Genomic DNA, 144179 nt, shown 5'->3' with positions numbered 1-144179 from the left:
TTTCCAGTGTCACCATTGTCACTGTCCATAAAGTTTTTGGGAAGTTGATCTTCTAATCAAATTTGCTTTACTATCGTTCCAAATCATTGCTGATTCAGCAGCACCAAGCAAATAGATATGATCATTAAGGTTCATGTCATAGTCTGTTTCATAGTAGTCCCAAAAGGACTCACTATGTGACTTAGAAAGTGATTGAACATCCAACTTTCTCAAGACTTTGACACCCAACTCTCCCGGCTTGTCAATATGTGACTTCATCTCTAAGATGTGATCACACCTAGACCTTGCTTGCCATTAGGGCTTGAGTGACCTTGAACTTGTGGGTTAGGGAGAATAATTGGAGGAGGTGGAGGAAGAGAAGTATGACTTCCATGAGCCAAACTTGGGAATTCATATTCATTAGGAAAGCTTGGTTTGGGAAGATCATTGTTGTCTAAACCAGACATCAACAATGGGAGAAATTCATGTAAAGTTGATTTAAGTCCTTAATATAACACCCAATATGATATATTAAGGCTAGGACCCAACAAACTATTTTATAACTTGGAAGAGGGATGCCATAATCCAAGCTATAAAATATTTGAAGGTAGGTGAATGACGATTCACCAATTTCCACCAAGATAAATGAAATGTATTATTTGGTTTTAATTGGTTTTGAAACTCCTAGATTCTTTTGAGATTCATTGAACTTTTCAATGGCATGTTTCAATCTCGAGTGTGCCCTTCAGGTTTTGTGACTGGGATACCGAGGATCACAAAACAAGGTGTGAAGTAACCATGCAAATATACTTGGTACCCTTAATATTTACCCCTCAATCGATGTGCCGGTTAACCACACACGCTCCAACGATACTATGATAAACATTAAGTTACCCTTTGCCTACCTTGTTAAGTCCAGGTTAGTGTGTCGGTTAACCACACACGCTCCACTAACAGCTTAAACAAAATGCAAAGTGTAATTTCATGGATTAGCACCTTATTCACATTTTCCTAAGTAACTAAGAATGGGAATTTATAAGTGTTTAGTTACTTAGTATTTATCATTATACTTATAATGAAGGGATAATTATAGTCCTTGTCCTACCTGTTCGGCTAACGACCCTCCACCAGTCAAGGAAGCGGTGGGTGAGAGTGGACACCCATTAAACTGCCATTTTATAGGCAGTAACCTTATACCCCCCTTATAGACCGGCTTCGTGAATGAGGCCTACTAATGGTAAGACGACTTGCTCTTATACATATAATATATTAAACTTTTAATATTATAATAGTATACGGGTGTATTTTAGACATTTAAAATACTTGGTGGTTTAATCTATTAATTAAACTAGACTTTTAATTTAATTAAACTCAAACCATATATTTATGGATTAATAATACTCTTTTAATTAAACGTTTTAATTAATTATTAATAAAGTCATAAGAGTTAATTTGAACTATTCAACAAAACATCATAATTGCAATTATTAAACTCAAAATTAAAACCATTTAATTAATTGTTTAAGTTATGAACCCAAGAGTTTTAGAATTCAATTCTTTTTTTTTTATCATAAAAAACTTTTTCCAAATTCCAAAACTTGAGGGCAAATTTTGTAACTCTTGAAAACTTTTGGATTCCATAACTTATGGAGTTAAATACTTGTTTTATGATGAAACTTTTCATGTTCCATAACTTAAGAACAAGTTATGAAATTCTTTAAAACATTAAGACCAAGTTTTGTAACTCCATAAAAAACTTTGAATCAATTTTTTTAAAAACCTTTTCATATCCATAACTTATGGAGGTTTCAAAAAACTCTTTAGATCAAACTTTTAAAACTAATAAAATAATCATATCATTTTATCTTTTACTAAATTTGACCTAATTCAACTCATATAGAAAATGATTCAAATTTTACAAATAATTAGTTTTTCACAAAAACAAGTAATTATCTTAAAATTTGACAAACGTCATGTTTTTTTTTCCTTTTTTTCCGACTTGAAAATAAAACATTTGCATCAATATAACAGAAAACAACCTGACTCTGATACCACTGTTGGGTTTTGAGCATTCTAACACTCCTATGGTGTACATGCAACCCTATAAACCTTGGATCTATGTTTTCTCTATTATACATGCAAATATTAACTATTCCAAGGTTTCATCCTAACTAGCATATTATGAAGCACCTATTCTACAAAGTTCTAGTTAGATGACATACCTTTTGATGTAGCTTGATGTCTTCAAGCTTTAAGAGCTTAGCCCCAATAGTGTGGAAGCCTCAAATGGAATCACAAATCACCAAAACACCTTGGAAGAACTTGAGAGAATATGTATGCACACTAAAATCGGCCCACTCTTATTTTCACACACTTGTGCCAATTTTGTAAGCCAAGGACCCCTTTATATATTATGGAGGATTAGGGTTACATCCATGTAAACCCTAATACCCATGACCTTTCATTTACATAGGATCCATGGGTTAAAAGCTCCATGGACCATCCATGAAAGCTTAGCCCAACCTAAATGAACTTGGCCCATTCCATATATATAAGAGTCCATATTTAATTAGTTCTTTTTGATCACTTAATTAATTCTAAATTAATTCTTGATCAATACTAATTAAATAATATGATTCCATATTAATATATTAGAACTTATAATATATTAATATAAATCATAAATATAATATTCTCAAAAGACTATCCATATAAATTGTGTCGGTGAAGTGCAACCCAAATGGACCATGCCGGGTCGGGTCAAGTACATACCAAATATAGTTATGGACTTAGACAATAATCCAACAGTTACTCATCTGAAATGGCGAGAAATATTATTTCCTTTCATGGTTTGTACAAACAAGGTTTTGCCTTTTCGTTTGATAATGAATGTGGTGGTATTAATGCTTTCTTTAATAATGTTCTTTATTTTAAGGCATTACCTTGTGATGGTGTATATGAAACTGTGTCGGTTGTAGATAACCTAGGAAATAATGTGTTGTGTATTGATTCTTCCACTAGCTTGGATAAAGCATCATTTTGGCATTGTCGTCTTGGACGTGTAAGCAAAAAACGCATAGGCCAACTCCAAAAGGATGGAGTCTTGGAGTCATTTGACCTAAAGTCGGATGATAGTCGTGAATATTGTTTGCTTGGGAAAATAACAAAGTCACCCTTCACTGGTACTTATGCTAGGGGTGAGGGTTTGGTGGATCTTGTATACACAGATGTGTGTGGACCCTTCAGAACTGCCACAAGGGATGCTAACCGCTTCTATGTGACTTTTACTGATGATTATAGTAGATATGGATATGTCTACTTAATCAAGCATAAGTCAGAAACCTTTGAAAAGTTCAAGGAGTTTAAACAGGAAGTGGAGAATCAGTTGGGCAGGAACATTAAGATGCTTCGATCCGATCGAGGTGGTGAGTATCTTAGTACAAAGTTCCTTGACTATCTTAAGGAATGTGGGATTGTCTCACAATTGACGCCTCCCAGGACACCACAGTTGAATGGTGTTGCTGAGAGGCGTAATCGGACCTTGTTGGACATGGTTCGTTCCATGACGAGTCGAGCTTCGCTACCAATCTCATTTTGGGGGTATGCCTTAGAGACTGCCACCCATATTCTTAATCTAGTCCCTACCAAAAAGGTTGCCAAAACACCTCACGAGATGTGGACTGGGAAAGTTCCCAATTTTGACCACATCAAGATTTGGGGTTGTGAGGCTTTCGTGAGGCGTGAGACTCACGACAAGCTCGAACCTCGAAGTGAGAGGTGTATTTTCATCGGCTACCCACAGAAATCCTTTGGTTACCTCTTCTATAGACCCAGTAATAATGTGGTCTTTGTGGCAAGGAGAGGTGTCTTTCGCGAGAGAGAGTTCATAAGCCAAGGAAACAGTGGGAGGCAAATTGACCTTGAAGAAATTCAAGAGCCAAATGGTGAAGGAACCTCAAACCCTAGCAATCAACCTGAGGAGGAAACTCCTGTTGATCCGACTGACGAGTCTGTACCTCTGAGGCGTTCCACGAGAGTTAGGAATGCACCTGAGCATTACTATGGTTTCCATATTACTGCGGAAGGTGATACACTTATCAGTGATAGAACACTGGTAAGTCTGGATGAACCTAATAGTGACACGGAAGCCATGGCAGGCCCTGAGGATGCTAAATGGAAAGAGGCTACGGACAGCGAGATACAGTCCATGTATGACAATTAAGTTTGGAACTTGGTTGACAATGTACCAAGTCGTAAGACAGTCGGGTGCAAATGGATCTTCAAGAAGAAGACCGACATGGATGGTAATGTACACACTTATAAGGAGCGACTGGTTGCAAAGGGCTTTTGTCAAACTCTGGGAGTTGATGATGATGGGACCTTTTCACCAGTAGCAAAGATCAAGTCTATTAGGGTTATGTTAGCCATTGCTGCATTTCATGATTATGAAATATGGCAAATGGATGTCAAAACCGCTTTCCTTAATGGAATGTTAGCTGAGGATGTTTACATGAGTCAGCCAGAGGGTTTTATCAGTACAAAGTACCCTAATAGAGTGTGTAAGCTTGAGAAATCCATCTATGGATTGAAACAAGCACCTCACAGATGGAATCTTTGTTTCGATGAGAAAGTCAAAGAGTTTGGCTTTTCGAGGAGCGAAGATGATTCCTGTGTATATGTCAATGCTAGTGGGAGTATAGTTAGCTTTTTGGTATTGTATGTGGCTGACATACTACTCATAGGAAATGACATCCCAACTCTGCAGGAAGTGAAGTCCTGGCTTGGGATGTGTTTCGCTATGAAGGACCTTGGTAAAGCTGCCTATATCCTAGGGATAAGGATTTCGAGAGATAATAGTAAGAGACTAATTGGACTTAGTCAGAGTACCTACTTGGATAAGGTGCTGAATAGGTTCAGCATGCAGAATTCCAAGAAAGAAGAGTTACCGATCCAGAGTAACGCCGGACTGAGTAAGACTCAGAGCCCGAGTACAGAGGCTGAGATAGCTGAGATGAGTCGAGTACCATATGCTTCCGATGTAGGCTCGATCATGTATGCTATGACTTGTACTCGTCCTGATGTGGCCTTTGCTTTGAGCATGGTCAGCATATATCAGGGGAACCCTGGCAAGGCTCACTGGACTGCGGTAAAGAACATTCTCAAGTACCTGCGGAGGACTAAGGACTGGGTCCTTACCCTCGGTGGGAGTGATGACTTGAGAGTAGTAGGGTATAGTGATGCTAGCTTTCAGACTGATAGGGATAATTTACGCTCTCAGTCAGGCTGGGTCTTTACTTTAAACGGAGGAGCAATTACTTGGAAACGTTCCAAGCATGGGACAGTGGCTGATTCAACTTGCGAATCAGAGTATATAGCAGCAAGCGAGGCAGCAGAGGAGGCTATATGGATGAAGAACTTCATTGGAGACCTTGGAGTAGTACCAGCTATAAAGGAGCCTATGGAGATTTTCCGTGAGAGTGAAAGTGCAGTTGCCTTAGCGAAGGAACCAAGGGATCATGGGAGATCCAAACACATCGACAGAAAATATCATTTCATTAGACATCGAATAGAAGAAGAACTCATCTTGGAAAAGAGGGTATCATCGGATGAGAACCCAGCAGATCCCCTCACGAAGGGACTGGGTAGGGTTAAGCATCTTCAGCATGCGAGGCGCATTGGGCTAAAGGATGATATTAGTTTTAGAAATTAGATAGCTTTTGAAATTTGTAAAGTGTAATTGACATTTGATGATAAATAAAAGTTGTTGTTTATTTATAAGTAAAGTGTTACTATCATATGTCAATCGTTTACTATTATTTCATTTTTGCATGTTTTGACTTCCAGAATAATTATGTTATGGTATATCATATTATTCAAATTCTCCACAATCGGTCATATGTTGGAAGTAGATATGAATCAAGACTGTCATGAAGCTGGCTTGTAGATGTCTAAAGTGTTGGACATAGCAAGGGTTGCTACAACATTCATGAGTGCTCATAAGTTCTGAGTATTTGATTCAACCCACGCTCACCTGTATCACTTCATGGAATTTATCTCGAGTGATCGTGAGATGGTAATATCATATAAGTTTTCAAACCTAGAGACATGAGTTGTTGACTACGATTTGGTTATACATTGATTGTATGAAAATGCATTGGTAACTCGATGTTATAAAACGTGCATTTGTGTATAATTCAACAAGTAGTAAAACAAGCATATGAGTTGAATTTTATCTGTTCCTTCTTGGATTAGAAGCGATATTTGGGCCCCTCGATGATTTTGTTGTGACCTATATGTCAAACAAATCGGAAATCGGGAAACAAACTACTGGACAATACGTACGACATTGTTCCATGTATTTGTCCGACTGATATCTAGAACAGAGGATTATATGATCACTTATCTTAAATGGCGTATCATCATCATCTCAGTTCCGTGAGACCTTGAAAGAGCTATGATTGTTGATCGGTTCCTGAAGTCATTCTTGCGGTTATAGTTATTAGACTTATCCAAGTGGGAGACTGTTGGATTAGGTGTCTAAGTTCATAACTATTTCTGGAATGTACTTGACCTGGTTGGCATGGTCCATTTGGGTTGCATGGCATTGCAACACTTGGATAGACTAAATGAGAGAAAGGACACTTAAGGTTTATTAATATATTATAAGTTCTAATATATTAATAATATTATTTAATTAGTATTGACCAAGAATTAATTTAGAATTAATTTGGTGATCAAAATGAGACTAACTAAATATATGGGGTTGATTGTGTAAATCATTCATTCTTTTATAGTGGGCTAATGATCCATGGTTTATTAAGTTGGGCTAAAACCCATAAGGTGCTCCATGGATAGTCCATGGAGGTTATAAACCCATGAATCATGGAATATGAAAAGCCATGCACATTAGGGTTTACATGGAGTAACCCTACATGTGGCACACTATATAAGAAGCTCCATGGCTAGCAAAATAGGGTACTAAGAAAGAACAAGAGGACTAGCCGATTTTGAGTGTGTGTGGACTTCTCTCAAAGTTATTCCAAGAGTTGTGGTGTTGTGTGAAACATTTGAGGCATCACACTTGAGGTGCTAGGCTCACAAGGTTCTCAAGGAATCCAAGCAACAACAAAGGTATGTTCTCCTACTAGCTTTATGTTTCAAAGTTCCCCATGCCATCTTAGTGTATTCTTATGACTAAGAAGAGGAATCTTGAATTGTTGAAATGATTAAATCAAGAAGATGAGTCATGCTTCATTCCAAAAACAATTCTTAGAGTCATACTCCAAGATTGTAACTTGAGTGACATATCTTAAAGGAAGGTTTCTTAACACTAGTCAAATGTAAGAGTAGAAGTATCCTACTCTTGTACATTTGCAATTGGTAAGTTGTGATGTTTTGGATAAAACAAAGACCAACTAAGACCAATTGTGTGAAGTGTTTGTCTTGATAAAGAATCCAAACTATCTCTTGAATATTTGGCAAGTGAGTCTTATGTGTCAAGAGGATAGTGGGAGTCTTAAAGATCCTGGAAGAATTTGAAGATCTAATCAAGAATTAAAACCTGAGGTTCTTCACTAGCACACGAATTGAGGTTTATAACCTATCGTGTTGACATATTCTGTGTCCATTCCAGTTAAAGTTGGCTTTGTATAGGAGTTCTGAAAGTTCTCAATTGGTTGCATAACAACTTGGAAGCAATGGCAGGCCCTGTATTGCCAGGTGGCAAGAAGTTAAGATTGCATAAGTTCAGTCCATATGAGTTTGGATTTGTCATTATCCTTGTCTTATGACTATGGTTTTTACGATTCACATGGATAAGAACACATACACCATAAAATCTAAGGGTCATAAGGTTTCTCTCCGATTCATGAAAATGATGGTGAGGAAACACTTCCACCAAGTAGATTTGAAGCAGATGGCAAAAGGTCTAAACAATTGAGATTATGATTACGACATCCCTTTTCATAGTTCTGAAATTGTTTAGACACACATGCATGCTATCTAAGGAAAGGTGTATGTTTTTGATAAAGTTTTATCAAAGCATCTCGTATTAGAAATCTGAACTTTGGTAAGAAAGTCAATAAAGTATTGATTTCTAGAAGTCCAGCTGATTTCTGAGTACATGTCAAAGCTATTGGGAGCATAAGTGTTATGCTAATAATCATCATGTTAGTGGGAGCATGATAATTATTGTTAGTGTTGCAAGTTAGCAATGTTAATTATAGAAAACAAAAGTTTCAATTCGTGAGGCTGCAGGGATTGAAAAAGTTGTTTTGCTATAATTAAGGGAGAGGATATACTTCATTTCAGTTCTAAAGGCTTAGATTGAGACCTTAATCATCCTTAGTCAAGAATATATATATATGAATTTCATGTTGGATTGGTTCAACTTAAGGAAATTCTATATATTGCGTTCTCAAAATTCGATTATGATTACGGCATCCCTCTTCATAGTCAAATTTTGAAAACATGGCAAATAAAAATATTGTAGCAAAAGACTGGTCTAGAATCATGTCTTTATGTGAGACATCATGAATCGTGTACCATTTGCTTTGGGTACAGGATCGATTGCATGTGCTATAATATTTGTCATTTCTAAATTTTTCCAAATGCCCAGAGGCATTAAGAAGGGAAAAGGTCTAAAATTGGATATGACTAAAATGATTAAGCAATTGTCGAGGACAATCTGAGGTTTACCAAAGATTGGTTGCTCAGGGACAGTTGGAAGTATAGTGCTAATTTTGGAAGGACCATATTGACATATTCTGAAAAGAGGCATCTCTTATTCAGAAGTGATAGTCAAAATGAGAATATGGAGTTGTCTCCATAGGTGGAAGTTATCTGTGTAAGATTAGAAAACTTAATGCAAGAAGCATGTCCAAAGCAATGTACTTTGAATATGAGACTTAGTTTCGATGGAGTTGATCTCCATTGGAATACCTTATAATGACTGTTGACAAGTCTTTGTGACTTTGTACATATTCATTACAGGAGGGTCAGTGCATATAAGTTTAAAATCTAAACAGATTTCGATAAATGATAGGAATTTGAAATTCTCACATTTTTCGATAAGGATTTGGGAGTGTGAAATTAGAATCATTGAAATTATGTTCAATTGTTTTATTTCACAAAGTAAGGATCATAGACAAACATAGAGTGCATACTTGGTGTATGGCAAAGCTATTGTTTAAGAAAAACATAGTGTACATGCTTGGAGCATGGGACAACTAGTGTTTTTAATTCAAGTATAAAGTTGATAAAACCGAAACAATGAATAATGAGTAATCAGTATGGTGATAAATAAAAGTGTTTATTTATATTCATAGGGTTTGATACCATATTTGATTCATTTATTCTTGTGTTTCACTTTGCATGTTTTGACTTCCAGAATAACTAAGTCGCTCTTCCTAAATGATTAAGTTGTTCAAACCATCCACAGTCGGTCGTATGTTGGAAGTAGATATGAATCAAGACTGTCATGGGTTGGTTTGTAGAGGTCCAAGTTGGTGGACAAAGTGGTGCTACAACACTCATGAGTGCTCATAAGTTCTGAGTATTGGATTCAACCCGCGCTCATTTGAATCACTTCATGGATTTTATCACGAGTGATCATGAGACGATAATATCTTATATTCTTCAAACCTAGAGATATGAGTTGTTACTATGAGTTGGTTATACATTGATTGCACGAAAACGCATTTGGTAACTCGATGTTATAAAACGTGCCTTTGTGTATGATTCAACAAGTAGTAGAACAAGCCATATGAGTCGAAGTTTATCCATTCCTTTTACCTTTGGGATAAAAGCGATATCTGTGGGCCCCTCGATGATTTAGCGATGACACATGTGAGTGCTTGGCCAAGCCAGGACTGATTTGATTTGTTCAATCAGTCAGTCATCATAAATCGAAAATCAGGAAACAACAAATGGACAGAGAGAATGATTTATAATCCATGTGTCAGTCCATATGATATCTACAATGGAGGAATATATGATCTCTTATCTAATGGACAAGTCATTGACAAGGTCAGAGTTCGACAGCGGCTTTAAGAGCTATGATTGCCAGTTAGGTTTTGAAGTCATACTCAATAATAGTTTTAGACTTATCCAAGTGGGAAACTGTTGGATTAATGTCTAAGTCCATAATTATATTTGGTATGTACTTGACCCGACCCGGCATGGTCCATTTGGGTTGCACTTCACCGGCACAATTTATATGGATAGTCTTTTGAGAATAGTATATTTATGATTTATATTAATATATTATAAGTTCTAATATATTAATATGGAATCATATTATTTAATTAGTATTGATCAAGAATTATTTTAGAATTAATTAAGTGATCAAAAAGAACTAATTAAATATGGACTCTTATATATATGGAATGGGCCAAGTTCATTTAGGTTGGGCTAAGCTTTCATGGATGGTCTATGGAGCTTTTAACCCATGGATCCTATGTAAATGAAAGGTCATGGGTATTAGGGTTTACATGGATGTAACCCTAATCCTCCATAATATATAAAGGGGTCCTTGGCTTACAAAATTGGCACAAGTGTATGAAAATAAGAGTGGGCCGATTTTAGTGTGCATACATATTCTCTCAAGTTCTTCCAAGGTGTTTTGGTGATTTGTGATTCCATTTGAGGCTTCCACACTATTGGGGCTAAGCTCTTAAAGCTTGAAGACATCAAGCTACATCAAAAGGTATGTCATCTAACTAGAACTTTGTAGTATAGGTGCTTCATAATATGCTAGTTAGGATGAAACCTTGGAATAGTTAATATTTGCATGTATAATAGAGAAAACATAGATCCAAGGTTTATAGGGTTGCATGTACACCATAGGAGTGTTAGAATGCTCAAAACCCAAGAAATACAAGAAGGACTTGTAGGTTTGAACCGCACCGGGAAGATCCGTATCATTTGGCCCTAATCACCGCACCTCACGATGAGTATTACGTTGGTGATCTTACGTACCCACCGCACCGGTAAATCCGTATCCTTTGGTGGTGTCCCCATATCCATGATTAGTTACATACAGTGCACATGTACGAATTAAAACAATAGTTATATAGCATGCTTTTATAATGAATTCAAATAATCACACACGAGCTAACTAGCAAACGTAAACATCAATACAACGGTGTGAGAGAACTCACCTTGAGTGAGTAGTAAGGATAGCTAACAATAAAATAATGATCCCAAGCTTGAGCAAACTTCAAAACCTCACCTAAGAAGGACTAAAGGTTAGAAAGGAGAAGTAATGAAGCTATGAGTTGAGAAAAGAGTAATCACAGCAAGGTCTCTAAAACAGACCTGCTGTTCAAAACGGATTTACTCCAAAATCTAAAACAGAAACATATCTTTAACTAAATTGTATAGGAAACTATGATTATTCAGAATTCCATAACTATAAACAAATCCTTCTAACTCCAAAGGATGAATTAAATATGAATTTTACAAAAAGGTGTATCACTGCTGTCTCCAACAGGACAGTCAAGTGATGTTGGCCACTTCTACCCAACTTGTGAGTAGAGTTCGTCCAAACCAAAATTCAGAGAAGTAAAGGACATATAAATGAAAGTCTTAGAGTTTTAATTGAATGAAAATCATTTCCCAAGCTCCGGATATAAAATTCACATTGTGGACAATCACAACACTAGTAAAAGTTGGTGACTGCCCACTGATCTGGAGTGTGGATCCATTCTAACCAATTTATAATTGGAAATAACACCACATATGCTCCAGATCTTAAATTCATAATATAAGGAACATATAGAAACTTGGAATCACTCTGGATCCTTTTCCAAGCCTTAGAAATGATGAAATCAAAATGACATATCAGAACAGACCCGGATCAGACCTAACAGCAAAGATGCCATTCTTGCCCATAGATAAATTCCTTATCAGTGAGGTTGTCCTCCGTAAGAAAGTTATCCAACTCAATTGGTGAACTTTGGGAACTGGTTTGGGGTCCGTTTGAGTTCTAGAGCTCAAGATATGATTTTTACAAAATGACTACAGATCTGATGATAAATAGAATTGTAGCCACCCGTGATTCCTTTTTGGCTTATCCATCCTTCTCCCTTTGAAACACATTTTAAGATGTGTTCATCATCCCAATTCAGTCCCCATGATCATGGTGATACTAAAAAGGGTTAGGGATCATTAGGATTTCATTTAGCCACAAGAATGTAATAATAATCAACATGAAAATAAACATAAAGCACATAAAATCACCATTCTCCCTTTTAGGGTTTCCATGATCTTTTGCAACTTGTAATCACCTAGATCCATCATCCACCATATATGGGGTGAAGATAGGATCTTGAGATGATGTATAACATACAATTATTTGCAAATAACAAAAGAGATACAAATCAAATAAGGAGTAGAAGTGAAGATGAAATCATAAAACTAGAACAAGGTTATGAATCAAGTTGTAAGAAATGATAAGGAGTTTCATACCAATACGAATCAAGGCTGGAAATGAACAAGAATTAAGCTCCAAACAACAGCACCTTGGCTGCTCTTGATCCCAAAGAGAGAGAGAAGGACGGCATGAGGGAGAGAGAGAGAGGGTAGGGTTTAGAGTGTTTTTCTTGTGTGTGTTCCAAATGACTCAATTAACACATTAAGTACTATTAACTAGATGGATTTTGCAAATTGGCCCATAGCTCATGGACTTCAATAAAAGGAGTTTACAAGATGATCAAAAGAGTCCAATAACATAAGAAAATCAGACCTTGGTTAAATAAATTAACCCAAGGTTACAAGAATAATTAAATTAAAATAACTAAACGTACCGAGAAAAACCAGGGCGTTACAACTCCTCCCCACTAAGAACGGACTTCGTCCTTGAAGTCAACGCCTAGAAACAGATCCGGATAATGAGCCCTCATCTCGCCTTCCGGTTCCCAAGTCCATTCCGAACCCTTCCTATTTTTCCACTGCACCTTAACCAGGTTTATAGTCTTGTTGCGGAGAGCTTTCATCTTTCGTTCTACAATAGCGATTGTTTTCTCAACATAATTGAGACGCTCGTCAATCTGTATGTCCTCCAGTGGTATCACAACAGTCTCATCAACAACGCATTTTCGTAACTGAGACACGTGAAACGTATTATGAATTAGACTAAGCTCGTCAGGCAGCTCTAAACGGTAATCCACCTTTCCAACACGTGCTATGACCTTGTAGGGTCCAATGAATCGGGGTCCGAGCTTTCCCCGCTTTCGAAATCGAATCACACCTTTCCAGGGGGAGACTTTGAGCAACACATAATCTCCCACCTGGAACTCAAGATCGGAGCATCTTTTGTCGGCATAACTTTTCTGACGACTCCTCGCTGTGACCAAATGATCCCGAATCACTTGGATTTTCTCCGTAGTGCGAAGCACGATATCGGTACTCCCAAGTACCCTCTGCCCAACCTCGCCCCAACAAACGGGCGTCCTGCACTTTCTCCTGTACAAGGCTTCATACAGAGGCATCTTAATGCTCGAGTGATAGCTGTTGTTATAATAAAACTCACCTAGATGTAGATGGTCATCCCAACTACCCCCAAAATCAATCGCACATGCCCTAAGCATGTCCTCCAATGTCTGAATCGTCCGCTCACTCTGCCCGTCTGTCTGTGGATGGAAGGATGTGCTAAAATGTAATCGTGTGCCCAACTCTTCTTGAAACTTCTCCCAGAACCGAGAAGTAAATCGGGTGTCCCGATCGGAGATGATAGAAACGGGCACCCCATGTAATGAGACAATCTCCCGAACAAAGATCTCGGCTAATTTCTCTGCCGATGGGCTCTCCTTTATAGCCAGAAAGTGAGCACTCTTAGTCAAACGATCAACAATCACCCATATCGTATCGGCTCCTCGGGCAGTTCTAGGAAGTTTTGTAATGAAGTCCATGGTTAGATGCTCCCATTTCCATTCAGAAATCTCCCATTGTTTAACCGCATCAACCTTGGCTTGATCGACCTTAATACCGTGTTTGTTTACCACATGCCCCAAGAACTGAACTTCTTCTAACCAAAATTCACATTTTGAGAATTTAGCATAAAGTCTTTCTCTTGCCAGAGTTTCCAGAATCTCCCGAAGGTGTTGCTCATGCTCCTCTTTGGTCTTAGAATAGACCAAGATGTCATCAATGAACACTATGACCGAACGGTCAAGCATCAGGCTATACACCCGATTCATGAGATCCATAAACGATGTGGGTGCATTGGTGAGCCCAAAAGGCATCACCACGAACTCAAAATGCCCATAACGAGTACGGAATGTTGTTTTGTCAATGTCTGCTTCACGAACCCGCATCTAATGGTAACCGGAACGTAAATCAATCTTGGAGAACCAAGACGCTCCCTGAAGCTGATCGAAAAGATCGTCAATACGTGGCAACGGGTACCTATTCTTTATCGTGTGCTTGTTTAGCTCCCTATAATCAATACACATTCGCTGGGATCCATCTTTCTTCTTCACAAAGAGAATAGGAGCATCCCATGGCGAGCAGCTTGGCCATATAAACCCTTTATCACTTAGTTCCTAAAGTTGATCTTGGAGCTCTTTCATCTCAGGTGGTGCCAAGCGGTAAGGAGATTTAGCTACCGGAGTCGCACCAGGCACCAAATCAATGTGAAACTCCACTTGCCGAATAGGTGGCAAACCAGGGAGTTCCTCCGGAAAGACGTCGCTGAAGTCGGAAACGATAGGAACATCGTCTAGTGCTATAGCAGAAGAGAAAGAAGCCATATCCAGGCGGGGAATGTCCCCCTGAATAATAAGTTCTCCACCTCTAGGGTTTTAAACACGAACTTGTTTCTTACGACAGTAGATTTCCGCATCAAACGCATCAAGCCAATCCATGCCTACAATAACGCATAGCTCTCGCGTCGCAATAAGGATAAGATCAATGGGGAATTCAACTCCAGAAAACTCGAGAGTGCAACCCCGATAAACATCGGTGACATAAATAGTGCGGTTGTCGGCAACTTTGACAACCATTGGGCGAGCCAATTTCCCGATACTACGCCCCAAACGATTAATAAACGTGCGAGATACAAAAGAATGGGTAGCACCGCTATCAAACATAACAACAGCGGGCTCGGAATCTAGCAAATAAGTGCCTGATTCACCACGTACAATCATGTAAGCAATTCTAACTACCATCTATTAAATAATGCAAGGGTGGAGAGAAAGGAAAAAGAAATTTACCTGCCATTGTCGCTGTAATCACCGGCTCCTCCACAGTCATCTGGTGAGCACGACCTCGTGTCGCCATAGTGGGTCACTTAGAGGACGATGCAATTGCGGGATTTGTACCCCCATCTCCTTTACCAGTCTTCAACTTCGGGCATTCGGGCTTCTTGTGTCCCGTCTCGTTGCAGTGATAGTAGACGAGAACTGCAGAAGTAATATGAGGTACTGCACTCGCAGGGGGAGCCCTACAATTCTTCCAATGATGCTCTGGCTTTTTGCAGTTGTAGCATATCAACGGATTTTTCTCGCCCTGACCTGAAGACGGCCTGTACTCATACCTTGACTTACTACCCTGCTTTTGCTTTTTCTGGGCATCTCCGGATGTCTTGGAAGAGGTGTCATTGGCCTTCCTCTTGGACTGGGTCTGCAACTCGATTTCCCTCCTCCTCGTTGCATCCATGATCGCGGATAAAATTGGGAACTCCTGCATGCTAACGAATTCCTGAATCTCGGTACGTAGGATGGTCGTGTACCGGCTGACCAACCAGGCCTCGTTCCCAGCAAATGAGGGGCAAAAAGATAGCATCTCCAAGAACTTGGCGTTCAGGTCGCTAACGGACTCGGTAGTCTGCTGTAAGGCCATCAACTCTTGCTGCATCCGCTGCTGCTCCACCTTAGGCACATATTGTGCCTCGAACCTCTCCACAAATTGGGCCCAATACATGGCCCTCACTTCTTCTTCGTTCAATAGAGCGGCGATGGTGTTCCACCATGTCTTTCCCTTTTTCCGCAGCTGATTCATGGCGATCACTACTTTGTACTGGTACGGATACCCAACAGTCATGGAGGCACCCTCAACATCTGACACCCAGTGCTTAGCAGCAACTGGGTCGGATTCACCGTTCCAAAGAGGAGGGTTACACTTGCTGAACTTCTCGAAGTAGTATGCCGAATCCCGAACAGGCGGAGCCGGTAACGCTCCACCGGGAATAGCCGCGAGGCGCTCATCCAGAAGAGCACCGACTTGGTTGATTATGTCATTGGTCACACCCGGAATTAGTTCTTTGAAAGCGTTATTGAATTCCTCAGCGACAATATCCCTAACTTGCTCCATTTGGAGTTGATTAAGTCGAGCAGGCGGAGCCATCTGTATCCGCAGAAGAAGGAAAATCTTAGAAACAATTCAGCCTAGATATTTCTAGGAAGACGAAACACTCAGCTTGCCGAAAATTTTTCAACCTTGCCCCGACCCGAAACCGGCACTGATGTTTCAAATAGTAGGGGCCCTTCTACTACCTTCCACACAAGTTCCAATTTCGCATTCGCGTCTAGTTTCAAAATTTCCAGTTCGCTCTAGCCGTTAATTTTTACAACTCTCTCACATGTTAACACTAACTAAGTGTGTAATCTAACATTTTAAGGCTAGTAGAATCCAATTCATAGTCAACAATTTAACATAAACATTTAACATAAGAAATAAGGCTTACTTGGCTGGCTGACTGGCACACCGCGACATCTTCCACTACTAGTCTTCAGAAGATTTGAAAAATCTTTTTAAAAAGAAAATAAACTCTTATAGAGCCTCAAATTTGAGTCTAGAACATCCACAAGAATGCCTAGTTCCCTCAAACTGTGGCTCTGATACCAACTTGTGACATCCAAATTTTTGCAAAAATTTTAAACTTTTAAAACCCATCTTAAATTGAATTAAAACAACTGAAATAGTCATAACATAATCCATCAAACTTAACAATCATATAAAATAAGTACGGAAGTAATAATAATAATAATGTCCCAACAAAAATAACTAGTAGCGGTGTCCCGGTGCTCCATGTCAAGCCTTAGCCTCTTTAACCTTAACACCTGAAAAGTTATAAGGGAAACCGTAAGCACAAAGCTTAGTGAATTCAAACACAGACATTGTACTAACATTCATATTTACTAACCCTAATCCATTTTCCAATTATAATTATATAATAAGGGCAAAGAACGAATCAATGCCTATAATACAAGAAGGACTTGTAGGTTTGAACCGCACCGGGAAGATCCCGTATCATTTGGCCCTAATCACCGCACCTCACGATGAGTATTACGTTGGTGATCTTACCTACCCACCGCACCGGTAAATCCGTATCCTTTGGTGGTGTCCCCATATCCATGATTAGTTACATACAGTGCACATGTACGAATTAAAACAATAGTTATATAGCATGCTTTTATAATGAATTCAAATAATCACACACGAGCTAACTAGCAAACACAAACATCAATACAACGGTGTGAGAGAACTCACCTTGAGTGAGTAGTAAGGATAGCTAACAATCAAATAATGCTACCAAGTTTGAGCAAACTTCAAAACCTCACCTAAGAAGGACTAAAGGTTAGAAAGGAGAAGTAATGAAGCTATGAGTTGAGAAAAGAGTAATCACAGCAAGGTCTCTAAAACAAACCTGCTGTTCAAAACGGATTTACTCCAAAAACTAAAACAGAAACATATCTTTAACTAAATTTTATAGGAAACTATGATTATTCAGAATTCCATAACTATAAAGAACTCCTTCTAACTCCAAAGGATGAATTAAATATGAATTTTACAAAAAAGTGTATCACTGCTGTCTCCAACAGGACAGTCAAGTGATGTTGGCCAATTCTACCCAACTTGTGAGTAGAGTTCGTCCAAACCAAAATTCAGAGAAGTAAAGGACATATAAATGAAAGTCTCAGAGTTTGAATTGAATGAAAATCATTTCCCAAGCTCCGGATATAAAATTCACATTGTGGACAATCACAGCACTAGTAAAAGTTGGTGACTGCCCACTGATCTGGAGTGTGGATCCATTCTAACCAACTTATAATTGGAAATAACACCCCATCTGCTCCAGATCTTAAATTCATAATATAAGGAACATATAGAAACTTGGAATCACTCTGGATCCTTTTCCAAGCCTTAGAAATGATGAAATCAAAATGACATATCAGAACAGACCCGGATCAGACCTAACAGCAAAGATGCCATTCTTGCCCATAGATAAATTCCTTATCAGTGAGGTTGTCCTCCTTAAGAAAGTTAACCAACTCAATTGGTGAACTTTGGGCACTGGTTTGGGGTCCGTTTGAGTTCTAGAGCTCAAGATATGATTTTTACAAAATGACTACAGATCTGATGATAAATAGAATTGTAGCCACCCGTGATTCCTTTTTGGCTTATCCGTCCTTCTCCCTTTGAAACACATTTTAAGATGTGTTCATCATCCCAATTCAGTCCCCATGATCATGGTGGTACTAAAAAGGGTTAGGGATCATTAGGATTTCATTTAGCCACAAGAATGTAATAATAATCAACATGAAAATAAACATAAAGCACATAAAATCACCATTCTCCCTTTTAGGGTTTCCATGATCTTTTGCAACTTGTAATCACCTAGATCCATCATCCACCATATATGGGGTGAAGATAGGATCTTGAGATTATGTATAACATACAATTCTTTGCAAATAACAAAAGAGATACAAATCAAATAAGAAGGAGTAGAAGTGAAGATGAAATCATAAAACTAGAACAAGGTTATGAATCAAGTTGTAAGAAATGATAAGGAGGTTCATACCAATACGAATCAAGGCTGGAAGTGAACAAGAATTAAGCTCCAAACAACAGCCCCTTGGCTGCTCTTGATCCCAAAGAGAGAGAGAGAAGGACGACATGAGGGAAAGAGAGAGAGGGTAGGGTTTAGAGTGTTTTTCTTGTGTGTGTTCCAAATGACTCAATTAACACATTAAGTACTATTAACTAGATGGATTTTGCAAATTGGCCCATAGCTCATGGACTTCAATAAAAGGAGTTTACAAGATGATCAAAAGAGTCCAATAACATAAGAAAATCAGACCTTGGTTAAATAAATTAACCCAAGGTTACAAGAATAATTAAATTAAAATAACTAAACGTACAGAGAAAAACCGGGGCGTTACATTTGAAGAATAAGTTATCGGGTAAATTAAACGAATAGTTAATCCACATATAGGATTTCTGATTTCGAGTCTAAAATTGGTGGATTGGTTAGTTGAATGTACGAATTAAACTATTAGTTGTAGGGTTATCCTTCAAATACACTTAAAACCTAGATGAAATCATATTCATATCGATTCAATGCAGAGTACATGTTAATCGAGGAAATATAAGGGGTCGAATGTGCAACAGCAATATAGAGTTGTTTTATCATTCGAAAAAAGAGGAAATATAATCTACTTAATCTGTCGAACTAGATTACTCACCCTCTCGGGAACCTGAGAGCTTAGCAACGAGGCAATAACTCCTGTTATCTTCTCTATCCAATCCATCTGATCAAGGGTGCTCTCTGCCTGCAAAGTATAATTTTTTGTGGGGGAAATAATCCTGAAGCAAAACCTGAGGTCGGATTGGTCATCATCAACCTTTATTGTTGAAGTCAAGAGGTTAACAGTGTGATGAGCAAAAAATTTCTCATCATGTACTCCGCCTCCACCATGGTGATGATGAGAAGAAAGCCAACGACTCAGCAGGCCATGACCGAGTTCAGAGCTATTCCTCTGACCAGAGATTTGACTGCCAGAGCCCTGTAGCCGAAAATAAAAATATAAATGTATAATAAGTGAAGTAAAGACTGAAGTAAAGTAAAGGAAGTTGAGTTACAGATGGTTTGCTGCTTTGCTTTCGGTAGTAGTAGAGCATTCCTCGGCTATCGAGAACAAAAAACCTTTGTTTCCAGTCGCCCCTGAGGTTTGAGGAGCGCTTGGAAAGATATCCTTGGCGAATGGTTTGAACCTTTCCCTTTGAAGCAGACTGCATGACCACCTCTATCATTTTATGGGAGCTGCATGACCGCCTCTATCATTTTGCAACTCAGATGTAGACTAAAGAAAATTATGAGATCTTGAATGTTTAAGGAGTGCCTCCGACTGATGTTAATACCCTTTCGGTTACTGGATACCAAAAAAACTGATGTAAGCTTGAATGAAAGTAGAATCGATGAGAATGTAGAGAGCCCAAATTAAAACCTTGTCCAGTAGAATCGATTTGAGAGTGAGACAGTGAGTGTTGGATTTATTGCTTCCCTTTCCTGGTTCGATTACCCTTTGGTTACCCTAGTCGATCAATTCAAGCTTTCACGAAAAACCCTAGGTCGAGACCGATAGAGACAAGAAGGATTGGGCGAAGGTAGGATTGGATCCGATTTCAAAGAGTAACAGTAGATTTCACTGAAAACCCTTTCCTGGTTCGCTTGACCTTTGGTTACCTCAGTCGATCAATTCAAGCTTTCAATAAAAACCCTAGGTAGCGACCGAGAGAGACAATAGGGAAAGGAAGGAGTGTCGATAATTAGGGCAAGAGGGAAGAAGTAGGAGGCAGTCAATGTCGGGAGGGGGAATGAAGGAGCGTCGATAATCAGGGCAAGAGGGAAAGGAGAAAAAGATGGCGGGGTGTTTAATTTTTTAGGATTTCATTATCCCCCCGGCTATTAAAGGATGGAACACGCGCTCCATTAAAATTTATAAAGCGACTTCATTAGACGACACACATTTTATTATAGGCGCCCTCCGTGTTTTTTTTTTGTTTAGACACTAATTTAAGGACACGCAATAATGCGTGGCCTAAATCCATAAATTTTTTGAAGAGACGACACTTTTTTAATGTCACTCTCTTTTGCATAACATAAATCAATGAGTGTCGTGGTTTGCGCGTCGTAAAAGGGTCTTTTTCTTGTAGTGGCAGAATCTTCATTGTTGTTGATGAATGTGTACAATAACGCCTTCACCTTCCCATGACGACCGATGATACCTGAAACAATAAACAACTGGGCAAGCAAAAAGCAGAGTGAGTTTCCCACCAAATACCCCATAAGATAAACATACAAGCATGCGTCGGGTCCACTTAACCATCGGGCTGGAATACCCAGGGTTATTTGGCCTACTGCCTCAACCTAACCGCTCCTCCCGAGCCTTTATGCCTTCGACTTACAGTCGGCTCCCACCGGGTATCTTGGCCTACATCACAAAGCAGGACCGCCTCAACCTACTACTACCATATGTCGACATATAAATAATCACGATCAAGTAGGCATATAATATAGGCAAACAACAATCATGCAACTCACTACCACCTACTAGTCCTCTCACAACACATAGTCCTGCTACCAGCTAACCTCCATGAAATACATAACCATAAGTACCCAAAAGTGAGATAGCCACACAAATAGATGATCCCACTCTAGAGCCACAATCAAACGAGGAACAAGCAAGAAAGCCGAGATCAAGAGTTCTCAGGCTATCCTACATGACTACATATAGTTCCCAGGGCACTCCATTAGATGATAACCAACAAGTATAGATAAACATACAGTTCTACATATCACTACCGCATGGCAACATCCAATATACCAGGATACCGATCTGACAAATCACTACAACATATCAACATCCTATATACCAGGATGCAGATCTAACAGTTCACTCCAACATAACAACATACTAAATAGAAACCATCCAGGGAATGCATAACCGTATATACTTAAAGGTGAGATAGGCACCTGGACAGGTGATCCTACTCTAGAACCACAACCAAATGAGGAACAAGTAAAAGATCCTAGACCAAGAGTCCTCAGTCTATCCTACATGACTATATACAGTCCCGAAGGCATCCCTATACTAATAGATAACCAAAACCAGTGAGCCAGAATTGATGCCTTCGAACCACGAGTACTGTGAGGCAAAACTCACCTGAAATGAAGAAACCCGAGAACACTGTGATACACTCCCTGCTACACTGCTTGTTTCCGTGGATCCACTAACCTCAGAACCAAATAAAATCTTAATCACCAATCAAAACCCTCAAGTTTGACCTAAAGTCAAACTTGGTCAAAAAGTGAACGGTCAACGGAGTCCACAAAAGTCAAAGTCCAAGGCTCGTTGAGTATGCCCTGCGTACTCAACTTACGCCCTGTGTACATGATATGGATTAGTACGCCAAACATACAAAAATTACACCCAATGTACTCGAGTTGGTTCCATCCTTTCCATTAAGCACTTAATCCCTTAAGAAATTTTCACCCAACTCAGATCTAGCCTCAAAACATTGTCTTAAGTCATAAAGTTTCCACCTTTATGACTTTCCATGGCTAGGGAAGGTCCAAAAGTTAAAACCCTAACTTATTAATCCATTAAGACATCACAATTCTTGCATGGAAGGGGTATAAGGAACAAGAACACATTTTTATGGTTCCTAATAGCTCCATAATGGATAAAGTTTCTAACTTTATCCATTAGAATGGTCCCAACAAACAAGATCTAGTCTTTAAGTCATAAAAGGGACCAAAAGTGCATCTTTTTCAACTTAATCCATTAAGTCCAAGTCTCCAACCTTCAGATTTGAATCAATATGATGCTTAGATGGATAAAGTTTCCAACTTTATCCATAACAAGGTCACAAACTTCCAAGATCTAAACTTTTTGCACTTAAAGTGACCAAAAGCTCATAACACCCAAAACTAGCTAGATCTAACAATTTCATCATCAAGATTCAAACCTTATACCTCTAGAAAAAAGATCAAGGTGAACAAGGTCTAGATCTACAAGCCCCAATGCAACCAACGCTTCTACAATGAGTTTCTTCTCCTCCAAGGTGCACCAAGAACACTCCAAAGCAATTAAAAACACCTTCTTTTTGCTCTCAAGGCTCAAAGTAGGGCTAGGGTTTCAAGAGAGGGTTCTAGTGTAGTGACTTAGGACCTTAGGAGGAATTATGAATTGACTAAGGATAGGTGTGGAAGGTAGTATGGGCCCGTACTACTGAAAGCACAGGATTCGTATGAGATTCAGATGGAATTTCGAGGCTTCTAAGTGACTAATAGGAGTAGGGCCTGGCGTACGGAGCTCTGTATTATGATGTCTGATCTTTTCTTGGTATATTTTAGTATGGCAGCTATTGGAGGTTCAGTATCAGGAACCGGAGCAGGTGGCCCGGATGGGCCAGGATTGACTGAGGACCGGGTCTGGGAGATCATTTGTGAGGAGGTTGTTTCTTTTGTCCGGGAGAAAATACCAGAGCTGGTTGGGCCTGTCAAGGCTGCTATGATGGAGTACTTCGATAACCGATATGCTACCCTTTCTGAGGTTGTTGTTTCTGCAGCTACCGCGGTTGTTGTTGCAGTTAGGGTTCGAGGAGAAAGAGCTTTCCAGTACCGGGACTTTGACGATACGAAGCCCCTGATGTTTATCGGAGTTCAGGACCCAATCATTGTCATGAGGTAGCTGTCAGATGTGGAGGGATATTTCTTTACCTACTCTTGCCCAACTGACCAGAAGGTCAAGTGCGACCTGAACCTTCTTCGTTCGGGAGTGACGGATTGGTGGAGGCTGGTTACTAGTTCATACATCCCAGAGCAGCGGGTTGCAGTATCATGGGAGAAGTTCTCTGGGATGTTCCGCTTGATATATATGTCCCATTGGTGGAGCGGGAGAGGCTGGCCCAAGAGTTTTTGGATCTGAGACATGGGTCTGAGTCGGTGATGGAGATCACCAAGAAGTTCACAGAGAGAGCTATGTTTTGCCCTGAGTTTTCTGCTTCTGAGCAAGCTCGGATGACCCGGTATTTAGGCATGCTCAATTCGGATATTCGACAGTTTGTGTCTACTCAGTGCTATGGTTCACTAGTGGAATTGCAGGAGGCCGCTAGGCGGTGGGAGATTGAGATGGAGCTTCAGATGAAGGTGAAAAGGAAGGCTCTGTTGCAGTCGCAGCCGGCGGCGAAGCAGTGCAGGCCCACCGACCAGAGTTCAGGATCGTTTGGAAGCAAGAACAGATCTCTTTTGGGTCACAGGTGTGGCGGGGAGGGCCATTTGGGTAGATATTACAGGCAGGGTGTGTGAGTTTTTTTTATTGTAGCGAGGAGGGCTAATTCAAAGCTAGTTGTCCTTTTCTTGCGTTCGGTAAGGTGTTGGATCCTACACCCTTAGCTTGGCAGCTGGCCGATGGTCATCATGGGACGGCCGGAGTACCAGGGACCAAGAGATGAGATTGGCAGTTTTTCTTTTTAGCATTTGGGGTAGTATTGGTATTCTTCTATAATTTTTGTTTATGTTTCAAAGTTTAGTTGTAATCTTGGATGATCAGTTAAAGGGAAGTATCTTAGTTGGTCTTGGCTAATTGAATTGCTTGTGTGAATGAGTTAAGTGTCTTTGTGATTAGATTGTGTGTGTATTGGGGTTTATGAATGTTGTGCAGATTCAGATTCTCCGTGTATTTGAATACCGGTGGTTGGGATCAAGTTGCAGGGTTCTAGCATATTTCAAGTGGGGGAGAGTGGGACCTAGCAGTAGGAAGACCTTGTGAAAAGGTTCGGTTCCCAGAAGATTCTCCGAGTTCAAGGCTCCCGTGCAGTTGTCGATTTTTTCGGTTTCGCATCAATATCATTGTCAGTTGTTGTAATTCCGGAAAATATTTGAGTTTAAAACAACTTCATGGTGGTTGATTGGCAGGCCGGAGATGACCAAGATTGATTATTTCTTCTGCCAGGTGTTCATGCGGGGTTGGTGCATGGTTGGAAGTCGGGAGACTCATGAACCAACTGATGTGGATAAAGTGAACGGTTAAGGGTCAATGGAGGTATCAATCCTGGAAAATTGGATTTTGAAGTCTAGATATGATGGGTTTCTAGCCTCGGGAAACATATTGATGGAAATTGACTCGGTGTTTGTGATTTCGAGAGTTCCCCACTCTGCGGTTCTCACTAGAAGTTCGATTCATTAATTAGGAAGTTGTGGAATATGATGGCATGATACGTAATTGTTTCAATGATTTTTTTGTTTGAGGCTCATATTAGGGAGCTACCTTGTTCTCGGATGAAGGGTTCGCCAACAGTGATTGGTCAGGAGTCCTGGTCCTCAGTGGCTATCGGGTGTTGTGTTCGGGAATTACATGAGTTGTCTCATAGCATGAAGTAGATGGCCAGGGAGCTCGTCGTTGTCAACGATTCTTTCTGTCTGGGATGCCAATGGATAGTTGAGGGAGCTTTATCTCGAATATTCGCTGCAGCAGACTTCGAGGACGAATTCTAAGTCAAGTGGGGGAGAATTGTAACATCCCGATGATGAGATACTTCTAATTTTAACCCTATAATTTATTTAAGTTGCATTTTGGTCCCTAAATTCAAGAAAGAGTGCAAAAAGGGCCCTAGTGGCATTTTCGTAAATCTAGCCTTGGGGGAGTAGGCCATGCATACGCTTGTATGCTGAGCGTACTAGGGTGCACCCTAGTACGTTGGGCATACATCACGTACGAGGGGCGTACTTGCCAGAGATGGAAACCCTAATCTTTTAGGGTGTAGCTCATATTTAAACCCCATTATAGCCTCTCTTTTTTCCCCTCACTTCATCAGACCCCATCCTATTCGAACATTTTGTAACCCTAATTCACTTTGTGAAGCCATTCCAAGCTTAAGAGAGAGTGTGTGTTTTGTGTCTTGAAGAAAAGGGAAGGAAGTAGAGCTCATCTAGGAGGAGTAAAGCACTTTGGATATGGGATTTCTACATTATTTGCAACCTTTTGAAGGTATAAAGCTTGCAATTTTACCCCTCCATCATATAGATCTATAAATGGATGTTTTAATGATGCTTTTTCATCCAAAAATGTTAGAACTTGAGCTTGGTATGCTCTTGACCCATTAAGCTGTCCTTTCAGACCTTAGGAGGGGTCTTAAGTCATAAAAATGGAGTCCCAATGGTTGGTTTTGTCCCATGCATGTTATGGAGAGTCTTAAGGCATTAAGATGTTGGGTTTTTATGGATTAAGCACTTATTGAGCATGCAAGGTCATAAAGTTGGAAACTTTATGACTCCTAATGACATTGTGACATTGGATCTGCAATTGGACATATTAAGTCGTTATATTAAGCACTTTGTGGGAAGAAAATGAAGTATGGAGTTACACCCCGTGTACCTGGGAGTACGCCCAGCGTACGCAGTCAACAACCTCGATATTGGTCAACGGAGGAGTACACCCCACGTACCTACATAGTACGCCCCGTGTACGCTCACTGCGTTGACCCGGTTTGTGTTGACTCAGTTGACTTATGGATTTTTGACCAATTTGACCTTGGACTTTGATTCTTGTTGACCCCGTTGACTTTTGACTAATTTTGACTTAGGTCAAACTTGAGGGTTTGCATTGGTGATTGAGATTTTATATGGTTTTGATGTTAGTGGACCCACAAGAGCGAGCAGTGTAGCAGGGATCGGATCATGATATTCTCAGGTTTCTTTATTTCAGGTGAGTCTCGCCTCATTGTACTATGGGTCGAAGGCACCAATGTCGGTCCACTAGTTTTCGGTTATCTGTTAGTAGAGGGATGCCATAGGGAATGTATATAGTCATGTAGGATAGACCGAGGACTTTTGATCTAGGCTCTCTTACCTGTTCCTTGTTTAGTTGTGGTTCTAGGGTAGGGTCATTTGTCCGGGTGGCTATCTCACCTCTGATTATATACGGTTAGACATTTCTTAGATTGTTGTTACTTAGTATGACATAGTGTTGTAGTGATCGGTTAGATTTGTAATCTGGTGTCAAGTACGTTGTTATGCTGTAGAGATCAGTTAGATCAATATTCTGGTATCGATTATGATGATAGGCTGTGGTGATCTGTTAGATCTGTATTCTGGTATTGAGTATGCTGATAGGCTGTGGTGATCTGTTAGATTTATATTATGGTATCGAGTATGCTGATAGGCTGTGGTGATTTGTTAGATCTGTGTTCTGGTATCGAGTATGCTGATAGGCTGTGGTGATTTGTTAGATCTGTATTTTGGTATCGAGTATGTCGTTATGATGTAGTGATCGGTTAGACCTGTATCCTGATATTGAGTATGTTGTTATGCAATAGTGATCTGATAGATCAGTATCCTGGTATGTAGGATGTTGCTATGCTATAGTGCACTGTTAGATTGGTATGTTATTTGTACTTGCTGGCTATCATCTGGTGGAGTGCCCTAGGGACTGTTTGTCGTTATGTAGGATAGCTTGAGAACTCTTGGTCTAGGCTCTCTTGCTTGTTCCTTGTTTGGTTGTGGCTCTAGAGTAGGATCATCTGTCCGGGTGACTATCTCACCTCTGGCTACTTATGGTTATGCATTTCATGGAGGTTAGCTGGTAGTGGGATTGTGTGTTGTGAAAGAACTAGTAGGCGGGAGTGAGCTATATGATTTCTGTTTGCATGTTTTATGTGTCTGTTTGATCCTTGTTTGTTTACATGTCGACATGTGGTGGTGGTGGGTTGAGGCGGTCCTGCTTTGTGCTATAGGCCAACATACCTTATGCGGGCCGGCTGGAAGCCGAAGACACGAAGGCTCGGGAGGAGCGGTTTGGGTTGAGGCGGTGGGATAACAAATCCTGGTATTTCGGTCTGGATAGACTGAAGGTCGAGGAGCGGCAGTTCTGTATGATTGTATGTTTATCGTATGGAGTATTTTGGGGGAAACTCACTAAGCTTATGATTACCCAGTTGTTTATGGTTTTAGGTATCATCGGTGATTGCGGGAAGGCGAAGGCGGGACTGTACACACTCATCAGCAACATTGAAGATTCCACGTTTTCTATGATACTCTGATTTTTAATAAATGTAATTTGGAATAAATGGTTTTCTTAAAGAATGGATTAATAAATTGGAAAGTTTTTACCTTAATAAAAATAAAAATTTTGGTTGTGAAAAATAGGACGTTACACCAACTGCTGATCAGACCCCCACTGAAAAGTAACATTCTTCTTTGTCAAACGGTTCAAAGGCACTGCAATCTTGGAGAAGTCTTGGATAAATCTCCAATAATATCCTGCATGACCTAAGAAGCTCCGAATCTCAGATAGAGTCCTCAGAACCTCCAATTGCATCACGACCTCGATCTTGGCCGAGTCAACCAATATACCCTTCTAGTAGACGATATGCCCTAAAAACTACACCTCACGCAACCAGAACTCACATTTGGAGAATTTAGCATACATCCTCTCCTTCCTCAGGGACTCCAATACCTCTCGCAATTGGACATTTGGGTTCAGATTGTTCTCATGATGTGAGACTTGGGGTCTCACGACGTGAGGGTTAAATGACCCCGTTTCTGGTTAGCTTCTTGGAGCTCACGACGTGGGAGGAAGCTTCTCACGACGTGAGGTTAGCTCCAATGACTTTTCATGTCTGAGTTGACTGAGTTGATTCGGGATGAGTTGGAATCGGACCGAGCGGGATCTCAACATGTGACCAAGGACTTGTGACGACGTGAGGATGGATAGTTGATATTTTGGGCTTTTGGTTGGGCCTTTATGAAATTGGGTATATATTAGGCCTTGGGTGTCTTTTATATTTGGGCCGGTTATTGTGCTTTTAGTGCCATTGAGTTTGGGCCTTGGTCTTTGGGTCAGTTGAGGGGAAGGGTAAAATAGTATTTTACCCTAGAAGTCGGGATTAGTGAATTAATTCTAGATTATGGTTATGACCTGATTATTGATCATCATTGTATTTGATTGGTTAGAGCGGGGATTCTCCGGTCCAGTAGCTCGAGCATCTGTTGGATTGTTAGCGGACTAAGGTGAATTTGCTCACTATACTGTAGGACATTAGGATTGTATGTGCTTGTAGCCTTTGTGACTCTTGTTGTATGTATGTATGCCTATATGCCTATTTGCTATATGTATGTGGGGTGAAATAGACCCGGTACGGCCTTGAGCTGACATGTGAGTTGAAATAGACTCGGGGGTGAAATAGACCCGGGGGTGAAATTGACCCGACATAGCCTTGAGCTGGCAGATATGTATGGTATGCAGTATTTTGGGGAAACTCACTAAGCTTCATGCTTACGGTTTATGTTTAAAATGTTTTTCAGGTAATCCCGGTTTGCGAGGGAAGGGCACGGCTTGATCGCAGCGCATCCACCAATGTTTCTGCACTCTATGATTTTTGGGAATTGTACTCTGATAACTATTTTACTTTGATATACTTTTGAATGATTGAAATGATTAAATGATGTTTATGGTTGAACTAAAATTGAAAATTTTACCTTATAATTTTTGGGATGTTACATTACTTCAATAATCCACTCAAAACACTAGGAATGGCAAACAAGTGTAAATACCAAGACTAAAAGTGTAACAAACACAAGATACGAGTCTTGAAGACTTATATAAGTCCTAGAGTGATTAGAAGCCATATTTTAACAAGCTTCTTGCCTCCTTGCTTCCAAATGAGCACACCAAAACCTTCAAGGTGCAAAACAAATACAAAATAAGCTCACTAGACCATATGTGAGACTAAGGTTTGGTAAGGGTTCTTCTAAGGTGGTAGAGGCTGAGGACTGGGGAAACCCTATACTTAAAATTCATTCAATAGGGCTCATAATCCGAGATTGAAGGTTTGAGCCCACATCAGTGCCGCTCCGCAACCATTAAATAACCACCACGTCGCGAGTAGAAAAAACCGCAAAACCCAATCTTAAAACTTAACTATGAATGGCATTAACATATACTTGAATTGGGTGTTACATTATCTCATATATATACTTGGCCACATCATATGACCCAAATACTGACCACTTTTGGAAAACACCCAGACAGGGTCCCCTAAATCACATCCCAAACGGGCTTAGTGACATTAAGCGATCCAAAATGTTTTACAAAACTAGGAAAATAAATTTCCCTACCAAAACCACATACAAAAAACATTAATTTTTTCCCGGAGAACAATCATACCGAAAATGTCCATAGTTAATCTTCATGTGGAACTCTAAACCAACTGGTTAACTACCATTATCTATGTACCATGGGGCAACTAATCCCATAACGATCATTTGAGGAATTCATACCCCTCATTGACACTACTTTGCAATGGGAAAAACCATCCCAATAGTGTCTCCCTTTTCCAAAACTTGATTATTGAAAAACATTATGATTCGATCAAGTCTCAGTGAGTGCCATGTGTCTATAGTGATATGTGCCCATAACATTGCATGCACACTATACTCATACAGCCTCGAATTCACCATTCTATTTTACCAATTCACAAGTTCAAATAAATTCACCTTTTCTATCTTTCAACATATTCTCTATCTGAGAATTTAGGAAGTCCATCATTCATTTTAATATCAACATGCTAATTATCATGTCAGCTTCTATCAATTCCATATTCTCAGAAAAGAGGTTTACTTTCTAATACCAATACTCATACCTCACTTACTAATATACGTTCACTTGAGGTTTTACCAAATCAACATTATTGTGACGTGACCATATCTTTTTTGTGTCGCGTCTATAGTTATTATCTACATATAGCAACGTACTTATCTTACGCATCGCGTACCCTTTACCATCGCACCACGATCTTAAAGTATATTACCCTTTTTATCACTCGTTATCAATATATGGCTTAATTCAATTTCTCAATGATCCATTCACATCGGTGGTCGCCACATTTCCCTGGGTAAATACTTCCACCTATTAATCTCTAACATCTGTCTGCATCACTGCAGAACATAGTCTACTAACTGGGATAACTCGTTCCCTTTTCTGATTACATACACGGATCATCATTCCGTTTACTATAACCTATTAGTCCTTTACATTATCTCATCTTAGGAGTTATATCTCCACTTCTACTCACTTTTCTCTTCCCTTTACGCACGATCATGATATGTAAAGAAATATACACATAATTTCGAGCATATCTATCGAATGTGACCACCTTTCATGTTATATAATGCACCTTGCATCCATTGTAAGCTTTGATTTACATTCTTTCTCTTTATGTTCTTCTACTCTAGACCGGTAACAACATGATGTACCTGCTCACACGAAATGAATGTTCTGAGGATCGATCTTTCGTATAACACTTTACTTTTCCTTCCCCAGTAACCCATACATTACCCACCACATACAAGAAAAAAGGTGAGGAACCGAATATATTCCCAGTTTACTCACCTAGATCGCCACAGGATACCATCAACCTGATGTAGACTACCACCGGTAACTCTCAGGGTTGATTCGAAGCGGTTGGGTTGGTTTGCTATTAGGTTTGGTGGAAGCTTGGATATGGATGTGTAACTATAGGATAAGTAGATGTTGTTGCAGACGTCAGTGGAGGTGTCGGTGGTATTAGTGTTGGAGTTTAGGTGATGGTAATGGTGGCAAGGAGGAGTGTTGAGGTGCCAATAATTTTGCTTTTACATACAAATCTGAAACAATAAAAGTTTGTGTGAATTTTTCACTTGCATTTTAAATCTATCGATTTACAAATTGGAAATAGAATTTGAGTAATTTTGGGGGAAATCTATGTGTGTGTGTGTGTGTTTGATGTTCGTGTGTGGAAGAATGTAGGATTCTTAAATGTGTGTGTGTGTGTGTTATTGATTAGGTTAAGAACGGAAATCTCAAAATCATCAAAGTGGGTTAAGAACACAAATTTCAAAATTTGTTTCTGCAAACACACATGCATATCCGATTAGTGGCAAAGGGTATGTGTTCTTAAATAGGTGTGTGTGTTCTTGATTGAGTATATGTTTGTTTGCCTTAAGTTTTGAAGAAAAAACCCAAATAATATGGATTGAGAGAGAGAGAGAGAGAGAGAGAGAGAGAGAGAGAGAGAGAGAGAGAGAGAGAGAGAGAAAGCCTTAATTTTTTTAATTAAAACTTTAAATTATAGAAAAACATAAAAAATATTACATAATGGCATTTCAATCTTTTTAGTTTTCCGATAGACCAAAATCACACGCAAACATGGTCAAAATGACCACCAATTCAAAAAAATCGAAGTTTAGACCAAAACTAAAAAAAATACATATCACAAGGACTATTTTTGCAACTTTGTTCAAATATGAAATAGTATGAAAGTGATATTACATACGATATGACAAACAAAATCTGTAGAAGCCCACCATCCTTGAGACACATTTTGTAGTCCATATGCCCATTTCCATGGGTGTCATGTTAAGTTTATGATATTTTCACAAAGTAGTTATTTTTGGCTACTTTTTTTTAAGTAATTAAAAAACGATTAATTTTATATTTTTCTTTCTAAAAATCATAAGTTCTTGATTTACATTTACCTTGTTCTAAACCTAATTGTTGGCTACTAGTAGAATTAAACTATGCGTCTTAAATGTTAATAGATTTTTTTATGGTTTTGTCGAAAACGATGATTAATTCGTTGCAAGCAAGTCATGTTGTCCAACGTCCATTAACAAACAACAAGTCTATTATCATGTAGTTGATAGCATGACACAATACTATATAATATTTAACTTTACCACATGTAAATCAGTTTTACAGTTTGGTATCTTAATATCTCTCGTCTAATAAATTAGAATTTAAATAAATTGTTAGGGAAGTGTTAATTATGAAATAAAGTGACAGATAACTGTTATATATGTATACGTACGTTATATACAAATATATTATTTCCTTCTGTTTTTCTTTATACAAGGTTTAAGGTTACTTGTGTGCCTAAATGGTTGGTTGACCATGATCTGCTCTAGGAAGTTGACCTAATTTTTTTCAGCAAACAATATTATATTATAAAACATTGTATCATAAGTATTAGCAAGTGTATATTATTATATTGAATTGATTTCGTAGCAAACAAGAAAAAAAAATACCGACTTTTGATATCATCGTATGAGTCAAATGTCAATCACTCAAAAGATATCAAAATGTAGGTGAAGCCGTGAAGAGTTGGGCTATTTTTAAAGTTGAACAAATTGTTGGTATCATTTTCATGGGGGCATTTATTGAGCATACTAGATACTAGATATGCACGACTACAGAAAAAAAAAGTGTACATACTTATTTCATACTTGTTAGTTGTTAGGATAAGGTATATTACTGCTATCCGTTTTAATTATCAGAAAAAAAAAGTCGCTTTTTTTATTTAATAAACTACAAAAATACTTATATTATAGGCCTGGGCGAAAAGAAAAAAGAAGCCCCTCAAAGACAAATATAATAAAAATTCAAAAAAATATCATTTACTCTTCGCTATAGACTTGTTCAATCAACAATAACAAGCAAACCAAATTGTTTATCTTTTGAGCTAATTTGAGTTTGATCCAACTTTAGGCCCTAAAAATCATTTAATTAATATATATATATATATATATATATATATATATATATATATATATATATATATATACACACACAAACACACACACTTAATAGCCCATAAATTTTGGGCCCCTTAGAGACGTGGGCCCCGGGCGGTCTTGTCACGGACACAAGTTCGGCATTACTCATTGCTCGTGCGGCATGCCGAGGTCCCTCATAAAACCCCGATACCAGCCCTCCCATGTTACACATGCCAACTGGTTTCGCCCTGCCATGAGCTCATCAGGGAAGCGACACTAGCCCCCGACCAGTTGTATCTCTAGAACGTTACGGCCCCCTTCATTGTCACGCACTTCAGCGACTCGGCCAGACAGCAACGACTAGCATAACAACGTCCCTTGGGCTAGGACGCCCCCTTTTGAACCCAATGGAAAACTATTCTAGTGACATGGTCTTTGTCTTCTTGGTCAACACGGTCACGGGATATCAGCCCGTGACACTCTCCCACCGCAAAATTACTGCACGTCCTCGACTTGTCACAGACGCAATTTCGGCATTACTCTTTGCCCGTGCGGCGTACCGAGGTCCCCCATAAAACCCCGATACCAGCCCTTGCATGTTACACACGCCAACTGGTTTCGCCCTGCCATGAGCTCATCAGGGAAGCGACACTAGCCCCCGACCAGTTGTATCACTAGAATGCTACGACCCACTTCATTGTCACGTACTTCAGCGACTCGGCCAGACAGCAACGACTAGCATAACAACGTCCCTCGGGCTAGGACGCCCCCTTTTGAACCCAATGGCAAGCTATTACAGTGGCATGGTCTTTGTCTTCTTGGTCAACACGGTCACGAGATATCAGCCCGTGACACTCACCCACCGCAAAATTGTCGCACGTCCTCGTGCGATGGAAGAGGAACTTTTGTCCTTTCGAAATGGCCTTTCTTCTGGTACCAAGTATGATCGCGTACCGCTACACTGGATCCCAACCTTTGTACTTCACAGTCGGAATCCTCGGTATGTGGCCACCCTCATTACTTCCTTCAAGGAGGTAGAGCATTCATCGGTGCATTGCTCTTGACTTCGCAGCAACCCACCAGCAAGTCCATACTTCTACGGACCCCACAAATATGCACGATCATACTGGCATGTCCCTTCGTCTTTTGGCTCTGATACCACTTTTCACGGACACAAGTTCGACATTACTCCTTGCGCGTGCGGCGTACCGAGGTCCCCCATAAAACCCTGATACCAGCCCTCCCATATTACACACGCCAACTGGTTTCGCCCTGTCATGGGCTCATTAGGGAAGCGACACTAGCCCCCGACCAGTTGTATCTCTAGAATGCTTGTCACGGACGCAAGTTCAGCATCACTCCTTGCCCGTGCGACGTACCGTGGTCCCCCCATAAAACCCCGATACCAGCCATCCCATGTTACACACGCCAACTGGTTTTCGCCCTGCCATGGGCTCATCAGGGAAGCGACACTAGACCCCGACCAGTTGTATCTCTAGAACGCTACGGCCCCCTTCATTGTCACACACTTCAGCGACTCGGCTAGACAGCAACGACTAGCATAACAACGTCCCTTGGGCTAGGACGCCCCCTTTTGAACCCAATGGCAAGCTATTCAAGTGGCATGGTCTTTGTCTTCTTGGTCAACACGGTCACGAGATATCAGCCCATGACACTCTCCCACCGCAAAATTGTCGCACGTTCTCGTGCGATGGAAGACGAACTCTTGTCCTTTCGAAATGGCCTTTCTTCTAACACCAAGTATGATCGCGTACCGCTACACTGGATCCCAACCTTTATACTTCACAGTCGGAATCCTCGGCATGTGGCCACCCCCATTACTTCCTTCAAGGAGGTAGAGCATTCATCAGTGTATTGCTCTTGACTTCGCAGCAACCCACCAGTAAGTCCATACTTCTACGGACCCCACGAATATGCACGATCATACTGGCATGTCCCTTCGTCGTTTGGCTCTGATACCACCTTGATGGGTTTTGAGTACTACAACATTCTTATGGTGCACATACAACCCTAATGCTTTGGATCTAGGTTTTCTCAAGTTATACATGCAATTTTAATTATCCAAAGCATAAACCCTAACTAGCATACAATTTCAAGATTTACAACATAAAACAAGTTAGATGAATACCTCTTTGTTGTAGCTTGTAGATCTTGACCTTTTAAGAGCTTAGTACCTCAAATGTGACACCTCTAATAAGTCACAAACACCAAGAACAAGTTGGAAGATTATGAGAAAGGTTAGGAGGCACCTAAAAATCGGCTAGGTTATTCTCTTTGAAGCATTGGCTGATTTTGGGTGTGCTAGGGGTTCTATTTATAGTTTAGGATCCTTTGGGTTTTAACTTGGAAACCCTAATTCACTTGCTTAGGCCTTAAGCAATCCAATAACCCATATGATAGGCCCTCGGACGAAATCTTCATGGACCCTCACATAGATTTCGTCCATCCCTAATCAACATGGACCATCAGTCCAAACTATACGTATTACTGATTTACCTAATTAGTCCCCGTTAATTTAATCAGTCTTTTGATCACTAAATTAATTCCAAATTAATTCCTGACCAATACCAATTAAATGATATTATTTCTCAATTAATATATTATTCTTATAATATATTAATAAATCATAAATAACCTCTTTCTCAGATATTCATCCTATCAAATTGCTAGGATGAAGGCAACCCAAAAGGACCATGCTACTATCGGGTCAAGTATATACCAATTATAGTTATGGGCTTAGACACCTAATCCAACACACTTGTCATGAGATGACTCTTTTAGACTAGTCAATACCGTGAGCACTAACTTGTCATGGGATGACTCTTTTAGACTAGTCAATACCGTGTGCCACTTACTGCTCCTCCAACTAAGTCAGGCTAACTTCGACGATCTAGATGTACTGACGAACTTAGGAAGCAAGAGTCACGACAAGGGACACTTCAAGTACGAAAGAAAGCTTCTATTATATAACTCAACTTCTTTACAAGGCAACTTCTCGATGGTTTGGGCAAATGAGCCCTTCTCCCTATTTATAGGAACCTTACACCTCCTCAAGGGAAGTTTCTAGGTTTCGGACATTCCCGAGTATTCTAGATCATTCTTACAAGATCTTATTCTACATACAAAATTCTATAAGGTTCTATACTACTCTTTTGTGTCCTAGAGGATTCTACGATGGTCTAGGATCATCCGGATCGTTCCATCATGTTCTGCGGACACCTACAATTTTCTAGCATCTTTTGGGGTCTCGTAGAGTATTCTTTATCTTTCCAGAGACTTCTCGAGGATACTTGATCGTTCCGGAGTTCTCTAGATGAACGTGAAATTTTCCAGAAACTCGGTCCGTGACACCCTCCCCCACTTAAACCTTTGACGTCCTTGTCAAGTCTTCTTGTATGTGTCACTTGTGTTCTTACTTCCTCGCCTGTTGTGGGTCTTCTCGTAGCCTCATGACATATCAGAGCAATCCTTAAGGTTGATCGTGACTCCATCTTGCACCGATATGTGTCGACACCTTGAACTATGTTGTTTGGTTTTACATACTTCCTAGTTCGATCACTAGTCGTTTGTGAATTGTCTTCCTTCTTCCAACTTAGGGTATTTTCCCGTATCTTCCCAACTTCCCTAAGGTATTTGTTAAACTTCATCGATGATAGTTGTCGAGACCTTGTTCTACTCCTTTATATTGGTACGATGTGAATGATTGTACCTTTAGTAATATGCATGGTGTTATCACTTTCAAATGACCATGGACGTACTCCATCTAGGAATTCCATTCCTAATACCATGCTATAGTCATCTATCGATACAACTACTAGGTCAATGTTGCCTTCCCATTCTGCGATTTTCATGGGTACTACCCGTGAAACTCCTAGGATAGGATTGGTTGGAGAATTGACAACCTTTAATCGCTCTTCTTCTTTCGTGTAACTAATCCCTAATCTCTTAGCTTCGTTTTCAGAAAGGAAATTATGAGTCGCACCTGACTCTATTTCTTCCATTTACCTTGGCTTCGACTAGCATGAGACTTCCTATCTTAGAACCACTCCCTTTCGATTCCTTTGTCTCGTCTATCGCCATAGAGTTTATAAGTCGCATGGAGCTCATGTGAGCTTCTTTTTCTTCTTCTTCTTGCAACACCATTGCATAAAAGGTCTTCTTTTTCGGATAATCTCGGATCAAGTGAGGACCATCACAAAGGTAACACTTGATCCCCTTCTGTTCTTCTTTTCGATATCTTCCTTCGATTTCCTTTCCTTTCATATTCGAAGGTTGGGGTATGTCTTTTTTTGGTTGTGGTTCAGATGTAGATTGCTTTCCCCCACTATTTCTCTTAGCCGTGGTTTCTCTCCGAAACTCCATTAGATATTCTGCTACGGCAATAGCTTCGTCGATGTCTCTGACATTTCTCCTCTTGAGCTCTTTGTAGGCCCAAGATTGTAGTCCATCCATGAAATAGAAAAGTTTATCCTTCTCCTGCATGTCGGGTAACTCTAGCATCAAGCTCGTGAACTCGACTATATAGTCTCGGACGGATCCAGTATGCTTTAGCTCACGTAGTTTCTTCATTGCTATGTCTACGACATTATGTGGGCAAAATTGTCTCTTAAGTTTCCTCTTGAATTCTTCCCAGGTGTCTATGGTGTATAAGTCTTTTTCAATGTCTCCGTGCTTCCTTCTCCACCATAGAGTTGCACTTTCACATAGGTAAAAGACTGTCGTATCGACCTTCGTCTGGTCTTCCTTTACTTGACTAGCATTGAAGTAACATTCCATCGACCAAAATAATTCGTCAACTTCTTTAGGTCGCGTATTCTTCCATACTTCAATGGTTTGGGTGCTTCCGTGTGCGGCAACTTACTCGCAACGGCTCCTCCGGCGATTGCTACCTTGCACAAGTTTACTTCGGCTTCCAACGTAGCTACCTTCTCATGGAACTCATTCCGCAAGTTGTTGATTGTTGGGTTTTATGTACTCTAACATTCCTATGGTGCACATACAATCCTAATGCTTTGGTTCTAAGTTTTCTCTAATTATACATGCAATAAACATTTTCCAAAGCATGAAGCCTAAACTAGCATGCAAGGTGATATTTGAATCATAAAAAACTAGTTAGAATATTACCTTGTGTAGTAGCTTGAATAACTTGTCCTCAAGAAAGCTTAGCACCCCAAGTGTGATGCCTCAAATGGAATCACAAAAACAATGAATATGGAGAGGTTATGGAGACTAGAAATCGGATTCTCCTTCTTGGAATGCAAGGTGTAACCGATTTTAGGATATGAATATATATATATATATATATATATATATATATATATATATATATATATATATATGTGTGTGTGTGTGTGTGTGTGTGTGTGTGTGTGAAGAATATCAAGGGTCATGTGTAACCCTAATCCATACCCATAAGCTTATGATCCACCCATTTGATTTGGATAAATACTTCATGGATTAACCCATAAGCCCATCACAAATCAAACCATGGATCATTAGCCCAATCCATATGTATCAGTTTAATTAGTCTCTTTTGATCACTAAATTAATCCTTAAATTAATTCTTGATCAATACTAATTAACCTATAATATATTATACTCAAATATCTTTCCTAACATATTGCTTTGATGAATGCAACCCAAATGGACCATGCTACTATCGGGTTAAGTACATACCAATTATAGTTATGGGCTTAGACACCTTTTCCAACAGTCTCCCACTTGGATAAGTCTAATAACTGTAATTGCCAATGTTACTTAAAATCCGATTAGCAATCGTAGCTCTCAAAAAGCCATTGTCAAACTCTAACGCATCCATTAGATAAGTGATCATATAATCCTCTGTTCTACAAGATATCGTGTGGACAAAGACATGGCATTAAAGTCATACTCATTGTCCAACATTTTGTTTCCCGATTTCTGATTTGTTTGACATAGAACTTAATTGAACACATCAATAGAGTTCTGACCGGGCCCGACACATAAGTCAAAACAAAATCATCGAGGGGCCCAAGATATCGCTTTTAATCCTCTTACGATAAAAGGAACAGATAAACTTCGACTTATATTCTTGTGCTAACTATTTATTGAATCATACGTAATAGCACGTTTTATAACATCGAGTTACTGATGTGTTTTCGAATTATTAATGTACAATCAACAAATAATCACCAACTCATATATCTTGGTTTGAAGATTATATGATATTATCATCTTACAATCACCCGTGATAAATTCCATGAAATGATATATGAGCGTGGGTTTAGTCCAATACTCAAATCTTATTTCAAGAGCACTCATGAATGTTTGTAGCAATCTTTTGCTATGTCTAACACCTTAGACAATCATACAAAAAACTCATTCATGACAGTCTTCTTTCATAACCTACTTCCAAAGTATGATCGACTGTGGATAGTTTGAATAATATTATTATTTTGGAAGTCAAATCATGCAAAGTGAAACACAAGAATAATCGAATTCAATATGGTCTCAAAACTTTTGAATATAAATAAAACTCATTTTTATTTAATCACCATATTGATTACACATTATTCATTGTATAATGTTTTGATTTATCAACTTAATACTTGAATTAAAACAATAGTTATCACATGCTCCAAGCATGTACACTATGTTTACCTATGGTCCTTTCTTTGTTAAATAAATCAATTGAAAACATTTCAATGATGCTCATTTCACAATTCCAAATCCTTATCACAAGTGTAAGAATGCCAAATTCTTGCCACTATTAGAATGTGTTAGGTTCTAACCTTTATGCAATGATCCTTTTGTAATGTCAATGCACCAAAGGCACAGAGACTTGGACAATGAAATTACAAAGTATTCCACTGGAGATTGATAACAAAACAACTCCATGGAAGCGAAGTCTCAAATTCAAAGTACATTCCTTTGAACATACTCCTTGCATAAAAGTTTCTAACCTACACACAGATTCTTAATATCCAACTCCCATTATGGAAACGTTTCCATATTTGCCATATGACAGCTCATTATTAATAGAATCTTGTCTATTCATAATAATGTCAATATAGTCCATCCATTACAATACTTCCAATTCAACATAAGCAACCAAATCCTTGGCGAACCTTAGATTGTTCTTAGCAATTGTTTAACAACTTTAGTCATATCCGGTTCTGGTCCTTTTTCCTTCTTAATGCCCTGGGCATTTTGAAAATTCAGAACGCATAAATATTATAGCATATGCAATCGATCCTATACCCGAAGTACATGGGATACGATTCATAATGTCTTACATAAATACATGATTTACTTTACCATTCTCTTGCTATAATATTTCCATATATAGAATTTCCTTATGTTGAACCATTCCAACATAACATTCATATATATCCTTGACTAAATTTGATTAAAATCTCACAATCTAAGCTTTTAGATTTGAAATGAAGTATGAGTTCCTCTCCCTTAATTATAGCAAAACAACTTTTCAAACTCTGCAATTTTGCGAATTGACACTTTTGTTTTCTATAATTAACATTGCTAACTTGCAACACTTACCATAATGATTATGCTCCCACTAGCATAACAATGATTTCTTTAATAGCATAACACTTATGCTCCCACTAGATTTGACATGTACTCAGAAATAAGTTGGACTTCTAGAAATCAATACTTGTTGATTTTCTTACCAAAGTTCAGATTTCTCATACAAGATACTTCGATAAGACTTTATCTAGGCTTCTCAAACTCATACACTTTTCCTAAGATAGTTCACATGTGTGTCTAACAAATTTCAGAACTTACAGTAATAAGTCTCAAATGTTTAGACCTTTTGCCATTTCTCACAATTCGAACTATGAAGAGGGATGTCGTAATCATAATCGAATTTGAGAATGCAAATATCACAAATGCTCTCTTCTCAAAATCTTCTTAGTTAAAGCATTTCCTCACAATCATTTTCATGAAGTGGAGAGAAACCTTATGACACTTAGATTTTATGGTGTATGTGTTCATATCCATGTGAATTTGTCATAACCATAATCACAATACAAGGTTAGTGACAAATCCAAACTCATATGGATTGAACTTGTTCAATCTTAATTTCTTGCCACCTGGCAGCCGAAGGGCCTACCATGTCTTCCAGGTTGTTGTGCAAACAATTGAGTACTCATAGAACTCACATGCATTGTCAATTTCAACTGGAATGGCACATAAACAAGAATATGTCAACACGATAGGTTATAAACCCCAAGTCGTGTGCTAGTGATAAACAATAGGTTTATTCTTGATTAGTTCTTGAAGCTATTCAAGACCATTAAGACTCCCACTCACCTCTTGATATATAAGATTCTCTTTGTCAAGAAGCATTACTTGACAAACAAATATTCAAGAGTTAGTGCGGTCTCTTATCAAGATAAACACTTCACACAATTGGTCTTATTTGGTCTTTGTCTTACCCAAGACATCACAACTTACCAATTTCAAATGTACAAGAGTAAGAAACATTTTATTCTACATTTGATGAGTGTTATAAACCTTTTTTTAAGATTATGTCACTCAAGGCACAATCTTGGAGTATGACTCTAAGATTCGATTTTGGAACGAAGTATGACTCATCTTTTGATTTAACCATTTCAACAATTCACGATTCCTCTTCTTAGTCATACAAATGCACTAAGATGTCCTTAGAGGATCAATTGTGATATGGTTTCATAATCATTAAGATAATCATAAAACACGATACTAAAGTACTCTCCTTTCCTTTCAGATTGGAGAAACTTTTATCTTTCTGCCTCATTGATTCTTGTTATTCGTTCTACTATACATTTAAACTTTTTCAATGATTCAGAATTACACTTAATATTGTAAGTATAACCATGTTTTACTAAACTGTTAGTAAATCATAACGAATAGTCTTATCGTTCTTTGTCGTCGCGTTCTATAGTCGGTAGCAGGATACAGGCCGATCACATAAGTACTTTAAATTACATTTGGTTTAAGGTAGTTAGTACAGCAGTAGTTACTTAATACAATACTACAGTACTATTTCATTTTCCCATTGCATTCACTTTGTGATCTTCACAATATACAATAATGTAAAAACTATATTTTTGGGTAAATGATAGTCAGATTTGGGAAAATACACGCTCTTACAAGGGACACACACACACAGTTACTTGATGCCTTGGTAGAAGGCTACTTTTAGTAGGAAACATAGGGTTTTCTAGGAGATTCAAACATTCACGAGCTTTTACATACTTACACATCACATACTTACAAACACTTTCATACAAATACAGACATTAAAATACTTATGATCTCACCAGCTTTAAAGCTGATCTACACTTTCAAAATAACTTGTATCCTCATGTCACTAGTAGACAGGTACCGGAGCCAGGTTTTGAGAAGATGGAGCTCGTTCAAGACTCATCTTTCATTTTGATTTATATTTTGGTGTCTATTAAATTTAACAAGACATACTTGTATTAAAATTATATTATTAATGCAATGGATGATGTTGTTGCTTGTTTACTACTTTGCATTGTTGTGATACTGAACATGACGTCCTCCGCCCCAGAACGTTTCCGCCGTTCTTGGTTTTGGGGTGTGACAGATTGGTATCAGAGCATTGTTTATAGTGAATTGAGTATATCAACCCATAAAAGATATGCAGACTATAAATACAATAGGGATTAAAATACTCTGATAAAGAGTTTATACTTTTAAATAATAAAATATTTAATTAAGTATACATGCCTGCATTCATACTAAAATCAGTGTCACTAGGACAGAACAAAAGAATTACGATTGTTGGGCAGCACAAGTAGACTTAGAGACATATAGTCAAAACTGGGAAGATATAGCCTGATCAACTATATTATCCGAGGAGTGACTAGCATGTGCCTAAGTGTGGTCGTGAGGTTGCAACAAGTCTAAAAATCTTACCAACAATACCACAATGAAAACAATAGAACATAAACCTAAAATACTATAGGGGTATTTTGTGCTACTATAAACTACTTATGTGCTAGATTCTTATATCCCTTTTCTCGCGTAGATAACATGGTTGGATTCCATCCCCACGGCGACCTGTACTTCCCTAACCAAGGTGATGGAGGAGGGTTTGAAGCAGAGCCACAAAATGACCACCCAATCCCTGTGGATGATCACCAGGCTGAAGGCTTTGCAGATGGTTCTGACTCCGAGCCTGAAGTTGAGAACCTACCCCGATGGCTCCTGTCCCAAATCCTAACCCTCGTCCGGCTTTTCAAGGCCCGACGCCTCCATGGGTGGAAAGCTTGGAAACATGGAGCCAAGATCAGAATCAACCCATACCATTCAATGGGGACCAAAGCTTTTATGACATGAGCGAAGGAGGCTCAGCAGACAGAGTCTTGCCAATCCTGGTCCGCAGAGTGGCCCGAAATGAGATTCAAGGCAGGACAGCCCTCCATCGAATCACGGAAGTTGACGCCAATGCGAGAATGCATACCATCCGCACCATTCGTCTGGAAGATGCTCGTGAGAGATCTAGGGGAGACCATGAGACCCTGCAACAAGAGCTAGCTGAAACTCGGGCTGAGGTCATAGAGCTCCGAGTACGCCAAAGAGTGTACGAAAGGTACCTACTTGATATGGAGCGTCAGTTGGCTGAACTGAGGGTTCACCCAAGGGATAACTGTCCCCAGTAGGAGATATTCTACCTTTCTTTCTGTGGTTGAAAGAATAGTCTTCCTATCTATGCTCCAAGTAGCTCTTTTCTATGTAACTAACTTTGTACTGTAAAGGCTTTCTAGTTAGGCCAGTATGCCGTCAAAACTTTTGCTACTTCGGATATGATGTAAGACCTACTCCAAGGTCATTTTTCCCAAACGTATTGCATCTTAAATATCAATGTTATTGACAGTCGGCTAATTTCTGTGTCAATCTTTGTTCAAATACTTTCATTTTGCTATCATTAGAATCCTATCGAAACACCCACTTCGTCAAAATATTGAGCTATGGTGAATTAGCTCAAGGATTTCTTTCAATTCTTGTCAAAGGTTGGATCCTGTTATCCACCGACCAATGATAGTCTAGTGCAAAATAGAAATGGTCTAGTAACCATTCTATGAACTTACTTCTACTCTTTACTAGGACTGCATCATAGGGATGTAGGTCAAACCCCAGAGAACTTACTCCTACTCTTTGTATGAATAGTCGAAATACATCTGGGTTCCACCATAATCACTCACGAACTCATTTTCTTTTGTATATCAGAATCATGTCGTCATCTAGAAATAGTCAGCCGAGCAAGAGACCCCTATCCTTCATATTGACGCCACTACATTCCAAGCCGCGGTAACAGCTGCAGTGGCGGCTGTCCTAGTAAACCTCAGCGCTAACAGCGCGAGCAAGGCTGGCAAGGGAGTTGAAAATTTCGATCGTTGTATCGATCCGGGAAACCAACAAATAATAACAGTCACACGCTTGCAAAGCCGTAAAAACGAAAATAGGAAACGAAAGCGCCAAGCCCAAAAGGAGCGCAAGCGATCCCAAAGACTTGCCATGAAACAGCAACAAGTGGCTACCCCTGCCATCCCAGCACCGATCAGACCATACGAGGGAAAACTTCCGAAGTGTGATAAGTGTAGCTTTCATCATAATGGGGCTTGCCATGAAATGCAATGCTGCAATTGCTACCAAATAGGGCACCATGTTCGTAGCTGTAGAGCACCGGCACGACCTATCACTCAAGTCCCTGACATCGGAGTCATTCAGGCTTGCTATAGTTGCGGTGAAATCGGACACCTTAAGAGGAATTGTTCGAAAAGGAGGAGCAACGAAAGCAACCGTGTCCACAAAACTCCTACTCGACACATTACTTCCACCACCGATGCTAGTGCTGGCCAGATATGTCACCTATACGGTGAGATAGGACATCTCGAGAAGGATTGTCCAATAACGAAGAACTCTGGTGCAGACGGGAAGATACTAAGGATCACAGCTGCAGGAGAGACTACGTCGGACCCACGTTGAAATACTAGGGCGTTACGTAATAGTAGACTTATAAACTGTTAAAAACTAGTGCAACTCGAGTTTAGTCTTTTGCGAGATCCCGTCAGTCAAGGGACTCTCATGCTGCGTGTACTCGCTTTTTGTAGTATACCCTGTTCGCAGCAGTAGTCTTAGATAAAACTAAAGTACTCAAATTCTGTAGGAGTTGCACCGTTATGTTTTGTAACACTTTTATTATCCAGTCTAACGCCTTTTATTCCGAGTAGTCCGACATTTTCTTATAACGTGAGCAAATTCGACCTTCACAACGCCAGCTTCATGCATAAATTCTTTTCTACGAAATCGCCTCTCTAGCGAAGTCGTCATTCCAGAACTCCGAAGTACCCATGCAGAAAGTACCTTAAGTTTCGTATCCTTCCCGAAGACACCTCAGCAAACCTCCCCGCAGTACCGCTTGTACAGTACGTCAAGTTCAACCCGAAGACCCTACGGTGGATCTATCGCTGAAGAAGGTATACGCAAGGGTGGTATATAATCAAGGTTCTACAGGCTTAGAATTGGTAATTCCGCTTCAACTTCTTTTCCTTGTTTGGATGTGAGCTTGAAGAAGAATTATTTATTCGATTGCCTTTCCAGTCTTAATTATATACGACTCGTATACACGAAACTGTGATTGATGAACCAAATATGACTTCCGATATGAACTTTAGGACGGAGACTGCCCAAGACTACGAGAGATAGTACTGCCATGCGGATAAACTTAGAATCCAAATCAAATGCCCTTCCCACCGATCGAGTAAATAGATTCAGATAGAACAGAAAACCCCCAGGATTACCTCCACAACGCCGAGTCGAGTTCAGAATCGACTTAGTTCCGGGGGCTACCCCAGTAGCCAAATCGCCCTATCGTCTAGCACCTGCAGAGATGCAAGAACTATCCAGTCAACTTAACGAACTGCTCAGCAAGGGCTTAATAAGACCAAGCTTCTCACCATGGGGAGCTCCAGTCTTGTTCGTCAAGAAGAAAGACGGGTCGTTTAGTATGTGCATCGACTACAGGGAGCTCAACAAGTTGAGCGTTAAGAATCGTTATCCTCTGCCTCGTATTGACGATTTATTTGACCAACTTAAAGGGGCAAACTTCTTTTCAAAAATCGACTTAAGATCCGGATATCACCAACTACGAGTGCTAGGGGAGGATGTTCTGAAGACAGCCTTCCGAACTCGTTATGGGCACTACGAATTCGTAGTGATGTCGTTCGGATTAACAAACGCGCCCGCAGTATTCATGGATTTAATGAATAGGGTGTGTCGTCCTTACTTGGATCAGTTCGTCATCGTCTTCATCGATGACATACTTATCTACCCTCGTAGTAAGGAGGATCATAGTCAACAACTTCAGTACGTACTGGAAACATTTCGATCAGAGAATCTTTGCGTGAAATTCTCTTAAATGCGAGTTTGGATTCGAAGGGTCAAATTCCTGTGTCACATTTCTAGTGAAGAGGGAATTCCAGTAGACACTTCCAAACTCCAGGCCGTTGAGAATGATTAGATCCGAAGATACCTACGGAAATTCGCAAATTTCTAGGTCTCGCAGTCTACTAAAGTAGATTCTATCAGAACTTCTCCCGATTCGAGAAGCCCCGTACAGCTTTGACCCAGAAGGGCGTGGCCTGTGACTGGGAAGAGAAGCCGGAGAGAGCGTTCCAAACGCTAAAATGAGCCTTGTGCACCACGCCAATACTATCCCTCCCTGAAGGGATAGAAGACTTCGTTGTCTATTTCGATACGTCAAATCAAGGGCTCGGGGGTGTTCTGATGCAGCGAGGTAAGGTTATTACCTAAGCCTCCCACCAGTTGGAAACACTCAAATCTAGTTATGAAATGCACGATCTGGAGTTAGAGGACATCAATAGAGAGGATCGTTCAGTTTAATGGACAATTAAAAGCCTCTAATTGTCCGACAGAAAGGTTACGCAGGGCTTTTCGAGATTCTCACTGGAATCGGCCCTGTAGCTTACAGACTCAACTTACCACGCGAACTCAGTAGCGTACATTCTACTTTCCACGTCTCGAACTTGAAAAAGTGTCTGTCCGACGAGACTCTTGTAATCCCACTCGACGAGATCGAGATCAACGAGAGCCTCAACTTCGTAGAAGAACCTGTAGAGATCATGGACCGGGAGGTCAAGCAAACGAAACAAAGTCGTATCTCGATAGCGAAGGTTCGCTGGAACGCCAAGAGAGGACCTGAATTCACTTGGGAACGAGAGGATCAGATGAAACTGAAATGTCCTCGTCTGTTACTTAGTCATTTGTAACTACTTATTTGCTTGAACCCTAATTTCGGGACGAAATTCCTTCTAACGGGGGGATGATGTGACAACCCGAAATTTCTATTCTGTACAACCACTCACTTCAATAGAAGTCGGAACTGTTTCTGCTAACTTTCAAGCTTTTTGGAGTCAGTTTGAGAATTTAAAGTTAGTACTTCAGGAGATAACAGGAGAGAGGATGCCCTAGGGTTTATTGTGCAGCAATAATGTCCCAAAACTCCAATAGTTTGGAGTTTACGGCCTAAACAAAGGTGTTTACGGCCGTAAACCCTAAAAGGGGTTATAAATATGACACTTAGTCATTATTTACCACTTTTCACATTTTCAAGATCCAAAACCCATTTCTCTCTCAAGTATCATCCGACTTTTCTTCAAGATCTTCAACTTTGTAAGTGTTTCTATCCCTAAAAAGTTGATATCTTACTTAATCTAGTGATCTTACATGATTCCATCCGTGAAATCATTCCAACAGTGTAGATCTTCAAGTTTCACCAAGAACACCAAGAACACACACTAGTGTTCTTGGACTTTTAGCACCTTTTCAAGCTTCTACCTAGTAAGTACTTCTATCCTAGTGTATTATAAGACTTGTTACACTTCTAATCGTCTAGGAAACACAAGGAATCAAAGGATCAAAGGTATTTACGGTCCAAGAACACCTTGGACCGTAAACCCTAACAAAGGGGCCAAAGTGGCTCTAGTCCCTTACCAAGCCTTGGAAACTAGCCTAGACCCCTTCCTTGATGTGCTTAGTACTTGAAAACATCAAAAAGAACATAAACCATTTGGGTTTACGGCAGTAAACCCAAGGAGAAGTGGTCCAAGGACCGTAAACTCCACAAAGGAGTGAAATGGTGCCCTAATCTCTTCCAAAGGCTTAGACTAGAAGTAGGAATGCTTCTTATGACTTTTAGAGCTTCAAAACACAAAATGGTATAAGTACCATGAGTTTACGGCCGTAAACTCATGGGTTTACGACCGTAAACTCAATGGGTTATGGTCACAAAACCGTAAACTCCAAAGGAGTTTACCCTTGAACCCCAAACTCAATGGCCAAGTCCTACCACCCTTAGATGCAATCCTTAGGACTTATAGCACTTAAATCAAGTGTTTTACATGTCTTAGGATGTCTTAAATTGGATAATTAGTTGTTTAATGACTAATTGGATACATATATGTGTTATTATATGTTAACTAGGATCCTTGTGTGTGTTCAAGTCTTCACTTGACACTTAGCATCCTATACATTCCGTTCATCCAAACCACTCACTACAGGTGAGTTCATACCCCCTTAATTAACCTTTTAAATGTTTTTTAATGGTTTTAAATGCTTTTATGGGGGGGGATACAAGTTGATCTATTATAGTTATTATATCAATCACATGTGATTAATAACTACCAGTCTAGTGGATTTCTTACTTTTCAAACTGTGTTTTCAACAAACTACTTTTCAAACTGTTTTACAAGCTCTTTTACATACCAAATTCTTTTATCAAACTCTTTTACATGTCAAATACTTTTACTTCAACTCTTTTATACTTATATTCTGTTAAATGTATATCTTTATAGATATAGTTATATAAGTAGGATTGAAAGGACTTAGAACTGATAACTCACCTTACCTCCTGTTCCTCGTTTGGTTGTGGACTTAGGGTATCGGTTATTTGTCCGAAGGTCGTTTGAATCCTAGTTATATATCATGTATATGTATATAGATATAAAGGTCCTTCTTTCTATTTCAATACCCTTGGGTAGCAAGGGTATACAATCATGTTCATACGTACAAGTCATATTACTAGTAAACTACAATAGGCATAGTTTAGGAAGTTACTAATACTATTACTAGAACAATGAATCATACAATGAGTCAGTTCATACATGAGTCAATAACACACAATACAGCTAGTACATACAGTACATTACAATACTTGCTAGATAGAGAGAGAACACACAATACAGCTAGTACATACAGTACATTACAATACATGCTAGACAGAGAGAGAACACACAATACAGCTAGTACATACAGTACATTACAATACATGCTAGACAGAGAGAGAACACACAATACAGCTAGTACATTCATTACATATACAAGAATACGATTATAGTTATGTGAGCCACGTAACGGGGCATGGCATCACCTGTCATGGCCCGTTTTGTATCCAGAATCTCCTTAAATGGAGAGCGTATGAGTTTGTGTATAGATCTATATTGGATTGACTATCCTACACCTTGCTGCTCGCTACAGTGGGACTTGCAAGTCTACGGGTGCCAAATGTCATTTCTTCCAACGTCTTACATCGTCGCGTTCTATAGTCGGTAGCAGGATACAGGCCGATCACATAAGTACTTTAAATTACATTTGGTTTAAGGTAGTTAGTACAGCAGTAGTTACTTAATACAATACTACAGTACTATTTCATTTTCCTATTGCATTCACTTTGTGAGCTTCACAATATACAGTAATGTAAAAACTATATTTTTGGGTAAATGATAGTCAGATTTGGGAAAATACACGCTCTTACAAGAGACACACACACAGTTACTTGATGCCTTGGTAGAAGGCTACTTTTAGTAGGAAACATAGGGTTTTCTAGGAGATTCAAACCTTTTTCAAACATTCACGAGCTTTTACATACTTACACATCACATACTTACAAACACTTTCATACAAATACAGACATTAAAATACTTATGATCTCACCAGCTTTAAAGCTGATCTACACTTTCAAAATAACTTGTATCCTCATGTCACTAGTAGACAGGTACCGGAGCCAGGTTTTGAGAAGATGGAGCTCGTTCAAGACTCATCTTTCATTTTGATTTATATTTTGGTGTCTATTAAATTTAACAAGACATACTTGTATTAAAATTATATTATTAATGCAATGGATGATGTTGTTGCTTGTTTACTACTTTGCATTGTTGTGATACTGAACATGACGTCCTCCGCCCCAGAACGTTTCCGCCATTCTTGGTTTTGGGGTGTGACAAAATCATTGCTGATTCAGCAACAATTAGCAAATAGGTAAGATCGATAAGGGTCACGTCGTGTTCTGTCACATAGTAGTCTTTAACAAAGTCACTATATGACTTAGGAAGTGATTGAAGAACCAAGTCAACATCCAACTTCCTTGGGAACACGACACCCAACATTCCCATCCTGTCAATATGCAGCTTCATGTCCAAGACGTGAGCGCATACATACTTTCCATCTTCATGTTTGCTTGCCAATAGGGCTTCAGTGATCTTGAACTTTTCAAGTCTTTGAACATATGGGTTAGGGAGAACTATTGGAGGAGGTGGAGGAAGTGAAGTATGATATTGAGGAATATCCTCTTCTTGTGGAAAGCTTTTTCCAAAAGATTCGGGAAGACCATAGTTGTCAGTAATAGTCATCTACAAGGGAGAAATTCAAGTTTAGTTGATTTAAGTCCTTAATATAACACCCAAAATGAAATATTAAGGCTAGGACCCAACACAATATTTTACAATTCGGAAGAGGGATGTCGTAATCCAATTGCAAAATATTTGAAGGTAGGTAAATGACGATTTACAAATTTCCACCATAAAAAACGAAAATGAATTTTAGGTTTTAAATGAATTGAAATTCCAAGATTCTTTGAGATTCATTGAACTTTTCAATGGCATGTTTAATCTCGATTATGCCCTCTCAAGTTTGTGACTGGGATGCCGAGGATCACAAACAAGGTGTGAATAACCATGTCGGTTAACCACACACGCTCCATTAATCCATGGTTAACATCAATCTACCCTTTGCCACACTTTGCTATTCCCAGATTAGTGTGCCGGTTAACCACACACACTCCACTAATGACTTAACAAGGTGCAAAGTGCAATTTCATGGAATAGCACCATTTTCACATTTTTCCTAAAGTAACTAAGATTGAGAATTTATAAAAGTTTAGTTACTTTAATAATTTTCATTATACTTATTAATGAGAATTACTGTCATATCCTACCCGTTCGGCTAACGACCCTCCACCAGTCAAGGAAGCGGTGGGTGAGAGTAGACACCCATTAAACCACCATTTTATAGGTAGTAACCTTATACCCCCCTTATAGACCGGCTTCGTGAATGAGGCCTACTAACGGTAAGACTGACTTGTCTTATACATATATATATAAGTATTAAACTTTAATATTATAATAGTATAGGGTTGAATTTTAAACTTTTAAAATTCTAGGGTTTGGAATTAAAGTTTCTTTAATGTAACTTTTCAAGTTCCAAAACTTGAGGGCAAGTTTTGTAATTTGTCAAAACTTTTGAAATTCATAACTTATAGACTTTTATGTTCCATGAATGAGACATTTCCACTTCCAAACTTGTGTACAAGTTATGAAACCTTTCAAGACTCTTTGAATTCTATAACTTACATTAGTTAATGGTTTCATAAATAAAGATTTTTCATTTTCCATAACTTGAGGACATGTTATGGAACTTTTTCAAGAACATACATATATCAAATTAACTAATCCGATTATGATATGATGATCATTTACCAATTTGACCTAATTTGATTCATAGTACATGATAACTTCAAATTTTACAAATAACTAGTATATCACAAAAACAAGTAGTTATCTTAGAATTTGATAAACATTATGTTATTGGATGGGGATAGACATTACCATATCATTAAAATCGAATTTTATGAACCAAAACAATTTGTGGTAATGTTCCTAATCCAAAACAGGGCACACACTCGAAAATTCTGCCATCAGATGCATCAACTCGTTGAGTCCCATTATGGACTCGTCGATTTTAAGGCAAAACTCATCCAAGTCGTCGAGTTCAAAGATGGACTCGGCGATTTGGCCCTGGCAGAATCCCGAAATGCAGTTTTTTCAGCTTTGAAATTTTAACAATTGCATCAATATAATAGAAAACACTCATGGCTCTGATACCAATGTTGGGTTTTATATACTCTAACATTCCTATGTTGCACATACAACCCTAATGATTTGGATCTAAGTTTTCTCTAATTATACAAGTAATAAACATTTTCCAAAGCATGAAGCCTAAACTAGCATGCAAGGTGATATTTGAATCATAAAAAACTAGTTAGAATATTACCTTGTGTAGTAGCTTGAATAACTTGGCCTCAAGAAAGCTTAGCACCCCAAGTGTGATGCCTCAAATGGAATCATAAAAACACCAAGAACAATTAGGATGAATACGGAGAGGTTATGGAGACTAGAAATCAGATTCTCCTTCTTGGAATGCAAGGTGTAACCGATTTTAGCTTATGATATATATATATATATATATATATATATATATATATATATATATATATATATATATAGAATATCAAGGGTCATGTGTAACCCTAATCCATACCCATAAACTTATGATCCACCCATTTGATTTGGATAATTACTTCATGAATTAACCCATAAGCCCATCACAAATCAAACCATGGATCATTAGCGCAATCCATATGTATTAATTTAATTAGTCTCTTTTGATCACTAAATTAATCCTTAAATTAATTCTTGATCAATACTAATTAAATTATATGATTCCTCAATTAATATATTATACTTATAATATATTAATAAATCATAATTAACCTCTTACTCAAATATTCTTCCTAACATATTGCTTTGATGAATGCAACCCAAATGGACCATGCTACTATCGGGTCAAGTACATACCAATTATAGTTATGGGCTTAGACACTTTTTCCAACATTGATAAGTCCAAGGACTTCTTCCTTGATGACACCGATGGTCTAGTGTCACTTATCTCTGTAACGAACTGATCAACGATATCCTTCCACTCAAGGATCTCACCGACGCTAATCTCCACCTTTGTAAGCTTGTTTTCTAAGCTTGACAAAGGGTCAATGGATTGGTCCCTCCTCTTCGACTTTCTTCCTTTCTATTAGCCGATAGGGGGTATGTTGGCTACTTCGCTACTTCCTCCTTCCATAGCTATAATCTCTTGCGTGCATGAACTTTGGGCTCTAATACCACTTGTCACGGACGCAAGTTCGGCATTACTCCTTGCCCGTGCGGCGTACCAAGGTCCCCCATAAAACCCTGATACCATCCCTCCCATGTTACGCACGCCAACTGGTTTCGCCCTGCCATGGGCTCATCAGGGAAGCGGCACTACCCCCCGACTAGTTGTATCTCTAGAACGCTACGGCCCCCTTCATTGTCACGCACTTCATCGACTCGGCCAGACAACAACGACTAGCATAACAACGTCCCTTGGGCTAGGACGCCTCCTTTTGAACCTAATGGAAAGATATTCGAGTGGCATGGTATTTGTCTTCTTGGTCAACACGGTCACGAGATATTACCCCGTGACAGGTCGCCCGAGTTGCCCACCGTCTGGACCGGCTCTGATTTGGTCACAAACTTACAAAAATGGTTCGATTTATAGAAGACAAAATTGCAAGAATGGTGTATGTGGTTAGGTGGAAATTGCATTTTTGGGCCAAAAATATTTGGGCTAACACTCATGGTCCAAATGTTTCATTTTGTTATCATTTTGGTCCATAATTTAAACTTTTTTGTAATGATGATTTTGTCCTTGTTTTTTTTTTTCAGTTTTTATTTATTTAAATACTTTTATAATTAAAATAAAAATAAAAAAGAAAACCTCTCTCTCTCTATTTGGGTTTATCTATCTAAGAACATCTTCATAAACTCAAAAACATCTTCATGAGCTCAAGAACATCTTCCGCCACTACCGCCATTCGACCACCGTCTGCCACCACCACCACCTCCATCTCCACCTAAATCATATCTGATGAACACATACACACACAACCATATGAACACACACACATACACACGAAATCAGATGAATACACACACGAAATTTGATGAACACATACATACACGAAATCAGATGAACACACACTCACACGAATCAGAACTACAAACACATTACATTTATAGACACCCATTTGATGAGAGGTTTGGTTTTTTCAAGAAAAAACCTACAAACTTAATTCAAACACACAAAAAAAATCACAAAAAACGATTGAGGTAACAGGTTGAACTCTTCATTTTTTGGCAACAAACATGTGGTCTGAGCCCTTCTTCGGAGGTGAGGGTTTCATTTTGGTGTAGATCTGAAGGGTTTCGACGGCGCTGTAACTTGAGGGTCGTAGAATGTGAGATAAGGTAAATGTGGCGAGGGTTTTCACGAAGCTAGGGTAAGGGTTTCTAATGTCGGCTAGTTGAAAACCCTAGTAGTGGCGGCGATGACGAAGAGAAGATCGACGGTGGAGCAGAACTCGACCTCATTGACGCCTCGATCTCTGTCATTGCTTATTTTTTCTCCCTTCCCCGATCTGTTGATACCCTATGTTTCCCTCTTCTTCGAGCTTCATCTCCATTCTCAAATGCTCAATTTTCCGGCGACGATGTATAGATTACCACCGGTGGTGGTCGGCATACTGGCAAGGGAGTAAGGGAGTGCAAAGAGTCACCGACATTTTTGTTTAATGGATGGAGAATGATGATAGGCCATAGATAAGAGAGAGAGATTTCTTTATCTTTTTTTATTTCTGTCATAAAAAATGAAAATAAATAAATAAATAAAAAAAGCAAAATCGACATTTTATAAAAAAAATAAAACTAAAATGGACCAAACTCGCAACAAAATGAAAACATTTGGATCACGAGTACTAGCCCAAATCTTTTTGGCCCAAAGTTCCACGTAAACACACAGACCATTCTTGCAATTTTGTCTTTATAGAAATAGTCCAATGGTCTCGGTAAGATTTATAAAGTTACAAAAACGGTCCTTAGAAGAACTTAAGAGTTACATAAACGGTACATGAAAGAAAGAGTTACATAAATGGTCCTTATAAGAAATAATTGCAAAACTAATTCCTATGTAATAACGATTTTATAGGTATTACATAATTTACATCCATCTTATTGAATTCACGATTCACATCAATCCTAAACCTTGTACTCTTTCTTTCTCATTTCTTTCTCTCAATCTCTCATGTTCTTCATTGACATCCTCCCCTCTCCGTCAACCGCCTCCCTCCGCCTTCCAACAATCACCCTACCTCTGTCAAAGACCACCGCGCCGACTTCCCATTCTTTCCTTCGTTGATTACCATTTCGACGACCTATCTGCTCCCTCTCTCTATCTCTCAATCACTGATTTCATCCATGATTATCGCAGCCTGATGCCACCACCGTAGATCTGGAATCAAATTCCATTTTTCCAATCCATTGTATCAGAAGAGAACAAAAAGTAAAACGATTTTCATCGATGTAAATATGGAATCGATTTATGGAATCGATTGCTGGAGTGTACTGTTGGATTAGGTGTCTAAGCCATAACTATATTTGGTATGTACTTGACCCGGTTGTAGCATGGTCCTTTTGGGTTGCCTTCACCAAAGCAACTTGATTGGATGAATAATAGAGAAAGAGATTTATTATGGTTTATTAATATATTATTTGAATAATATATTAAAAGAGAAATCATATTATTTAATTAACATTGGTCAATAATTAATTTAGAATTAATTTTGTGGTCAAAAGAGGTTAATTGAATTAAGGGGACTCATATTGTAATTATGAGATAGTTGCAATATGGGCTGAGGATCCCTAAAGATAGGGGTGGACGAAATCTTATGGATAGCCCATAAGAATTCGTCCAAGGCTAGGGTTCTGGAATATTCCTATGGGCTACTTAGGGCTTAAGCAACCAGATTAGGTATTTGACTGAAACCCTAATTCCTCACCTATATATAGAACCCCTTGGCATCCAATTTTCGGCGACCACAACCCTAGAAGGATTCCAAGAGCCGAAAATTACCTTCCCCCTCTCTCTTGCATTCTCCAATTGCTTTGGTGTTTGTGATCTACTAGAGGCATCACATTTGAGGTGCTAGGTTCTCAAAAGCTCAAGATCTTCAAGCATCAATTGAAAGGTAACATTCTTACTAGTTATTTATGTTGATTTCGATTTTGTTGTATGCTAGATTAGGATTTGCAAGTCTTGGACAATTATTGCATTTACAAATAGAAAAACTAGATCCAAGCATTAGGGTTTGGATGTGCACCATAGGATTGATGTAATGCTCAAAACCCATCATGTACACCACAGGGGAAGAAATCGTATACCGATCTAAATATGAAATCGATCTATGGAATCGATTGTTGGTGTGTACACCATTGGGGAAGAAATCGTATAAAGATAAATCGTGTTCTCATCACTCTCCATTGGTTTCTCCCTCCAACGACACACCGGTGCTCCACCAATATCGCCACCATGTAATTGATCTAGTATCCTCAACATCGATCTAGTGTTCAGGTTCGATTTTCTTCTTTTATTGCATTTGATCTTTTTCAGGTGTTGATTCTAATATAAATATTGAATCGATTTGGAAGATCTATCTGAATCCTCCACCGACGATACAATCATTGACTCCATCGTTGTTGAATTTGAGTTCAATGAAATCTAAATGATGATCAAATGAAACTCCATCATCGCTCTTAATCTATCGATCCAAATTTGCAATCGATTATTGGAACCAATTGTTAGTGAATTAGCTAAAGTTGCCAATGTAAATTTAGTCGTTGGTGTCATAACCGCATATGCTGCCGTGAAGTTTGAGAGTGTAACAGACTAACAGTGAACGATTTCTTTGATGACCACATATAGTGCTTCTTAATTTGAAGCACTATATGTGAAATCTTTATTCACAAAAAGGTATAATTAAAACTTGTAATTCTTGTCTTCTTTTTTTTGTTGGGCTTAATGGATGCCCTTTTCCCATTCTTGTTTATACCTTATATAATCCTTAATGGATTAATTTTGATCTAACTCTCCACCTTTAGTTCTCAGGTTTTCGGGAAACTATGAGTTCTCAACCGATCTCACCCCTATATATATATATATATATATATATATATATATATATATATATATATATATATAAGAAAATTAGTTTACGTATGCATGTATTAAGAGCCCAAACAAGTCCAACTTCAAAATAAGTCTAAGAAAGTGAATCAAGCAGCCCAAGAAGTGAAGAGATAATCACAATATCATGAATTATGTCCCTTTCACTGATGGACATCCACAAAATCAATGACCTCAAAATTGGGAATCGATGTTCTTGTTTCTTGTTAACCTCAATCAAAAATAAGAAGAACATGAATGCACCCTTGTCGATTGCACCGGTTCTCTTTTATTTGCTTCTCAATCTTGATTTTCCGCTTTTCTTCTTAATATGCTTTCTCACTCTCGATCTCGCCTTCACTCAATCTCGATCAAAGACGACGTACATAGTAAAATACCACATTTTTCGACTTCATCTAGTCTCCCACTCGCCCTTATTCTCCACTCAGTTTCAACTATAAGATTTAATCAAACTTCGGATTTTTTTATTTCTAGTTTTTTTGTTTGATTGTTTTTCATTTTGATTTATGAAATTATTAGTTTATAATTTTTTAGTACATTATGTTTTGATTAGGTTCGGATTATCGAATATTGTTTCTGTTTGACTGTTTCTGAGTTATTTGATTTTTGCAGAGTTTATGTTTCAAAATTTTGATTTTCTTTTGTTATTTGATTTTTGCAGAGTTTCAATTTCAACTTAATATTACTTATTTCCGACTTCATAAGGTAATATGCATATGCTAATCCAAATTGTTAGTTATTAGATCTTATTTATTTATTAGATATTCAGATTCGTGATATTTGTAACTTTTTTTACAGTTTAGTTTGATATTTAGCTTCCTCAAATTTGAGGCAAAAATCAGAAATAAGGATCTAAACTTTCCTTGAAGTAGTGTTTAATTATTGACAATCATACGCCCGATATTTAGCTTCCTCAAATTTGAGGCAGAAATCAGAAATAAGGATCTAAACTTTCCTTGAAGTAGTATTTATTATTATTGTTTTCAAACATCGAGTTGGAAAATCCAAAAATTCCAACCACTGAAAATTCCAAATAAAAATCACAAAAAAATTATCGAACTGCAAATCAAATCAGAGATATTTCTTCGTCTAGACTAAAATTGCAAATTGAAACTATAAATCAATTGAGAATTTTTTGCATGACAATGATACTTCCCTTCACTCAAACTGGAATAATTTTTGTTTGTTTAAAGACCCTAGTTATACAATAATATTTATTTATTTATTATTAATAAATAATAAATATTAAGCTACAATTGTATTAAACCATAATGATAATGGTATGAAAAAACAAAAAAGAATTGCTTGAGTGCACAAATAAAAATTTAATAACAAACTTTGGAACACTATATAAGTATGTAAGCCGATTGAACATATGATAGTTGTCATAATAGTTTAATATAAAATTTTATTTAAAACCCAATTATATCTATTCTAAATATTCTATTCTAAATACCAAAGTCGGTGGTCATTTCTTTTGCTTTTACTCCCTTCTACTTTTGCCTATTTTTCATTTTAACTCTTCAATCATTTTTAATTTTTGGCAATCTAGGTCCTCCTACTAAGTTTCTTTTATTTTTACTCCTTTCAACTTTTCTTATTTTTCATTTTCACTCTTTAATCATTTTTAGCTTTTGGCAATTTAAGTCCTCCTACTAAGTTTCTATTGCTATTATCCTCATACTTTAGTAAATAACATTTTCAACCCTTCACCTTTAAAAATATCATATTCACCCATGTATTTGAACTTTAGAAAATGTCAATTTCACCCTTTTTTTTCTAAACTTTTGTTTTATCTCCCATAATACGTATAATCTGATTTTTCCTACAATTATCACCCCTCTGATTTTTCTAACATTTCATATGTATCGGTATAAATTAGAGGTGATCAATGTTTCATCGTAAATTGTTTCGGCGTAAATTTAAAACTTTAATTCGTTTATTTAAAAAAAATTAATGTACCTGTCGTTCTACATTTAAATGTATTTTTTTATTTCCGTGCTTATATTTATACGTGTAAGCCGGATCACATATGATATGTTTTTAATTATTTGAACTTTCATTCGTTAACTTAAAAAATATTACTTAATTATGCATGTCATATATAATACGGTTTTATTATCTTTATTGGCATGGTTTTGGCCTCAGACTATTGTGGTTTGTCGGATTAAGCCTTTCTAAATTCATGTTCCACATGTAGCAACTTACTTTCTACTACTTCTCAAATACATTACTGCCGCCGCAACGCGCGGCGTGTAAAATCCTAGTTGATACTAAAAAAACTTTCATATCATTTTGAACTTCTTCCCATCATTTTCTGTAAACAAATGTTATACTTATTGGCTCATCCTTACTATCTGAAACTTTTTATTTGTCATGAAAAGCTAATTACCCTTAATCTTAACAACTCTATAGTAGTCTCTAAAAAATTAACTGTTTGTCATGATAGTTGTGACAAACTCCTTCAAAGTTCAAAGTAAATGCTCTATTGTGATTACACGTATAAAATGGAATGCTTTATAAATTAACTATTTTAATGGACTGCTTGTTTGTAGTCTCTAGTGAACACGAATAGAGAAGTAAATTTTGCAACTCCATGATTTGAGAAGGACCTCTTTTTGTGAAACAAGATGATATGAACTTAGCCACACATTTTGGGGATAAAAGAAAATTTATTAATTATTTTTTCACTTTTTATATTTAAGAAAAAAACCAAAAATATCACCATTTTAATCATATACCTTAACTTAATATTGTTCGTGATAAATACTATTTATAAAATTCTATTTGAATATTGTTAAGATTTTAAAATTTTGCATATTGTCATACTGTGTGTAATATTTTATTATAATTTTAGTAAAGATTCTAAAATTTGAACAATGTAATATTATATTACACATATTACATATTTTATTACTATGAGTAATATTCTATTATTAAAAATTTTAAAATTTTGCCCATTGTAATATTATGAGAGTATTACATATTATATTTTTGTGATCTATATTCTTTTGGATAAATAAAGTGACAGAAATAAATGATAATTATATCTTTTTCATTTATTTTCCATTTTGTTATTTATTTTTTGACCTCGCATGTGTGGCTAGGACCACATCCCTTTGAGAGAACACTAATTATCTTTGATACATTCTTTGATCCTAAATTAATCAATTGTGTTAATTTACCTAATCAACTTTAAATAAAATCAATATACTGAAAACGATTATAACGTGACTAATAGATCCTTTTATCACCATTAACAAGTTTAGAGAACATACTAAAAATTGATGTTTTTGTCCCACCATGTGTCGCCCAAACTAAACAAATTTGCAAGTTTTGCCCAATTGGCATCCATCACACTCTTAATTTATCGCACACCAAATACAATACAACTTCACATTAACACAAAAGAAAAAACACCAAGAATCAATGAATGTGACTATTGTGAAAAGCTAAAATTGAACAAGATATTTACACTAATGTAAACATCATAATGTGAAATCTAGTAAAGAGTATATTTCGTTGAAAAAAAAAAAAAAAAAACAAGTTCTCATATATACTATACTAGATTGAAGGAGTCATGGAGTTACCCGATTCAATGGCTAGGAAAACTGTAAGGAAGCTTTGTTACAGATATGAGATATGAGATGAAATGTTTAATTTGACTTTAAAAGATTTTGTTCCAAAGCGGGAACTTGAATCTTAATCTTTTCCATTTACTTCTTTCCAACATTGGGTGTAAACCAAGTATATGTTGTGGCATGAAATCATGTCTTGTTAATATTCCAACTACCGGAAGTCTCTGCAACATGAAACAAGATAACATTTCACATTTTTACAATCATAAACGCAATATGTAGCAATGATTATAAATTACCTCCGAAGTCTTGGGAACCACAAGCAAGTGTCTCAAACCAACACCTCTAAAAAGCGTAAGCGCTTTAGCCAACGACATAGTCTCCACAACCGTATAAGGCGAAGCATTTGTAAAAGGATGCAAATCAACATACATTTCCATCTCCTCTTCACTCAACTCAATCTCCTCAATCTTATCCTGATTCCCCAACCCTTGTTTTGCAAAATCACTAGCCGAAAACCGATCAACCGCATCCACATCCAACCTTGGACTCTCCAAAAAACATTTCTTCTTCAACAAAGTAATAACATGTGACCGCAAAATCAAACCGTATAAAACCGGGGCGTCGGAATACGGCGGCTCGTCCACAACCGGGAACCCGTTATGCCCGGTCGTCCTTAACACATGGACAATATTCCCCACGAGCTCGATCCCGTTGAACACGCGAAGCGGGCCCGCTACCACGTCGCTAACCGTTAACTGTCGCATGTAGGGCTCCGCGTGAGTTTCTAAATACGGAAAGCCTTTGAAGCTCATGATTTGGTCGTATACGTTTCCATTGAACGCGTCGGCTACCGTTTTTGAAATGAGAAGAACAAGCATGATAAGTGGGAGTAATAGTAAGTTATTTGTGAGTTCGAGAAGTATAACGCATAATGACACTGTCATTCTCATGGTCCCTCCGAGGAGTGAAGCGGCGCCCAACACTGCAAACAAGCCGTGGTTGAGATTTGAGGTGGACCCGATGAGTAGCCCGACTAACCGACCGTAAGACGCGCCGGTTACTATAACGGGAATGAAGAGGCCGACGGGGGCCACGATTCCGTAGCTGAAGATACTGAGGAAAAAACATGTGATGAAGAAGATGAGGATTGATAAAGGGTGGAATTCGGTGTCTGTGTCTTTGCTAAAAAGGTTTTTGATGGCGTCGTCGTTTGTGTTGAAGAAGAGGCTTGCGAGCTCGTTGTAGTGGCCAGGTGGACATTGGAATTTTTTGTAGTTGCCCGAGCGGCCGATGGTGGGGCAGGGTTCGGTTGCGCCAGGTGGACATGGGTGGCAGGGGGCGATCCATGGGAGGCCGAATAAGAGGCAGGAGGTTACAATAGAGACTGTGCATGCGAGGAGGATTTTGTAAATCGTGCCTTTTCTGTAGTTTGAGAAATAAATAAAATTATTTTAGCATTGTATTTTCATGTTTTTGTATTATACCAAAAGAGGAAGTGGTCGAGTGGAGCTTACTCGTTGATTAGATTGTAAAGTCGGAGAACTTTACCCAAAAGACAATTGTATATACTTCCTGCAATGCCACCGATGACTCCAAGAAGAAGAACAGGAGGAACGTCTCTTAAGTGATAGGATATATTTGCTGAGGTGACATCATATATTATTAAACCTCCAGTGCCAAAAAGTCCACATTTTCCACTCAAGCATAAATCGGTCAAACCACGAAGCAAAATTGCAACGATTGCAGTTGCGAAAAAAGCTCTCCATAAAAGAGCACTTCTCCACCTAAAATGTACACAAACAAAGTTCATTTTCAGTTTTCAGAGGCTATTGGTGGTGATTGTGTGTGCATGATGTATGAGAAATTAATTAATTACCAAGATGCCATTTCTTCAAGAGCGAAAAGTACACCACCAACAGGGGCACGAAAAGCAGCAGCAATTCCAGCAGCTGATCCACAAGTTACAAGATCACGTTTGTCTCTATCATTATTAAAAAATCTAAACCATCTCCATGTCAACCAATATTTCTTTGATCCACCCTGACATGTTAAAGCTGCAATGCATGCACCCGTGTGTACCATGGGCCCCGCCTTCCCAACATTAAGAGATGATGACACAGCAGCTATGCTTCCAACAATCTGTCAACATTTCCACATCACAGATATATATATAAAAACAGAAGAAACACATAATGTAAACCTCAAAGTTACCTTTACTAGTAATGTTCTAAATGAGAATATGGCAGGAGCATCAACACCATTTAAGTAAGCCTTAACTTCAGGGATACCTGATCCAGCAGTTTCTGGTGCTATAAAAGCTGTTATTGTAACAGCAAACAAAGTAAGACCTAAATTTGCAGCTGCAAATATGAGATATGCTTCTGCATACCTGTAACAAAAGCATTAAAGATTCAGTCAAGAAAGCCAATTTCTTCTACCAATTGAAAAGTGAGATTCAAGAAAAAGTCTAACTTGTTTTCCAGCATCCTGTTGGAGGTGACTACAAACTTGATACCAGCAATGTTCTCAATGGCTAAGTTATTAAAGAAGCCAATGAGACCAACAAAAGTACCAACAACAAAACACAGACACCATTTCAAAGATGTGTATTGGAATATCTGGATCTTACTTCTGCTTCTCCAATCTTGCTTGAAGACATCATTCTCCATGATCCTTAAGGGAAAAAAAAGATAAGTAAATTAGCAAAATTACTTGTTAAAGTAGGCATTGCTCTTAATATGTTCTGCTTCTAATGCTTCATTTGGTTGACATGATACATGTATGCTTATAGGAGTAATTATCATGCTTAAATTAATTATTGTATGTGTTCTAGAAGGTATGATATCAAGACATAAGTTCTTCATCTCTCTATTGAAGTAATTAGCATAGCAAGACATAAGTTCTTCATCCCTCTATTCATATGCAAGTGTGGTTAGATTAGATCAAAGCCAAAAAGAAAACTATTCATACAAGCACTACACGTCACTCAACCATTACTAAAAGGTGTAAAGTGGTAGCATCAATTCACAATCATTGTTAATCCGAACAAAAAGATACTCCAAAATTAAAGGTGATTCTATAGACATGATTGTCGCAATTGAACAAACAGGATTATCAGAAACGAATCCAATCAATCAATCAATCAATTTCCAATACATGCGATCCTTAAACGTTACCGGTGTGTACAGTTACAGAGTTCAACTCCGAGAACAACAAAAACAAGAGATAAGAAGACGTATCCCTACTTTAATCACTTTGTGTGCGTTTAAACTTTTAACTTTCGATTACAATTTTGACTAACCGAGATGTTAAATCATAGTCGGTTCGAAGGAGAATCCACGAACAGTCAAGTGGAAAAAGAACTACTTCACGAATGTCATTGGAAGTTTACTTCACTTGATTACTAAGCGAACAAACAATAATCCAGTGGAGTTGACAAGAGATAGAGAGTAAGAAAGTGAAAGCAGAGAGTTTACTCGTAGTCAAGACTTTCGATAGGGCAAGGATTGGATCCGACGATAGCAATCTGAGAGGTGTTGTTGGAGGTGGAGCGGCGGAGGTGGAGGAGCGGCGCCGTAATCGATTCTTCATCGGGTACTCCATTGCTGACGGGAGTGAAACCGTTCGCCATAGCCATAGCTCACTATACCAAGGTTACCAACTGTTGTTTGATTATCTTCCCTCGATCCTAAAATAACACAAACGCTACCTTCAAGGTTCCGGTTTTTATTTTTTTTATTTGTTTCCTTCAATAACGTATAAATCCACGTTTATCTATTTTTTAAAATTTTTGTTTGTTTATACTTTATCCTTCCTGGATCCTATAATAACAAAAACGCCACCTTTTAATAATTATTTTAATTACAATTTTAATAATATAATATAATTTAGATGACTATGGTCTATGGTTGTTTGGTTTTTAATGAAAAAGTGGTCCCAACAACGACAGTGGTCCATATTTCCACGTCGTCCATACAATTGGTGTTACATCAGCTATACACTTGTATATAGAAACCAAAGACGTGACTGATGCGTTTTCATTTGTTTATTTATATAACCAGCTATAAGAACATTGTAGATTTACAATTATTAAAGCTTTTAAATTTTAAAACTAATTGATTGTAATCTTTTATCATTTTGCTGAAAGATGGTATAAATGTAAGCCAAAGTGGTGAAGTTAGTAAGACATATATTCAAACCATAATGACTGAGGTGCTGTTTGTTTTTTTGAAGCAAAAATCCATAAAGTCTGTGGACAACCTCTGCAACTCTTTGCAGTAGAAGAGGTGGACCAAACGGCTGCAGACTGTAATAAGAAGCGTGTTTGTTATTTTAACATCTACATGCTGCTGCAGATATTAAAAAATTAAAATAAACTGACTTTATAATCCGAAAATAGTTTTTTTAGTACCGAAAATATAATAATGTATGACATTTCGGCAAGAATTTATGATATTTCAGTAAAAAAATAATGATATTTTAACAAAAAAATAAAGATATTTTAGCATAAAATAATGATATTTCATCAACAAATTATTATTATTCAATATAAAAAAAAAAAAAACTTTTTTTCAACAAGAATAAACAAAAAAAACCGAAAAAAAAAGTGAAATAAGATTTCAGCAATATATAATCAATATTTTAGCTAGAAAAAAAGAAGAAGAAAAGGTTGGAAGAGGTAAGAAGAGGCAAAACAAATGTTGCGCCGAGAACACGCGCAGAGGTTTTTTAATCCGAAGACTTCTGAAAAACAAACAACTGCGAGATGAAAAGTGTTGCGCATGTGCTGCGCCGCGCAGCAATAAGAGGTCTGAAGAGGTTTTTTCCAAAAAACAAACAACACCTGAGTTATCCAAACCGATTAAAATTCATATGATTGTACTAGTTTTGACTGCTTGGTAAAGAAGTGTTGTGGGTAGAAACCAAGACTTTTTTAGGTTTTTTTTACATAAATATTATGTAACCAATCATGCTAAAGAATAGCCATATAATATATGGAAAACCTGTTGGCGTATGTTTTACCTTTGGCGTTTATCTTTATCAAAGATTATATCTATAAAGATAAAGATAGAGTTTGGTAGGATAAAGATAGATTGTAATCTTTTCCTTATATTTAGTTTGAATTTATAAGTGTGTACGTTTATTGTAGCATCGCCCATTATGTATGCATTGTGTTTGGCATGTAATCGGTCTATATGTTGACATGTTATATATATATATATATATATATATATATATATATATATATATATATATATATATATATATATATATATATATAGGGTTGAGATCGGTTGAGAACGCATAGTTTCCCGAGAACCCGAGAACTAAAAGTTGAGCGTTGGATCAAAAGTAATTTATTAAGGACATGATCGTCATCTTACCAATCTCATTTAATGTTTAATTTTTATGTGTTATTTAATATATTTATATATACATAAAAGCTTAAAATGTTGGGGAACAGTGACTTTTTTTATCTTTCCTAAATTCACACGGGACTTTTATTTTTTGTTTTTTTGACACCCATGGTTTCATCGTTCATTCTTACAAACCTCATATATATTTTCCTTCTTATCTTATCTTTTTACCGCCTAATTCGACCAATCCTATATGTTTTCCTTCCGATCAGAAATCCTCCACCGACTCCATCACACGAACTCTAATTTTTTTGCCCAACTCCGTTTTCCCTCTTAATTCTCATTCCCACCTCCATCAACACACCAACGCCGACCTTGCCTCGCTCAACCTTCCTCTGACGTCGTTTCCCTCTCTGATGAAGAAAAGAGTCTCCTTTGTGGAGAACCGATAGAGCAAAGATGCGGCTGAAAGGGTATTGTATTTATCAAGAAAGGATCGCCCCTGTTACAGCTGATGTTGCAGGTCAAGTATTCTGATATTTCCTTACCCTAATGTGCCTCCACCAGAGTTATGTGGCCTGTATGCTTCGGCCTGTATGCTTCTCCCTGTTTTAGGCAAAGTGTTGGGCCTATAATAGCATGTTTGATTTCCAAGTGCGTAGCTGTGAGGCACTGGAGAGGTTGGAGGAAGCGGCGCCTAAGTTCCTAACAAACCGACAACTTCTCTTCGGTTACTTTATTTTCTGCTAATTTGTAAGGGGTATTGATTTTTTATTTACTTCTTCCATTGTTGGCTTCAGTTTTGACTAAATTATCAACTACTTTTCTTCTATTATATTTCTTCCCTCCAATTCGATGTGAGTGGTGTGTTTTAGCTTACAAATTCGTTGTCGCACACCACATGCTCGATAAAATGCAACATTGAAGAATATTGATTATTTTGCATACAATATATTATTCATGTAAGCTAAAATTGGAATTTATGTATCACAAAGTTGATTTACTTATTTTCCCAAGGTCTGATGTAACCATGGAACATTGAAGTCATTAATGTTACCGGTTATTCTTTGGATTATCTATAGTAATTCATTTTCCTTTGTTGCATTTTAACTTTCTTAGGACAAAACGAACGTTGTGGAGGCTAAGGCTTTGAAGGTAAGATACTCATGCAGTTTCTTTTAGGAATACTGGTGTTAATTCTGTTTTTTCATCTTGCAATCAAATAATAAAAATTTGTCTCATGTTTTGCATATTGTCACTGATAAAATGAATCTTGCTGCAATGAAGGTTTGCTTTTAAAGAAGCCAGTACAAAGGGTGCTTTTGTGGAGGTAAAAACAGCCAAAGGAGATACTTTGTTGAACTCCTCATATGTCCTTGTTCTAAGACAAATGGAGTCCATAAATTCCCAGAATCTCTATTTTCAAGCAACAAAAGATGGCAACAACAATATTAGGAACCCAAACTATGTGTTACTGTTGATAAAATGAATCTTCAACCTGTTTCTTTTTTAGTAGTCTATTTTTTCCAGATTTGATTTTTTTGGGTTCAACTTACTATGCAAAAGTTGGTATGGTTTTCTTTATTTAGAATAAGCTTCTTACTTCTTTTATAGATCCATAATTAGAGATAGTAATTTAGGATGTTGTAAATGTTTAAATATATTGCAGGCTCCTGAAAGTGAAATTTACTTAATTGAAGATGGGGAGAAGGTTCCTGTTGTTTGAAGCAACAACAACACGAATGAAGAAAGAAAAAGGTATGTTTGTTCTTTTGGGTATAAATTTTTTAGAAGCAATATTTGTACTTTTATACGTCGTTTGATTTGGCCCACGAATGAAGTTTTGGATTTGAGAGTTGAAATGTGTTTTAAGGATTTGAAAAATCTTATTATATCTTGTAATCCATGGAATTCGTTTGCCTTCTGTTCTTGGGACAATCATTAGCCTTAAGGTAAATAATCGTATCTTATTTTTTCTTAGGAAGAGAAATGCAGGGTTGAAATTAGAAGAACTACCAGCTCTACAGTCGTTTTAGGTCCTAGGTACCTTTACATTCCTTTTTCGGGTTCAATATTAATGCTAAGTTAAACTACTTTTATTGTTATTTGAAAATCGTTCTATCATTGTTGACTAACTTGATTAAGGTCAGAGTCCTTACATGGACTTCCACTCTTAACCTTGGTAACACAACTAACTTGATTAAGGTTTGAGTCCTTACAATATAATACTTTTAACAAATAATTATATTTTAAATTGTATTTGTGTTATTTTTAGCCTAGATTTTCTTAAGCACTTTGGTTCAGCTTTTATTTCCAAACCTACAAATTAATACAGATAAAGAGTTATGCTCGTCATGGTCATCTTCTGATTAGGTATTATAGTTTTTTTTGTTATGGTCATTTTACTAAATTACCCTTTTGTTATTATCCTTTACTTCGGTTTTTTATTTACTAATAATGAAAGATTTGATGAATTATAGCATGTAATAATGATTTTCAATGCATCTAAGTTTATTCGAGTAAACTTGAAATTATAGCATGGGTATGTGAAAAGACCAATATTTCAATTTCTATTCTTCTACATTGCAACCGATAAGTTTGTACTTATGCTTCTGTTATCCATGTTTTTCTTTTCAGGATGTTAATGGAGATGGTCAAAAATAATAGTAATTGAGGCCCGAATATGAAGACTCTTCTTTGGAATACACATTGAAACGTTTCCTACATTAATACCATCATTGTTCTTATGTTCCTCTTTATCATTGTTGACTGCATTTTGTAATAGGAAAAGTAAATGAAGTCAACGAAATACAAAACAAAAATTTATCAACATTTAGGTAAACCTTTCCAATCCAGCGCCAACGGCGCATGTAATTCCTTCTAGTTAATATAAATGTCTAAAAATTTACATCATAAATCAAATTTTCATATTTTTTTTAAAATAATATTTTTTTTTCGTTTTTTTTTATGAAAAAATACATATTTTTTAATTTTTTATAGAAAACAAGAATTTTTGAAAAAAATACTTTTTTTTAAAAAAATGCAATTTTTTAAAGAAAGTTACATTTTTTTCAAAAAAAACTGCATTTAAAAAAAACTGCAATTTAAAAAAAAACTGCACTTTTTTTGAAAAATGTAAATTTTTAGGTGCATATATGCATATTTTTTCAAATGCATATATGTATATTTCTTATACTATAGTATTCGTAAGTAAATCACAACAAATCTCATTTTTATTAATTAATCTATAAACATAATAGTACAAGTATTTTATTCGATACAAAATAAAATATAAAAAATAAAAAATGCTACAAATTTCAAAGCGTTTTCATGTCTTCGTGTCAATATTTCCTTATTTTTTCTTCAGTTTATCATTTTTCACCTCTTCAATATTCACCACAATTTCTTCCAAATCTACAAAAACTTTTAAAAAAAATAATTAATGCGAAAACACTCACAAAAATACATATGTGATTTTCATGTGATTAACATATGAATCACATGCAATTCACATATGAATCACATTTACATATGACATCATATGTAAATTACATGCGATTCACATATGAATCATAAGTGATTCACATGTGATTTACATGTGAATCACATGTGAATTACATGTGAATCAAATGTGATTTACATGTGAATCAAATGTGATTCACATGTAAATCACATATGATTTACATGTGATTTACATGTGAATCACATATAATTCATATGTAAATCATATGTGATTCACATGTGAATCACATTTGATTCACATGTAAATCACATTTTATTCACATGTAATTCACATGTAAATCACATGTAAATCACATGTGAATCACATATAATTCACATGTAAATCATATGTGATTCACATGTGAATCACATTTGATTCACATGTAAATCACATTTTATTCACATGTAATTCACATGTAAATCACATGTGATTCACATGCAAATCACATGTAAATCACATATGTAAATAAATAATCTTTCATCAAATATTCATATACATATATAATTCTCATCAAATAAAACATATATAATATAATAAAACCACCAACATACCTAGACAACCTCATTTAGGTCTTCTTCTCTTTGCAACACCTCACAAGCTTTTGTCCTAATGTTGATAAAATCTGAATCAAATTTCTCATAGAATGATTTTAATAATCAAAATACATATTAACAAAGTGTTGAGTTGTTAATAGAAATCAATATTAAGAAATTAGGACTCCTACAAGTGCTAATTAACAAAAACATAATAAGCAGTAAAGCATCTTGTCGTTTGTGACCAGATCAAATAAAGATGAAGAGTATAAGAAAAAAAATCTAAAACTGTTATAAATTAACATAACGTCTATTCATATTCAAAACTGTAAAAAAAGAGAATAAAGTTTTGATTTCATCTTGACAAATTTGAACCAGTGCATTGAATGATGATTTGAACATCAAATTTTTTTATAAATTATATCAATTATGAAAAATATCTTCTATCAACAAACATAAATGGTTTAAAACCAAAAACTAATTGTATCTATTAACTCAATTATATCAATTATATAAAATTCTTATATCAAGAAGCACACATTCCTATAAACTTAAAAATATCCCAGTTAATTAATACCTTATTCTTGATGACCAAATCGCAACTTCAAATCTTTGGAAGCAAAATCTTAAAAAATCATCCAAAAAAGGTCTCTTGAATACTGCATAATAAAAAGGATAATAAATTAAATTACCATAAAAAGATATTTTTAACTTAATTAGTAATTACAAATTAGGATAAAATCTTACTTGCTCTTTTTGATATATTTTTATCTGATTTGAGATCTTTTGGAGGGGGAGAAACGATATCTGCTAACAATCCATTTACATCAAGAATCAAAAGATTTTTTGCTGACGTGGCAACATGAGTTTTCATGATTTGGATTTCATTAAGGTAGAAATAATCAATGAGGATTTGTATGCTACCAATGATGAGTTTTTCAGAAAGAGATTTAGTGATAATTGTATCCATTTGTGTAGGAAGATCTTGAATTGATGAAGTATTATCATTGGGATTCAAAATGACACATTTACCCTTTACTTTTCTCCTTTTTCTCTTTCTTGATGCTTCATGACTTGTAGTGTTAGCAACATTGGTGAGTTGACTGAGTTATGTGTACTCTTCTCCTGTTGTGACCATTTTACCCTTGAGAATATCTGAGTAACTTTCTGCTTTTAGCACCATTGGTTGTATCTTCTTGATGGATATTCGAATTGTGAGATTATAATTTTGTTCCTTTTTTCATCAATTTTTGTATCTTCTTCTTATTGTTCTTACCTCTGAAGATTTCCAGTAGCTTATCTTATGAAACCTGATTCTAAACTTCCACCTCACTTTTGAATTGATTCCCCTTTTTGTGATTTCTCAGCAAAAGACTGGACAATATTAAACAACAAAATCAATACTAAGATGCACACAAATGATAACAAAGAACCCTAATTTCACATTTCAACGATAATCAATCACAATATCATCAATAACAGAAATTCATCACCTTCTGCATTTCTCCTTCCATTGCGATAACGATTCTGTTTAATGTTGATTGTCAAACAAAGTGATTTCAGCTATGAATCAGAGATGAATTTTAATAAAATTTTACCTTAACATTAACGTAGAACTTTACGCTCCATAAAAATCAACGGAAGATAAAAAAAATCGATGATGAAATCAACCTAAAAACATAGTGTCAGAGTTGAAACGAATCAATCTTAACCTCAATTTAAAATCTTAGCTTCCACATGCACAAAGAGTGGAATTTACAGTGATTTCTCTACCTAAAATTATACCTAACTACCTCATACATCGGTCGGAGTGAAAATCGTCGAAAAGACGGAAACGAATACGAAAAAGCGAAAAAGAATATCACAGATAAACATCGTATAAACGATAACATGAAACAAAATGATAATTATCGGCGATTACGATGGAAATACAGAGATTGAAGGAAGAGAATTCATACCTCTCGATGTGTAAATGCAAAAAATCTTCGTCTTCGTCAACCTTTGTAGTCTACCAGCATATGTTTAAATGAATCTCCCTGTCAATTATATAAAATTCTTTCCGGGCGTTGAAACCTTCTACAGATTTGATTGGAAACACGGGATGTCGATGGAGAAAGAAGAGAGACGATGAAGAAGGTAATCGATCGATGGCGTGACGAGTACTGGACGCGACCATAGATTTCAGACCATGACGTTGGATTTCATCAAACAATCAACGATGAAGTTGTGAGAGAAAGAGGCAATCAAGAGATTAGAGAGAGAAAATCTGAATTTGGGGGAATATCAGGTGAGAGAGAAGGAGGTTGGTGAGGACGACGATGGTTTTGGGTGAGTAATTTGTGGGTTACCTAATCTTAAGGATAAAACATTTTTCTACCGAATTTACCCTCATGTTTATTTTTAATAAACCTGATATGCCACTAAACTTATTAATATTTACAAATGTTGCCACTAATCATCTAAGCCATACAAATTATTGATCTAACGCTCCACTTTTAGTTCTCAGGTTCTCGGGAAACTATGAGTTCTCAAATGATCTTTTCTCTCTCTCTCTCTCTCTCTCTCTCTCTCTCTATATATATATATATATATATATATATATATATATATATATATATATATATATATATATATATATATATATATATATACTAGGTAAAAACTCGTGGAACCCACGAGTGTTAATGTTAAATAGAATTTAAAATTAATTATATAATAAATAATATATCATTAAGTTAGAAAACATATATTGTATTATTTATAAAGTTTGTTTTGTATATGATGCAATTGGCTCTCTATTGTTTAAAAAATATTGATAATATAAAATGGATAAAGCTAAACCTAATCAAATTTTAAATTCATTGATTACGTATTTTGATTGACCTTTTTAAGTTTTTGCTTGTGGTTTCAAAAAAATTACAAATTTTTTTATATGTATAAAAAAAATGATATTTCTGAATATCTCCATAAAAAAGGTGATGATTAACAGATATATATATTTTTATGGATATCTTCATAAAAAAGGTGATGATTAAGGAATTCAAAAATTAAATCCCTGATTGTATGGTATAAATATATGTGTAATCCCTATAATTGTGTTAGAGTAAGTTGGAAAATTGACAAATTAACAAATATATTGATATTAGATACCGATTTTAAAGGGATTTAAATTTAAATAATATATAATAACAACAATAACATAATAACAATATTTGCATAATATATTTATTTTTCTTTAATCATTTGAACATGATCCATGACTAAAAATTCAAAATTTTCTAAAGGTTAATTTATAGAAAACAAATAACACATATTAACAAATTTGGTCCTCGTGGTCATTATAAAATTTTGACAGTTAAATGTTGACTTTGACGACACTGGGACCAAAATTGATAGGAAATTTAAAAAAAAAAAGGATTAGATTTCAAAAGGATGTTTGTGGAACCAGCAAGATGTTTATATTATTTATAATTTAGTTATTATATTTTTGATTTTCAAAGTAAGTTGTTATTTTTGTAATTACAAAATTAAATATATAAATACAACCTTTTCGTCGATCCACATTAATGAACTGAGTTGATTGTTAAGGATCCGAAGCACCACATCTGGTGGGGACATACCCATACCATCACTTGCTTCAACTTCTCCCGCTTATTATTATATCCAACATAAACATATTCAAATTAATCATTTTTTTTTACTTTTCAAATTTGCTTTTTGCATTGCCAAATAAAAAAATAAAATAAAGACAAATAACCTGATTGGCATTAAGAGTCTGAATAACAGACTTTATTTGTTCGGTCATTTGTTCCATTTCTCTCTCTATGAATTCAGCCTGCTCATACCTGAAATTTAGCAAATGAAAACAATAAGAAGCGCCTTGTTTGTAATGTGCAAAAGACATAAATGCCCTCGACTCCAGAAACTTACAGTGCATCTCTGGTTGAAGCTGCTTCATCATCAAGAAGTAAGCCATGTTCATCTTTGTATATTCACTCAGCTTCTTCTTCCGCACTTTGTAAAGACTTGTCAACCGAACAACAACAATTTACTTAATTATTATTATTGTTATATACCAATTTACAACAACTATCCCTCACTCAGTATCATAATATTATCAACTTATGCCTGTTTGTTTTGTTTATAAACAAAATTCAAAATCAAAAAATAAATAAATAAAGGTGGATGGCAAAACAAAGAGCTATTTTTTCATTCAAGAATGTTTAATTCTATTCCATCAGAAAAAACAAAAGACTTTTTTTCACTCGAGTAGAATAAACCATTCCATCCCTTCCTCTTATTCCATTATACCAAGCATCTATTAAAATTGCAAAAAACACATATTTCATGAAAATAAACACACAGAAAACTCTTTTTGGGTGCATAATGCATTTACCAATGCAGAAATGTTCCCACTTATTGTATTATGTGTCATGAGAAGTTTAAAAATAAAAATATATAAATATTAATTAATATACTTGAAGAATCTAATGTGCACAAATTAGACACCTTGCAACTCCTAAAGCAAACATATAATGTGCTGTGAATGGTACAACAATCTAAACCAACAAAATAAAGTCAGTGGATTTATAATTTAATTTTTTTAAGCACCACTTAATGGGAAATATAAAACAAACAGGGCCACATACACAAGTTTCATAACATATTTATAAAACTATTTTAAATATCTTAAAGTAAAAGGATTTAAATTATTTCATCTAGTTGGGCATGCTGTAAAAACATTGCAAGCTAATTTTGAGTTGAGTTTTGGGCTTACAAAGTCTAAACCCGTTAACCCAATACAAACTTGACACAAAGGTTCAAATAAGAGGTTATTTAAGCAGACATATTGACACGACACAAAAATAAAACAAAGATGTAACATCCGGATTCCCAGGTATTCTACGTTATTCATTTATTTTGAGTTTTGAGGAGGGACTCGACGAGTTGACGCGTAGACTTGTCGAGTAGGATCGCGTTTTTGCTGACTGGATTAATGAAGGGACTCGACGAGTCGATGGGTGGACTCGACGAGTCCGCGCTGTAGACAGAAACCCTAAATCTCGGGGTTTGTGCCCTATTTAAAGGCCCTTATGGCCTTCATTTGCGGCCACTACTCCCCTGAGAAACCCTAGAGAGCAGAGAGAAGCTTGTAGTGCAAGGGGAAGTCTAATCCATCATTCTTGAGTGTGTTTTAGCAAAGGGAAGGAAGGATTTCGAGCTAGGCTGACTTGTGGGACTCAAACCTTCCATCATTTCGTTCAGAGCTGCTGTGAGAGGTAAGGATTCATGTCCATCTTCGTTTGAGTAATAGATTTCATGAATCTAGGGTTTCTTCTCTTCTCTTTTGGTATAGATATAGTGTGTATGATGTTCCCTTGTGACAATATTATCAGATCTGGACCTTGAGAGGTCCAGAGAGTCCCTATCCTTCAGCTTTATGCAGTCCCTATGAGTTTGGGGCCTAGGTTATCATATTAAAGGATATTTTGGCATATAGAGATGATAGTGTGATGCATGGGCCTAAAGTTCGAACCTTTACGTGATTATCATGCTTGGGAAGGTCAGATCTATAGGCTAGGGAAGCATATCTAACCTCAGAAGGTCATTTGAGTGAGAGCATGGAAGCAACTCGCCGAGTTCACAATGGGACTCGACGAGTCGAGTCGGGTTGCCCCGCGATTCGTTTCCAGTGGTAACCAGTCGAGTGGAAGGTTCACTCGACGAGTCGAGTGAGGCATACGAGGAGTCAGAGGACACGCATGAACTCGCCGAGTCAGACGGGTGCACTCGGCGAGTCTGGTCAAGTTTGACCGTTGACTTTCGTTGACTTTTAGGGTTTTGATCAACATTGGACTTTTGGGCCAGGGAGGGGTAAAGTGGTATTTTACCCTTCTGTGGGATTTTAGAAGGGGATTTAATCTAGCCTTTGGGAGCCATTATTTATTGGAGGATATTGTTTATGTGATTAGGCGGGGGCTAGATCAGTATATTCGTGTGCGAGATTATCCGAGTTACCCGAGGTGAGTCTTCTCACTATACATTATCTAGACTGATATCTATGTGTAGACCGGAGGGTCTTGTGTGCTATGTGTATGTATGAGATTATGTGCAATGTGATATATGTATGCTATGTGATTGTATAGACCGGAACGGAGGGTCCAACGATATAGACCGGACCGAAGGGTCCCACGATGCAGACCGGGCCGAAGGGTCCAACAAGCTATGACCGGACCAGAGGGTTCAACGAGCTACGGGACTGGAGGGTCCCGCTGAGACACATCGACCGGAGGGTCGTACTGTAGCCTCGAGTGGCGTATGTGTTGTATGTGGTATTTTGGGGAACTCACTGAGCATTTATGCTTACAGTTGTTATGTTATGTGTTTCAGGTACTAGCGAGGACCGTGGGAAGGCACCGACATGATCCGTACACACTGAGAGGATTTATGTATTTGAGATCTTGGGATTTTTTTATTGTGATAACATGTGATACATTGGATTACTATGATATTTTATGAATAAAAGTATGTTTTGCAAACGAAAAATTGTTTTCGAAATTCACGTTGTTACAAAAGATTATATATATACTCCCAAAACAAATCGATGAATCTGTCTGCTTAAGTAACAAATTGACACGACACAAAAACAAAACAAATATTAGATATATACTCCCAAAACAAATCGATGAATCTCTAAGAGCCTAAGCTTTAAGCCATTAATTATTTCAATGCATTCAAGCAATGGCATTCACAATTCCAATGAAGAATGCATGCCCCAAAATCTACAAAGAAAAATCAAATCGTATGAATGCTCTGATTCGACCAAAAACCAACACGTTTAAAAGTAAATTAAATGAAACAAGCATACCAAAACAAAAGACGGGACCTGTTAAATCCTGATGTTGCAGTAATCTCACCAGATTTTTATTCCAGCATATTTTTTAAAGGTGGAAAATTCAATCAGTGATGATGATGTTCATCCTCGTCTAGTCCATCTGGAAGTCCTCCTGGGCCCACTACTTCCAACTGCAAAAAAAACATTTATAATGTATGAATAGTTAAATATGCAACAATTTAATCAAATGTCACATTGTTTTTATAAAGAAATAATTTGCACTCACCTTGAAATATTGTGAGCAGGCTGGGCATTCATGTGTTTCTTCTTTCTTTAGCCAAAACCAAACAACATTATGCTCACCCTCTTTAACAGAAAAATTACATAAAATGAGATATTATATGATAATGATACCTCTACAATCTCCAAACTACATAAAAAATAAGACTCACCCCCTTCTGCACCAGGGAAACCAACAATTCTTTGGTCATAGTAAGATTTCACAATAGCAGGAGCTTCCTACAGCCAAACACAAAACAAAACATGAGATCACAGCTTCAACAAAACTTCTGATTAATGGCTTTCATGATTGATTTATACATGTTAGGGTTATGAATTATGATATGTTTGTTATATAATGTAATCACTAACTTAAGTTTAAGGTTAAGAACCACTTAATGGGAAATATAAAACAAACAGGGCCCACACACAAAAGTTCCATAACATATTTATAAAATTACAGAGCTTGGTATTCTGCATAACACGAAGTTGTGGATACATCTCTAATTTTATTTTACGGTTATTTTGAAAATTATAATGCTTTTTCCATTTTGCCTTTTTTCCCAATATGTAAATACATCTCTAATTTCCAAATCTGCTGATCAATATAAACAATGGAGAATCCCCAGATTGAATTTTTGAGTCAAATCCATCAATTCTCAGAAATTCACCTGGAAAAATCATACAAAATTATCTGTTGCATTGCAACTAAGGTTTTGGAGATTGTAGAGTCTATGAAGTAGAGAAACCCCAAATTAGAATTTGGAGTCAAGTTGATGGGCTCTCCCAATCACAGCCGAAAAATACAATCAAAATCGTTTGCTAAGAGTGCAATAATGTTAAGTCAGCTGTAGAGTGTAGACATGTTACCAAAATGCAACCAAATTCTTGTTAAATTTAAGTGCAAAACTTTAAATGATCAGTTCTCCTACATAAATTGATAAAGCATTATTACGGTTTAGGAATTTGATCATCGAATATAGAAAGAATGCAATGGATCAAGTAGTATACTTACTCGGTTCCTTTGTTGCGAAGGATGCGTAACTGTTCATAGGAGAACTGCACGCCATTCCTCCTCTAATTTCACAATTGAACCCATTGAAATCTAATTCAAAACCGCGAAACCCTAGTTTTAGTGATATTTGGGGATTTGATTATCTTGTTGGGGATCAGAAGGATGTTTCACAAATCGAACATGCACAGTCAAAAATCGAAGTTCAAATCAGAAATCGAACCATGTGGCCGGAGGTAGAACGTTGTCGTCAGTGTGTCTGGCCGGATCAATATGTGGGAGTAACAACTTAACCTAGATGAGTAAAGTTGTGCAAATAAGATCGATGTTTACCCGAACGGAAATTATGGCATCGGAGGGCATATGGGCGTCCTCTTTACCATTGATGAGGGAGTAATCACAGTTCAACATAAGCCCTAGTATACCTGAGAAGAAGAAACATCGGGGAAGTATCAGAGGTAAAATGGAGTTTATCGTAATCGTAATCGTAACGTAAGGATAAGGGCTAAGGAAAAGGGCAGTGTTGGTATTTCACTTTACAGAGTCGAGCGGGAAAATTTGATTGGGAGGGGATTAGAAATTGCCACGTGGCAAGAAAGCTCTTATTTATTAGGATAGGATAGGATATATATATATATATATATATATATATATATATATATATATATATCTATATATATATATATATATATATATATATATATATATATATATATATCTATATATATATATATATATATATATATATATATCTATATATATATATATATAAGAAAAGTTCAATAGAGAACCATAATTATTGGTTCTCCAAGGAATCAAATGTTTTTTTTAAGTTCTATAGCTTATTCTTTATCGAAAAAAAAAACTAAAAATATCAAAATTCATAATTTAACATTGTGAATGTTAAATATATTTTCCGGATTCACCGTGTGAATTTAGATTCACATTGTGAATCTTCAAAGATTCACATTGTGAATTTGACGGAAAAAAAAAATTAAATTTTTTTTATCGAATTTGATATCATTGGAAAAAGGATAAAAAGTTATTAATTTCTGTATTTTTAGTTTTTTTTTTGATAAAAAATAAGTTCTAAAAGTTGAAAAAAAGATTGTTTCATTGGTTAATTATGGTTCTCTATTGAACCTAGGGTGAGGTTCAATAGAGAACCATAATTAACAAGGAACCAAGGAACCAATCGTGAGCGTCGAAAATCATAATGATCAACGACCAAAGAACCAAGGAACCATGTGGTTAATTATGGTTCTCTATTGAACCTAGGGTGAGGTTCAATAGAGAACCATAATTAACAAGGAACCAAGGAACCAATCGTGAGCGTCGAAAATCATAATGATCAACGACCAAAGAAATAGATGTACACTTGTACATTGAACGCACACACACCGGATTATACCAAAAAATTCACCTCCTTACCAAAAAACTCACCTTTTTTTTTCGTTTAAAATTTTTTTTAGGCCACATTTTTTATCGAAAAAAAAAATTGAATATACCGTTGTTCTCGATTTTTCGTCATTTTTCCAAAGAGATCCATGATGATATATAAAAAACAAACTTTTTTTTCTCGAAAAAAACTCACTTCGTTTTGTTAGTTTTTTCAATTTTTAAGTTTATTTTTATCAAAAAAAAAACTAATTATACCAAAAAAGTCTACAACTCTTCCTTTTGCCGTTAATCGCTTTAAATTTCGACGCTTTGGATTGGTTCATTGATTAATAATGGTTCTCTATTGAACTTTTCCATATATATATATATATATATATATATATATATATATATATATATATATATATATGGTTAGGTTATAATGTGGATGACATCTACTGTGTGGTCGTAATGACAATTCTGGACCAACAGATGAATAAAATGAATGACCACGATCTGAAGGTCTATGATATTACAATGAGATAACATGTATCATATAATTTCACAAATTTCAACATAAGAGTATTTTGGTCAATTAAACTATATGTAAAAAAGAAAATTTTCGGATTTTTAGAAATAATTAATTCTTTTAATTTTAAAAATCTGAATTTTTAAATTAATTCAATTTTAAATTTAACGTAATTTTTAATAATAACTTATTTTATTCTGTCATTCTGACAAAATGTCAGTCATAAACTAGTAAATATACTTTCAATTTTATTCTTATAGAATATACTTCTATTCAAGATATTTTTGATAATTAAAATACTTATAGAATTATACAATATATTTTATCAAGAATAGCATTTTCTAAAGAATACTGATTTTAATCTTTAAGAATCATTAATTACATTAATTCTATAAGAATAAGACTTTAAACAATAATTAAATTCATACATAAAAAATGACTAATAATGGTTAAAAATTATATTTATTCTTAAAGATTAAAACTAAAAATGGTTCAAAAAATAACATTTAAATCTAACAAAAACACTAAATAATTCTGAAAGAATATTATTGCTAATAATCACTTTATACATTCTGGTAGAATTCACTCTCTTTCTCCGTGTTTTCTTCCTTTTCCAAGAACACTCAATAAGCTTGTAAAACTCACACAAGCAACTCAAGCTCGGAATTAAGGTTTAGGTAGGCTATGGTGGCTGATAAGGATGATCAAATGGGGACACCATATTGTTTAAATAGGGAGCAACCCTTAAAATTAGGGTTTGAGGTATGGGCTAGTACGCCCAACGTACCACACGTACGCCCAACGTACAATTGATCATCCGCGATCCTAAGTTGCATGAGTATCTTGCGCGTACTCTTAAGTATGCCCTGCATACAACCATAATGCAAGCCTCTTTCTTCAAGGGACCAATTGTGCAACTTTTGATAAAGATACAAGAAATAATAAAGATACCTGATATCGGGATGTTACACAAGCTGAAATAAATCTCGGCTCCGAATACCGGCTCTACCCGTCACCTATTATTCAAGTCATTGACCAAAAATAAATACCAAATTACCTAAAATATGCTTTGGTCAAAATCTGTCAAACTCAACAAACCAACCGAGTCAACCCAGCCGATTCGACCCAGCCTCGTACGCGGGGCGTACTCAGACGTATGCGGGGCATACTCAATCGCGACCAAAAAGCGGGGACTTGACCGCGTACGTGCGTCGTACCATCTAGTACGCCCAACGTACGCAGCTGAAGGCTTCTCAACCCATTAAGTGCTTAATACTTAAACCTTTTTTGTCCAAATTAGAGATCCAAGTCCCAAATGTTGTCCTTGACCATACAGTTTCCAACTTTATGGTCTTGCATGGCCATTAAGTGCTTATCACTAAAACCCCCCAACATCTTAAGCCATTAAGACAATCATACTCGTGCATGGGGAAGAACCAAGAGTCAAGATCCTATTTTTATTACTCTAGACATAGAAAAACGTCCAAAAGGATAGCCTATATGTTCTATAGCATGCCATGCACAAGAAGATCATATTTGGGGACAAAAGTTCATAATATCATCATATACACAAGATCTAACAAACTAATCAACAATGTATGAACTTTATACCTTCTGGAGATTAAGGATGATGCAAGACTTCCAGATCCAAGCTTGCTTCTAGCTTCCAAGCTTCACCAACACCTTCTTCTTCCTTTGAAACACACAAAAACACACTCTCAAGCTTCAAAATGCAACAATGGGGCCAGGGTTTGCAAGGGAAACGTTTCAAGTGATGGTGGCTGGAAATGGGACAGGGAAATGGGACTTAAGGTTCAATATATAGGGTCCAAATCCTCAAGATTAAGGTTTATGTCCAGACGGAGTACGCCCAGCGTACTCCCCAAAACGTTGTCGTTTCATAATAAGCCCTTTACGCCCATCGTACCAGCCAGGTACGCCCCACGTAAGGGCCAAAGTCGCACAATTTGAAATTTTAGGGTCAAAATGGAACTTACCAGGACTCGAGTGTAACACTTGGCTTCCAAGAAAATCTAAGTAAACTCTCGTCGATCGAGCACTGCTAACTGCTCAAGCATAAGCAATCATCCTGACTACTCATGCAGACTGTGACTGCTCCAAGCATGCGCAACTACTCTAAGCATAAGCAACTCATACTCCACACTTAACATCATATATGTAGTTTACTCTTTTATAAATATATAATATTGAATATACAATTTTCAAATTACATCTATAACTAGATAAAATTATCCATAAGGTTATACATCGTGGAACACCAAAAGGGCGTTTGGGGTTTGCTATGGCTCGGGGTGGGGGTGGCAGGTCCGAATACATCGAACTCGAGATAGCTCGGTCACCGAGAATGAAAGGTATCTAGTGGACGGGCATCGTCCACTTCTATAGCCACTTGTTTTCTTTCTCTTTCTTCTTCATTAATGAATTGCACCATTTACCTTTAGTGTTTGTACCATTTATCCTTTTCTATATATTTTACTATTTTTAACAAAATAATCACGCAATTCTCTAACACTCTCAAATATGTACAAACACTTTAAAAAATAAAAAATATATACTTTTAATATGTTTTTTATACTTTTTATATACTATATAAACCAAATGGAAATGTTGTGCTTTATTTAATTTTCGTTTAATGTACCACAACTCCTTCTAAAATCAATTATGTTTTATGTTTGATTTGATATTTATAGTTTATAAATTACTTTTAATTATTTTAAAATATTTAACCTACATAAAGAAAAGAAGAAGATGCATGTGGACGTCTCAAACAAATAATAATTTCGCTGCTTGGTTGCACTAATGGGTAGCATAAGGAAGCATGGTGTAACGCCCCGGTTCTCAAGTATTAATATTGTGGCTTTAATGTTCAAGTTTCAAGGTCTACTCGACGAGTTGGATGCCCTGACTCGTCGAGTAGTAGCGGGTTTGGGACACGTGTTTAAGTGACCAACTCGCCGAGTCGGAAGAGTGACTCGACGAGTTGGAGCTGGAGGGTGAAACCCTAATTTCCGGGGTTTTGCACCCTATTTAAAGAATCATAAGCCTCCTCAGCCTCTTTATAGTCCCTTGAGAGCTCAGCAAAACCCTAATACGTGTGTGTGTGCTCCATTGTGTGTTTTAAGCTTTGGAAGAGGATTCTTGGGGAGAAGAGCTTGGGGAAAACAAGTGGATTGAAGCAAGGAACTCGTGGGAATCAAGATCTACTTCAGTTGGCATCTTTTGGGAAGGTATTAAGCTGTTATCTTAACCCCCCCATTTCATTCTAGATCTCTTTTGGGTGGATTTTAGGGCTTTTCTAGTATAATAAGAAGCCATTCATGGGTATAAGCAAAGGTCAGAAGTTGTAACTTCAGATCTGGACCTTCCTTGGACTCTAAGTCCATAAAGTTTCAGCTTTGGCAAGCATGAACCTTCCCTCTGGTGTGAGACTTCTTTGCAAGCTTGGTTTTTGTCATATTAAGGCTTTAGAGCTTTGCATGCACGTAAAGTTTGCAACTTTACGTGATAAACATGCCTTAGAAGCGTGGATCTGTAATTTGGAGCCGTTGCATGGCTTAAAAAGCGTCTGTATGGATGATGGATTGAAGGGACTCGGCGAGTCGCAAGGTCGACTCGGCGAGTCATATGAAGATGGTCATGAACTCGTCGAGTTGATGAACAACTCGGCGAGTCCGTTGAAGATTGCCTTAAACTCGGCGAGTCGTTCGAAGACTCGGCGAGTCGGCTAGGGTTTCTCCCAATTCTTGGACACGTATGAACTCAACGAGTTAAAGGGGAACTCGACGAGCCAATCAAGGATTTCACGACTTCTCGAGTTCAGGAAGGACTCGACGAGTCGGTGAACTACACTCGACGAGTCGAGTCAACATGGATTGTTGACTTTAACTGTGGACTTTGACTTTGACCAAGAGTTGACCAGTTGACTTATGAGGGTATTCTGATAATTTGGAGATTTATGAAAAAGGGTTTTATGGTATTTATAGGTGGTGGAGTTCGTGTTGGTGATCCGGGAGTTGAGCTTTCTAGTTTCAGACGACCGTTGCGAGGTGAGTTATCCTCACTATACTAAGGGGTCTAAGGCACAAAGGTCGGCCCATTGGATATGTTATCCTAGAAGTGTTAGATGTTGAGTATGAGTTAATGTTGCATGCTAGTGGTTATGCCAGTTAGGTAGACCTGTAGGACTACTTGTGATGTTATATGATTATTGCATGCTCAGTGGTTATGTTGTATGTTATATGTTAGGTGGGATGGGTTGAGGTTGTACTGCTCCGTGCGGTAGCCAACAAACCCTATGAGCATTCCAATTACGGGCTAAGGGAGACTCGTACTGTGGGCTCGGGATCATTCCAGTTACGGGCTAAGGGAGACTCGTACTGTGGGCTCGATGGCAAGAGAGTTGTGAGCTGTGGGCCCGTAAGGCAATCCAGACTCACACTGTGGGCCCAGGGGTAATCCAGTCCGTAAGGCTGTGGACCCGTTGTATGTTATTCAATTTGTTATGATATGTTTATATGGACTTTATGTGTATCAGTATTTTGGGGGAACTCACTAAGCCCTCGGGCTTACAGTTTCAGTTTATTGTTTCAGGTACATCAAGGGATCGCGGCAAAGAGAAAGCATGATCGTACAGCTCCTCATGTTTTATCTATGTTTCTGGGAAAACTCTGATATTATACATTTTGAAAACAAAGTTGTAATGATTTTTAATGGTTCGAAATGTTTTTAAAAGTTTAAATTGGTTTGAATTTTTGGGTGTTACACATGGTCGAATCCACATGGATAAAACCTAATGGTCGAATCCACATGGACACAACCTAAAAATAGTAGTGAAATAAATTTAATAAAATTCAGTAAATAAAAGCGTTTGAGTTCTACTGTGACTTTCCTAACTATGCAGTCAACACAAACCTGGTTATTTAAGATGCGTTCTATCTAAACTGATACTGAAAACTACTAACAAGATCTAGTAAGTTCTTTTTTACCTAGCTAATTAACCAAAACAAGCTCTTTAGTTAGTCCTAACTTTTTACTAACATCATTTAAATAAGCGTTTAATCAAGTCAGAAAAACAACATTATGATCTGTGTAAAATTCCCAACAATATTCAATACTTTTCACAAGCTCGGAAGCGCAAAAATATAAAAATTGAGTTTATAACAAAGTCCAATCCCAACACGGACCCGATTTGTTACTTGTTACTTATTACCAGTTTATCAAAATAATTACGGATTCCAATAATTGATTAACTACATTGATTTAATCGTAAATTAGGTGATCAGACTAAAAAGAATCAGAAATCAAACATTCATTAAGCGCAAAACTGAAATAACTAGATAGAATCATACAGTAAAAACCAAGTCTAATGATTAACTACATAAAAAGTACTAATTTTTGTAGAACTAGAAACTAGGGTTTTAGCCAGACATGGCTAAAATCTAATCTAGAACAATGAAAAGAGAGATTAAACACTAAATCTGACTAAACTAAATGAAAGACTCGATCCACAGTCTTCAAATCTTCAGATGTTGATAAAAACGGAGAAAAATCGCCCTAAAAATCGTATTTGGTCGTCTGGGGACGTCTGGGAATGCCTAGGATTTTAACTGATGGGATAGGGGTATTTATACGCCTACCAGCAACATTAGACAATTTTTTTTAGAAAACACAATCGTGCTTTTTGAAGAAACATGATCGTGTTTATGCTTCAAAGTCCCGATTTTCGCGTTTAATGAAATACATTGCTATTTCGGACCCATATATTAAAACACGATCGTGTAAGTGTTTCGAGGTAACAAAAACTGATTTTTGGCTCAAAAAAGTTGCGAACAAAAAGCGCGATCAGAAACATGATCGTGACATAAAAAACACGATCGTGTTTTTTTTTTCGAAAGACGAACTCTTCAGTTTCAACAAATTAAACCCAGGTTCTAGTTTTCTTAAGTATTTTAGCTCCATTAAGCTCTAAATATGCATCCAAGTTGCTTTCAAATCACCACTCCACTCAAAATATCTGAAAACGACATAAAACATGAGCAGTACGAGAATTCTAATGATGAACATGAGTTGAACATTATTTACACTAATGTACATGAAAATGAATAAAATATAATACAAAGACTAATAAAAAAATAATATAAAAGATGCACAAAATGACATCTAACAATATGCCTTGAAAACGGGTGGGAGTGTATGGATGTTGATGTGACACTAAAGTGGAGCTCAGAGTGTAGAGGTGTGGGGAAGGTAGAACCAGCAATTTGATACATGACACGAGTTTTCCGTGTATATGTTTTAGAAATCCTTGTTTTGTGTCTATTCATGTTGACATGAATTCTAAATTCATGTTTTCGTGTCTTACACGTGTAAAACACGAATTTACATGTTTAAACATGTATAAGACACAAATTAAATTTGTGCGACACACAATACATATATACACATATAAACATGTATACATATGAATTAAATACATGTTTTCCTAGTTTAAACATAGGTACTATGTAACGCCCGCAGTTTCGGGCTAGTTAATTTATAGACAATGAGCATCAAAAATGAGTTTTTGATGGAAGATTATTTAGAAGGATTAATCTTAACCAATTTATAGTATATGTTACAAGGGTTTCGTACATATAAAGAACGCTTAAATCCGAGTTATAACGAAGAAGTTATGGCCCGTCGAAGTTTTACGGAAACACCGACACGACACCAGGAAACGTAAATAGTGAATTTACGATAGAGGAATTTTTGGCCTTAGTGATCTAAACTAAAGTTGTAGTATACGTTAAACCGAGAGCGTGCATAAAAAGAACGCCCAAATCTGACTTCGTATGAGGAAGTTATGATTTTTCTAAGATTTGGCATGACAGTGCACAACCCGAAATTCGAATTTTAGATCCAACGGTTTTTGGACGACGCAACCTAAATGAGAATTGATGATCTCATTATTAGTAGCGCAACGGTAAAAAGACAGACGAAAACGCACGTTGGATGAAGAAGTTATGAATTTTTAACGGACTTTTCTTGTCCCAGTCTGTTAAAAATATAAATTTAAAAATAAAGTCAAAATTAGACGACGGAGTCTAAACGAAAGTTGTAGATCATGTTTCCGCCTACGCGTGGATATAAAGAACGTAAAAAACGGAGCTGGTATGCGAAAGTTACGGATTTTAGAAGATATTTAGTTTTTGGGGTAATCTGCGAGTGACATGTTGTAACGCCCGTAGATCCGAGCTAGTCAATTTAGAGATAATAGGGGTCGAAAACGACTTTTCGACAAAATATTATTTAGAATAAATAATCTTAACCAAGTTGTATAACATGTCTCAATGGTTCCGTACATATAAAGACCGCCGAAATCCGAGTTATAACGAAGAAGTTATGTCTCCTCGAAATTTTACGGCAGAACCGGCACGACACCGGGAGACGTAAATAGTGAATTTATGATAGAGCGACTTTTAGCCATAGCGATCTAAATGAAAGTCGTAGAAAACGTTAAACCGAGAGCGTCCATAAAAAGAACGCCCAAATCTGACTTCGTATGAGGAAGTTATGATTTTTCGAAGTTTTGGCTTAACAGTGCACAGCCCGAAACTCGAATTTTAGATCGAGCGGTTTTTGGCCTACGCGACCTAAATGAGAATTGAAGATCTCATTAATAGGCACTCAACGGTAAAAAGACAGACGAAAACAGAGTCCGTATGTAGAAGTTATGAATTTTACGCGGACATTTAACAGTATAATCTCCTCGTACTGTTAAATTTAAGATCGGTCGAGAATTAGCCGACGGAGTCAAAATGAAATTTGTAGATCTTATTTTTACCTACGCGTGGATATAAAGAACGTTAAAAACGGAGGTCGTATGTGAAAGTTACGGATTTTAGAAGTCAGAAGTGTGCTGTGCGAAAATGGGTGATGTGGCACAATCTTGGCCATTGCTTTCTCCCCAAGTCTTGCCACTAGATGGTGACATGTGGCACCAAGTTCAGCCATTTTTCACCCTATAAATAGAACCTCTCCCACCCTCATTTTCTTCACATCTTTCCCATTCTTTCTTCTCTTTACTCTCTCTAGAACTTCTCTCTAGCCTCGAAACCCCCCGAAAAGCCTAAGGAACCTCCCTAGCACGAGGCGGAAGCCCCGGAGTGCTCGATGGCTCCGAGAAGAAGAGCTTTTCGGCTCGGGAACGCTGCTCCAAGCAAAGCCCGGTTTTCTATAAAACCCGCTGTAAGTGGGCTACACCTACGCTATTTTTAATATAGCTTTTATTTAATTATAGTAACGTTATTAGGAACTTATAATAAGTAATTGGGCTATTATTATGGGTTATATAAGTATTTTATAACGCTTATATAATAGTAATAATTGCTAGACTATTAATTAGTCTCGGCGAATAATATACTAAACTCTAGTGGTAATAATACTAGGTTTCGTCGAAGGAAATTATTTTTAAGAAGCGAAGCGCTGTCTGAGTTCGGAATCACCACCTTTTCAAGTGAGTGCATAGTTACTTTCATCTTACACATAGATATGAAGTATTTTAAATAAATTACGTGCTATGTGTGCATATTATCTGTATACTTGTTATCTATGCTGGATGAACGATTTTATACATGTTTTAAACGATTTAAACTGTATATATATATCTACGAGAATATGTTGGGTAAAACATGGGTAGATGTAATAGATGGAATATGAGTTGGATGATGAGTTGAGAGGTGTTATAGACCACGAGGTAAGTGTGAGAGGTGGACGATGTGAGAAGCCTTTCCCAAATGATGGCCCCGTCATCTAGCAGAGTATGGATGACAACCACGGACTATTCTAGACAGTCCAGTGGAACACTGGTAGGCTCGCAACCTGTAGGTGTTGTGAACGATGTGTTCATCGGTGTACTCTAAAAACCCATTGACATGTATTGCGAGTGGACTCTCGAAAACGATACTGTCAATAAACGAGATAACCCTAGCATCTGTGCTCGAAGGACAATACTGGTAGCTGCGCCTCACATAGAATGTCACAAATCTGGCAGTTGTGCCTAAGTGATAGAACTAGCAGCTGTGCTTGACAGCTGTGTCATTGACAATGATGGACTTCGTGCCGATTCCTTAGGATGATCCTTAGGAATGAATGAACGAGGAATAATTGATTCTTAGGGTAGATCCTTAAGAGTAAAGAAGATAATGGGGATGGGTAATTGGGTTGATTGTTTGATGTTTAAACATAATAATTATATTATTGTGGGTTGAAAACTCTATGTACTCACCAGGTTTCCCAACCTGACCCACTCAGTTTATTTGTATCACAGGTGTCGATATGAAGTTACATTACACTGAGAGATTTAAAAGAGATGTAGATCACTAGTGTAAATGATTGTAACTTTCTGTTTATGCTTAGGTTTCTGTATTAACGATGACATCCCAAATGTTTTAAAATGAATAAAAATACATTTCTTCGAAAATTCTTTGATAACGTATTTATCATGTTTTTCTGGGAACAAATTCCGCAAGATTTTTATTAAAAGAAGTACTCTGATTTTTATAAAGCATAAACAAAATCGGTCTTTTCTGGCCGTGAAAATGGGGATGTCACAGTTGGTATCAGAGCATTAGTTTAAGCGAACTAGGAATTTGTAGGAAATTTCTAGACTTAAACTTAGAGTGCTAAGCGATGATTGTGAGATGAGTGTCTGCTATATTTTAGACACGAGCACTAGTTTATTTTAGGAAAGATGCCTAAAATGTTTTATGTGCTAAATGTTTTATGTTATAGCTATAGAGATGTCTTATATGCTATTATTTGTTCGGATCTATGGTCTATTGCCGACCGGATCTGGAAATTTTATGTGTTCAGATTTCTAAATGTTTAATTACGATATTAGAACTGGCATGTAACTTTCCGGAGTAAGAGGGAGATTTATACGTCTATCGTAAATAAAACTTTCCTATCTTAAATTCTCGCCTCGGTACACCGAATGTCTACTTTGGTGTTCAAAACGTCATGGTGAAGACAGACTAGGAAATATCCGAGGAAGATGACAACCTGAGCCGAAGAATGTGACGGGTCATGCATCGGTCGTTGCGCCTGCACCCGAACCTATCACAATGGCAGAAGTTCAGGAAGTGATGCGAACCATGATAGACTGATAAAATAGAGGAAATAATAAGGCTTACGATAGTGAATGATACCTATCAGAAGATATCGTAAGAGAGGTATCTTGCCTTTAGAATGCGTCTAATAAATAATACGTCTAGTATGGGAGAAGTACACTTTCGATTGGCAGAAAGAAAGAATTCTTGGTATAATCCATAAAGTTATCCCATGGTCTTGAATTTCCAATACCAACCGAGTTGAAGCAGAATTGATGTTGAAGATGTGCATGGAAGAAGTCCTAGTAGAGTTTAGGGAAATTTTTTTTTTATGATTATTTGGACACACTCGTATGTGTTAAATTGTTTTGTGATTTTAGGACTTGGGGACTGCGAGACAATACTTGGGACGAGATTGAGTAGGTGTGAATGATAGTAGATGCATATACTACCGGAAGCACATGACTCACACTTGGATCAGGGAAAGTCACAAGGTTACCAAGAAGCTAGTAATTGATACCATTTTATTCAAGTATGTCGTTACCATTGTTTCGGTAATGACTAAGAATATTGTTGTTATTCCGACCCTAGTGGTCATATCAAATTGAGTCCGATTAAGACGAGTATGTTACATGGTTCAGAGAACCAAGTCCGATGTAGCATCTGACTTAAGCTAGAAGATTGAAATGAAAGACAATAAAAGCGATCAGTAGAGGTATCGCGATAGTTGCTTGTAGCTAGGAATGCTACCTTTTAAGATGTGGTTAGAACATGAAGGAAGGTATAGTCTGTTCTTGAATTTGACTCTAAAAGACCTGAGTCCAAGCAACGCATCATACGATGATAGGTCATTAGAACATGACCCATCGATCTATTATGATGATCGAAGGAAGAAACTTATCTCAAGTTTGTTAAAGAAGGAGCCTCCAATAAAGATCGAGATCGTGACATGAAGATCATGATTGAAGTCTAACATGAGATAGAGAGCGGGTCCAAGATCGGGCACCGCCTGCAGTCACGAAGTCTTAGAGTTAGATACTCGTTCGAAGAAATATGAAAGTTACGGTTATTACTTAGGATGAAGAGATAACGTATGGAGTCATCATGTGAGCCCTGTTTCGTTGATGATTCCGGGACGTAATCATCCTAAGGGGGAGATAATTGTAACACCCGTAGATCCGGGCTAGTCAATTTAGAGATAATAGGGGTCGAAAACGACTTTTCGACAAAATATTATTTAGAATAAATAATCTTAACCAAGTTGTATAACATGTCTCAATGGTTCCGTACATATAAAGACCGCCGAAATCCGAGTTATAACGAAGAAGTTATGTCTCGTCGAAGTTTTACGGCAGAACCGGCACGACACCGGGAGACGTAAATAGTGAATTTACGATAGAGCGACTTTTAGCCATAGCGATCTAAACGAAAGTCGTAGAAAACGTTAAACCGAGAGCGTCTATAAAAAGAACGCCCAAATCTGACTTCGTATGAGGAAGTTATGATTTTTCGAAGTTTTGGCTTAACAGTGCACAGCCCGAAACTCGAATTTTAGATCGAGCGGTTTTTGGACTACGCGACCTAAATGAGAATTGAAGATCTCATTAATAGGAACTCAACGGTAAAAAGACAGACGAAAACAAAGTCCGTATGTAGAAGTTATGAATTTTACGCGGACATTTAACAGTATAATCTCCTCGTACTGTTAAATTTAAGATCGGTCGAGAATTAGCCGACGGAGTCAAAATGAAAGTTGTAGATCTTATTTTTACCTACGCGTGGATATAAAGAACGTTAAAAACGGAGGTCGTATGTGAAAGTTACGGATTTTAGAAGTCAGAAGTGTGTTGTGCGAAAATGGGTGATGTGGCACAATCTTGGCCATTGCTTTCTCCCCAAGTCTTGCCACTAGATGGTGACATGTGGCACCAAGTTCAGCCATTTTTCACCCTATAAATAGAACCTCTCCCACCCTCATTTTATTCACACCTTTCCCATTCTTTATTCTCTTTACTCTCTCTAGAACTTTTCTCTAGCCCCGAAACCCCCCGAAAAGCCTAAGGAACCTCCCTAGCACGAGGCGGAAGCCCCGGAGTGCTCGACGGCTCCGAGAAGAAGAGCTTTTCGGCTCGGGAACGCTGCTCCAAGCAAAGCCCGGTTTTCTATAAAACCCGCTGTAAGTGGGCTACACCTACGCTATTTTTAATATAGCTTTTATTTAATTATAGTAACGTTATTAGGAACTTATAATAAGTAATTGGGCTATTATTATGGGTTATATAAGTATTTTATAACGCTTATATAATAGTAATAATTGCTAGACTATTAATTAGTCTCGGCGAATAATATACTAAACTCTAGTGGTAATAATACTAGGTTTCGTCGAAGGAAATTATTTTTAAGAAGCGAACCGCTGTCTGAGTTCGGAATCACCACCTTTTCAAGTGAGTGCATAGTTACTTTCATCTTACACATAGATATGAAGTATTTTAAATAAATTATGTGCTATGTGTGCATATTATCTGTATACTTGTTATCTATGCTGAATGAACGATTTTATACATGTTTTAAATGATTTAAACTGTATATATATATATATATATATATATATATATATATATATATATATATATATATATCTACGAGAATATGTTGGGTAAAACATGGGTAGATGTAATAGATGGAATATGAGTTGGATGATGAGTTGAGAGGTATTATAGACCACGAGGTAAGTGTGAGAGGTGGACGATGTGAGAAGCCTTTCCCAAATGATGGCCCCGTCATCTAGCAGAGTATGGATGACAACCACGGACTATTCTAGATAGTCCAGTGGAACACTGGTAGGCTCGCAACCTGTAGGTGTTGTGAACGATGTGTTCACCGGTGTACTCTAAAAACCCATTGACATGTATTGCGAGTGGACTCTCGAAAACGATACTGTCAATAAACGAGATAACCCTAGCATCTGTGCTCGAAGGACAATACTGGTAGCTGCGCCTCACATAGAATGTCACAATTCTGGCAGCTGCGCCTAAGTGATAGAACTAGCAGCTGTGCTTGACAGTTGTGTCATTGACAACGATGGACTTCATGCCGATTCCTTAGGATGATCCTTAGGAATGAATGAACGAGGAATAATTGATTCTTAGGGTAGATCCTTAAGAGTAAAGAAGATAATGGGGATGGGTAATTGGGTTGATTGTTTGATGTTTAAACATAATAATTATATTATTGTGGGTTGAAAACTCTATGTACTCACCAGGTTTCCCAACCTGACCCACTCAGTTTATTTGTATCACAGGTGTCGATATGAAGTTACATTACACTGAGAGATTTAAAAGAGATGTAGATCACTAGTGTAAATGATTGTAACTTTCTGTTTATGCTTATGTTTCTGTATTAACGATGACATCCCAAATGTTTTAAAATGAATAAAAATACATTTCTTCGGAAATTCTTTGATAACGTATTTATCATGTTTTTCTGGGAACAAATTCCGCAAGATTTTTATTAAAAGAAGTACTCTGATTTTTATAAAGCATAAACAAAATCGGTCTTTTCTGGCCGTGAAAATGGGGATGTCACACATGTGGCGCAATCTGGGCCACACCTTCTTCCCCACGGCTTGGAACAAGATGGCGACACATGGCAATGAACGCGCTGCGTTCGCACCGAACTCAGCCTATAAATAGAGGCGCAAATCACACCAAAAACTCACACCTTTCCAATTCTTTCTCTCTCAATACCCCAAACCTCTCCTCCCCAATCCCTAGCAACTTCCAAGTGCTAGAGGCGAGTCCCGAGGCTCCCGAAGGCTCCGAGAAAAGAGCTTTTCGGCTCAGAAACGCTACTTCAGCGAAGCCCGGTTTTGAGAAAAACTCGTTGTAAGTGAGTTATGCTTACCCTACTTTAAGTATAACTTATGTTTAAGTTCATTATCGTTATTATGAACTTATAAACAAGATTTATCAGCGATTCCAAGTCGTTATACTGATTGATCTACTTACGGGGATGATGTCTAGGCTGTGATTTAGTGAGGTGTTTAAAGTGGGATTTCCAAACAGTATACTTCGTATACCAAACGGACCCTACCTCCGATATGATCCTACCTGGTTGTTCCTTACTTGATAGATCATGAAAGTAGACTTTGAGTTAATGATGAATCTAGACTAATAATTAGTCGCAATAAAGATTAGACTAAAACTTAGCGATAATAATGCTAGGTTTCGTCAAAGAAAAATAGAATCGTTAAAAGCGAAGCGCTGCCCGAGTTTGGAATCATCACTTTAACAAGTGAGTGCATAGTTACTTTCATCTTACACATTGATATGAAGTAGTTTATATAAATTACGTGCTATGTGTGTATACTGTCTGAATACTTGCTGTCTATGCTGGATGAAACGTTTTATACATGTTTTAAATGATCTAAACCGTATATGTATTTTATATCTACAAAATGTGTTGGGTAAAACATGGGTAGATTAGAGGTGAGATAAATGATGAGCGATGAAAGATGAGATAAATGATGAGCGATGAAAGATGAGATAAATGATGAGCGATGAAAGATGAGCGATAATATATAAGTGATAAAATATGGTGCGAAGCGATGACCTAAGCGATGAGCCAAAACGATGAGCCAAAGCGATGAGCCAAAGCGATGAGCCAAAACGATGAGCCAAACGATGAGCCAAGCGATGGCCCCGTCATCTAGCAGAGTATGGATGACAACCACGAACTATTCTAGACAGTCTAGTGGAACACTAGCAAGCTCGCAATCTGTAGGTGTTGTGAACGATGTGTTCACCCGGTGTACTCTAAAAACCCATTGACAGGTATTACGAGTGGACTCTCGAAAACGATATTGTCAATAAACGAGATAAACCCTGGCAACTATGCAGACTTAGTGCCGATTCCTTAGGATACTCCTTAGGAATGAATGAACGAGGAATAGCCGAATCTTAGGGTAGATCCTTAAGAGTAAAGAAGATAATGGGGATGGGTAATTAGGTTGATTGTTTGATGTTTAACATAATAATTATATTATTGTGGGTTGAAAACTCTATGTACTCACCAGGTTTCCCAACCTGACCCACTCAAGCTTATTTGTATTACAGGTGTCGATATGAAGCTACTTTACACTGAGGGATTTAAAAGAGATGTATGTTACTAGTGTAAATGAATGTAAGTTCTGTTTATGCTTATGTTTCTGTATTGATGATGACATCCCAAATGTTTTAAAATGGATAAAAATACATTTCTTCGGAAATGCTTTGATAACATATTTATCATGTTTTTCTGGGAACAAATTCCGCAACATTTTTATTAAAAGAGTTACTCTGATTTTTTTAAAGCATAAACAAAATCGGTCTTTTCTGGCCGTGAAAATGAGGATGTCACATACTAGACTATGCGTGCTGGGGCGGCTCAACCTTATATTTTGTTAAGCTAGGTTAGGGCCCTAAATTCTAAAGGGTTTCGTATTCTTTAACCTTAACCCAATGTTAATATATATCAAATCTCATTTAGTCTATTACTAATTGTTCAATAGGCCACACATCACAGTGAGCGATCTTGAGTATTGAAAATTGAAACATCACATTTATCTTTTATTCTTTTATCTTGATTCTCAATTTGTTCAAATCCTCAACGCGAAACGGTATGTGTTTCACATCTTTTTACTTTTCCATTTTGGGTTAGTTGATTAGGGTTAATTACTTTTAATTATTCATTGATTACAGAATACAAGTTTTCAATTGTCAAGTCTTGAATACTTCCGTATGGATTTTGCCTTTGGAATTTCTGAATTTGGGTTGAAACGGACTCAAGGAAGCAGTCTGCGAGTCAAGGCTGTCAACTAACAAGTATTTCCATTAATCAGTTACTTCTAGTATTTTGTTTGTTCATTTATATTTGACTTGGTGATTCACAAAAAACATATGCATAATAAAAAAAATTAACTCCGCCATTTATTAACTTTTTAGTTTATTATTGTTGGTCTCAAGCCTAGATAAAAGATGAGGGTTTATAACGTTAAGTATAGTAAAAGCCAAAGAGCCCCCATATATTTGGTTCGATTAGAGCTCCCATACTAATTGAGCAACCCTCGATGCGTGTATAATCGTTTTTGCATGTAATACAATTAAAAACACATCAAAACACATCTATTCGTATGGTATCATGTGCCACACGGATTAATTATGTGTCTTGTTCGTGTTTGATATCAAAACATGTTTTACAATTCGTGTGGTATTTTTGTTTACAAATTCGTATCTGATATGAAAGAAAACACAAATTACGAGGTCTAGGAGAAAGGATGCCCCTAAGTCCATTAGATACAAAACTAGAATCTAAAATACTCCAAAAACCGTTGTCGCACTAATTTCATGTGAGTCAAGAAAGGTCAAAATGCCGTCTTCGCCGGCCAATGCCATTTTATCCGGTACGTTCCTTTATGTCAGAAATTGAATTTGAAAAAGTTGTTAAGCTATATATGTATTTTAATTATGTAATTAGTTGTTAATTACGGATTAAAAAACATCTGGACAGTTGTTCTTTAGTTCTATGTTTTTTTCGGTTCTTTAGTTCTATGTTATTCGCCGCCCAAAATCCTCGCTTAATTCGCCAACAATACAACTTTTTTGCACTACTTTCTTTATTCTCATTTTTAATAAAACATACCTCGTACTTCCTTTCCCTTTACACAACAACAACAACGAAACATGCACTAAAAGATTGTGCTTGAAGTTTGTTGTTCTGTGATTCTTCCTGCTAGATTTAAGCTCGTTCATCAAAATCTGTTGAGCTTTGTTGAATAATGTCGTTCGTTGTGGGATTGATAATCGGAATCACGATTGGATTTGCATTGATAATTGGATTTGTTCGATCCGAAAATGGTCGATCTAAGCGTCGTTCTGCACTTGTAAGTTGAAAAACTTCGAATTGGCAGTTGAATTTTTATGTAAATTAGTTGAATAATTGATTTAAAGTGCTCGTCATATTGGTCCTACATCATGTTTAATTCTAGTAAAACATAAAATCACAGGTCACATCAACTTGAAGCTATTTAGTTTTGATTTGATTTTGGGGTCCATCAGAATTTGGATGCATTCAATTTTTAGGTTCATATCATGATCAAGTCATCAAACACACTCATATATGTCTTTATGGATGCTCCATCATCATCTTGTTGAAAAAAGTCTTCAATAGAACAAATAATTTTATCAATAAACCCAAGAACATAAACAATTTACATTGTTCCTCTATCCATTTGTGTTTTAACTCAACTGATTTGGTGTTAAATGTGCTATGAAGGCAATAACAATTGCTACACTTGCAAGAATGACTCGTGAAGATTCAAAAAAATTGCTTACCCAAGAGTATTACCCTTCATGGGTTGTTTTCTCACAGAAACAAAAGTTAAGTTATATCCCTAATTTTACATCTTTACAGATTATTTATGTTTTCACTATGCCACTTTCTATAAATGGGGATTGATTGTTCGTTGTTTTGCTTATTTTTTCCAGTTGGCGTGGCTTAATGCTCATCTTACAAAGATCTGGCCCTATGTTGATGAGGTCAAACTGGTTTAATATCTTAATTTTACACCATTTGTGACACTAAAGTTACATAATTTATAATTTGTAGGCAGCTTCTGAGCTTATAAAGGCTAATGTGGAGCCAATTCTTGAGCAATATAGACCAATTGTACTTTCTTCTTTGACTTTCTCCAAACTTACTCTTGGCACTGTTGCACCACAATTTACAGGTTACATTAATCTATGATTTCCTCTTTTTTCTTTTGTTTTACTCTCTTTACATGTTTCACATTCTTTAAACATTTGCTATTTGTAGTGGTGAGTAACCTTTTATTTAGGGATAATCACCAAAAATCACCACTTTATGATGTGATATTTAACAAATTGACCACCTTTTTGACCAATACCACAAAATGGCTACCAAAAAAAAAACTTATTTCGTGAAATTGTTAAAAAAAAAAAAAAGTGATGGTTTTTGTGGTCTTTTACAGTTGCGAAATTGGTGGTCAATTTGTGCTATTGGTTAAAAAGGTGGTCCATTTGTTAAATTTCATATCATAAAGCGATCGTTTTTTGGGACTATTTATTTAATTTAATTTCCGTAAATCTTTATTGTCACAAATTATTGTCACAAATTATTTAATTAACATGGGTGTTGCTAATTGGTTATGATTTTCAGGAGTTTCTGTTATCGAAGATGAAAATGATGGAATAACTTTGGAATTGGAGATGAATTGGGATGGAAACCCTAGTATAGTAGTTGATGTCAAGACTAGACTTGGTCTAGGATTGCCTGTGCAGGTAATATAAAGGGTAAAAATGTAAAATACCTCAAAGATTATGAAGTAAATTTAGTATTGAAAACTTGATTTTTGATCAACTATCCCCACCATAATAAACATTTACACCATGCTTTGGGCTTTTATGCCAATATATGAAAGGAGTTGTAACGAAATATAAATATGATGATTTTTTTTTTTTTTTCTTGTATAGGTGAAGGATATAGCATTTACAGGGGTTTTTAGGTTGATTTTCAAGCCACTTGTTAATGAATTTCCTTGCTTTGGAGCTGTGTCGTTTTCTTTGAGAAAGAAGGTATTTCAATTCCTTTTCTCCTTCAAGATATTACTTTAAAATATTAAGTTAATAAATATTTCTTCTAAACATTTCTTTACTTTTGAAATTTACAGACAAAGATGGATTTTACTCTGAAAGTAATTGGTGGTGACATATCTGCTATTCCTGGTGTTGCTGATGCTCTTGAGGTAAAACATTTCACTATTATTATCATTATCATTATTACATTTGTTGGGATATTTATCCAAACAGTCCCTGCCAAGAATTTATTTGTACATAATTAATCCTTATAACTTATAAAATGGTCCCTGTTTTAATAGAAAATTACAGAAATGGTTCCTATGTAGACTTTTTTTTTTACAAAACAGTCCCTATAATTTACAGAAATGGTCCCTATATTTCACAAAAGTACAGATATCGTCCCTGCCTAATAGCAAATTTACAACAGAATTGGTCCCTATAACTTACAAAAATGGTTCCTGTTTTAATATAAAGTTACAGAAATAGTCCCTATGTAGAAAAAAATTACAAAAACAGTCCCTGTAATTTACAGAAATCATCCCTGTAAATTACAAAAAGGTTCGTATGTAGAATTGTTTTTACAGAAATGGTCCCTGTGTTTTACAAAAGGACAGAAATGGTCCCTGCCTAATAGAAAATTTACAGAAATGGGTTCTATGTTTCATAAAACTAAAGAAATGGTCCCTGTCTATTAGCAATTTGACATAAATAGTCCATGTGTTTCACAAAATTACAGAAATATTCCCTGCTTTTCACAAAATTACACAAATAGTCCCTTCCAAAAAGCAAAGTTACAGAAATTTTACCTATGTTTCACAAATTTACAGAAGTGGTCACTGTCTAATAGCGAGTTTACAGAAATGGTCCCCGAGTAAGAAAACATTAAAAAAATTGTGTCGAAATTATATGATTAATAAACCTGCCACATCACGTGGGCCATCCCACTAGTTAAAGTAGAATATGTGGGTTTCCTTCTTTGACATAAGTCGATATGAAAACATAAGTTGAAGGACTTTAAAAGTAAGGGACTAAAGTTGACATTTAGGATAGTTGGTGGGTTTAAAACATAATGAACCCTTTTTGTTTATGCAGAGTACCATACATGATGCAGTTGAGGATTCGATCACATGGCCTGTTCGAAAAGTTATTCCCATTCTCCCTGGTGATTACAGGTACAAATTATTGTAGAGAATTAAAAAAATACAAAATATCATCATTATATTTTTTTAAATAACTTGTTAAGTTCATATTACTTATTATTTTTTAATTGTTAGTGATCTTAAATTAAAGCCCATGGGGATATTGGAGGTGAAACTTGTACAAGCACACGGTTTAACTAATAAAGATTTAATCGGAAAATCAGATCCATTTGCAAAATTATATATACGCCCTTTACGTAGTAAAATGAAAACCAGCAAAGTTATTGTAAGTTTTTTTATTTATTATTCCATTATTTCTTCAAAAGAACAAAAGGTGAACTTGTTTTCTTTTATTCAGGATAACGATTTGAATCCAGTTTGGAATGAACATTTTGAGTTTGTAGTTGAAGATATTTCCACCCAACATTTGACTGTAAAAATATATGATGATGATGGGATTCAATCTTCAGAACTCATTGGATGTGGTCAAGTGAAGTTAAGTGAACTTAACCCTGGTAAAGTGAAGGATGTGTGGTTAAAATTGGTAAAAGATTTGGAGATCAATAGAGATAATAAAGATAGAGGAAAGGTGAATACTCTGCGACCCCATTGGCAAAAAGACGTGAATGCCCTTATGTCTAGTCTATTAGAAATTACATTGTTTGTTTGGCTTGAATTAGGTGCACTTGGAGTTGTTATATTACCCACATGGAGTGGGAAACGGGTTTATCAACCCGTTTAATTCCACGTATTCAATGACATCTTTGGAGAAGGTTCTAGAAGATGGTTCAGGGGGTGAAAATGGTAATTTTGTCGATAACCAAAGGAGAATGGTAATTACAAGAGGAGTGTTATCTGTGACTGTAATATCTGCTGAAGATTTACCACCTGCAGACTTAATGGGGAAAGCCGATCCTTTTGTGGTTCTCACTATGAAAAAAACCGGAACCAAAAACAAAACGAGGGTATGTTGTTCTATGCGTTTTTTTTTTTCTTAAAAATAAAAGGTTAAATGCAAAAAGTATCAACCCATTTTCATTAACTTTTTTCTTTTGTTAGTTCCTTTTTAAAAATTTACACAATTATACCCGATACTTGTAGGTGGTAAATGAAAATTTGAATCCAATTTGGAATCAGACATTTGACTTTGTTGTTGAGGATGGTTTACACGATATGCTCATTGTGGAAGTATGGGACCATGATACATTTGGGAAGGTATGAAAAGGGAAAAAAAAAAAGTAAACTGTTGTACCATATCCGAAAATGTGATATAAAAAAGGGACCAAAACTGTAATTTACTTTTTTTTTGTTTGTTTTTGTAGGATTTCATGGGGAGATGCATTTTGACACTAACAAGGGTTATATTAGAAGGGGAATATAAAGACAATTTTCAAGTTGAGGGTGCCAAATCTGGAAAACTCAGCTTAAATCTCAAATGGGCACCTCAGCCGATTTTTCGCAGATCTTAGCAATTTTTTGTGTGGGTGTAACGATGTTGTTGTGCTATTGTAATGTTGGTTAAGAAGTTAATTAAAATGACATTTGAGTTTACAAACAACAATTACACTTTATAAAATGCAAAAACAAGATGTTCAAATTGATAAAAAGAAAGGGGTAAGTAAAAAACATCATCTCCTCTAGTCCAATCCACCTTGATTGAAGCCTACAAGGTTAGAACTTAGGACCTCCTCTATGAATAGCCACTTGCTTTACAAAGTATATTTAAAGTATATTCTTAGGTTGATTTACGTAAAAGAATTTATTTATAATTATTCTTTTATTATTACTCTTTTAATGGAAGCAAAAAACAATATATGTACACATACACAATACAATACTACCTTCATTATTGGGACTAATATTTTGGGTTGTGTCATTGAAGTGATGTTAATGCAAAGAGTCATTCCATTGCCTTTATTAGCAACATTGTATTTTCAACAACTTACTACTAGTGTTAGTGATGGATATATTTTTATTGCTTACTTTATACACAATTGCATTATTTTTTAGTTATGAACAACATAATCAGAACATTCCTAGTGCATAGAAGGTTAGGTGAAAGTTTCTTGTTTCTTTACCAGAAAAACTTTTCCTTGTAAATGTAACACAAACCACATATTTCATAAAAACGATTCTTTTTAAGAAATAGTAATCGATAATAGCTCTCAGATCATTATGGAATTGCAGAAAATTGTTTCCTAACTCCTTATTTAATGAAACTTCTATTTATAATAAGAATTTATACTTACAAGTTACATGAGATGATCATATAGAATACGAAAAAAAAGACTTTCATTTAAAGTAAAATTTATGGAAAAACATATCCATTGGCACACATAACAATACATAAACAGGTATAAATATCAATAGTAAAAATGTAAAATCTATTTATTGTGACACCGTTTTATATAAAAACCTAGGCCAAAGTAAAAAATTGAAAATTTGTTAATTATATTCCAAAAATCTATATAATTATTTGTCGTTAAGAAAAAAACATTATTATTTATTATTTTTTAACTGATATGATGTGTTAATTGTGGCCGATGAAGTGAATGATGTCATCTCTTCAACTTTTTAGCATCCACATCCACATTTAATAGATTTGAATTAAATTCAATAAACATGGAACACTTTTAATGAGAATTTTTTTTTCATAATTCTTAAATAAATATTTAAATATGTTTTATTGAAATTCATAGATTGAGAATTTTTTTCATAATTCTTCAAGAAATATTTAAATATGTTCTATTGAAGTTTATAGAACCAATACACCGTAAAAAAATTAATAAAATTGTATGAAATATCAATTTATTGAACATTGTAAAGTTTGTGAATTTTATTACTTTTTTGACAAAACTTCAAAAATGGTCCATGTGGTTTTCGAAATCAAGTTTAGTCCCTAAGTTCAAAAAACCTCACAGATGGTCCCTGTGGTTTCAAAACTTTTAACAAATGGTCCTTTTCGTTAACTCCGTTAGCTTTTGGCCGTTAAGTGAAGGGCAATTCTGTCATTTCACTACCACAGGGACCATTTATGAAGATTTGCCTTATTTTTGTTAAAAAAAGAAAAAATAAATAATTATTTAATATTAAAAGGTCCCACCCCCTCTCTCTCTCACACACACACACACTCTCTCTCTCTCTCTACATAGTTGTGATGGAAAAGCGAGAGAAGAAGCTCACCAACTGCCATCTCCGGCCACCAAACGTCACCGTCAATCCACCCTTCGGCCACAGAACACCACCACAAATACCCACCAACCTTTATCCTTTACCCTTGGACCGTGACTAGCAGCCATCAAGAACCACCCATCACGACTCGTAAGTTACTAAGAATAGGGTTCTCACAATGTGTAATGAAATTTCATAATGATTGTGGAAGCTTAGATACGTCTCCAATGACAGAAACTCGGATTTCGTCCCTGTCATCGGAATTCCATTTTGAAAGTGGATTGAAATTGAACGAAAACTTATTCAAAGCGGTGGAAATTAGTCAATTACCTCGACATAGAAGCAACTTCATCTTTTAATGTGTTTTCAAGCAGTCTCATTAAGAAATCGACTTCGACCTACATAAACACAACCAATCAATCGACTGAACCCACAAAGTTCTGATGAAATTGGAATCCAATTTCGATATTACACATACTTTGGGTCTTAACCAGTTGTCAGATGAGAAGGCGAAGACTGTAAGAACTTGGATTCCCCACTTACGACACATATCTACCACGACCTTCAATGCTCCGGCACCGGTCAAGTAGCCCACCTGAGGCATCAATCCTCTTGACCGATCCCATCTTCTGTTTCCGCCAATGATGACTGCGACATGCTTCGACATTAACTCGCGATGGAGTCCCACCGGAGTAACAATCGGTTCCTCCGGCGAAGTGATTCTAGCTCCGACATATTGGTCGTTGGTGATTACATGATGACGGGGGGTGTTGGTTTGTCACACCCCCAAACCAAGGATGGCGGAAACGTCCGGGGGTGGAGGACTTCATGTATAGTATCATAACAACGAGTATAATAGTGCTCAAAGTAATACAACCATCATAAATATAATTGAAAAGGTTACACCATAGAATAAGTTACATGTTTCAAAATCAATTACATTATGATAACTAAATGAACTGTTTGACGATTTATCGTCCCATCCTGAAAATGTTGTTAGTTTTCCTGTTTCACTGATTTCCTGAGAATACAAGTAGTTCTGAAAAAGTGTCAACTATTAAGTTGGTGAGTTCATAAGAGTTTTGTTTGAGGAAGAAACCGTTTTCCTTGTAAAAGCGATATAGTATGATTTCCAGAAAATCCAATATTTTCTTAGTTAAGTGTGGAATGAATGCTCCTATGTTATGCGATAATGAACTCTAGAATGACCCATAGATTCCTTCTATGATCACTCAGCGTATATAAGTTATATATAATTTGAGTTAAATGAACCGTTGAAGTCTAACAATTCTAGACGAGATGTAGTGTCAATAGAAATATGTTTCCAAAGAAAATACAATATTTTCCTTATAAAAGTTATGTAGTCCTAAAGCCCAGGACCGAAAATAAACAAGTATTTTCCATACTTAAAGATATAAAAGTGATTTTAAATCGGCATAAAACCCTTTTTGATTTGATAAAAATCCCGTAAACTTTATGTGTTATGTGTTGTCTTTAATCCTTACACTAAGGTAAAGTCAACACTCCACCACAAGATCTTACTTAATAGATTTTTATTCTTAAATAAGGATTTCCTTAAAAATATGCTTAATTTATGAATATATGGGGTCTTATATATCAAAATATAAGTTTGGGTGAAAATTCCTCGTTAAAATAATTAAAAACGGGCTTAAAACGGAGTCGTGGTCGAAAACCGGGTGGAAAATGAAAAATCCGAGGTCAGGGCGTGGTTCCGGTCTTAGCAGCCTTAGGTCCGCAGGGAAGGTTTGGCTGGTGAGTTGGATCCGAAGTGGAAGGGACTGCGGTCCGAGCAGGTACCGCAGGGGGATTCGTCAGTAGGGACCGCAGGCGAAGGTCGGATACGGTGCTCCAGTTCCAGGTTCGGTTCGGCGCTGCGGGTCTTCATCAGCCTCGGTCCTCAGCAGATCCGGTCCGTTCCGATGGTTGCGGTTCGATGGCTGCGACTACTCAAGGGGACTTCGGTCTTGGTTCTTGGGGCTTTGGTTCAAGGAGGGTTTGGTCCCTATAGAGGGACTTCGGCCCTAAAAGGCTATTTTCCAATGTATCTTCCCGTTTCGAATGGTTTTTCACCAAGTCAAGTGTCGGGATGCCCCAAATGATTAAAATAAATCAAAAGAGGTTTTGAGAGAGATTTGGGAGAGATTTGAGATACTTGGAGAGATTTGGCATACTTGGAGAGATTTGGGAGAGATTTGACATACTTGGAGAGATTTGACATACTTGGAGAGATTTGGGAGAGATTTCACATTCTTGGAGAGATTTCTCATACAGAGAGAAATTTCACATTCTTGGAGAGATTTCTCATACAGAGAGAGATTTGGGAGAGATTTGACATACTTGGAGAGATTTGGGAGAGATTTCACATTCTTGGAGAGATTTCTCATACAGAGAGAGATTTGGGAGAGTTAGAGTGAAAAAAATTGAGAGAGACTTCTCTTGTGACCTTTTTTTTGAGTGTTTGGCTCTGTAATTCAAGGTTCGTAAACCTCGTTAAGTCTTGTTATGATTGTTATATGCCCCCGAGGGTCAAGGAATAATGTTTTATCGAGTAGTTTCATCACTTGCCCTGATTAGGGTTTAGAATTTCCGAACACATGAAAACTCTAAGTGATACTTTGTATTAGGATTGCGAGTTGTTCGATAAGAAACATAATGGAAACCCTAATATACAAGGGTTAGATGAGTTGACCGGTTTGACTTGTTGACTTTAGTTGACTTTGACTTGGCCAAAATTGACGGTTGTCACATGGTTGATAGAGAAAAGGGGTTTGAAAGGCAAGAGCGAGGAAAGGGAAAGAGATAGAATTATGAAAAAGGGTTTTCAGTTTCAGGGATGCAGATTGGGGAGAGAGAGAGAGTGTGTGTGTGTGTGTGTGTGTGTGTGTGAAAGATGGGGTGGGACCCATATTAAATTTTATTTATTTATTTATTTATTTTTAAAAAAGTAATAGAAAACCTCATAAATGGTCCCTGGGTAGTGAAATGACAAAATTGCCCCTTACTTAACGGCTAAATGGTAACGGAGTGAGACGGAAGGACCAAATGTAAAAAGTTTTGAAACCACAGGGACCATCTGTGAGGTTTTTTGAACTTAGAGACTAAACTTGATATTTTCGAAAACCACAGGGACCATTTTTGAAGTTTTGTCTACTTTTTATAAAACTGTGTAAAAATATAGTATGGTTGATGATTTTTTTTTTGACAAAATTGCAAAAATGGTCCTTGTGGTATGTATTTTTTTGGGGTTTTGGTCCAAACCACGAGTTTTTTGGATTGGTGGTCCTTTTAAGCTAGTTTGCTTGTAATTTTGGTCCCTCGGAAAACTGAAAAGACTAAAATGCCCTTTCTGGTATATTTTTTTATATTTTTTCTATTTAATTTAAAGGAAAAAGAAAATAAATAACTAATTTGGGCCCACTTATCTCTCTCTCTCTCTCTCTCTCTCTCTCTCTCTCTCTCCCCCCTTGATTCCCTCACCCAAACACCCCCTTTTGTTGTTGTTGCTTCCCCTCTATGGGTGTGCCACCGGAATAGAAAGAAGAACCACGAGGGAATTGCCGGAGCAACCTCCCTTACCACATCAGACGACGAGATCGCCTCCTCCTCCACTCCGTTGCAAATCGCCACCATAAGACAAACTGCCACCACCTCTGCAGCTCCCTTCCTCCCCCATTTTATTTCCTGTTGATTAATCACCCCAAACACCCTACGATCACTTCGAGCGTTACCCCACATCCACAGCCGACAACAAAAAAGGAATGTAGCAGAGAAGAGCACCGGAGCAGCCTTATTGCCACCACCATCTTCAGCCCCTCACCACCACTGTTGCCCTGTTCCAGCCATCACCTTCGATTGTTCAACTAACCCACGGAGGTGAAGAACCCCCTTCCTTCATCGCTTGTGTACAAGACAAAACAACCCATCTCACCATTAATGGCGGCGAAAGCGATCGCCGTTTCTGCTACTCATCTTCCCTGCATATGAAATCGCCGGCGGCGAGTTGAATGAGACTAAGAAGATCATCGGCCTTGAAAGTTCTTCCTTAAACCACTGCCTAGTCACCTCACTGAAACTGCTTTGCTCCTTTGATCTGTGGCTGCCGATTGGAGATTAAACCATAGGGGTGGCCGGAGATCGACTTCCCTCCTAGCGATCTGTAAAGCCTTTAGCGAACCACCCGCTCCCACCTTGGTCGCTGCCACTGTGAGGACTCCAACCATCGCTAGCCACTGATTTCGATCACCACCAACTCCTCCTTCCTCCCTTGTGTCATTCCCGTTGAGTGTAAGTCGAAAACGAAGCAGCAAAAGGGGTCGATATTTTAAGAGAGAGAGAGAGAGAGAGAGAGAGAGAGAGATATAAGTGAGCCCACTTTTATATTTATTAATAATAACAATTTTAAAAAGTAAAAGAAAAATGAAAACTAAATTCATTAAGGGTATAATAGTCATTTTAGTTTGGACAGGGACTAAAACTGCAAGCAAACTAGCTCGAAAGGACCACCAATCCAAAAAACTTATGGTTTGGACCAAAACCCCAAAATTGCATACTCAGGGACCATTTTTGCAATTTTGTCTTTTTTTTTACTTTTGATATGTTTAAAGAGGAAAAATAAATGACAGAGCCTGCCATGCATATTATCAGTCAGAACATATTTAATGCCAAGTCAAATTGTGAAAAAATAAGAGTAAATTACACGAATGCCAAGTCTGCGCGTTTAGTCCTTAAATTATTTTTTTAACTCGGAAAGTCCCTACTGTTTGTTTTTGTTACACGTTTGGTCACTGTCTTAGCTAAAAAAAATACTATTTTTCACTTGATTTTTTAATTTATTTAAATAAACACACCCCCGACTCCACCCCATCACCTTACCTTACCTACCTACTATTTTTTTCCTATTTAAATAATAATATTTTTAGGTAATACAGGGACTAAACGTGTAACAAAAACAAACAGTAGGGACCAAACACGTAACAAAAGCAAATAATAGGGACCTTACGAGTTAAAAAAATAAGTTAGGGACCAAGCGCGTAAATTACCCAAACCATAGGGACCATTCGTGTAGTTTACTCAAAAAATAACATTTGTTTTTTTTATTCACAATTGAAAATTTGGAAACTTGAAATCTTGTATCATATTTTCAAGATGAAAATGAAAACCCATTTTGCACAACACTTATCTACACGCATTGCTCCCGATCATCAACACGTATTCAAATAATCAACACCTTTTTTTTTTTTTTTGCTACACCATAACCATGACTTTAATATTCCAATGTTCTTCCAAAACACCAACGAATTGAAGGCTTCAGTTTTGGCCTCAAAATCCCACTCACTTTAGGTAAACGTAAATCTCCTAGATACATATATCACATGCATAACCAAATCATTAATATATTGGACTAGTACTGACTTATTATGCAATTAATTTTCATGACATCTCACTCAATGGGAGGTTGTTGATGAATGAATATGTCTCCAAAATAGAGTTGATTAATAAATTTCTCCTTCATTAAAGCCCTTGCTAGATCTAGAGGAGAATTGCTTCTTGGATCAATATGGGACAAGTCCATGCAACAATGGAGACAAGATTTAACTACTACCAGTCTACCCTCCATGTCATGGAAGTAAGATTAGACATCGTAGATAGCAACATTAATTAATGCTCAAGTTATGTATGTATATGCTATGTGTATATATGTATATGTACAATTGTACATGAATGAATAATGATCCATTGTTGTATACGTATGCGTAACTGCAAAAATGATACTCGATGGTTATTAGAATTTCATGATCCACAAAAAACATGTAACCACAGCCACCAAAAATGTAATTATTTACCCTAATATTAGATTAATGTCCCATCCTCTTTCTCCCTGAAAAATCCCAATTCCGACAACCCAACCGGTGGAAGCCAAATGACACCAATTCCTCGATCACATTTCGATCTCCTCCATTCATGCAATCCACAGGTTCATTTTCTCATCGAAATCGATTGATATATACGTATCTATCTATGTACGAAGAGGAAGAACCCCTTTTCGTCTCCAACACCATTTGATTCAAAATCTTCTATCACTGTGATCGCTTTGTTTGTTCTTTGAGGGGCAAATGTTATACAACCGAGGAACAACCCATTCCTGCAATAAAATGCGGCTTGTGCCCCCTTCTTCAATCGTTTTTCTTTCGATTAAATTACAGAAATAGCAAATGGGGATCGGTAGTACCTTATCATCAAACTGCGCAACGGTATGATCATAGTCTCTTACCCGTCTCAATTCTTACAGCATCTGGTTTGGATTTGACATCGACCTTGAACTAAAGCACATGGGGACATTGGACGTGAAGCTTATACAAGCACAAGGTCTGACTAATAAAGATCTTATTGGGAAATCTGATCCATTTGCCAAGTTGTATACACGCAATTTGCATAGTATGATGCAAACCAGCAAAGTTATTGTAAGTTCTCTTCTTTCTTCCATGTATGACTATGTCTGCAAAGAAAAGAACAAAGCTGATTACTTTTTATTCAGGACAATCATCTGAATCCGATTTGGAATGAACATTTCGAGTTTGTAGTTGAAGATACTTCCACCCAACAGTTGACAATAGAAATACATGATGAAGATAAGCTTCAAACTTCAGAACTCATTGGTTGTGCTCAAGTGAAGTTGAGTGAACTTGAGCCTGGTAACGTGAAGGATGTGTGGTTAAAATTGGTAAAAAATTTGGAGAGTTATAGAGACAATGAAGACCAAGGGAAGGTGCATTTGGAGCTATTATATTGCCCATATGGTGTTATTAACCCATTTTCTTCCAACTTTTCAATGACATTTTTGGAAAAAGTTCCCAAAGATAGTTCAGGGGTTGAAAATGATGATGAAAAAAGAATGATAATTACAAGAGGAGTGCTATGTGTAACAGTAATATCTGCTGAAGATTTACCACCTGCAGACTTAATGGGGAAAGCCGATCCTTTTGTAGTTCTCACTATGAAGAAAACCGGAACCAAAAACAAGACTAGGGTATGTATGTATGTATGTATGTTCAAATCTTTAATTTGGTAGATTTTTCAAACTATAATGTCCTAATTAAGTAAAATTAAGTTTACTTTTCGAAATACAATGTCTTTAATAAGAAAGTGATTAGAAGTATATAATGGTGTAATGGAAAGAAATGAAAGTAAGATGCTATAAGACATAGATAAATGAAAAATGAAAAAAGCATGAGCTTTATGTTTATGTTTGCTTGATGGATCAATTGTAGGTCATAAGTGAAGATTTGAATCCAATTTGGAATGAGAGTTTTGAGTTTGTTGTTGAGGAAGGTTTACATGATTTGCTTATTGCTGAAGTATGGGACCATGACACATTTGGGAAGGTATGCAGATTTTATAGGGACAAAAAATGCAAAAAGTAAACTTTTGTATCTTATCAGAAAAAATGATATAACATGGGGACTAAAACTGTAATTTACTATTCTTTTTTTTTTTTAGGACTACATGGGGAGATGCATTTTGACACTACCAAGAGTTATATTAGAAGGGGAATATGAAGACAGTATTCAAGTTGAGGGTGCCAAATCGGGAAAACTTAACTTAAATCTCAAATGGTTAGCCCAACCAAATTGATAAAACTTAACATCCCTTAGGGGTTGTTTTATAAAACTGAACCATTTAATGCTCAATGATTCAAACTTCTTAATGGTTAAGAGAAAGTAGGGTTCCTTAATTGTTTAGAGGATTTTGGTGTAGAGGTTGTTTTAGAGGCCGTATCAAACACGTTGAATGCTGACGGATTCAGAGGCGAGAGGCGACATCTGAATGGTTCAATTGGGATGTGAGATGACACCTAAATGGTTCAATTCAAAGGATATCAAACAACCTCGTAGTTTAACAGTAGTCCACAACATAATTGTAGGATATGGTGAATACAATATAAAAACAATTCTTTAATTTATATACTTTGTACAATATAAGGTCAAGGATTTTTGTGGAATTAACAATTTTTTAAAAATCGGTTCGAAGTGGACCAGAGTATATATGAGTGGATCAACTATCACATGTTTTATGTCAATTTCTAGATCTGATCGAACCGGACGGTTTATTTAAAAATCAGTGTGATAGAACCGATAAAAAAACTGTTTGAACTGGATTATTTAACTTAGATAGTTGGATTCCACTTATCCCCTTAAAAAAACTCGTTTCCAAATAAAATTGAATAGCCCGATCAATGTAAAATTTATGGTTATGTGTTTTTTTTAATATATTTGGATTGATCTACCACTTGTTATTTGTATTTTTAATGTTTGAATTTGTAGATGTCAAATTCTTAGTATATATATATATATATATATATATATATATATATATATATATATATATATATATATATATATATATGCACGAAAATAAACAATACATACAAATTGAGGAAATCGGGTTGAAGCGGTCACAATTTCAACTAAAAATCTGATTTTTAAAACATTTGGAATAAAAACTTTAACACAATTATGCTAAGCTCTAAGCGAGTTATAATGTTCTATAATCTGTACTTTGTTTAGTATTTTATATAATATTATTAGTTTTTCATAATTTAGAATACAATGGTTATGTGTTTTTTTAATAAACATTTGGAATAATAACTATGTGGATTTTTTAGTTATTTTTTTAAGTTATTAAGAAAATTATTAGTTTTTCTCAATTTAGAATACAATGGTTGATTAGCTCATAGTGGTTGGTGAATACTGAATATTAAGGCAGAAGGGCTAGATGGGAATGCCACTTTGCAAAGAGTCATTTAGCTTGGTCAAACCTAATGGTTAGCTGGTCAATTAATCATTAATAACTTCTTATGGTAGAAGCCACGGTTTAGTATTTTAAACAATTTGATACGTATCCATGAAAAAATCAAAGTGCACACGCCGAGGGTTAGGAATATTATGATCAAAATTGGTGTATGAGCCTTGAAGAAATGATCATCCATCACCAGAGGATCAACATACAACAATTTGATGGAAATATTCATGGCAGTCTTTGAGGGTGTGCTGAGGTGGGCGACCGCAAAAGGTCCATGTTGTAGAAGGGACCCAATTTTACATACGAATCATTACGTGGACCATCAATCGGTAATTTGGTAATCCAAAAGACAAAAGTCCAAGTTTTGTTCTATTTCCAAGAGCTCACACTTAAAAAATTGCAACAACTCACATTTTAAAAAATTGGGCTTCAAAAGACTTTCATATTGTTGTTAATGTTATATCATATATAATTTTCATAAATTATGCATCTTAAACATCTAGGTAGTGAAAATGTAAAAATAAATAAATAAATAAGAGATGAAGATTAAGAAAGTCTCAAAGTGGGGCTCTTCATAGGTTTATCTAAAAACATGTAAAATTTCTTTTTATAATAAAAACAATGGTGATATTATTGTTAATAACATAGGTTTTGGTAGAGATAGAAACTAAAGTTGTTAAAGTTCTACTTATGGTTCATAATGTTACAAGAAATATTTAATGGATTGACAATAATAGCAATCGAGAATGATATATTGAAGAATATTGATTATGAAAAGTTGGTGACCAATTCTGCTTCCAAAATATACTAAGAGAACCTCGTGATTCATATAAATATGTAAGATTCTCTCTCTCTCTCTCTCTCTCTCTCTCTCTCTATATATATATATATATATATATATATATATATATATATATATATATATATCGTATTATTATTCTTTTATTTTGATTGTTTTTATAACATGTATCTAGTTATCGCAGTATGAACAAATTTTGTTTATATTGTAACATCCATAAAATTCATGAAAATTTTAAACTTTTAAATAAAGTTAAAAACCACCATTGTTTACAAATAGTTTTCAAAACGAGTTCAATATCATAGTAATCCCAAAATCATGAAACAAAACATGAGGAGGTGCACGATCACGCCTTCGCCTTCCCGCGATCCTCTGAGGTACCTTAAACATAATCCAAAAATATAAGCCCAAATCTTAGTGAGTTCCCCCAAAATACCAATACACAAGCAAATAACACATATATAATAACAACATGCAATGGGTCCATAGCTAACAGACTGGAATACCCCTAAGCCCACAACATAAGTCTGGCTTGCCCCCTGGGCCCACAGCCTATGTCTGGCTTGTTCCCCGGCCTAATCTGTCCTCAGACTGAATACCACTAAGCCGTCAGTACGAGTCTGGAATGTCCTTCCCGGCTCTCAGCTCGTATCTGGAATGCTCATGAGCCCTCATTATGAGTCTAGCATGCCCTCCATGGCCCTCAGTTCATCACTGGTATGCTCCAGGGTTTGTTGGCTACAACACAAAGCAGTACAACCTCAACCTAACCCACACAATATGTCGACATAAAACAAATAATATCATATACAGATAAACAGTCAGTTTCACAGGTAGTCCTACAGATCTACTAGACTAGCATATCAAAACTAGCATCCATATATATCCCATACTCAACATATAAACAATATATGGTTATCAAACCAATGGGTCGGCCTTGGTGCCTTCGACCCGAAAGTACAGTAAGGAAAACTCACCTCACAAGAAGCACATAACTGATAAGGTCTGACTCCGAATCTCAGCTCTCAACTCAAATGCCTATAACCACCAAGTGACCAATTCCATCAAAACCCAATAATACCCAAAATACCCTTAAAGTCAAACTTGGTCAAACATGGTCAAACTTGGTTAAAACCCATAAACCCACTGAGTCAACCCAACTGAGTTAACTCGAAAATGGTTTAACCATGCGAGTATGCAGGGCGTACTCCGGAGGTATGCTCATCGTACGCAAGCCTCGCATTGACTGCATTACGGGGACGTTGACCGAGTACGCGGGTCGTACTCCCTTCTACACGGGGCGTACCCTAGCAGAGCCCACAACTTTAATAAGGGCTTAATGGCTTAAGCACTTAAACATAAACTTCATATCCATGGTCCAAATGCACCCCAAAGTCATAAAGTCTCCAACTTTATGACTTTAAACGTCCATAAAGTCCTTAATACATGGTCTTAATCCATTAAGACCTTCTACAAGAAGCATGGAGCCAAACTAGCTAAAGGGACCTCATTTTTATGGCTTAGAACCTTTTCTAGGGTCTGAAAGGACAACCCAAAATGTCCAAAACCAAACATGCATAACAATGCGACTTTTGGGACAAAAAGAACATCATAAAGCTACCAAAATGAGATCCAAGCAAACCAAGCATAAAGGTAGCAACTTTTTACCTTCTGGAGCTTCCCAAGAAGGTGATGATCCAAGATCAACAAGCTTGCTTCAACTTCTAATCTCCTTGATGCAACTCCTTCTTCCTTAAGCACACAAATAACATAATTTTAGCTCAACACACTCTCTTATGGGGTTAGGGTTTGCCAAAAACGACTCAAAGGCTTGGAGGCTGAAAGGATGAGGCTAAATGATCCATAAAGGTGTTTAAATACCCCTCAAACCCTAAAAATTAGGGTTTCACTCGGACTTAAGTACGCCCAGCGTACATATGTGTACGCCCAGCATACTAGGGCCCACCCTAGTACGCTTAGCGTACCCACATGTACGCTCAGCGTACAACTCTTGCTCCCAAAATTACAATTTTGCCACTAGGGCTTCTTAGGGCTACATCCTTACAATCCAAGAACCAAAATGAAATAATTTAAAACCAAAGGAAGGATTTGAAAATACCTGAAACCCGAGATGTTACAATATATGTTGGATTAGGTGTCTAAGCCCATAACTATAATTGGTATGTACTTGAATTGATAGCAGCACAGTCCTTTTGGGTTGCCCTCAAACCTAGCAACTGGACAAGGAAATTATGAAAGGAGAGATATTAATTTATAAGATTAATAAATTAATATAAATGATTTATTAATATGTTAAAAGATTAATATATTAATTAGAAATCATTATGTTTAATTAATAGTTAGCCAGAAATTAATCAGAATTAATTTTGGGGTTAAAAGTATTAATTATAAAGTGCAGGGACTAGTTTGCAATTATCAGATAGTTGAGTGGAAGGCTCCAGAACCTCCTTGGAAGGAGGTGGACGAAATCTATAGGGGAAACCCTAAGGATTTCGTCCAAGGGGCTTTGGATAAGGCCTTTGGATTAGCTTAGGCCCCAAGCAAAGGAGTATTAGGGTTTTCCCTAAACCCTAGATCCCTCAGCTATATAAGGAGCCTCCCAGCTCCTGAATTCGCCCACTCCTTCATTGGTGAAACCCTAGGGCCGAAAATTGCATACTCCCTCTCTCTCTCTCTCTCTCTCTCTCTCTCTCTCTCTCTCTCTCCTTCTAATTTCCTTCTTGCTAGCTCTTGGGTGTGATTCCATTAGAGGCATTACATTTGTGGTGCTAAGCTTCCAAGAAGATCAAGATCAAGAGGATTGTCAATTGTTTGCTATAACAATTGAAAGGTATGTAACTCTTAAACTCTAGTTTGTTAATTTCGAAATTAGCCTCTCTCCTCTAGGGTTCTTGTTTTGAAATTCAAAGTTATATGTTCAATAGTTAAAACATAGATCCAAAGTAGGTTGCATGTGAACTTAGGAATTGTTTTCTAGTTTATTTGTTTCACCTAAAACCCATCAGTGGGATCAGAGCCATTGTTTGTTTTAAATTGAATTGCTATAATAGTTGAATTGCAAATTAGGGTTTATAGCCATTAAACCCTAAAGGCCAAAATTTTCGTTTTTAGGGTTTTTGGTTCAAAGGGTTTTTCGAAAAAACCTAGCCTCCATGAACCCTAATCTAAATTAGGGTTAGGGTTTTGGAAAACCCTAGCCTCCTCCCTTAAATTTCGAAATTTGCTTGTTATTTTAGGGTTTTATCTTATTTTGGATAATTATTACTTGATTGGATAATTATTGCCTAATTGGATAATTGAGAAAAATAAGGAAATTATCCTTTACCCTATTTTTCGAAATCTGGAGGGATAAGGATTAGGATTAAATTAATTGTTTAATTTGATTAGATAATCCTTACAAGATTTAATAGATTAATTAAAAGTTAATTAATAGATAATTATTAAATCTAGTTATTTGGTTTATTTTAAATTTAAATTAATAGTTTAATTTTTCGAAATTTATATATAAACCTTAAAGTTTTAAAAAGTTTAAAACACACCTTATATATGTATTATAATTAAAAGGTTAATATTATATATGTATAAGAATATGGTCAGTTAAATCGCTAGTATGCCTCATTCACGAAGCTAGTCTATAAGGGGGGTATAAGGAAACTGCCTATAAAATGGTAGTTGAATGGGTGTCCACTCTCACCCACCGCTTCCTTGATTAGTGGAGGGTCGTTAGCAGAACGGGTTTGATAGGACAACTACATCTCATTAAAAGTATAATGTTATTAAATAAAGTACTAGAACGTTATTTTACAAAATCCCAACTCTAGTTACTTTAGGAAAAATGTGAAAAGTATGCTAATCCATGAAATTGCACATTATGCTTTATTGGTCGTTAGTGGAGCGTGTGTGGTTAACCAGCACACTAAAAGGCACTAATAAAGAGTAGTAATGGGTATCTCATAATTGTCATTTTGATGGAGCGTGTGTGGTTTACCAGCACATCAATAGTTAATGATAAAGACAATGAGGTTACCAAGCACATTTGCATGGTTATTCACATCTTGTTTGTGATCCTCGGCATCCCAGTCACAAATAGAAGAGCATAATCCGAGATTAAAACATGCCATTGAATAGTTTCAATGTATCTAAAAAGAATTAGGAATTTCACTTCGTTTATTTCGTCTAATGGTGGAATTGGTGAATCGTCATTCACCTACCTTTATGAAATTTACACTTGGATCTCGGCATCCCATTTCTAAGTTGTGAATCTTCATAGTTGGATCCTAGCCTTAATATCTCTTTTGGGTGTTTTATTAAGGATTCAATCAACTAACTTGATTTCTCCCGTTTTGAAGATGTCAAAGTATGACAACTATGGTCTTCCCAAATCCCATGGAACAAGCCTTCCGCATGAAGATGATATTCCACGATTCGATCGAGGAACACGAGATCATGCTTCACTTCCTCCACCTCCTCCTATTGTTCTCCCTAACCCACAAGTTCAAGGCTTGAAAAGTTCAAACTCACTCAAGCCCTTTTGGCAAGTAAACATGAAGAAGGAAAGTCAGTGTGTGCACACGTCTTAGAGATGAAGTCACACATTGAGAGGTTAAGAATGTTGGGAGTCGTTGTCTGTGAGGAGCTGGCTGTTGACTGGGTTCTTCAGTCGCTTCCTGACTCATATAGTGAGTTCTTAAGAGAGCACTATATGTTAGACCACGACGTGACCCTCATCGATCTCACCTATTTGCTTATTGCTGCTGAATCAGCGATGATTTGGCGCACTAGAAAAGCAAAGTTGATTGGTGGATCTGCCTTCCAGACCTCTATGGATATAGGCAATGGCAACGAAAGGCATGCCATGGTCGAAAAGTTTGATCATAAGAAAAAGGCAAAGTCTAAAGTAGTTCCGTGTACTGTTCCAAAAGAGTCAATTTGTTTTTATTGCCAAGAGAAGGGGCATTGGAGACGAAGCTGCCCAGTCTGCCTGAGAGATCTAAGAGATGGGAGAGTCAAGAAGTATGGCTCTACTTTAGGTAAAATCCACTATCTAACTCCATTAAGTTCCTATTCATTGATTCTTAATACATAATGTGATAAGATTACATTTGAATATTTTGCAGGATCAGAGAAAAGAGAGGAAGCTTGATGGAAAAGCAAGATGAGTATGATCACGAAGAAATGGATCACGATCGCATGGATTCGAAGATCAGATTTTGAGCTTAGAAAGTTATGATAGATTTGTTAGGAATATTTGATTACATAGTTTTTCAGTTGATTTTGCATTGTAAGGACATGTTTTCCGCTGCTTTTATGAATAAAATAAATTTTGGTTTGAATAATTTTATATATCCTTGCAATGAAATCGTTATGAAAAATTGATGTTTGTGTATTACTACAATGAATGGATTTGATTCTTAATTATGTTATTTGTGGAAATGTCGAGAATTTGCCAAATAAGGGAAGATTCTCATCGCCCAAGTTTCAATTGGACAGAAACTTGGAATCATACAACTAGGTTGCGTGATGAATGAGAAACTTCATATTTGGAAATTAGACTAATTCTTTGGCAAAGTGTCAAGAGAAGGACTAGGAGATCGAGTACACTAGGTTGTGCGTTGATCAAGTCCACCACAAGAGTGATAAAGATATTCATCATGATTTACTAAAGTTTAGTAAATATGGTTATACTTATAAGATTAAGTATAATTCTGAGTTGATCGAAAGAGTTTCAATCAATAGCAGAACGAATAAGAAGAATCAAGTAGGCAGAAAGATAAAAGTTTCTCTATTCTAAGAAGAAGGGAGAGTACCTTTTATTGTGTTTTATGATAGGTCTTAATGATTAAGAACTATTTCTCAATTGGTCCTCTAAGTGAGTCTTAGTGCATTTGCATGTCTAAAAAGAGGAATCGAGAATTATGGAAATAGTTAAATCAATAAGTCAATCATACTTCATTCCAATATCAAGTCTTAAGAGTCATACTCCAAGATTGTGACTTGAGTGACACGTCTTTAGTAGGTTTATAACACTCAACAAATGTGGAATTGGAAAAAGTCTTCTTATTCCTGCACATTTGAGATTGGTAAGTTGTGATGTCTTGGATAAGACAAAGATCAACTAGAACCAATTATGTGAAGTGATAGTCTTGATAAAAAAACTACACTAACTCTTGAATATTTGTTTTGTCAAGGAATGTTTCTTGACAAGAGAATCTTATATGTCAAGGAGTCAGTGGGAGTCTTAATGGTCTTGAAAGGTTTCAAGAACAAATCAAGAGTTAAACCTAGTTGATCATCACTAGCACACGACTTGAGGTTTAAAGCCTATCGTGGATGACATACTCCTTTTCTGTGCCATTCCAATTGAGTTAATTATGCATGTGAGTTCTATGAGTTCTCATGTGAATGCATAAAGACAAAGCACCTTGATCAATGGAAAGTACATTGATAAGTAAGGATGAGTTGCTAAACCACTTGGAAGACATGGTGGGCACTCGTGTTACCATGAGGCAAGAAATCGAGATTGAGCACGTTCGGTCCATATGAGTTTGGATTTGTCGCAAACTTTGTTTTTGGCAAATTCACATGGATAGGAACACATACACCATAAAATCTAAGTGGCATAAGGTTTCCCTCCTTCATGAAAATGATTGTGAGGAAATGCTTTCACTAAGAGAGATTTTAAGAAGACAACAATTGTGAAAATTGTATTCTCAAATTCGATTATGATTATGGCATCCCTCTTCATAGTTCGAATTGTGAGATTTGGCAATTAGTTTGAACATTTGGGACTTAGTAACATAAGTTCTGAATTTGTCTAGACACACATATGAGCTTTCTAAGGCAAAGGTGTATGAGTTTAAGAAGCTTAGATAAAGGCTTATCAAAGCATTAGGTATTAGAAATATGAACTTAAGGAATTCAATAAGCATTGTTTTCTGGAAGTTAAAATTGTTTTCTGAATACATGTCAAAGCTAGTGGGAGCATAAGTGTTATGCTGGTAAGAAAATAATCATCATGTTAGTGGGAGCATGATTATTATGGTAAGTATTGCAAGTTAGCAATATTAATTATAGAAAACAAAGATTCACTTTGCAAAGTTGCAATGGTTGAAAAGTTGTTTTGCTATAATTAAGGGAGAGAATATTATACTTCGTTTCAAAATTCTAAAGCTTAGATCGAGAAACGTTAATAAATTTAGTCAAGGATACATAGTGCATTCTCAAAATTCGATTATGATTACGACATCCCTCTTCATAGTTCGAATTGTGGGAACATGGCACATAAAATATTATGGCAGAAGGATGATAAAGTATCACGTCTTTATGTGAGACATTATGCATCGTGTCCAATACGCTTCGGGTATAGGATCGATTGCATATGCTGTAATATTTGACCATTCTAAAATTTTCCAAATGCCTAGGGCATTAAGAGGGAAAAAGGGACTAGAATCGGTTTTGACTAAAATAATTAAACAACTATCAAAGGACGATCTGAGGTTTACTGATGATTTGTCGCTTGGGAGTAGTTGGAAGTATAGTACTGAATGGACTATATTGACATTATTATGAATAGATAAGATTCTATTAAGAATGAGTTGTCATATGGCAAATATGGAAATGTTTCCATTAATGGGAGTTGGATATTAAGAAATATGTCTAGATTAGAAACTTTTATGCGAGAAGGATGTTCAAAGGAATGTACTTTGAATGTGAGACTTCACATCTATGGAATTGTCTTGTAACAATTTCCGATAGAATACCTTGTAATTTCATTAGTCGAGTCTTAGTAACTTTTGTGCTATGACATTACGAAAGAATCATTGCATAAAATGTTAGAATCTGACATATTCTAAAAGTGGTAAGAATTTGGTATTCTTATACTAATAATAAGGATTGGGGATTGTGAAATGAAAAGTTTTTCAATTGATCTATTTCACAAAGTATGGACCATAGGAAACCAAAGTGTGCATGCTTGGAGCATGGGACAATTGTGGTTATAATTCGAGTGATAAGTTGATTTTCTGAAATAGTAAGCAATGAATAATGAGTAATCAATATGGTGTTTAAATAAAAGTGTTTTTATTTACGCTCAAAAGCTTTGGGGCCATATAGGATTAATATTATTATTGTGTTTCACTTTGCATGTTTTGACTTCCTGAATAATAAGATTATTCAAACTCCACAGTCGCTCGTACTTTTAGAAGTAAGTAGTGAATCAAGACTGTCGTGAATTGGATTGCAGACTGTCTAAGGATAGACATGGCAATAGAATTGCTGCAATGTTCATGAGTACTCAGAAATTGAGATTTGAGTATTGGATAAACCCTCGCTCAGAGTATCACTTCATGGAATTCATCACGAGTAATACTGAGACGATAATATCTTATAATCTTGAAACGAAGATATATGAGTTGTAATTTACAAAGTCGGTTATACATTGGTGATACGAAAACGCAGCAGTAACTTGGTGTTATAAAACGTATTGTCATGTATAATTTGATGAGTAAAAGATACAAGCATATGAGTCAACGTTTATTCATTCCTTTTGCTCTAACCGGAAAAGCGATATATGTGGGCCCCTCGATGATTTGGTGTTGACTTATGTGCTGGGCCCAGCCAGGACTAAATTGATGTGTTCAATTAGAAGTCCTACATCATCACAAATCAGAAATTGGGAAACATAGATTCTGGACAAAGAGATTGATTACATTCCATGTCTTATGTCTGGGGATATCTTGCAGAACGAAGGATTATATGATCACTTATCTAAGGACACGTAACTGACCGGGTCAGAGTTCAGCAGCAGCTTTTGGAAGCTACAATTTGCTGGTCAAATTTAGAAGTCATACTAGCAATTATAGTTATAGACTTATCCAAGTGGGAGACTGTTGGATTAGGTGTCTAAGCCCATAACTATAATTGATATGTACTTGAATTGATAGCAGCACAGTCCTTTTGGGTTGCCCTCAAACCTAGCAACTGGACAAGGAAATTATGAAAGGAGAGATATTAATTTATAAGATTAATAAATTAATATAAATGATTTATTAATATGTTAAAAGATTAATATATTAATTAGAAATCATTATGTTTAATTAATAGTTAGCCAGAAATTAATCAGAATTAATTTTGGGGTTAAAAGTATTAATTATAAAGTGCAGGGACTAGTTTGCAATTATCAGATAGTTGAGTGGAAGGCTCCAGAACCTCCTTGGAAGGAGGTGGACGAAATCTATAGGGGAAACCTTAAGGATTTCGTCCAAGGGGCTTTGGATAAGGCCTTTGGATTAGCTTAGGCCCCAAGTAAAGGAGTATTAGGGTTTTCCCTAAACCCTAGATCCCTCAGCTATATAAGGAGCCTCCCAGCTCCTGAATTCGCCCACTCCTTCATTGGTGAAACCCTAGGGCCGAAAATTGCATACTCCCTCTCTCTCTCTCCTTCTAATTTCCTTCTTGCTAGCTCTTGGGTGTGATTCCATTAGAGGCATTACATTTGTGGTGCTAAGCTTCCAAGAAGATCAAGATCAAGAGGATTGTCAATTGTTTGCTATAACAATTGAAAGGTATGTAACTCTTAAACTCTAGTTTGTTAATTTCGAAATTAGCCTCTCTCCTCTAGGGTTCTTGTTTTTCAATTCAAAGTTATATATTCAATAGTTAAAACATAGATCCAAAGTAGGTTGCATGTGAACTTAGGAATTGTTTTCTAGTTTATTTGTTTCACCTAAACCCCATCAATATATATATATATATATATATATATATATATATATATATATATATATATATAACAAATTATATTTAGAGGCCCATTTTTATTTTTCGTACAGGCTCACAAAATCATCGGGACGCCCTTGGAAATATTGTTTATTCATTTATACATTGAGGTATATATTCTTGACCCTTAATGTGTTCAATTCATATTTGTGATTAGGGTGTAAATAAACAATGCAAATCACTAATTAAACGATAGAATGATGTTGGGAATAATTTGGGAGCAATGGGTAATCAATTACATACGAGTTGTACTTTTTTAGTATTCAATTAACGATTTGTGGAGCTTTGGGTAGAATTTCTTCGTGCTTAGGTTAACGGCGAAAATATGGATAATGAGTGGTGATGTTGTAAGTTGTAATGCTACATGAAGAGTTTAAAAGAGACATGTTTTTAATTCTCCAAGCTAACAACAAATGAACTATACCATTTTATACCTATATCAGCCAAAAATTATAATTATGAGGTGTCTTATTAATTAAAATGCATAACTAGGATCATAAGTAGAAGTAACTGGGTTAGAAATGATGGAAACTATTTGAATACGTGCATGTGCATAAACAAAAAACCGACGTCTCTCCCACAATCATCAATGAGTCACTTAAATAGGAGAAGTAGTAAACAATTTAACACTGATATAAGAAGCACTACCCAAAGACTACAAAGCACTATGGTCTATGGACTAGAAATGATAAAGCCACACTACTAGCAGATTTTGGATTTTTGTTGTTTAATTATATTTGGGTTTACATGCTTGTTTCTTATATATATATATATATATATATATATATATATATATATATATATATATATATATATATATATATATATATAAATAAAATATAAATTTCCTAATTTAATATACATTAGTAGTATATGCCCATAGACTTATAAGTTAAATCTATGCATATATGATTTGCTTTTGATGCGACAATGTTTTTGTTAGTTTTCTTGGTAGTAATAGTAATAGTTGTGCAGTGTAACATCCGGATCCTCAAGTTATGGAGATTAAAGTAATTATTGAGTTTTGTGTTGGCCACGACGTGGCGGATGTATTCCCCACGACATGACATGACCATTTAATTCACGTATCCCAAACTGGTTGCCACGACGTGGAAATATATGGGCCACGATGAGGTGATTTTTTTTTCTGGGAAAACCGTAATTTCGGACTCAAGACCCTATTTAAAGGAAACAATGGCTATGGTTTCCTACACCATCAACATCCATCTCCTCCAAAAGAACCCTTGACCAAACCCTAGCCCTCTTGAAGTTTTTGAAGCTCTTTTGCAAGCTTTTAGTGATAGTGAAGGAAGATGAAGGAAGTTTGGTGCATTGTTTCAGCAAGCTGTAACACCATGGTTTCCTGGTATTTGCACTTTTAACCGTGTTGTGTTGATTTTTGACATTTTGGTCCAAACACCGGGTGTTTGGCATGGAACGCTAGGCGTTCAAAAGTCAGGCATTTTATGATGGACGTCGAGCGTTTGCACGCAGAGACCAAACCCTCATCTTTAGGGTTTACACCCTATTTAAAGAACATTATGGCCTCTAAACCCTTCACCACTCCAGCCTCCATCCTCATTTCAAAAACCCTAAGTGTGTATGAGAGTTTGAAGCCTTGGTTCATCTTTTTGGTGTCTTTTAGTGTTCTTGGCAAGAGAAGAAAGATATTTTGAGTATTATGGCTGCTCTCTACCTTGTGGATCTAGACTCTTGACATCTTGGAGCATCATTTTGAGGTATAAAGTTCAGACCTTGATGTCTCATTTGTTAGATCTTGATTTATGGCTACTTTAGGTTCTTTTTGGTCCCAAAGACTTGATCTTTGTGAGTTTGGAATGCTCCAAAGGTTTGGACTGTCCTTTCAAGCATAATAGTAAGTCTAGAATCATAAAAATGCAATCTTGGGTCTTTATAATCTTCCATGTAATAGTTTTAGAGTTTTGTAGTTGATTTTGAGTTAGGATCTTGGTGTTGGGCTCATTATAGCTATGCATGGCCATAAAGTTTGCAACTTTATGGCTTTAGACGTTCCATTATGTTTGGATCTGAAGTTTGGACATGAGATCTTAAGCCATTAAGTCATTGGCTTGAAAGTTGGTAAGCAGCGAGCAAACGCCAGGCATTTGCATGTGAACGCTCAGGGTTCGGACGCCAGGCATCGTAGAGATGAACGCCAGGCGTTCTGTGCAGAAGCCTAATGGGTCGATTTTGGCCCTTGGGTTATTAGGGGTTTTGGGCTTTGGACTATCATGTTGGGCTTCCTTGGATTTTAGGCCTATGATGGGTTTGGGCCCAATTTGGAAGATTGGGCCACACATATATTATGCTTTAGGATTGGGCCTTCATATGGTTGAGTTAGGCCTTGGTTTTGGGTCAAGTTAGATAAAGGGTAAACTGGTCTTTTACCCTAGCTTAGACTCTTAGATATGGGTCATAATCCAATTATTTATTGGATGTGTTTTATGTTGGCAGCGCGGGGATTTGTCGGACCAGCAGACATATATTTATCTGATTGATTCAGCAGTTAGAGGTGAGTTTCCTCACTGAGTTTAGCGGGTCGAAGGCACCAATGCTGACCCATGGTTATTATGTTAGAATGCTAGATGTCTGCATGACCCTTGCATGTGTTATGTTTTGGTATGCTTACCAGGCAAGGCCCGATGTCGAGCAGGGCCCGATGACTGTACTGTATGCTATTTTCTTTGTGATTATCGCATGTGTTTGTATGATTATATGTTTATATGTTTATATGTATACCGAGGGGGCTCGATGTCGGGCAAGGCCCATTATGTGTTTGTTATGTATGGTATGTGGTATTTTGGGGAACTCACTAAGCTTTGTTCTTATGGTTTTCAACTTATGTTTCAGGTACTTCTGGTTCGAAAGGGAAGAGCCTAGGATGATTGCAAAGCACACACCACCTTATTCTGCGATTTGTGAATTACTCTGATATTTTATGATGTATTGATACACTTTGATCCATCCTGGTTTTATGATGATGTTTTAGTTTACCGTTTTATTAATTTAAAAATGAAAATTTTTTGGTCTTATGATTGGGACGTTACACAAGCAATCCTCTCCCATCATAATGTGCATCTTCTGGACTTCTTGTAAGTCCTTAAGACTTCATATTTATGGTTTATTCCCTTAGATCTAGGTTATATCAGCTCATTTTGGTCCATGGCTTTGGTTAGAGTGAGTGGATGGAATAAAGTTAGCAACTTTATGGCCTTTCTGAGTCCCATGAGCATTATACTCTATGGATCTAAGAGATGAATGTGGTTTGTCAACTTTACATGAGTTTTTGGTCACATTTCCACCTTTTTGACCTAGCTTGGGTAAAGGACATGCATGGGGCATGCATGTCCATAAAGTTTATATTTTTATGAGTCTTTGATGTCCCTAGAAGCCTTATGGAGAGTATAAGCTAAGGGCTTAATGGATTAAAGTCTGAATCCATTAGGCTGACCAAACCAAGAAACCACGACGTGGCGAGTAGACTGCCATGACGTGGGGGTTAAAAGGATTTGCGACTGTTTTGACGCTTAGTTGCCACAACGTGGCTAAGGATTGGCCATGACGTGGCGACCATCTAAAGTTGACTCTGACCATTAACTTTTTGAATTGGTTGACTTTTGATCACTTGGCTAGTTTTAGAAGGAGGATTAAGGGTTTACCTTGTATGGTTTATTAGGAGGTGTATAGCACCCGTTCATTGGCTATGACCTGTTAGTTGTTGACTACGTCTTCAAGGTGATTCTTCTAACTATACTATGTATGATGTTAGTCGTCTTTCTGATACTTGCATGGAAGGCCATAAGGGTAGCCTATGATATTTGTATGAAAGTGTAACACCCAAATTTTCAAAACAATTTTTCACATTTTATAAAACACATTTTCATTCATAATCGTTATAAAAACACCATTGTATCACATAGTCAATCATAACATCATATCCCAAGATCATAATAAAAATCTCCCCGTGTGTGTACTGATCAAGCCGGCGCCTTCCCGCGATCCTCGCTGGTACCTGAGACACATAACACAACACTGTAAGCATAAATGCTTAGTGAGTTCCCCAAAATACCACACATAACACATATTAGCCACTCGAGGCTATAACTCTGTTTGACACTCTGGTCAAAGTGTCTCTGTGGGACCCCCCAGTCCCATAACTCTGTGGGCCCTCTGGCCCTAACTCTATGGGTCCTCTGACCCTAACTCTGTGGACCTTCCGGTCCTAACTCTGAAAACTCTGTAACATACATAGCATATAACACATAGAAATCACATCATGCAAAAGCATACACAATACTCTGTCTCATAGCTCTAATTACCACTCTAGGTAAAGTATAGTGAGAAGACTCACCTCGGGTAACTCGGTAAAGCTCGAACTCTGTAAAATCAGGTCTAGCCTCCGCCTAATCATGTAAAATAAATACTCTCAATCAATACATCTCTCAAGGCTAGACTATTCCTCCTCTTAGTACTCTCAGAAGGGTAAAAGACCATTTTACCCCTCTCATAACTCAAAGGCCCCACTATAGACCAAACCCTAAAAGTCAACCAAAAGTCAACCCTCCGGGTTATGCTGCGCGTACCAGATGTGTACGCTGGGCGTACCCGGCAGTCTCTCAGAATCGGGGAACGCCACCCCGTACGCCGCGCGTATTGGGATTACGCCCGACGTAAATCCCAGTTTCAGTCCCTTAGCTCTTGAGGTCTTAAACAGTTAAGACTCACGTCCAGCTTTTAGATCTGACCATTTTTAAGCCTCTTAATCCATAAAGTCGATGACTTTAAGCCTTTGCATGGCTGAACAAGTCACTAACACCCAAAATATACCATTTCCTAACACTAGAAAGCCCAATACTCAAGCATGATCTCATATCCACGACCAAGATGGGAACTTTATGGATCTATAACACAAATACCACTGAAATGGGACAGATCTAGGTCCATGGAGCACATTACACTCATAAAGTCTCCACCTTTGGGACTTTTAACCCTAAAATGGTCCATGAAGCAACAAACCAAATGAAGAGGAAAGTTTTGAACTTTATACCTCCAAATGCAGCTCCTTCCTCTGTAGATCTCAGATCCAAACTTGCACTTCAAACTCTAGTCTCCACAAACTCCTCTCCTTCTTCTTCACTAGCACACCAAGGCACTTTTAGCTCCAAAATCACACACACTCACTAAGAACGATGAAAAGTTCTCTCTTAGGGTTTTACTCACTGCTATGGAGGCTGAGAAATGAGCCTTAGCGTCCAATATATAGGGCACAAGTCAGAAATTAGGGTTTGCACCTGGACACATTACGCCCAGCGTAACCCTGAGTACGCCCAGCGTACTCAGGCGAGTCCGCGTCCAAAATAAGCGCATGAGTACGCGCAGCGTACTCTTGAGTACGCCCAGCGTACTCATTTGCTACCAATTCCTCTTAAGGGCTTAACTTGACACTTTGAATAAAAGAAGGGCTAAATAGTTGTACCTGAATTTCGGGATGTTACAATTCTCCCCCACTAGAACCAGACTTCGCCCTCGAAGTCTCACTCAACAAATAACTCTGGATACTGCTCGCGCATCTCTAACTCCGGCTCCCAGGTCATTTCAGAACCCTTCCGATGTTGCCACTGGACTTGAACCAATGGCACCTCCTTGTTTCTCAAAGTCTTGATCCTTCGATCCACAATCGCAACCGGTCTCTCAACATAATTCAGGCTCGCATCCACCTGAATGTCCTCTAACGGAACCACTGTTGACTCATCAGCGATACACTTCCTCAACTGAGACACGTGGAAGGTATCGTGAATCTGGCTCAACTCCGTAGGTAGCTCCAAACGATACGCTACCCTGCCCACCCTTGCAGTCACCCTGAAAGGACCAATATACCGAGGTCCCAACTTACCCCTCTTCCTGAATCGGATCACCCCCTTCCAAGGAGATACCTTCAGGAGTACTAAATCACCAACCTGGAACTCAAGCCCCGAGCGACGTCTGTCCGCATAACTCTTCTGGCGGCTCTGAGCGGTCAACAACCTCTGTCTGACCTGCTGAATCTGCTCAGTCGTCTGAAGTACTATCTCTGTACTACCCATCACACGCTGCCCGACCTCACCCCAGCAAATAGGAGTCCGACACCTCCTCCCATACAACAGCTCAAAGGGTGGCATACCGATGCTCGAATGATGGCTGTTGTTATAGGAAAACTCAGCCAAGGGCAAGTATGTGTCCCAACTCCCTCCGAAATCCAAAACACATGCCCGAAGCATGTCCTCGAGCGTCTGAATCGTCCGCTCACTCTGCCCATCTGTCTAGGGGTGGTATGCGGTACTAAAATGTAGCCTCGTACCCAACTCCTCATGAAACTTCTTCCAGAATCTGGAAGTGAAATGCACATCTCGATCTGAGACGATCGAGATTGGCACTCCATGCCGTGATACCACCTCCCTCACGTACAACTCTGCCAACCTCTCAGCGGAGGAGCTCTCACTGATAGCAAGGAAGTGAGCGCTCTTCGTCAACCTGTCCACAATCACCCAAATTGCATCGACGTCCCTCGCAGTCCTTGGCAATTTGGTGATAAAATCCATGGTAATCTGTTCCCACTTCCACTCGGGAACCTCCAACGACTGCAACTTACCATGCGGCCTCTGGTGCTCGGCCTTAACCCTGCGACAGGTCAAGCACCTCTCAACAACCCATGCTACATCCCTCTTCATACAGGGCCACCAATAATCTCTTCTCAGGTCCAAATACATCTTAGTGGCCCCAGGATGGATCGAAAACCTCGATCGGTGTGCCTCCTCCATCAATATGGTACGTGCCCCGCCCACAAATGGCACCCAGATCCGACCCTGGAAGGTCATAAGCCCTCTGCTATCGGTAACAAACTCCGATACATATCCGATAACCCGCTCTTTCTTGCGGTTCTCCGGTCTCACGGCCTCAGCCTGGGCCCCTCGGATGGTGTCCAACACCGGAGTCATCACTGTCAATCTCATACAAACGTCCCGTATCGGGGCGCTCTCCGCCCTACGACTCAGGGCATCGGCTACAACGTTAGCCTTGCCCGGGTGGTACAGGATCTCACAATCGTAATCCTTTACCACGTCCAACCATCTCCTCTGGCGCATATTCAGGTTGGGTTGATCCATCAAGTACTTCAAGCTCTTGTGGTCCGTGTATATGGTACACCGAACCCCATACAGATAGTGACGCCAGATCTTGAGGGCGAACACTACAGCCCCCAACTCCAGATCATGGGTGGGATACCTCGTCTCGTGAGGCTTCAGCTGCCTCGATGCGTATGCTATCACATGCCCTCTCTGCATCAGCACCGCTCCCAGCCCCGATATCGATGCGTCACAATACACCACAAAGTCCTCCATCCCCTCTGGAAGGGCTAACACTGGGGCTTCGCACAGTCTCTGGCGAAGTGTCTCGAAGGAGGCCTGCTGCTCTGGTCCCCATGAAAAAGCAACACCCTTCCGGGTCAACCTGGTGAGTGGCACGGCGATCTTGGAGAAATCCCTGATAAATCTCCGATAATAGCCAGCCAACCCTAAGAAACTCCTGATCTCGGTGGGGGATCTCGGCACCTCCCAACTCATAACCGCCTCAATCTTAGCCGGGTCGACCAATATCCCATTCTGGTTAACGAGGTGCCCTAGGAACTGGACCTCTCGTAACCAGAAATCACACTTGGAGAATTTGGCATAAAGCCTCTCCGATCTCAAAACTCCAAGTAACTCTCTCAAATGCTCCTCATGCTGCTCTCTAGATCTCGAATACACCAGTATATCATCGATGAACACGATCACCGAACGGTCCAACATCGGTCTGCATACTCTGTTCATGAGATCCATGAACGCCGCCAGTGCATTGGTGAGCCCGAAAGGCATCACCACGAACTCGTAATGCCTGTAACGAGTCCTGAACGCTGTCTTCTGGATATCCTCATCTCGTACTCTCATCTGATGATATCCAGACCTCAAGTCGATCTTGGAAAACCAAGACGCTCCATGCAACTGATCGAATAAATCGTCGATCCTCGGTAAGGGGTAACGGTTCTTGACCGTCAGTTTGTTCAGCTCCCGGTAATCAATGCACATCCGGTGTGAACCATCCTTTTTCTTGACAAAAAGGATCGGCGCTCCCCACGGCGAGCTACTCGGCCGTATAAACCCCTTCCCCAACAGCTCCTGCAGCTGCAAGGATAACTCCTGCATCTCTGGTGGCGCAAGGCGATAGGGCGCCTTGGCGATAGGCGCTGCCCCCAGAACCAAATCAATACGGAACTCTACCTGCCTCTCGGGAGGCACACCCGGCAACTCCTCGGGGAAAACATCTGGGAACTCGCGCACTATCGGGACCTCATCGATCGACCTCGGTCTCTCTGCATCTACTCTCGTATCCACCACATAAGCCACAAACCCACTACAGCCCTGCTGTAAACTCTGCCTCGCTCTAGCGGCTGAACAAAATGCTGACCCAGAACGGGAACCCTCGCCGTACACCGTAAGTACTCCCCCACTGGGGTCTCGTATCGTCATCAACTGTCGCTCATAGTCAATCACAGCTCCGAAACGGCTCAACCAATCCATGCCCACTATGACACATACGTCCCCCATAGCAATCGGGACCAGATCTATCGGAAACTCGACACCGAAGATCTCGAGTACACATCCTCGAATCACATCAGTAGCATACACCGCTCGCTCGTCAGCTATGGAAACTCGTAGAGGTCGACTCAACGCCTCACGCTGGGTACTGATGTGCTGACTAAACGCTAGTGACACAAAAGACCGACTCGCACCCGAGTCAAATAACACCAAGGCAGGTATAGAACACACAAGAAATGTACCTACGCATATCACAATATAAGCATAACACTACAAACTCAAAATAAACAGAGGAAAGAATACATACCAGCTACCACATCGGGTGCTGCGCGGACCTCCTCCGTTGTCAACTGGAAGGCTCTCCCGCGAGCCTTCGGTGCCTCAGCCTTCGCCGGCCGACTCTCTGTAGCTCGAACAACAGCAGGAGCAGATCCCTGAGAAGCTCCCTGAGCTGACCCTCGTAACTGTGGACACTCGGCCTTCCGGTGTCCGGTCTGGTTGCAGTGAAAACAGACTGCAAACCCCTTGGGGCAATCCTTGGCCATATGCCCCTCCTTGCCACATTTGTAGCAAGACCCTGCTCTGCACACTCCATCATGACTCTTGCCGCACTTGCCACAAGTGCGGCCCCTCTGGCTCCCTGATCTCGAATCGGCAGGCTTGGACCGCTTGGCTGTCGGCTGAGACTATGCCGGTCGTCGATCCCTCCCCTGAGACTCCGCCTCCTCCCTAGCCTGAGTCTCCAGCTCTATCTCCCTCTTCCGGGCATTTGCCTGAAGCTCGGCAAATGTCCGGTACGTCGAGTTCGCCACGAACTCTCGTATATCCCTCCTCAAAATGCTCAGATATCGGCTCATACGTGCCTGCTCGGAGGACACGTGCTCTGGGCAGAACATCGCCCGCTCATGGAACATCCTGGTGATCACTGTAACAGACTCTGTACCCTGCTTGAGGGTCAAAAACTCCTGGGCCAAACGCTCCCTCTCCACCTGGGGAACGTACTCTTCTCGGAACATAGCAGTGAACCTCTCCCAGGTCACTGCAACAAGCTCAGTAGGCGAATAGTGCGCTGTCACAAACTTCCACCAGTCCTTCGCTCCCAAGCGAAGCTGGTTCAACGCGAACCGGACTCTCAAATGCTCTGGAGATGAGCAAGTAAAGAAACACCCCTCAATGTCTGATATCCACCTCATCGCTGCAATCGGGTCTTGGGTCCCATCAAACTCCGGTGGTTTTGTGTTGCTGAACTCACGAAACAGCAACGCATCACCACCCTGCGGCCTAGTCGCAGCTATAGCTACAGTGGCCGCAGCAACCGCAGCCTCAGAAAGAGCAGCGTATCTCTCGTCAAATGTCTCTATCAGTGTGGTCTTGATAGACCCGAACATCTCTGGTATCTCTGCCCTGATGGCCGCAACCACCTCCTCATGAATGATCCTACGGATCTCCTCATCACTAGTACCGCTGCTCTCTGGTGTGTGGCGTGTCCCAACCATGATGTCTCTGAAATACAACATAATAAATATCAGGGACTCGCTCGAGTATACTCGCACTCGATAACTCCACCCTACTTGCTCCTTAGTACCCAATGGATTCTTACTTAGGGTGCGCACTGCTCCGGTGTCTTCAGTAGTACGGGCCCTATACTACCGTCCACACCGCATCAGCATCCACTCTAAGTCCTCCTCCTTGGATCCCAAGTCCCAAGTACTCTACTCTCTTTAACCATATGCTACTCACTAGCAGCTCTCTCATAAACTCCTCGCTGCTATCTAAACACTCTCAAGTATCCCTAGTAGCAAAACTCCTAGACTAAGGCATCACATATCAGGCCACTCTAGTCCTAATAAGAATACCTAGTCTACTCTAGCATGCATAGCATAACTCATCATATATCATAACATAATATATCTCATAACACTAATTACAAGGGTATTTTGGGAAATCACCGTTCGGGCGCTGGCTGATCGTACACACGGCTCTGCTCTGTTTGTCTCAAAACTCTTTTTACTCTTTTAAAAAGTTTTTAGTCATCAAAATTTCTCTCAAATCCTCAGTTTGAGTTCAGATACGCCCGAAGATGAATCTGAATCCCTCAAACCAAGGCTCTGATACCAACTTGTAACACCCAAATTTTCAAAACAATTTTTCACATTTTATAAAACACATTTTCATTCATAATCGTTATAAAAACACCATTGTATCACATAGTCAATCATAACATCATATCCCAAGATCATAATAAAAATCTCCCCGTGTGTGTACTGATCAAGCCGGCGCCTTCCCGCGATCCTCGCTGGTACCTGAGACACATAACACAACACTGTAAGCATAAATGCTTAGTGAGTTCCCCAAAATACCACACATAACACATATTAGCCACTCGAGGCTATAACTCTGTTTGACACTCTGGTCAAAGTGTCTCTGTGGGACCCCCCAGTCCCATAACTCTGTGGGCCCTCTGGCCCTAACTCTATGGGTCCTCTGACCCTAACTCTGTGGACCTTCCGGTCCTAACTCTGAAAACTCTGTAACATACATAGCATATAACACATAGAAATCACATCATGCAAAAGCATACACAATACTCTGTCTCATAGCTCTAATTACCACTCTAGGTAAAGTATAGTGAGAAGACTCACCTCGGGTAACTCGGTAAAGCTCGAACTCTGTAAAATCAGGTCTAGCCTCCGCCTAATCATGTAAAATAAATACTCTCAATCAATACATCTCTCAAGGCTAGACTATTCCTCCTCTTAGTACTCTCAAAAGGGTAAAAGACCATTTTACCCCTCTCATAACTCAAAGGCCCCACTATAGACCAAACCCTAAAAGTCAACCAAAAGTCAACCCTCCGGGTTATGCTGCGCGTACCAGATGTGTACGCTGGGCGTACCCGGCAGTCTCTCAGAATCGGGGAACGCCACCCCGTACGCCGCGCGTATTGGGATTACGCCCGGCGTAAATCCCAGTTTCAGTCCCTTAGCTCTTGAGGTCTTAAACAGTTAAGACTCACGTCCAGCTTTTAGATCTGACCATTTTTAAGCCTCTTAATCCATAAAGTCGATGACTTTAAGCCTTTGCATGGCTGAACAAGTCACTAACACCCAAAATATACCATTTCCTAACACTAGAAAGCCCAATACTCAAGCATGATCTCATATCCACGACCAAGATGGGAACTTTATGGATCTATAACACAAATACCACTGAAATGGGACAGATCTAGGTCCATGGAGCACATTACACTCATAAAGTCTCCATCTTTGGGACTTTTAACCCTAAAATGGTCCATGAAGCAACAAACCAAATGAAGAGGAAAGTTTTGAACTTTATACCTCCAAATGCAGCTCCTTCCTCTGTAGATCTCAGATCCAAACTTGCACTTCAAACTCTAGTCTCCACAAACTCCTCTCCTTCTTCTTCACTAGCACACCAAGGCACTTTTAGCTCCAAAATCACACACACTCACTAAGAACGATGAAAAGTTCTCTCTTAGGGTTTTACTCACTGCTATGGAGGCTGAGAAATGAGCCTTAGCGTCCAATATATAGGGCACAAGTCAGAAATTAGGGTTTGCACCTGGACACATTACGCCCAGCGTAACCCTGAGTACGCCCAGCGTACTCAGGCGAGTCCGCGTCCAAAATAAGCGCATGAGTACGCGCAGCGTACTCTTGAGTACGCCCAGCGTACTCATTTGCTACCAATTCCTCTTAAGGGCTTAACTTGACACTTTGAATAAAAGAAGGGCTAAATAGTTGTACCTGAATTTCGGGATGTTACAGAAAGACCATGGGAGTAGCCCTTATCACTTGGATGTAAGACCATGAGGGTAGCCCATGGTATTTTCAGGGAAAGACATTGGAGGTAGCCCTTGACACTTGGATGTAAGACCACAGGGGTAGCCCATGGAATTTCAAGAATAGACCAAGGGGTAGCCCGTGACATTTCAAGGGAAGACCACGAGGGTAGCCCATGGAAAATGTATGTATGGTATATGGTATTTTGGGGAACTCACTAAGCTTTGTGCTTACGGTTTATGTTTTAAATGTTTCAGTATCTCCAGTTCCAAAGGGAAGGGTTCGGCTTAACTGCACTGCATCCCCCAATAATTTTTCCGCATTGATCATTATTATTATACTCTGATGCTTGAGAGATACATTTTACTATGATTAGTTTTCGAACAAATGTTTGTATGCGTTTGATGGTATGAAAATAAAAATTTGTACTTGTATTTTTAGGTCGTTACATGCGGTTTGCATATCGTTTCTTATTGTTACATAGTTGTGACATATTCGACTTGATTTTATGTTTTCTCATTGTTATATAGTTGTTTCATATTAGACTTGATTTTATGTTCATTTACTTAATAAAAGTAGGATTACATCGAATAGAGTGTCGGAAAAGGAAAAAATAACCGATACATGTGACACGAAGAAGAGAGTATTTGTGAGAGCATAAATATAAATGGTCATTTTTTGTCTTTTCGAGTTTTCGTTCACTCTTTGATTATGGAGTAAATTACACGAATGGTCCCTATGGTTTGGGGTAATTTGCACGTTTTGTCCCTAACTTATTTTTTTAACTCGGAAGGTCCCTAATATTTGTTTTTGTTACGCGCTTGGTCCCTACTATATGTTTTTGTTACGCGTTTGGTCCCTGTCTTACCTAAAAAGACTATTATTTAAATAGGGAAAATTGTGGGATAGGTAAGATAAGGTGATGGGATGGGGTTGGAGGTGTGTTTATTTAAATAAATTAGAAAATAAATGGCAAAATAGTCTTTTTAGGTAAGACAGGGACCAAACGCGTAACAAAAACAAACAGTAGGGACCTTCCGAGTTCAAAAAATAAGTTAGGGTCCAAACACGCAAATTAACCTAAACCATAGGGACCATTCGTGTAATTTACTCTTGATTATGATTATCTTGGAAAAGTGTCTAAAATCCAAATCAACCTTTATTTGTATCAAGGTTATCGATAGATTTTGAAATTACTTTCGCATGCTTACGACATATTTTGATAGGTCGCTTTTAGATAATTTTGAAAAAATATTCTTTTCAAAATAATAGTTAGAAAGAGTGTTGTAATTTTCAAATTAAAATATCAATTTTAACTCATGCAAAATACAACTGATTAATAAATATATTTGATTAATTGGATAGAAGGATTCTAATCCTTAAACCAACATTGTATTGTTTTTTAGATGTTTAAAATCTTTTATTAAAACTGTCTATAAAAAATAAATCTATTTTTATAGTAATATCTTAAGCGTTATCTTTACAAGCCACTTGTTAAAAACGTGGTAAACTAGACCGCAGTTGATGACGGGCACTTGACTTTTGTTATGGAGGCAAGGTAGGCCTACTACGCTATTCTTAAGTGTTCTCTTCTAGCAACATCATGTTCTTGAAGGTGTGACATAGTTGGTAACTTTGGATATGACCTATTTAGATGAGAAAACTTTATCAAAATACCCTATAAGATCCAAAAGTCGAATGTTTGATGTAATTTGAAAAGTTTTTACCTACCTAAATAGCTCTCACTGTATCACTAGAGTCCTAGGATTCATAATTGTGGAAGTGAAAAACGAGTAGATTATTTGTGGGGTAGTGATTAATTCGAATTCAACTTTCAACCTAATCATAACTAGTACGTTTGAGTTTATTTAGTTTATTTTAAATCCTATATTTAATTATTGAGAGGTTTGAGTTTATTTAGTTTTAAGGTTAAGTTTTGGTAGATTTGTTGAATATGAACATAAAATAAATTAATGAGATAGAGAAGATAAGTGCATTAATCATTTTAAATTTAAATCAACTTAATGGTTCAGACATTAGGACGTGTTCGAAAATTAAAGAAAAAAACTTGAATTAAAGAAAAGTTTCGTTCGAAAAAACGAATTTAAACATTTTATTATAAACAAAAAATCTTAACCAAAAGCTATTCCAAAATAACATTTAAGAAAAAAACTGGTACATGTTATAACAAATTTACTTGATCACCTTCAATAATCAATATCCTAATCAAGTACTCTTTTTGGTATACTAATGTAACATCCCGTTTGCTAAATAAATAAATAAATAAAAATTTATTAACGAATAGTGGCCCTAAATGCGGAATAATTTAGCAAGGCGTTGTTGTTGGGGGTTAAAATGTAATTCTCAGACTAATTTGTGAAGAATTTTGATGGTTGAGGGATGTTTAGTAAATTACGGATTTAATTTGAGAAGGATTTTAGAAGCGGGGGTATGTTTGGTAATTATTAGGACTTATTATGAAAGGGATTTCAGAAGGCAGGGTATAAATGGTAAATTATGGCCAATTACAATGTATGATTCACCTAGTGGAGTAATGGACTTAATGGGTTAAGTCCTTAATGGGTTAAGTGAGAACACTTAACCCTAATCGTCATTTCATGTGAAAACCCTAATTGTGTTAGGTTTGAGTTGGGCCTAGATGCTTGGACTATTGATGGGTCATACAAGAACAAGTATATGGACTAGAATATTTGGATTGGGCTATAAGATAAGGCTCGTTGGACAGGTTTGGGCCCAATTGGGAAAATTGGGCCATAGATGGGCCATAACTGGACCTTGATGATTATGAGATATTAGATCATTGGATTGTCAAGTGTTTGGACTAGGCATGCAAAAACCGGTTTTTTTCTGAACCGGACCGGTTCAGAAAACCGGTTCGGTTCCGGTCAACGTAGTCAAAACCGGTTCACCCCCAAACCGGTTCGGTTCCAAACCGGTTCTGCCCCAAAAATATCCGAACATATGTAAACCGGTTCGATTTAATAGAAACCGGTTCAGCAAAAACCGGTTCAAAAACAGGTTCAAAAACCGGTCCAAAAACGGTACAAAACCGGTTCGACGCAAATAAGCTTTTCTAATTTTTTTTTTGTTTTTGGGCTAATAAGTGAAAAATATGAATGGTTTTTTTTTTGTTTAGAGTATAAAGCACTAGATTGTCTTGAACCAAAAAAAAAATTGGCTTCACAGTAGGTGGTTTGGGGGATTGGGAAGGGAAAGGCTTATAAGCCTTACATATATACATACACATACACGTCCATATGGATCATATTGCCAAAAGGTTTTTTTTTTTTTTTTTTTTCTTATTCAATAATATACATATCTTTTCATGTATTAACTTTTTTTTTGGTTTTAAATTTTATGTTTGTGTATATGTAGAAAAACATAATGTATGTAAAAAATTGTTCAACTTGAATCAACACATTTTTTGGAGCAATTTTCAACTTTTTTTTTCATTTTTTTTTTCGTTTTTTTTATATTAGAAATACATAATACAACTTCAAACATAAAAACACAAAACATCCAAATATAAAACATTGTTGTCGTCATACTAATACATCTTCAGAAAGGGAACATTGTTGTCGTCGTAGTCTTCATTCCAAGTCCGTAGTCATTGTATTTATTCGTCATCCGCCATGTCGTTGCGCAATCCTCTCTCATACTCGAGCTCTTCTAGGGTGAGTGGCACCGACATTCCCATTGCTACTTCTTCCTCATGTACTCGTGCTTCGGCATGCAACGATGTGCCTTCTAGTGCTTCAACATCTTGTATCCGTTCCACACCATCAAGGTAGCATTTCAAGCAAATGCACACTTCCACCGACAAAGGGGTGAGTTTTGTTCTTCTTGGTGATATAACCCTGCCACTAACAGAAAAAGCCGATTCCGAAGCTACCGTAGAAGCTTGGGAGCTTAGTAGATCACGGGCCATAGCGGCTAGAATCGGAAATTGGGTTTCCTTTCCTTTCCACCAAGCCAAAATATCAAAATTTTCAAACTCTTGAATACTCATTTGAGACAAGAAATCGGAACCAATGTACCTTCCGAGCTCGCTACTAGGGGTGTTAGACCGAGCTCGTTTGGAATTTTCATTCCTCAAAGTATTATAAAGCCTAATTGTTTCGTTATTTTGGTGAGAAGTGGATCCGGATGCCCCCGTATTTTGCATCATGTCATGAATGTTTGTTGAACCATATTTTGTTAAATAAACTTCAAACAAATTTTGAAAAACTTTGTTAAATTTTGAAACTTCCTTTGATGCATAATCAATGTCATCATCCAATAAACCCAAATCGTAACAAATATTTTCAATTAAAGTCTCAACCCCCCCCCCCCCCCCAACATTTAGAGCCGGATTCAAAGCGGCGGAACAAGTAATAATGGGAGGCATTTCTTGAAAATATTTTTTTAACTTTGCTTTCATCGGTTTCATCATATTAGCAAACATTGCGCTCCTCATTTCAAACTCATTTATTTTCGCACTCATTAAAAAAATTTGGTTTAAAACTAAACAACTTGTAGGGTAATAAACCCCCGATAAATAAGTAGTTGCTTTTTTAAAAACATCAAGCATGTCCGTAACAAGTTTGATAGTATCCCAACTTGATTCCGGATAAGCCGTAACCTTGTTACGGTCCGCAAGGTTGTCATGGAACATTTTTAAAGTATCTTTTTGACGTAAGGCACATTCAAACATTTTGCAAGTGGAGTTCCATCGGGTATTATTTTCCTAATTCGGACCTAAAAAGAGGGCATTCGCATCGACACAAAATTGCATATAATTATGATATCGAGCGTTACTTGAACTAAAAATATCTTTTAGCATGTCTTTGAAACCATCTTTTATAGTTTCAATGCTAGTTAGTCCATCTTGCACAACCAAATTAATGATATGTGCAACACATCGACTATGAAAAAAAACACCATCGCAAATTGGTTTATATTTTAGTTTTAGTTGTCCAACCGCGACGGTGTTGTTTGAAGCATTATCAAAAGATATAGAAAAAATCTTTCCTTCAAGTTTATAAGTTTTGATCACACAATCTAAAATTTTAAATAAATTTCTACCGGTGTGCGGGTACTCAAACAATTCAAACGTAATCGTACGCTTCATCATTACCCAATTAGTTGGATTAATCCAATGAGCGGTAACACAAAGGTACGCATCCGGTGAATCGTGAGGAGCCGTCCAAACATCACAAGTTAAATTCACACCGGTTTCTAAAGATTGAAATCCTAAAATCAATTCATTTTTTGCAAGTTTCCACATTTCAATACAATCACGTCTAATAGAAGTGTAACACCCAAATTTTCAAAACAATTTTTCACATTTTATAAAACACGTTTTCATTCATAATCGTTATAAAAACACCATTGTATCACATAACATCATATCCCAAGATCATAATAAAATCTCCCCGCGTGTGTATTGATCAAGCCGGCGCCTTCCCGCGATCCTCGTTGGTACCTGAGACACATCACACAACACTGTAAGCATAAATGCTTAGTGAGTTCCCCAAAATACCACACATAACACATATTAGCCACTCGAGGCTATAACTCTGTTTGACACTCTGGTCAAAGTGTCTATGTGGGACCCCCCAGTCCCATAACTCTGTGGGCCCTCTGGCCCTAACTCTATGGGTCCTCTGACCCTAACTCTGTGGACCTTCCGGTCCTAACTCTGAAAACTCTGTAACATACATAGCATATAACACATAGAAATCACATCATGCAAAAGCATACACAATACTCTGTCTCATAGCTCTAATTACCACTCTAGGTAAAGTATAGTAAGAAGACTCACCTCGGGTAACTCGGTAAAGCTCGAACTCTGTAAAGTCGGGTCTAGCCTCCGCCTAATCATATGAAATAAAAACTCTGAATCAATACATCTCTCAAGGCTAGACTATTCCTCCTCTTAGTACTCTCAGAAGGGTAAAAGACCATTTTACCCCTCTCATGGCTCAAAGACCCTAACGTTGACCAAACCCTAAAAGTCAATAAAAGTCAACGGTCCAACTTTTGACCCGACTCGTCGAGTGCACAAATGTGACTCGGCGAGTTCAGTCGTGAACTCGAGTCCTCTATTCCCCCTCTGACTCACTGAGTCATTCCCCCAACTCGGCAAGTCACTCAGTGAGTGATTCACGGGAAACCCTAACCCTACTCGCCGAGTCTGCCCTTGGACTCGGCGAGTTCATGTCATGCACCAACTCAAATGACCTCCTGAGGTCAGATCTGTTCCTCTAATCCATAGATCTGGCCTTCCCAACCACTATAATCACGTAAAGTCTCGATCTTGATGCACAAGCAACATTTATATGACCATATATGATGATTTAGCCCCAAATACCTTAACCCAAGGCCATGACCTCTATTGTTCTTCATAAAGCTTGATGAATAAGGCTCTCTGGACCTCTATGGATCCAGATCCAAAGCCTTATCACCAGAAGGGGCTATTTAGACATCAAATCTAACCAACAAAGGGTCTAAGAAACCCTAAATCCATATGATCATCATAAGAACAGAAGGAGAGTCGAATTAGTACCTCAAATGTGAAGATCTTAGCTCCAAATCCACAGAATAGCAACCTCCTATGCTTCCTCTTGGCTAGTACCTCCTTCTTCTTGCTAAACAACACTTCCAAGGTCAAGAATGGCTTCCTTTCTCTCTCAAAACGCTCAAGCACTCTAGGGTTTCTCTCTATGGTCTGGTAGCCGCCATTGAAGGCCATAAGGGCCTTTAAATAGGTCCCAAACCCAAGAAATTAGGGTTTCATTAAACATCGTGGACTCGCCGAGTCCACGTATGGACTCGCCGAGTTCGGTCATTAACCCGGATGGAGATTCGCGACTCTACTCGGCGAGTCTGAGCGCCTACTCGCCGAGTCTCTCTCCAAAACTCAATAAAATACATAATTTAAGATACCTGGGAATCCAGATGTTACAAGAAGTACGACTCACATGGCAATATCGTGGTTGGAGAGTATCTTGGATGAGTGAAGTCAAACGTTTGTTGTCGAAGTGGTCAAAAGGCAAGCATTCTTGAATCACGAACTTCGCCATCCTATCCCGAACTTTAGCCAAATCGTAACTCCACAATGTTGCATCATTCGCCATTGTTGTTTGATTATGACCCGACCCAAATTTCACCGCGGGGCATCTTTTGGTCATATGAGTTTTCAATGTCGAATTCCCTTCTTCATTAAAAAAAGCACCACATTTCTTGCATCGCGCCTTTTTTAGACCATTCGACATTACACACAAATCATAGTTGCACCAAATAGCCGGATTTCTATTTGTTTCTTTGATGCTAACAACGGTAAGAGTGTTTGATGAATCTCCAATACCAACGGAAGCCGAATCCATTGTTTGAATTAAGAGCGTTTTTTGAAGTAAGAGAGGTTTTTTGAGGTTTGGTTAACCCAAAACATCTAATAGCTATTTATACTATCAAATATTGGGGAATATGGCCAAAAGGGACGAAAAATCGGGTGTCTAACAGCCATAAACGGCTATATAGCCATTAGAATAAGACAAAAAAACGGGCATATGCAAAACCAGTTCAAAACCGGATCAAAAAACCGGTTCATACTAAACCGGTCTCAACGGTAACTACAGCGAATCGGTATTGGTCCGGCGGTTCGGTTCAAGTGCGGTTCGGTTCAGGGCTGAACCGGTTCGGGGGTAAACCGGTTTCCGGTTCACTGACCGGTTTGGTTTGTGAACCGGTTTTTTTGGTCACGTCTAGTTTGGACCAGAATAAATGGTTGGGCCTTACAGTGAGACCATGAGAGGGGTTTGGGCCCAATTTGGAAAATTGGGCCATAGTTGGGCCTTGGTTGATTATTTGACTTTTGGGCCTTCAGAGTATGAGTTTGGGCCTTAATCTTGGAAAATGGTCCTTTTTCCCTAAGTGGGGGATTCTAGAGTTATGCATTGGAAGCCCAAATGGTTAATTGGGTTTTATTTTGATGTTGACAGTTTAGGGATCTGTCATCTAGCAGCCAGAGATTTATTCGCGGGACTTCAGCAGTGCGAGGTGAGATTTCCTTCAGTAGGAACGGGTCTAAGGCACCAAGGTCGGCCCGTATATGTGATATGTTAGTAGCTGAGTGTGGGCGGGGCCCGTATCTCATTATTATCAGAGTATAAATATCAGTCAGATTGTTGGATTGCTATACTTGTTGTGTGTGATACTTGTATGTGTTTGTTTATGTATGTGAGTGTGGGCGGGGACCGTATCTCATTATTATTCGAGTGTGGGTGGGGCCCGAATCTCATAGTAGCCGAGTGTGGGCGGGGCCCGAATCTCGTAGTATTATTTGAGTATAGATATGTGATTGCTTGATAGGAGTAGATATACTTGTTGTCTGTGTGATACTTGTATGCATGTTAGTAATGGAGTGTGGGCGGGGCCTGTTAGGCGTGTCAAACCCAACAAATAAAGGGTACAAATGACTCCTTAAACACTACTACTATGCACTAAAAACGTAGTACAAGGTAAGTAGGGTCGATCCACAGAGACACGGGACAAGTGTTTATACCTTTTTGCGTAAGGTACAAAAATGATCACAGAATTGGGGGAATTTATAAGCAATGATTTAAACTATAGAATAAAGCAATAAGTAAATGATTGATTAAGTGAAATAAGTTCAAGATTTGTAAGTACTCCAACT

At 37.5% G+C, this 144179-nt stretch overlaps 4 protein-coding genes, 2 long non-coding RNA genes and 1 pseudogene across 7 annotated transcripts; 3 read left to right on the top strand and 4 right to left on the bottom strand.

Annotated features, from left to right (window-relative positions):
* Window positions 1–37285: 37285 nt before the first annotated feature.
* Window positions 37286–38092, bottom strand: LOC145131009 (uncharacterized). The gene has a single exon (XM_079065749.1). It carries the CDS (start codon window positions 38090–38092, stop codon window positions 37286–37288), a length of 807 nt encoding a protein of 268 aa, XP_078921875.1.
* Window positions 38093–60889: 22797 nt separating this feature from the next.
* On the bottom strand, window positions 60890–64904 carry LOC145129684 (Voltage-gated chloride channel family protein). Its single transcript, XM_079064460.1, has 7 exons — window positions 64629–64904; window positions 63625–63825; window positions 63364–63541; window positions 63029–63291; window positions 62667–62936; window positions 61449–62574; window positions 60890–61373 (listed from the first exon to the last, which is right to left on the bottom strand). Exons 1-7 carry the CDS (start codon window positions 64787–64789, stop codon window positions 61239–61241), a joined length of 2334 nt encoding a protein of 777 aa, XP_078920586.1. The 5' UTR covers window positions 64790–64904; the 3' UTR covers window positions 60890–61238.
* A 2253-nt stretch (window positions 64905–67157) lies between these two features.
* On the top strand, window positions 67158–68591 carry LOC145129685 (uncharacterized). Its single transcript, XR_013717599.1, has 5 exons — window positions 67158–67262; window positions 67629–67664; window positions 67797–67839; window positions 68179–68267; window positions 68491–68591. It is a non-coding gene; the product is annotated as an uncharacterized LOC145129685 (long non-coding RNA).
* Window positions 68592–71510: 2919 nt separating this feature from the next.
* LOC145128305 (uncharacterized) lies at window positions 71511–72217 on the bottom strand. Its single transcript, XR_013716794.1, has 3 exons — window positions 72143–72217; window positions 72038–72071; window positions 71511–71918 (listed from the first exon to the last, which is right to left on the bottom strand). It is a non-coding gene; the product is annotated as an uncharacterized LOC145128305 (long non-coding RNA).
* A 24806-nt stretch (window positions 72218–97023) lies between these two features.
* Window positions 97024–102065, top strand: LOC145132855 (synaptotagmin-5-like). 2 transcript variants are annotated; one of them, XM_079067795.1, is made up of 13 exons: window positions 97024–97127; window positions 98000–98106; window positions 98214–98262; window positions 98333–98453; window positions 98903–99024; window positions 99217–99318; window positions 99414–99488; window positions 100414–100493; window positions 100596–100746; window positions 100819–101049; window positions 101141–101425; window positions 101562–101675; window positions 101783–102064. In XM_079067795.1, exons 1-13 carry the CDS (start codon window positions 97113–97115, stop codon window positions 101927–101929), a joined length of 1599 nt encoding a protein of 532 aa, XP_078923921.1. In that variant the 5' UTR covers window positions 97024–97112; the 3' UTR covers window positions 101930–102064. The 2 variants fall into 2 exon arrangements, with proteins under 2 accessions (XP_078923921.1, XP_078923920.1); XM_079067794.1 differs by lacking the exon at window positions 97024–97127 and adding an exon at window positions 97503–97607 and having other exon boundaries at window positions 101783–102065.
* A 1693-nt stretch (window positions 102066–103758) lies between these two features.
* On the bottom strand, window positions 103759–107387 carry LOC145131008 (dehydrodolichyl diphosphate synthase 2-like; annotated as a pseudogene).
* Window positions 107388–109981: 2594 nt separating this feature from the next.
* On the top strand, window positions 109982–111637 carry LOC145128440 (synaptotagmin-5-like). The gene is made up of 4 exons (XM_079063233.1): window positions 109982–110113; window positions 110188–110679; window positions 110921–111034; window positions 111150–111637. Exons 1-4 carry the CDS (start codon window positions 109982–109984, stop codon window positions 111282–111284), a joined length of 873 nt encoding a protein of 290 aa, XP_078919359.1. The 3' UTR covers window positions 111285–111637.
* The last annotated feature ends 32542 nt before the right edge of the window (window positions 111638–144179 follow it).

This window comes from Lactuca virosa, chromosome 8 (genome assembly GCF_052849685.1).
Source record: "Lactuca virosa cultivar CGN04683 chromosome 8, Lactuca_virosa_CGN04683_v6, whole genome shotgun sequence".
NCBI classification, from domain to species: domain Eukaryota; kingdom Viridiplantae; phylum Streptophyta; class Magnoliopsida; order Asterales; family Asteraceae; genus Lactuca; species Lactuca virosa.
The sequence above is the reverse complement of the archived record's forward strand: the minus strand, read 5'-3'. Positions and strand labels throughout refer to the sequence as shown.

What these genes read in the sequence shown, in the direction of transcription:
- LOC145131009 (XM_079065749.1), bottom strand. Translation starts at nt 38,092, where the DNA reads ATGGAATGTTACTTCAATGCTAGTCAAGTAAAGGAAGACCAGACGAAG.
- LOC145128440 (XM_079063233.1), top strand. Translation starts at nt 109,982, where the DNA reads ATGGGGACATTGGACGTGAAGCTTATACAAGCACAAGGTCTGACTAAT. An exon ending in TGCAAACCAGCAAAGTTATT is followed by an intron (nt 110,114 to 110,187) that starts GTAAGTTCTCTT and finishes CTTTTTATTCAG; the next exon opens with GACAATCATCTGAATCCGAT. An exon ending in ACCATGACACATTTGGGAAG is followed by an intron (nt 111,035 to 111,149) that starts GTATGCAGATTT and finishes TTTTTTTTTTAG; the next exon opens with GACTACATGGGGAGATGCAT.
- LOC145132855 (XM_079067794.1), top strand. Translation starts at nt 97,503, where the DNA reads ATGTCGTTCGTTGTGGGATTGATAATCGGAATCACGATTGGATTTGCA. An exon ending in TCTGGCCCTATGTTGATGAG is followed by an intron (nt 98,263 to 98,332) that starts GTCAAACTGGTT and finishes TATAATTTGTAG; the next exon opens with GCAGCTTCTGAGCTTATAAA. An exon ending in CGTTTTCTTTGAGAAAGAAG is followed by an intron (nt 99,319 to 99,413) that starts GTATTTCAATTC and finishes TGAAATTTACAG; the next exon opens with ACAAAGATGGATTTTACTCT.
- LOC145129684 (XM_079064460.1), bottom strand. Translation starts at nt 64,789, where the DNA reads ATGGCTATGGCGAACGGTTTCACTCCCGTCAGCAATGGAGTACCCGAT. An exon ending in TTAGAACATTACTAGTAAAG is followed by an intron (nt 63,292 to 63,363) that starts GTAACTTTGAGG and finishes AAATGTTGACAG; the next exon opens with ATTGTTGGAAGCATAGCTGC. An exon ending in CTTTACAATCTAATCAACGA is followed by an intron (nt 62,575 to 62,666) that starts GTAAGCTCCACT and finishes CTCAAACTACAG; the next exon opens with AAAAGGCACGATTTACAAAA.